The sequence below is a fragment of the Bos taurus genome, chromosome 24 (assembly GCF_002263795.3).
Source record: "Bos taurus isolate L1 Dominette 01449 registration number 42190680 breed Hereford chromosome 24, ARS-UCD2.0, whole genome shotgun sequence".
Classification (NCBI taxonomy): Eukaryota; Metazoa; Chordata; class Mammalia; order Artiodactyla; family Bovidae; genus Bos; species Bos taurus.
The window spans coordinates 41360504-41504682 of NC_037351.1; the positions used below are offsets into that span (position 1 = coordinate 41360504).

At 40.1% G+C, this 144179-nt stretch overlaps 3 protein-coding genes across 10 annotated transcripts in view; all 3 read left to right on the top strand.

The window, feature by feature from the left end:
• Positions 1-532: 532 nt before the first annotated feature.
• LOC100849069 (uncharacterized) lies at positions 533-42218 on the top strand. Its single transcript, XM_059881051.1, has 4 exons — positions 533-1304; positions 40548-40573; positions 41013-41265; positions 41834-42218. Exons 1-4 carry the CDS (start codon positions 1175-1177, stop codon positions 41980-41982), a joined length of 558 nt encoding a protein of 185 aa, XP_059737034.1. The 5' UTR covers positions 533-1174; the 3' UTR covers positions 41983-42218.
• Positions 42219-54587: 12369 nt separating this feature from the next.
• Positions 54588-73488, top strand: NDUFV2 (NADH:ubiquinone oxidoreductase core subunit V2). Of its 3 annotated transcripts, XM_059880760.1 has the most exons (9): positions 54692-55437; positions 55890-56005; positions 58802-58867; positions 60270-60332; positions 60420-60536; positions 62700-62868; positions 64152-64261; positions 67708-67784; positions 73167-73321. In XM_059880760.1, the coding sequence occupies exons 2-9, from the start codon at positions 55973-55975 to the stop codon at positions 73258-73260; spliced, it is 729 nt and encodes a 242-aa protein (XP_059736743.1). In that variant the 5' UTR covers positions 54692-55437; positions 55890-55972; the 3' UTR covers positions 73261-73321. The 3 variants fall into 3 exon arrangements, with proteins under 3 accessions (NP_776990.1, XP_059736743.1, XP_059736744.1); NM_174565.3 differs by lacking the exon at positions 55890-56005 and having other exon boundaries at positions 54588-54758; positions 73167-73488; XM_059880761.1 differs by lacking the exons at positions 54692-55437; positions 55890-56005; positions 58802-58867 and adding an exon at positions 59126-59268.
• Positions 73489-77654: 4166 nt separating this feature from the next.
• The window catches only part of ANKRD12 (ankyrin repeat domain 12), a 98389-nt gene continuing 31864 nt past the window's right edge, over positions 77655-144179 (top strand). For 2 of the 6 annotated variants that reach the window (XM_024984609.2, XM_059881046.1), the window contains exons 1-7: positions 77655-77968; positions 112337-112474; positions 124641-124788; positions 132778-132846; positions 136650-136796; positions 140162-140362; positions 141549-141691. In XM_024984609.2, coding sequence (XP_024840377.1) covers positions 112388-112474; positions 124641-124788; positions 132778-132846; positions 136650-136796; positions 140162-140362; positions 141549-141691 — 795 coding nt within the window. In that variant the 5' untranslated portion in view covers positions 77655-77968; positions 112337-112387. Of the gene's footprint in view, positions 77969-78222; positions 78423-112336; positions 112475-124640; positions 124789-132777; positions 132847-136649; positions 136797-140161; positions 140363-141548; positions 141692-144179 lie in introns of those variants that run through there. The other 4 variants (XM_002697744.7, XM_024984610.2, XM_059881045.1 and 1 more) reach the window with 4 other exon arrangements.

Consider the following 144179-nt stretch of genomic DNA (forward strand, 5'->3'; position numbering starts at 1 on the left):
GTTGCCATGCCCTTCTCCAGGGGATCTTCCCCACCCAGGGATCAAAGCCTTTCTCTTATGTCTCCTGCATTGGCAGGCAGGCTCTTTATCACTAGCACCACCTGGGAAGCCCTTGTGTCTCCATAAGCCAACTTAAATCATTTTTGGAACAAGATAGAAGTAAAAATTTTAAACTTATAAATAGAGGTAGTTTCACGTCCCAGGTTTTCAGAGTCAAGGACATCTTTCTCCCTGTGCAGGACAAGCTTCCAGCCCAGAAAACTGAGTCATCTTGGCCACCTGCACTCGTGTGTCCACTTGGAGCCTCTTCTATTCTGACAACTTTGCATCTTTTTTTCTCTGGACCCAGAAACAAGTATGTCCAAGAATCCTCCAAGAATTCACCAGACGCTCTCTCCTGGTCAGAGAGCCAATGCTCACCCGACTGAGTTCAAAACAACCTTGACCTTGGGTTTTGTTTTTGCAGATTAAAAAAAAAAAAAAAAAATGTGCCTTCAAAAGCACACCAGTGAAATTCTTTCGTCATACTTACAGTATTTTTGTCCTCCGCTTTGAGTCAGAGGAGGCTTGCTAAAGGAAGAAGGAAATCTATTACACAGGCTCCCGGGAGTGAAGTCCCTCGGAGTCTGTAACTGCAGACTCGCAGTCCTCAGGGGGGGAAATCCGGCAGTGGCACTAAGATTTTGGTGACACCGTGTATGTTCTTAAGACTTTGACTTCTGTCAGTCAGCACTACAGCCTAGAGATCTTGCAACAAAAAGCAAGTTCCCAATTCCTCCTACGGATGCTCAGCGTCCTAACGTGGGTGTAGCAGCTTCCTACTAGCAGACGCTCCGGTTGTTTCTATCACAAGAGCTGCTGCAGAATGGATGCAGGCAGATCTTCAGGGCACACTGTCGGAGCGGGGATGTGGGGTCCAACTGCTACCTGCCTTCATGAGTCCTTTCCCAGCAAGAGTCCTCCTACATCCAGCAGCTCATGCCAATAGGAGTTTCCACAAGTAAAGTCTGGGGCGGGGCTGCTTATAAGGATCCCATGGCCGAGAGGGGACTGAGTTCTCGCAGGATCCCGGGGGCAGAGCAGGCGCAGGCGCAGTTGCTGCTCCTGCACCAGATCAAGACTCTGGGTGCAGCGTCTCTGCACACGGCTCGCCCCCGCCATCTTGAACAGAGTGATGGGGGCGGAGCTTTTGCCGTTGTCGCCACCATTTTGCACTAGGCATCCTGTTGGGAAGAGCTGGAGGGAGGCCTTTGCACCGGGTGCCCTGGGAACCAGTGAACTAGACTCAGCGCAGAGAAAACAAGGTCAGACTATTCTTTTTTATCACCTAGGTTCTATTTTTATTCTCTGGGAATTATAAATGGGCTTTTCTGGTGACAAACCCCTTCTCTGCCCTGTGTCTCCTCACTGTGTGGATGGGAGAGGGCGCTGAGGGCCTGAGTCCTTTTCGGTGAGTGCTTCCTGCCGAGAAAGAGTGTCCGGTAACATTGGGTGGAAGAGGGGAACTTCTTTTCAGGTCTGTTTGGTTGCCCACAGGCCTCGGCCTTGAGCATACTCATCCCTGGACGACCCCCATTTGTGTAACCTTTGGGGGACAAAGGAACCCAGACAATTTAATGTCCCTGGCCCCTATATGGACAAGAGAATAATGCTCACATGAGACATTTTTCCTGAAAATGCAGGTCTCTAGGCCTTTGACCCTGATCCAATGCTTGCTGTGGGGCCTGTCTCCCTGGCCACACTTGGGTAGTTTCTCAGAAGAGAAGCTTCGGGTCAGAGGGTCACAAGAGTGGTCCAGGGGTCTGTTACCCCAGGTCGTGTCTCTGGAGTTTGGGGCAGAATATTAGGTCCTGCTGGGTGACAGAGTTTCCAGCAATGTGTAGGGATCAGGGATCCCATAGGTGTATACTCTATGGCTTCACTGACTGCCCTGATGTCCTGAACTATCCAGTATTCCCCATTGGGTTTCCTTATGGGAAGAATGGGGTGTTAAAAGCTCATTGGCCTGGTCTAATAAATAAGGCTCTGGTCATTTAGGGTCTGTATCACAGGGGAAATGCTCAACAGGGCCTCCTGGCAGAGAGAGTACTGTTTTCTGTTAGGCTGTGTATGCCCAGGTTTTAGATGAACTGTTGCAAGACCAGCTCCTTTAACTGATCCTACCTGTGCCAGGGCCCAGATCTCAGGATTCACTCCAGGGAGATGGACTTGCTCTGTTTGAGGAAGTTTGTCCTCAGTCATTAACATTATCATCTCCAGCCCCTTATCTAAAGAGACAACAGTCTCCAGTTTGTCTCCCATTAGGTGGAAGGTAACCCCCCAATTTTTGTAAGGTATCTCTTCCTAGTAGGGGTGGAGGGCATTCAAGGACAAACAGGAAGGAATGGATGCACATGTGTTCATCCAGTTCCCATCCTAGTGGTCAGTTCAGTTCAGTTCAGTTGCTCAATTGTGTCCGACTCTTTGCGACACAAAGACATGAATTGCAGGATGCCAGGCCTCCCTGTCCATCACCAACTCCTGGAGTTCACTCAAACTCACGTCCATCGAGTCGGTGATGTCATCTAGCCATCTCATCCTGTGTTGTCCCCTTCTCCTCCTTCCCCCAATCCCTCCCAGCATCAGAGTCTTTTCCAGTGAGTCAACTCTTCACATGAGGTGGCCAAAGTATTGGAGTTTCAGCTTTAGCATCAGTCCTTCCAATGAACACCCAGGATTGATCTCCTTTAGAATGGACTGGTTGGATCTCCTTGCAGTCCAAGGGACTCTCAAGAGTCTTCTCCAACACCACAGTTCAAAAGCATCAATTCTTTGGCGCTCAGCTTTCTTCACAGTCCAACTCTCACATCCATACATGACCACTGGGAAAACCATAGCCTTGACTAGACGGACCTTTGTTGGCAAGGTAATGTCTCTGCTTTTTAATATGCTGTCTAGGTTGGTCATAACTTTCCTTCCAAGGAGTAAGCGTCTTTTAATTTCATGGCTGCAGTCACCATTTGCAGTAGTTTTGGAGGCCCCCAAAATAAAGTCTGATACTGTTTCCACTGTTTCCCCATCTATTTCCTGTGAAGTGATGGGACCAGATGCCATGATCTTAGTTTTCTGAATGTTGAGCTTTAAGCCAACTTTTTCACTTTCCTCTTTCACTTTCATCAAGAGGCTTATTAGTTCCTCTACACTTTCTGCCATAAGGGTGGTGTCATCTGCATATCTGAGGTTATTGATATTTCTCCAGGCAATCTTGATTCCAGCTTGTGCTTCTTCCAGCCCAGCGTTCCTCATGATATACGTAGTGGCTCTATAATTCCCCTTCTTAGGACTTCCCTGAAAACCCCATAATTTTACAGTTCTTATGACTGTTCGCCTGATCTGGTGTTCAGAGCCAAAAAATGACATTGGTGTCAACTAAGAATTCGACAGTGTTTTTGCTCCATATCAAATGTCAGCCAGGGCTCCTTAAGGGGTCATTGGGAGTGCCAGTGTAGGAGCCTCCTGGCTCTGTCATTCTTCATCTCTTTGGATCATTCGCTGTCAAGGGTAGTAGTTGAGATCTGCCATTTCTACCCCTTTGGAGGGATCATGAGGACATTCTCTCTTTCCTGTTTACTTATGTGTACTTATGGCACACTGATTAGGTCCTGGTTTCCTTGGCTTTCTATCCCTTATTGGGGGCTGAGTTTACTCACCAGGGTTAAAACGTCTCTGGACAGTTAGTCCAGATTCCCATGCTCACCGGTTGACACTGGAGGAAAATAGCCAGGTCTTTCCTACAGGCCTTTTTATTGTTTGCCTCTTGAGAGCCTCTCACAGGTCTCCCCAGCCCACTTCAGAGAAACTCATGCTGACCAGACAAGGTCAGGTCACTGGTCGCATGCCTACCTTGGAACCCTTTCACACTCAGGTGTCCTTGATGCTTTTTCCTGAACTTGCATTGAGTGTCCTTGTTCTCTTCTGTCATGCATGCTCATTACCTGGGCTTTTTCCTGGTTTCACCTCTTGACTCACAGGACTGCCCTTGCTCTTTCACTAAACTGGAAGTAACAATGGAGAATGCTACTGTTGACACCAGCGGTTGGCAAGGACAACAAAAAGCTGGTGCAGCCACTACACCGTGTACAGAGGTCAACAGGACAGCACTACTGGTGAGACCACAGGCAGGACTGCTGGGGTTCCATCTCGTCCACAAGCCCCCACTGTCCCCAGGCATCCAGCACTGTGGGGGCCAACCAGAGGCAGCAGACAGACACACATGAGTTTCAATCTCCAATCCCCAGTGATGCCACAGTGTGACCCCCTCAGAGGGGCACAGTCCAGATGACTATGGGGGTTATGCTGGGTGCACACCACACGTGGGTATGAGGTTGCTGGGCAGAGTTGCACTGAGTTCAGCCAGAGGACACCACCATTCTACCTGTCAGAGTATACTCAGATTAGAGTCAGTCATCCTTGCAGGAGCCTCCCAAAGCCACCTGGGCCAAGCCTGTAGCCTAGGCGACAGGTGCAGGCAAAAAGGCCATGACCTGTCCTATCTGGGTCACCAGAGTTCGTTATTAACCGCTTTGCATCAGTCCTCAGTAAGAGTCTTCCTGCCCTCTGTTGTTTGAGCCAGTAAAATGAGACAAACTTGATTCAGAAGCAAAGGAAGGCTTTATTCTTTGATCAAAGAATGGAGAGGTGGGAGCTCGTGCTCTAGAGCAGCAATCCCCAACCTTTTTGGCACCAGGGACTGGTTTCATGGAAGACAATTTTTCCATGGACTGTATTGGGTAGGAGGGATGGTTGTGGGATGATTTGAGCACATTACATTTACTGAGTTTGTTGAGCAAGAGGCAGAGCTCAGGCAGTAATGCAAGCGATGGGGAGCAACTGTTAATAACAGATGAAGCTTCGCTTGCTCACCTGCCATGTACCTCCTGCTGTGTAGATCAGTTCCTAACAGGCCATGGACCAGTACCTGTCCATGGCCCTGGGGGATAGGGACCCCTGCTTTAGAGTATACGCTCCCCAAAAGGCTATAGGCAAGGCTGCTTTTTAGGATTCTTTTAAGTAAGAGAAGAGTGGGGTTTTGCAGGTTGGGCACAGCTCTGTTGCTCATGCTCCAGATCCAAGTGTCATGCACAGCATCTCTGCACATGGCCCATTGTTGCCATCTTGAAGTGCCAGGTACAGCACCTCTGCACACACTCTACCAAGTTGAGGTGTTGGTACCATTTTGTACTATAAACTTTGGTCTGAAGTACTGGGTGTAAGGCCCATGATTCCCTGTGAGCAAGTGAAATTAGATTAAGCACAAAGGAAAAGGGAAAGAAGGTTAAACTTTATTTTATTGCCCATATTCTATTTTTATTCCTCAAGAATTGTTAATGGACTTTACCAGTGACAATACCTTCAGTTTTAGCCATAAGAGTAGAGTGACAAGTTGTTGACAAAGATAATTAGAGTAATCCTTCTTATCTCTGTATGCACATTCTTTTGCCATGGAGCTTGGCCACTCCTGTCTCCCAAGAAATTCATTTCCCCACTCTTGGAACTGGGCTGGCTTGTGACTCACTTTGGCCAATATAATATGGAAGAGGGACTTCTGTGGTGGTCTGGTGGTTAAGAATCCACTTTCCAATGCAGCATACATGGGTTCAATCCCTGGTCAGGGAACTAAGATTCCACATGCTATAGGGCAGCTAAGCCTGCAAGCTGCAACCATTGAGTTCACAGTTAAGAGCCCACTTATGGCAACTAAGACCTGACACCACAAATAAATAAAAAAATTTTTAAAAAAAAGAACATGGAGAAAGGACTTTCAAATCTCTTAAGTCTCAAGTTTCCAAAATCCCTGAAATGAAGACTCCCTCCTGCACATGAGCGTTATGTCTGTCTCCCTCCCTTTCCTCTTTATCTCCCTCCCCCCAGACTTTCAGAGCCCACAGTCCTCGAGGTAAAGAATCCTGAGCTAACAACCTCTATGTCAGTTGAGACCAGCCAACAGCCAGTACACATGAGGAAGGCCAAGTGGAACTGGCAGATGATTACGGCCACGTGTATGACTCAGAGCGAGAGCAGGAATGTCAAGCTAAGTCATCCCAATTACCAGCCCAAGGACCAACTGCTGTGTGAAAGTACTCATTTTTGAGAAGATTTATCATGTAACAGTAGACCACTGATGCCTCAGGAAGTAATTTCTCTCAGAAAGACTTTGAAACAATGAACAGTATGTTCACCCTGCAAGCCCATATCTTTTAACGCAGTCTGTGGACTCAGTTTCCCGAGCAAGTGCATTTGGGCTTGTGTTGGATTTAGCAGTAGGTGTTGGGTATTGTAGCTGTTCAGATAGACCTTAACCCTGACCACACTACAAGCCTGGCTGGCCATAAGCAGTCCCACTTCCAGAAAGACAGAAGGCTGCTTACTGTCTGAGTGGTGGCCTTTGAGAGATTCTCTGCCCAAGGCATCACATGTCGCTCATGGATGGTTTCCATTGTTAAAAGGAAAAAATCTACTCTTCAGTCATCCTTTCTGGCACATGCTATAAAGAAAGGTGAGCGCCAAAGAATTGATGCTTTTGAACTGTGGTGTCAGAGAAGACTCTTGAGAGTCCCTTGGACAGCAAGGAGATTCAACTAGTCCATCCTGAAGGAAATCAGTCCTGAATATTCATTAAAAGGACTGATGCTGAAGCTGAAAGAGGAGAGTGAAAAAGTTGGCTTAAAGCTCAACATTCAGAAAACTAAGATCATGGCATCCGGTCCCATCACTTCATGGCGAATAGATGGGGAAACAGTGAAAACAGTGGCTGACTTTATTTTTCTAGGCTCCAAAATCACTGCAGATGGTGATTGCAGCCGTGAAATTAAGACGCTTACTCCTTGGAAGGAAAGTTATGACCAACCTAGACAGCATATTAAAAAGCAGAGACATCACTTTGTCAACAAAGGTCCGTCTAGTCAAGGCTATGGTTTTTCCAGTGGTCATGTATGGATGTGAGAGCTGGACTGTGAAGAAAGCTGAGCACTGAAGAATTGATGTTTTTGAACTGTGGTGTTGGAGAAGACCCTTGAGAGTCCCTTGGACTGCAAGGAGATCCAACCAGTCCATTCTAAAGGAGATCAATCCTGGGTGTTCATTGGAAGGACTGATGCTGAAGCTGAAACTCCAATACTTTGGCTACCTGATGCGAAGAGCTGACTCATTTGAAAAGACCCTGATGCTGGGAAAGATTGAAGGCAGGAGGAGAAGGGGACAACAGAGGATGAGATGGTTGGGTGGCATCACTGACTCAATGGATATGAGTTTGAGTAAGCTCCAGGAGTTGCTGATGGACAGGGAAGCCTGGCATACTGCAGTCCATGGGATCGCAAAGGCTTGGACACAACTGAGCAACTGAACTGAATTGAACTGAACGTTCTTCCCAGTTCAAGGAAGGGAAATGAGTCTGAGACTGCCCTGGTTGGCTTCACATGGCTCAAAGGAAAGGATACATTTGATGTCAATGAACCAGAACACCAGGTTTTTCAAGGTCGAGAAAATCAACTTAATGTGTTGCAATTGGCATTTTTAAAAAAGGTATTTGTACACTTATGTTCACTGCAGTGTTATTCACAACAGCCCAGAGATGGAAGCAACCCAAGTGTTCATCGACAGATGAATGGATAAACAAAATGTGTTTATACACACAATGGAATATTATTCAGCTTTGAAAAGGATGGAAATTCTGGCATGGGCTACAACATGGATGAACCTTGAGGACGTTTGTGAAATAAGCCTTTCACACACAAAAAAGCAAAATCCACTTGTATGAGAAATCTATAGAGTACTCAAATTCATAGACACAGAGAGTAGAATGGTGGTTGCCAGGAGCTGGGGTTGAGGGGAAGAGGATTATTGTTTAATTGGGACAGGGTTTCAGTTTGAGATGATGAAAGTGTTCCAGATGGTGGTGATGATTCCACAACAGTGTGAGTATACTTAATATCACAGAACTGTATGTTTAAAAATGGTGAACTTTATGCCTTGTATATTTTACCTCAATAAAAAATCAATGAAATAGAATAAGATACAGGTTACTTGGATGGATTCACTGTGTGAAAAGTCAACAATTCAGAGTGTGTGTGTGTGTGTGTATGTGCATGTGTGTAACACATTTCTGATTGTGGTTTTTTAAAAATTGAGAAAACATAATGCTAGAGGCAAGTCTCCATTTCCCATTGTTGTGGTTCTTTATGTTTTGAATTTGATATACCTTTCCCAATGGAAGTGATTTAATTTTGACATTTAGTTATTCAAGCAGAAAAATCCTTTCCCTTGGGCCTTCTCTTCCTCATAATCATTTTTCTCCATCTGACTGCTCATGGTAACTAGATTTCACATGCTAGATTAGCCAGGAAATTCATGTACAGACATTCTGTCATCTTGCTCTGTGGACTGGTCATGAAAGCATTGGCATACATTGTGCTGAGTGATTATGACATGGGATTTATGCTTCAGTGCAGAAAAACTAGAATTTCCCTAAATCTTAGAGTGTAAATTTTAATTTAAAAATTCCTTGGTGGTTATGGTCTCTAAACCTCTCTTACTTGTAGGCATCTTCTCAGTAACATCCGAAACAGCGGGTTGTTCATCTCATGCATGAATGCTTCAGAGACAGTGAAGGACCCCAGTTCATTGCTAAGTAGCTTCAATTGTAGAAAGAGTATAAGAACAGTTACATCATGCACTCAGGGAGATAAACCCTTGTCAAAAAGAAGGCATGATAGAGAAAGATTTGTAATCATGCAAAAAGATTGCACGATTATTGTGTAATCATAATACAGAAAAAGAAACTCAGAGACAAAATATTGAGCTTTAATGTATGAAGACGTGGATTTGTCAGTGATTTCCTACAATATACTTGAACTGGAATATAATGCACAGCACCCTAGACACTGCCCTTGGCCAGTACTTCACTGGAGCTTTAGATGTCTCCAAATTCCAAGAAATTAAAACACTTCTAAGGGTTATGTTAAATGAAATAAACCAGATAAAGACAAAGTATGTTATCACATATGTGGAATCTAAAATATACAGCAAATGAATATAACAAAACAAAATAGACTCACAGAGAACAAATTAGAGGTTACCAGAGGGGAGAGGGAAGCAGTGAGGGGCAAGTTAGGGGTAGGTAATTAAGAGGTACAAGCTACTATGTACAAAATAAAGAAGCTACAAGGATATATTATACCACACAGAGAATAGCCAATATATTATGATAGCTATAAATGGAGTATAACCTTTAATAATTGAATCATTTTTAAGAAAAACAGGATATTGATTTACACCAAGTCTTGGAGTATGATTTACAATATGCAGCTTTGGAAATGCATACTAAATCATATGCTAAATATATTCAAATTTATGGTTACCACTATAATATTTAAATGTGATAAAAATAAGCTAACTTAAATTCTTTGTGGAATTAAGTGGGATTATTAAATTATAGGTACATTTAAGTTCTGGAAGAATGAGACTTACCTGGAACCACACATACACACACAAATCTCCCTAGTATATCTCATAACTCTTCTTAACAAACTAATTCATCTACTTTTTGCTGGGGAAAGGTCTGGGAAATAACCATTCCACCATTATTAGGAGTAGGACTGTGTATTTCAGAGAGTTCTATTTTTCCCATCTTTGTAACCTAACAGAGATATAAACTCTGGAATTCTGCCTTTGTTTCTCTGACTTGAGAGTCTCAAGAAAGGATCCTTAGGTTGACATACAGGCTTTATTTTACTAAACAAATTTATAGAAATTTATTAGGAAAATTGTCTTTGATAAAGCAGCTATGATTCTGCTTTGAGGGATAAGCTGTTATGCCTTGAAAATGTGAGGAATAATGATAAAAACTGAAAGCTTTTTCCCAAAGGTTAGGAACAAGTTAAGGATACTTGATTTTGCTACTTCTGCTCAATGATACATTGGAAATTTTATCCAGAAGAAATTAAAGAAGACTTAAGCAATATAAAGACATCCCATGTTTATGCATAAGAAGACTTAGTATTATTAAGGAGGCTATTGGACTGCAAGGAGATCCAACTAGCCCATCCTAAAGGAGATCAGTCCTGGGTGTTCATTGGAAGGACTGATGCTAAAGCTGAAACTCCAATACTTTGGCCACCTTATGCAGAGTTGACTCATTGGAAAAGACCCTGATGCTGGGAGGGATTGAGGGCAGGAGGAGAAGGGGACAACAGAGGATGAGATGGCTGGATGGCATCACTGACTCGATAGACATGAGTTTGGGTAAACTCTGGGAGTTGGTGATGGACAGGGAGGCCTGGCGTGCTGCGATTCATGGGGTCGCGAAGAATCGGACACAACTGAGCAACTGAATTGAACTGATACTCCATAAAGCAATCTACAGATTCCATGCAATTTGTGTCAAAATTTCTCCTACCTTTCTTTGCAGAAATGGAAAAGCTGGTTCTAAATTCATACATAATTGCAAGAGACACAGAATAGGCAAAACGTCTTGAAAAGTTGAAGGACTCACACATCTCAATTTCAGAACTTACTACAAATCTACCACAGTCAAGACCATGTGGTACCGACAAGGATAGACATAGGACCAATAAACTATAATCAGGAGTCCAGAAATAAACCTATATCTCTGTGACCAATCTGTTTTCAACAAGAGTGTCAAGATCATTCAATATGGAAATAATAGTTTATCAGCAAATGGTCCTAGAACAACTGGATAAACCGTATACAAAAGAATGAAGTTTGACACTTCTTACACCATCTACAAAAATTAATTCAAAATGGGTCAAAGACATGAATACAAAAGCTAAGACTATAAAACTCTTAGAACATAGCAGTAAAATTTCATATTCTTGAATTTGGCAATAGATAGTTAAATTTGACACCAAAATCACAAACAACGAAAGAAAAAATACATTTAAGTTCATCAAGATTAATAACTTGTGTGCATCGAAAGACAGTATCAATAAAGTGAAAGTGTGACCCACAAAATGGGAGAAAAATTTGCCGTTCATATACATAATAAGGACTTAGTGTCTGGAAGTAAAGAACTGCTATAACTTGAGGACAAAAAGACAAGCAATCTAGAAACAACAAAAAACAAGGGATGAATAGATGTTTTATCAAAGAAGACATAAAATGTTGAATAAGTACATGAAAAAATGTCATCCAGAAAATCAAAATCACAAGATGCCATTTCACACACTATGGGATGGCTAAAATCGAATAATACCAAGTGTTGGTGAAGATATGGAAAAATTTAAACCCTTGGATTGCTGGTGAGAATGTGAAATGGAACAGTCACTATGGAAAACAATTGGGCAGTTCCTCAAGAAATTAAATGTAGCATTACCGAATGATGCAGCAATTCCAGTCCTAGGTATATTCCCCAAAGAATTGAAAGAGAAGTGGACATAAAAACTTGAACACAGAATGTTCATAGCAGCACTCTTCATTATAGCCAATAAATGGAAACAGCCCAAACATCCTTTGACAAGCAGTTTGGTACATCGACACAATGAAATGAAATGAAGCTATAAAAAGAAGCACTGTACATGGTATAGCACTGAACCTGGAAAACAGTGCTAAGTAAAAGAAACCAGACACAAAAGCTCACCCATTGTATGATTCTATTCATGTGAAATATACAGAAGAGGGCAATCTATAGAGACAGCAGGTTAGTGGTTGCCAGAGGCTGGAGGAAGGGGGAGTAGAGATGACTGCTTAATGGATATGGGGTTTCTTTTAGTGAGGTGAGAAGAATGTTCTGGAGCCAGTTAGTATTGATGGTCAAACAACATTGTGAGTACTAAAGTCCACTAATTTGTACACTTTAATGGTTAAGTGATGGATTTTATTGTATGTGAATCTTGCCTTAATTTTTTAAGTGTGATGAAACCTGGAAAACTGTAATTTGGGGGTATGCTAACTTTGATATCCAATAGTCATAAATAATAATTCTGAGTGTTTGGTTTTGTTTCAAAATTATTCACTATTTTTATATCTTTTAAATATTCCAGCACTGCTAGAACGTATTACATTTTGTACCAAATGGTAAACCCTGAAGTTGGTTCTCTATATTTGTGTCAAAAATTAAAAACATGAACAGCAAAGAGGATTTCTTCAGTTTAGGACAGGACTAGGCAAACTACAGTCTGCTGCCTATTTTCATACAGCCCACCCCCCAAAAAATTTTTTACATGTCTTAAGATCATGGCATCTGGTCCCATCACTTCATGGGAAATAGATGGGGAAACAGTGGAAACAGTGACAGACTTTATTTTGAGGGGCTCCAAAATCACTGCAGATGGTGACTGCAGCCATGACATTAAAAGACGCTTGCTCCTTGGAAGAAAAGTTATGACCAACCTAGATAGCATATTGAAAAGCAGAGACATTACTTTGCCAACAAAGGTCCGTCTAGTCAAGGCTATGGTTTTTCCTGTGGTCATGTATGGATGTGAGAGTTGGACTGTGAAGAAGGCTGAGCGCCAAAGAATTGATGCTTTTGAACTGTGGTGTTGGAGAAGACCCTTGAGAGTCCCTTGGACTGCTAGGAGATCCAACCAGTCCATTCTGAAGGAGATCAGTCCTGGTTGTTCATTGTAAGGACTGATGCTAAAGCTGAAACTCCAATACTTTGGCCACCTCATGCAAAGAGTTGATTCATTGGAAAAGACGCTGATGCTGGGATGGATTGGGGACAGGAGGAGAAGGGGACAACAGAGGATGAAATGGCTGGATGGCATCGCCAACTTGATGGACATGAGTTTGAGTGAACTCCGGGAGTTGGTGATGGACAGGGAGGTCTGGCGTGCTGCAATTCATGGGGTCGCAAAGAGTCGGACACAACTGAGCAACTGAACTGAATTGAATTGAACTGATATTGTCACACATGTATCATCTGGTCGGGGGTGTTGGAAGTGGGAGTGGTGTGAATTGATGGTGGGGGTAGAAAGTATATTGGGAAACCTGTGTACCTTAATTTTGCTGTAAACCTAAAACTTCTCTTAAAAAAGCTGCACCGTGTTCTTGTAGAGCAGACCAAAAATTATATTGGTTATGTTTTCTTGTAGTGGCTGTATTGGTCTGCACCACAGAATACCACAAACTGGGGGACTTGAGCCATGGAAATTCATTTTCTTACGGATTTAGAGGCATAATGTCCAAGATCAGGTGTTCTCAGAGTTGGTTTCTGGTGAGGGTCTCTCCTCTGCTTACAGAAGGCCCCTTCTCTGTGTCCTCATGCAGCCTTCCCATTGAGCACACACATAAAGAAAGATGCTACAGCTGCCAAATTTGCATCTGCAAAACGTGGACTTAACATCCATCTCACAAAGTTAAGAGAATTAAATGAAATTATGTATGAAAGGGATTGGCAAAGTACCTTGAACAGAGTAAGTCCTCAATAAGTGGGCATTACAAATATTATCCCCTACAAGGAAACTCTTCAAAACATCTTTGTTTATGAATCTGAGATCTTAACAAGAACTAGATATAAAATTTTATTGATTTATAGTCACTTCAATTTTTTCTGCTTTCTGATTGGAAATGATTTATTTAAACACAGTAGTTAACACAGTTCATTTATTTCAAATTTGCTAATGGAGAAATAAGACATGTGACACTTCAGTAAACAAATTAATTTCTTTTGATTGAAGTACAAAAATGAATCTAATTCTGCATTATCTAGACAGCTAAGGAGCTGTTCAATACATGTCACTTAGTCTTGCTCACCTAATTGCGTGGTCACAGCTGCATAAAACCTTTTTAAAATTCTATGCAAATCACAAGTTTAAAAGCATTGGTTATATGTATGCAGAAAGGCTACAAGAGAAAAAGGGCTTTGCTTTACTGTACCCCAAAGAAGGCTACCAGCTCTGAATATTTTACTTCAAAAGCTTCTTTCAAAATACTAAAGAAAAAAGAGTGAAAGTCAGAGGAGTGTTTTTTACTTGGAGTCTGCAGTCAAGGGCTACCCCTGCTGCCATAGCAACCGGACCGCTAGGTGGCTTTGCAAAGGAAGCATCTCACCAGACCAGCTGCCTGTGGCAGCTGCCCTCATTTGCATCTTTCTCAGTCAAGTTGCTTCCAAAATGTTTCTAGAACATTGATCTCAATTTCATGAAACCTCAGTTATAACCGCCTCTCTGTTCCTCTCTAGCACACAGCCAGTTCCGCTCAACAAAATTCAAACCTTGCTCAGCTCTCCCCTTCCCTTCCTGCCCTGGTAGAAGATAGTGATTTATCATGTGATGAACCAAAGATTGCCGGTGACCTAGGAGATGGCCCTCTTGCATCTTAAAATGGAATGATGGGCAGAGACCTGTTTAGAGTTTTCGTTTTGAGGCACTGCTCCCAGTTATTTTAACTAAGACTGGTACTTGGAGAATGGAAGTAGGAAGGAATAGTGGTTGGGGCCTTGCGCTGTAGTTATATACACCTATTTCCAAAGGTGCTCCCTGTCCCCTCCTCTCACCCCCGACCCCACCATGGGGAAAAAACTCTGAGGCAGAGATTTCTATACAGGAGTTTATCAGGGAGCACCACCTGTGCAGGACAGGGAAGCAGGTTGGGGCAGAAGGAGCAGTTCAGCCGCAGTTCACTTGCAGTAGGGGCTCAGCTGACCCTGCCAGGTGCTACGGAGCTGCTATGGCCCTTCAGGGTCAGCCACCCTCTGTCAGGAATTTAAGTGGGCAAAATCAGTGTGTCACTGAGACCTACAGCTCAAGGTCATTAGGATTGTAGGAACTCAGAGGTCCCACAGTTCTGCTGGCACCTGGAGAACAAACCACCTGGTGGTGCAGACGGTGCTGGGCTGTGAGTGTGCAGGCAAACAGAGAACGGCGCACTCAGATGGGGCTAGGTGTGCAGTACAGTGAGGACTCCTGTTCTTGCAGGTTGCTCCAGAAGCAACTCCAGACTTCTGTCCAGCACTTTGGAGCTTGATGCTGAAGTTGTAAAGAATTACTCAAAGGTGTTCTTCCAGAGAGGAAAGCCCTAGGGCCTGGGTGTTTCTATACCTACTTCCTGATCGGGAATTCCAGTTATTAATGGATAAAACTCTGCTTTTTGTGTGCCATTCACATTGGTCTTTTTAACATTGCTTTGAGCTTACTGTTTATTATACTGGGGATTTTTTTTCCAAAAATGAGTGCAATTTTCCCTAAATTCATGTATACAAAAACAAGGGAAGTTGCTTGAGGGCTGACTCAAATTGTTCTACTTAAAAACACTCTTAAAATATATATAGCAAAGTTATGCTAATACCATAGTTTTATTTTTCTTTTTTGTTTTTGAAAGTTCAAGACAAGTCCTTTATAAAGACCATAACAGTGAAGACTGGTGCGCTTCAAAAAAATCACTATAAATTCAATTTTTAATTGTATTTCACATACACAGACATAAAGTTTGGAGAAATACAACAATGAGAACTAAATTCTTCGGGTATTCACTACACTTCACACTGTTCACTGCCACTGTGCATTGTACAAAAGAAAATGGTTTCATAACTTAGTTGATTCAAAAGTAGATGCCAATGTTTCATGTTTTTGTTTAAAAAAGTAATTTTATATAATTAAAAATTTTATACAAAAAACACAGGTTGCTGGGTAGCTTTTGATGCATCAAGTTGGTTCAGGCCCCACTTGAAGGCTGCTAATTACTGGGATAGTTTTCCATTGCAGCCAAACAAATTCTCACAAACTCAGGACCAGGTCCTCTTCTTGAATTCACTTCTCATCTCTTATCTGGCTTGTTCAGTTGTAGGATTGAGGTTCCTTGCTGACTGGTGGCCAGGTGTTACTCAGTCCCAGAGGGCAGTCTAATCCCTGTACATTGTCCTCTTCATCTTCAAGGACAGCAAATGGTGTTGAATCTTCTGCTGCTTTTCTTTCTAACGTCCTCTTCTGCTACCAGCTGATGAAAACTCACTGAGGGCTCTTGTTAGGTTAAGTCTACCCAGATAATGTGAAATGCCGGGCTGGATGAAACACAAGCTGGAATCAAGATTGCCAGGAAAAATATTAATAACCTCAGATATGCAGTTAACACTACCTTTATAGCAGAAAGTGAAGAACTGAAGAGCTGCTTCATGAAAATGAAAGAGGAGAGTGAAAAAATTGGCTTAAAACTCAACATTCAGAAAACTAAGATCATGGCATCCAGTCCCATCACTTCATGGCAAATAGATGGGGAAACAATGGAAACAGTGACAGGCTTTATTTTCTTCCTCTCTAAAATCACTGCAGGTGCTGACTGCAGCCATGAAATTAAAAGACACTTGCTCCTTGGAAGAAAAGCTATGACCAACCTAGACAGCATATTAAAAAGCAGAGACATTACTTTGCCAACAAAGGTCCGTCTAGTCAAAACAATGGTTTTCCCATTAGTCACGCAAGGATGCGAGAGTTGGGCTATAAAGAAGGCTGGACACCAAAGAATTGATGCTTTCAAATTGTGGTGCTGGAGAAGACTCTTCAGAGTTCCTTGGACTTGCAAGGAGATCAAACCAGTCAATCCTAAAGGAAATCAACCCTGAATATTCATTGGAAGGGTTGATGCTGAAGCTGAAACTCCAATATTTTGGTCACCTGATGCAAAGAACTAACTCATTGGAATAGACACTGATGCTGGGAAAGATTGAAGGTGGGAGGAGAAGGGGTAGAGGATGAGATGGTTGGATGGCATCACCAACTCGATGGACATGAGTTTGAGCAAGCTCTGGGAGTTGGTGATGGACAGGGAAGCCTGGCATGCTGCAGTCCATGGGGTCACAAAGAGTCGGACACAACTGAGCGACTGAACTAAACTGAACCCAGATAATCTCCCTCCATTAAGTACAGTTATCAACCTTAATTACACCCACAAGATCACGTCTACCAGGAAACGTAAGGTAGTCATGACAGTAAAACCAGGAATGGAAGGTCCTGGGGCCATCTTGGGACTCTGCCCCTCAGGCCCATGTAAAGGACTGAGCAGAATGTTGGAGTTACATGTGCTGTCTCCCACCCACTGGCTTCCTTTTTGATGCTTGGGGACCAAATAAAAGCAATTTTTCCTTGATTCCTGGAGGGACTGATTATGAATCTATCTACATAGGTCCAAGAAACTTTGCTTAGTGAGCAGACCCTGTATTTGTGGGGGGTTATCAGATCCTCCTGCAGACAAATGTGAGGATATGGCAGTCAGGGCCTTTGAAATGAAGACCCCCACCCCACCTATCAACCTGCAGGACATCATCTGCTGAGTGAACACTGAACACCAGTGGGTAGAGGCACTTGTACCAAACCTTGACCAGTTGTTGGTGCCAAATGGAAGGGAAATCTGCCTCTGCAGCACTTCCTCCCCAGTGCTCTTCCTGATAGGGAGTCCCTATGACTTTGTGGGAATGGGGAAGTACACTCACATAACACATCGGTTCCTCCCAGATACTCAAGTGCAGATGCAGCAGCAGCACAGCGACTTGGCCCAGACACCATGCAGCCGAGTTTGTGTTAGCTTCCCCTTCCCTATGAGGTCCCTGCCCAAACCTCATCAGTTGAATTCAAGTGCCCTTCTCCCTCCAGGGCCAGGTATGATGGTCATGTGGGTGCCTGTATGCAACACAGCCAGGACAGGATGAGGCACTCCCCACACTCCCACTGAAGTTCCCCAGCATGTTAGACGGTTGTACTTGATGACACCCATCCCATCTCTAATCATTGCTTTCCTTAAAGCAGCTGAGGGCTGGGGGGATCAGAGGAGAGCTGCTGTGGGCTGGTAAGCAACCACATTTATTTTCAGTTTCAAGTGGCTCCTGTTCAGAGTCAAGCTTCCTTTGATTTCAGCTCACCCCAAATTCTATGTCCTCGTTGCTGGCACCATTTATGTTTGCTCTGGGAACCCTTTGACTTGGCAGCCAAGCCCCATTGCCTTCTGGCTGGGTTTATAGGGCCTGATATCCTCCCTTCCTTCCCTGCCTGGAGGAGAGTGGGCAGTGGCCAGTGCACCAGTTGGAAGGCTTCTTCAGTTCTTGCCTCTCAGCCTCTAAACATTCATACGCCCCACCAGTCACTACCTTGCAAGAGCATTCACGTCCCAATCCCAGAAAGTCTTCATATCCCAACCCTCGGAACTTTGTTCCTCTTCCAGAAAGCCATGAGAATCCTGTCTTCTCTTCAAAACTGTCAAGATCTGTGGAGGGTCTGAGATTTTACCCTGCTGACAAGCCAACAAGTTAGCGTGTAACTGTACAACATTGTACTTACAGGTGACAATACTGTATCGTACACTTAAAAACTACTGAGTGTACATCTCATGTTGTGTTCCTACCACAATAAAATAAAAACTGTAAAGAACCCAAAGAAAAGAAGGAAGAGGAGGAGGAGGATGAGACAAAAAAAAAAAAAAATCCTTCCCAAGGTCTCTATCCTCTTCATTTTTTAATCAGGGAAATAGAGGCATGATGGTTATGAAGGTGGGCTCTAGAGACACACCTCCTGGGTTTGGATCCTAGGTTTTTTCATCTTCTCTAGCTGTGTGACCTTGGTTACTTAACTAAGTTAAGTAACCAAGTTACTTAACAGCTCTGACTCCATTTCCCCAGCTATAAAATGGGGATAATAGTATTTTATAGGGCTGCTATGAAGATTAAAGATGTCAACCCATGTAAAGACACTTAGACCCTGGCAATCAATAAATTATTACTGCATGAGATGCTGAATAAATTGTTAAAACAATGACCCATACAGAATGTGTAAACTAATTAATCTTTGTTCCTAAAGGGACAGAACATTTGTACAAGACTTTTTCTCTCATTTATTTTCATCTACTGACCAAATGGCAGTTATGGTGGTTGTCCATGTTCTTCTTTACAAGAAGGAATGGGCTTGGATTGATTGATGCCTGCTGTGTGCTCAGCACAGTGTCAACAGTTTTACATAAATTGATTGTTTTATCCTGTTCTCACAACAAGGCAGCAAACTGGGCATTTTGCCCCCGTTTTTCCTAAGAATGAAATTTGGCCCAAGGTTGAGTACTTTGTTCCAAATCACAGCGCCCAGCAGGTCTGGATATGAATTCAGGTCTGTCTGATGGCAGCACACAGTGTATTGATGCAGGTGTCCACAGCTGCTCTGGAGGCAGCCACCTCATTTCCTGGAGCCACGGGAGAGAACAGAGATAGTTATATAGTTGAAGGGGTGCAGTGCTAGGAAGGGGTGCAGTGCCAGTTGAAGGAGTTACTCATCAATTGTCCCAGACTTCGTGGGTGTTTGTCTAGGTGTAATACTCCAGGTGGCCATGTTTTTGCTTTGATCGTTAACTGACCTGTCCTACAAGAAAGTAAATTAGAAAAAAATAAATGTGTTGGGACTTGAAGGATAAATTAATATAGATGCCTCAGAAAAAATGGGATAGGGCAATTAAGTTTGTAACTTGGGGACACATAATGACCAAAAAAGGCACTATCGCTAGTGCTGAACTTTATTCAAATGTTGACTAAACTACCATTTAGTGAAACCCACCTGTTCTCAAAAAGATAGGTCACAGAAAGATGAACTCCCCAGGTCGGTAAGTGCCCAATATGATACTGGAGATCAGTGGAGCACGAACTCCAGAAAGAATGAAGAGATGGAGTCAAAGCAAAAACAACACCCACTTATGGATGTGACTGGTGATGGAAGTAAAATCCAATGCTGTAAAGACCAAATTGCATAGGAACCTGGAATGTTAGGTCCATGAATCAAGGCAAATTGGAAGTGGTCAAACAGGAGATAGCAAGAGTGAGCATCGACATTCTAGGAATCCGTGAACTAAAATGGACTGGAATGGGTGAATTTAACTAAGACCATTATATCTACTACTGTGGGCAGGAATCCCTTAGAAGAAATGGAATAGCCATCATGGTCAACAAAAGAGTTTGAAATGTAGTACTTCGGTACAATCTCAAAAACGACAGAATGCACTCTGTTTCCAAGGCAAATCATTCAATGTCACAGTAATCCAAGTCTATGCCCCAACCAGTAATGCTCAAGAAGCTGAAGTTGACCAGTTCTATGAAGACCTACAAGGCCTTCTAGAACTAACACCAAAAAAAAAAAAAAAAGATGTCTTTTTCATTATAGGGGACTGGAATGCAAAAGTAGGAAGTCAAGAAAAACCTGAAGTAACCGGCAAATTTGTCCTTGAAGTACAGAATGAAGCAGGGCAAAGGTTAACAGAGTTTTCCCAAGAGAATGCACTGGTCATAGCAAACACCCTCTTCCAACAACACAAGACTCTACACATGGACATCACTAAATGGTCAATACCAAAATCAGATTGATTATATTCTTTGCAGCCAAAGATAGAGAAGCTCTATACAGTCAGCAAAAACAAGACCAGGAGCTGACTGTGACTCAGATCATGAACTCCTTATTTCCAAATTTTGACTTAAATTGAAAAAAGTAGGGAAAACCACTAAACCACTCAGGTATGACCTAAATCAAATCCCTTACTACTATACAGTGAAAGAGACAAGTAGATTCAAGGGATTAGATCTGATAGGCAGAGTGCCTGAAGAACTATGGACGGAGATTCATGACGTTGTACAGGAGGCAGGGATCAAGACCATCCCCAAGAAAAAGAAATGTAAAAAGGCAAAATGGTTTTCTGATGAGGCCTTACAAACAGCTATGAACTGGGATAACCCAGAGGGATGGTATGGGGAGGGAGGTGGGAGAGGGGTTCAGGATGGGGAACACGTGTACACCCATGGTGGATTCATGCTGATGTATGGCAAAACCAATACAGTGTTGTAAAGTAACTAGCCTCCAATTAAATAAATTCATATTTTTAAAAAACAGCTATGAACAGAGAAGTGAAAGGCAAAGGAGAAAAGGAAAGATATACCTATTTGAATGCAGAGTTCCAAAGAATAGCAAGGAGAGATAAGAAAGCTTTCTTCAGTGATCAATGCAAAGAAATAGAGGAAAACAATAGAATGAGAAAGACCTAGAGATCTCTGCAAGAAAATTAGAGATACCAAGGGAACATTTCATGCAAAGATGGGCTCAATAAAGGACAGAAATGGTATGGACCTAACAGAAGCAGAAGATATTAAGAAGAGATGGCAAGAATACACAGAAGAACTATACAAAAAAGAGCTTCACGACCCAGATAATCACGATGGTGTGATCACTGACCTAGAGCCAGACATCCTGGAATGTGAAGTCAAGTGGGACTTAGGAAGCATCACTATGAACAAAGCTCGTGGAGATGATGGAATTCCAGTTGAGCTATTTCAAACCCTAAAAGATGATGCTGTGAAAGTGCTGCACTCAATATGCCAGCAAATTTGGAAAACTCAGCAGTGGCCACAGGACTGGAAAAGGTCAGTTTTCATTCCAATCCCAAAGAAAGGCAATACCAAAGAATGCTCAAACTATCGCACAATTGCATTCATCTCACATGCTAGCAAAGTAATGCTCAAAATTCTCCAAGTCAGGCTTTAGCAGTACATGAACTGTGAACTTCCGGATGTTCAAGCTGGATTTAGAAAAGGCAGAGGAACCAGAGATGAAATTGCCAATATCCGCTGGATCATGGAAAAAGCAAGAGAGTTCCAAAAAAAAATCTACTTCTGCTTTATTGACTATGCCAAAGCCTTTGACTGTGTGGTTCACAACAAACTGTGGAAAATTCTTCAAGAGATGGGAATACCAGACCACCTGACCTGCATCCTGAGAAATCTGTATGCAGGTCAAGAAGCAACAGTTAGAACTGGACATGGATGAATAGACTGGTTCCAAATCGGGAAAGGACTATGTCAAGGCTGTATATTGTCACCCTGCTTATTTAACTTGTATGCAGAGTACATCATGAGAAATGCTGGACTGGATGAAGCACAAGCTGGAATCCAGATTGCTGGGAGAAATATCAATATTTCTCAGATATGCAGATGACACCACTCTTATGGCAGAAAGTGAAGAACTAAAGAGCCTCTTGATGAAAGGGAAAAAGGAGAGTGAAAAAGTTGACTTAAAACTCAACATTCAGAAAACGAAGATCATGGCATCTGGTCCCATCACTTCATGGGAAATAGATGGGAAAACAGTGGAAACAGTGACAGACTTTATTTTTGGGGGCTTCCAAATCACTGCAGATGGTGACTGCATCATGAAATTAAAAGACACTTGCTCCTTGGAGAAAAAGTTATGACCAATCTAGACAGCTTATTAAAAAGCAGAGAGATTACTTTACCAACAGAGGTCTGTCTAGTCAAAGCTCTGTTTTTTCCAGTAGTCATATATGGATGTGAGAGTTGGACCATAAAGAAAGCTGAGCGCCGAAGAATTGATGCTTTTGAACTGTGGTGTAGGAGAAGACTCTTGAGAGTCCCTTAGACAGCAAGGAGATCCAACCAGTCCATCCTAAAGGAAATCAGTCCTGAAGGACTGATGCTGAAGCTGAAACTCCAATACTTTGGCCACCTGATGTGAAGAACTGACTCACCGGAAAAGATCCTGATGCTGGGAAAGACTGAAGGTGAGAGGAGAAGGGGACGACAGAGGATGAGATGGTTGGATGGCATTACCAACTCAAATGGACATGAGTTTGATTAAATTCCATGAGTTGGTAATGGACAGGGAGACCTGGTGTGCTGCAGTCCATGGGGTCGCAAAGAGTCGGAGACGACTTAGGGACTGAACTTAACTGAACTGAACCTATTCTCTGCCATTTGGGACATATAATGGAGGTTTTATGGAGACACTGTTTTAAATGTTCAGTAATAAAAGCAACCATCCACAGTTAGAAAAGTAAATCAAAAGAAAAAGTCTTCTTTTGCTGTAGAACTATCTGTTATACTAAGGGATTCTGGATATATTTCATTTATTAGCTTCTGTAACTTTTACACGCTATTTTCACTTTGTGGTAAGGGGAAAATGGGATAAGAACAAGATGATCTTTCCATTTTGTCCTAAAAGAGAAAACAGGAAGAATGAGCACTGCCTTCTTTTGGTTACACAATACAGTAATCTTACATTGTTAACAGTGAACATCTGGCAGAATGTGTTGTCATCACCAAATGAGCAGAGACAACTTACCTGGCCTGAGTCAAGTTCTAGACTTCTTCCTCATAATATCTTTCTCCTGCAAAGTAATCACAGGGGTTCCAAACTCAGATCTGTCTTTTAATCATAGAGATACAGTGCTGGTGGGTTGTTTAAGTTCTTTTGCAGACAGCTGACAGCGCTGATCATATTTAATCATTCTAAAGCATTCAGAGCGGATGAAAATGAAAGAGACTCAGAGAATTTTGTGTTTAGTCTTTAGAGCCAATTTCACAATTGCCCCAGGGCCAAGAACTTGAGAGAGAGGCTGGGCTTCCTTAGATGAAGAATGCTGTGGCCGGAGGAGGCGAGGCGGGATGGGGTCCATGTCCCCCTGCATGGCTTCATCTACACCAAGCAAGGGAGGAAGAATAGGAGGTCTGGGCTCAAAATTGGCACATTCTGGGAGTGTCCTATGTTCTAGGGAAACTGTGCTACATTTAGAAGGAAGCCTTGAGAAGTTTACCAGTAAGTCCTGTCTGGGCCGGCCTCTCTGCATTAGCTGCAGGAATACCATGGTCACCAGTGGGATATGATATGTGTTGCATTAACAATGGTCCTGAAGAAAAGACTCAGTGAGTAGGTGGAGGGTATATATATATATATATTTTTTTTAATTGAAGTATAGTTGATTTACATGTTGTGAACATGGTAAGGTGTACAGCAAAGTGATTCAGTTATATATATGTTGCTGTTTAGTTACTAAGTCTTGTCTGACCGTGTGGACCATAGCCTGCTGGGCTTCTCTGTCCATGGGATTTCCCAGGTAAGAACACTGGAATGGGTTGCCATTTCCTTCTCCAGGGGATCTTCCGGACCCAAGGATTGAACCTGGGTCTCCTGCTTGGCAGACAGATTCTTTGCTACTGAGCCACCTGGGAAGTCCTATATATATATAAATTCAGGTTATGTATATATTCAGTTTTATGTATATGTTCTTTTTCGGATTCTTTTCCAGTATGGTTTATTACAAGATATTGAGACTAGTTCCCTTTGCTATGCAGTAGGTCCTTGTTCATCTTATTTTATATTTAGTAGTATATATCTGTTATTTCCAAACTCCTGGTTCATCCCTCCCACCTTCCCCTTTGTAATCATAAGTTTGTTTTCTATGTCTGTGCGTCTTGTTTCTGTTTTGTAAATAAGTTCATTTGTATCATTTTTTAGATTCCATATAAAAGTGGTATCATATGATATTTATCTTACTGTTTAAGTAATCTTAAACATAAGATTTGGAGAAGGCAATGGCACCCTACTCCAGTACTCTTGCCTGGAAAATCCCATGGATGGAGGAGCCTGGTAGGCTGCAGTCCATGGGGTCGCTAGGAGTCAGACACGACTGAGCGATTTCACTTTGACTTTTCACTTTCATGCGTTGGAGGAGGAAATGACAACCCACTCCAGTGTTCTTGCCTGGAGAATCCCATGGACAGAGGAGCCTGGTGGGCTGCCGTCTATGGGGTCGCACAGAGTTGGACACAACTGAAGCGACTTAGCAGCAGCAGCAAACATAAGATTACTTATGGTAATCTCTAGGTCCATCCATGTTGCTGCGAATGGATGACATTATTCCATTCTTTCTATGACTGAGTAATATTCCTTTTTATGAATATACCACATCTTATCATCCATTCATATGTTAGTGGGCACTTAGGTTGTTTCCATGTCTTGGCAATTGTAAATAATGCTACTGTGAACATTGGGGTGCATGGATCTTTCCAAATTAGAGTTTTCATCTTTTCCAGATATGTGTCCAGGAGTGGGATTGCTGGATCATATGGCATCTCTATTTTAAATTTTTAAAGGAAATGCCATACGGTTCTCTATAGTGGCTGCACCAATTAACATTCCCACCAAGAGCGTAGGAGCGTTCCCTCTTCTCCATACCCTCTCTAGCATTTGTTAGTTTTAGACTTTTTTTGGTAAACTTTTTAATGATGGCTATTCTGACTGGTGTGAGATGAGTCAGTCAGTCAGTCAGTCCAGTTTAGTTGCTCAGTCGTGTCCGACTCTGCAACCCCATGGACTACAGCATACCAGGCTTCTCTGACCATCACCAACTCCCAGAGCTTGCTCATACTCATGTCCATTGAGTCAGTGATGCCATCCAACCATCTGATCCTCTGTCATACCCTTCTGCTCCCACCTTCAGTCTTTTCCACGGAGATGAGTAGAAAGTACATATCTTTAAGAAGAGACTGGGATTTGAAGACGAAAGATGTTTGGAAAGGAAATATCCCCTTAGATAGTGTGTGGATCCAGAGAGGAAAAGTTCATCTGGGAAGCAGGAAACAGAATGTAAAACCCAGATGAGAATTTTAGGGATATTTGGAATAAAAAGGTATTTGGCAGCTTCCATGGTTTAACCACCTCTTTTGCAGGAGATCTGATTCAAAGGCTGTTTGCAATTACTGTGTTTTTTTGTTGTATGACATGATAGCAAGAGAAGATGGAAATAATTAGAACTTAATTTGGATGCCAGAGTTCCAGATTTCAGATTGGAACGTCATGCCTGTCCTTCAGTATGAACACCTGGAAGAGTGCATAAGAGGGGTAAGTAAGAAATGTTGAAAGCCGTGTGTGGGAGGAGACGTTTTTCTAACTAGGCTGATGCCAAATGAGAAACAGAAGCACCCACGTTGTAGAAGTCAGAGCTCCCTACTTCGTGTCAAAGTGGCTGCTGAGATCTCCACATTTCATCATGTGTCCATTTTCTTATCTCTTTTGGATGGCATTGTGTTCAGAGGGATAAAGATAAGCACTGGATTTAATATTTCCTTCTTTCTTGGGGGAAATAACATGAGACCGGACAACCCGGATCGCCATTGGCCTACTTCTGTATCATTTGTCATGGCGCCATTCTGACCCGCCCCTTCATTCCTTTAAGAACAGATTTTGACCAGCAGGAGACCCAGGACAGACACCTGAGGAAATCCCTGGGGGAAAAGGACTTTTCCCCTCCCTCCCTCCCACAAGTTGTTATGATGATTCATCCGTGAGCTCTTTGAGTTGATGGTTCTAGAAGCACTGGCATGCTTGCCCTCCCTTTTCAATGTTGAAATCAACTTAAAAGGATGCACTCCAATAGGGGACGAGAGATTGCACTGCACAGAGTATAAAGGTTAGAGTTGCAGTTCCACAGGAATTTGGTGTGTTTCTAAATTAATGCTCTGCATCTTTGAGAGACTGACCTGTGTTTCCTTAGCTGCTCAGCGGCTTTCCAGGGCCCTGTGCTCCCTAGCGCCTGCTGTGGGTGTCTTCTGGCCGGGGCCTCTGAGCCAGATCCACAGAGGGAGGGGGGCTCCCCAGTAATGATGCGAGTGGGGAGGCTCAGCACTCCAGCAGCCTCACCAGTCTTCAATTTCTTAAAAATAAGTGCAAATGGATTTTGTTTGTAAAAGTAAAAGTCTCGCGTTTTTCGTGGCCTGGTGACTCGTCCCTCCCTAGACAAAAGGGAGCAAGGATTCCCTTGGTTTTCAGCAGCCATTATCTGCCACCTTTATTCTGAAAATGATCTTTCCACCTGTCCTTTCGTTTACTCAGTCCTGAGAACTGTAGAATGGGCTCCCGTTTACAACATGAGGGAGGAAAGGAACACCGTGTAGATGAACTGAACACTTGCCCAAGCCCTTCCACTCCTCGGGATCAGTTTTGTTCGCTTGCCCCATCAAGTGTTCCATTCAGGAGCAGGTCTCCACAAGGAGACTGGTCCCTCCCTGCCGGCCGGTCCACCTACCCTGACAGCTTTCCTGCTTCACCCCGTGCTACCCCTCCACCTGAGTGGGGCTCCCATAGCTCCTCTGAGAGGCACAGTCTGCCCACAGGTGTGAAAGACTGAGACTCACCCAACTCAGACTCTGACTAGCTGCCCTGCTCCTGTTTCCTAGAGGCTGGCAAAAGACAAGACTCTGGGGTCAAAGACCATGGACTTTGGTGCTGACAGCCCAGCACACAACATCCCCCCTTTGCATGAGTTCCGTTTGCCCCCGTGTAGCACAGAGATGACACCAGCACGTGCAGGAGAGGGACCGGAGTCGAGTGCCCTGCACGTGACCAGGCAGCAAGCAGTTCCTGCCCCCTTGCAGTGACCTGCTTCATTCAGGGGACAGATCCGCCTGTCAGGCGCCCTCAGCAGAAGCTTGCCGGGTGTCCAGGGCCCACGACGGGCTGCCTGTCCCAGCCGGGCCTGAGGACGTCATCATGCCGGCTTCCCTCCAGAATGACGTCATGCTAAAGCCTGCAGCACCAAGTGCTGGAAGCCCGGCTGGCTCATGAAGCCCCACGGCATGTTGAGTTCTTACTGAAGGAAGATGGGACGGTGGGACGTCCATCTGTCTCCCTATGTTTAAACAGAAGCACTCCAAACCCCGCCCCCTCAACCCTGCCCTGGTTTCAGTTCCCACCAGACTGTTACATAAACCCTCAGTTCCTGTTCAATGGTAATACTAAAACAGAAACAGCACTTCCTCTCCAATGTGATGGAGAATTCAGCATGAGAAAAGGAAGATATGTACAATATAAAACTCGACCCCAGTATTCCTGAAACTAGACTTCTTGGTTGTGTTCACAGCTGGGGTTGCTCTCCATCCTACCCCCTCTTCCCTTCTGGCCTTAGCGCCCCAAGGGACAGGTGGAAGCCTGCCCACATGCCTTCCCCTGGAGCCCGGGTGCTTCTTGCTAGGTGATTAAGTGGCCTACTCCATGTTCTGTGGCTACAGCCTTTACCTTCTCACACTGATTCTCAATCCAGCAGCTGGAGGGGTCCTTGCTGAAAAAGGATGAAAAGTCAGATCCTATCACTTTCTGCTCAAAACCTCCCACTAACTCTGAACACAGCCAGACGAAAAGGACCAGCCTGGTTCCACACAGCCTGCCTCTCTGATCTGACCCTGACCCCCTCCTCACTGCCTCCACTCCCACTCCCATCACTCTGGCTTCCTGGACCCACCGCCCAGGGCCCTCGAGCTACTGCTGCTCTGCCTGGTACTCCCTGACCCTAGATGCCAAAGGGTTCCCCTCTGCTTCCTTTCAGGCCACCCTGACCCCAGCCCCCTGCTGCATGTTCATCTGTGGCACTTGTCACCATTAGACACGCAACAGACATTTCCTTCCCTCCTCCCTCTGTTCCAGGAGCCCAGGACACTGCAGCCACACAGCGACTCCCAGTGACTATTGTTAGAGCCATTAACTCAGCAGTGCTTTGTGAACTTAATTGAAGTTAAGCATCTTTTAAACTTCACTGAATATCTTCTCATTATGCCAAACTCTCCTCTAATTATTACCATTGGGAATATATTTCACAGAATTGTATGTACCTACACACCTTTTAAAAATTGCTACCTTTTCATGGACTTTTCATCGTTGCATCTGCGCGTACCTCTCTGGTGCCCAGTCTATATATGACTTTCTCACCCTCCTTTGTTCACCCTGTTTCTCTGCTTTTTCTGGTGATTTGTCTTTCTTCAAACAGCAGAGGTTCAAATAAGCCATCAAATATGGAGGCTTTCCCTGCAGACCTGGGGTCAGAGTCAGTTTTTGTCATCATTTTCCCTCGGTATCTCTCAAGGTTCCCTCTGCCTCCTCTTGTCTTCCATTCCCAGAGGTTGCATGTTTCTGTTGGTTTTGAGTTGGCAGGACGGGGAACATAGGTCATGTGGGCAGCTTACGATTTCTTTCCCCAAAGGTCACAGAACTCCACCCACGTGCCTCTTCCACTGTTACCATCACTTTCGTCGACCTTCCTTCTCCCTCCTCTCCCCACAGATGATGGGAGGCAGGACTCTTAAAAGAAAAACCTGCTTCAGGTTTACAAAAAACAAGAGCTAATAGCTACTGCACGTTGAGTCCTGACCATGTGGCAAGCTTTCTGCACACACGCATCTTGTCTCCGCCACACACCATGGGCTTGGTCCCAAGGCCACCTCTGGCTGGGCAGGCTGAGCGCCTTGTCTGAGGGACCTGAGTACTGGGTGGAGGAACAATTTTTTTTCTTCCTTTCAAGAGTAAAAATTTTGCTTTTGAAGAACTTCATATGGACATTTTAAAGAGAGTCCCATACGAAAGCAAAAACGTCACCCTCTTCTCATCCCAGGAATAAATTTAAAAGGCAAAATATTTCTTTTTAAGACAGCATTTGAATGTTTGGCACTAGCATTCAAAATCTAAGAAAGGGGGGGAAAAGCATTTTTATATTTTAGGTTTCTTTGGTTGGGGTTCTTCCCCATGGGGTCGTGATAATAATATTTCATCTTTCAACTCATATTACCAAAACAGTCAAAATCAGGGGAAAAGTACCACCTAGCAGTTTTTGGAACCAAAGAAGTCCTTAATGTCTTCCTTCCAGGCATCCCAGGATCTCAGCTTGCGAGAAAACTGGCTGACATGTTCCTTCTGTAGTTGACTATTCATAAGGAATAATCACAAATGCTGTAAAGTCAATGACGTGGACAGTTATTCTTCCACTTTACTGTTTGGATGTTTCTTTGGCATTGCTAAGCTCATGGTCTGCTCTGTGCCTTGTTTTAGTTTTTGGAACCATCCTAACATTCTTTAGGGCTCTTGCTGATGGTGGAGATGCCTGGGGGCCTGGTGTTACTAAACCCTGGTCCATCCACCCTGTGACTCTGGGCAGGGAAGCTGATGGCAGCTGCCTGAGAAACCCTGTGTTGAGACTGGCTGTGTTTGGTACTTGTCCTCGAAGGAAAGTGCTTTTCCTAGTCCCTAGGGTTTTGGTCTCGGGGGACCCCACTGCGTCTGGTTCCGGTTGACCATTGGGAAAGCTCCTCAGACATGGTCCCAGGAAGGTCAGATGGGCTCACCCATGAGCCTAGTGGTGAGACTCACAGGCCATGTAGGACCTGCCTCCCTCTACCCTCCACTCAGCCCAGGACTTAGCTTTCTAACATCCCAACAGGCCCCTGAGGACAGCAGGTGTACCGGCTCCTGCCCTGGTGCCTGGGCTCTCCACCAGAGCAAGGCCTCAAGGCTCCTTTCCTGGGAATCAAGCCGGCTGGAGCCTGAACTGACTGTGACACATCCTTCTCCCTTAACCAACCCTTCCCAGATGTGGCTGCACCTCTGGCTCTTGGAAAGCATAGGCTGCCCTGTCTTCTCCCTCTGCCCTTCCAGTTTGTCCAGAACATTCATCCCAGGCCTCTGAATCTCGGCTCCTCTTCGCCACATTGTCTGCTGGCATCTGGGGCCATGAGGGCCTAGTGACCACAGTGGCAGGTGCTGCTATTGGGGAACCCGCTTGCCTTGCACGTGAGCACCAGCAGCAGCTGCTACTTCCTGTGTGAAAGCTCAGCCCCGAGGAGACTCTCCACCAAGTCAGAGAATCCAGCCAGGGGACTTTTCTAGCTGTGAGCTCATCTGCACAACAAAGATGACTAGACCAGGGGCGCCCGGACCCCTCCCAGCCCAGTAATGGGTTCTGCCCCGGCTCTCGCTGAGAATTCATCTGTGGGCCCCGCAGGAGGACTGTCCCACAGAAGAGACTCCACCAGAACCAACAGAGTTTCACACTCAAGTCTTTGATATCCTGTGCTCACAATTTTGTCAATGTTGAGTACACCCTATATTACTGTGTTTTTTCTTTGAATCAGCTCAGCTTTTCACTTTTAATATTTCTCTGTTGTCTCAAACTCTGTCATTTCCATGATTGATGATCTGAGGTGCTAGTTATATCTTTTCAAATACACACTAACTAAACACCTAATTCTGAGAACTGGAGTCCACCTGTGTCAATATAATGTTGTTCAGCTGCTCAGTTGTGTCCAACTCTGCGACCCCGTGGACTACAGCACACCAGGCTTCCCTGTCCTTCACAATCTCCCAGAGTTTACTCAAACTCATGTTCATTGAGTCAGTGATACCATCTAACCATCTCATCCTCTGTCGTCCCATTTCCCTTCTGCCTTCAATCTTTCCCAGCATCAAGGTCTTCCAATGAGTCAGCCCTTTGCATCAGGTGGCCAAAGTATTGGAGCTTCAGCATCAGTCCTTCCAATGAATATTCAGGGTTGATTTCCTTTAGGATTGACTGGTTTGATCTCCTTGCAGTCCAAGGGTCTCTCAAGAGTCTTCTCCAGCACCAAAATTTGAAAGCATCAGTTCTTTGGTGTCCAGCCTTCTTTATGGCCCAACTCTCACATCCTTATGTGACTACTGGGAAACCCATAGCATTGACTATAGAGACCTTTGTTTAGACTGGGGGCTTAAACAACAAGCATTTATTCTCACAGTTCTGGAGGCTAGAGTCCACAAGCAGGTTGCTGGCAGATGTGTATCTGCTGAGGATCCTCTTCCTGGTTTGCAGATGGCAATCTACTCGTAGTGCCCCGAACATGGTGCGGGGACATCTTTGTCTTTTCTAATAAGAGCACCAGTCCCATTCGTGGGGACTCCATCCTCATGACAAAATCAAAGGCCCCACCTCCAAATACCATCACTCCAGGGAGTAGGCTCCCATTTGTGAATGTGGGGGGATAGAAACATTCAGTTGGTAGTCAGCACTTACAGTGGCTGGGATCTATTTCAGCACATCTACCCTCATTACTCGTTTAACTCTCAAATCTGCTGTGAATGGGAGGTACTGCTTTCTGCGATTTAGAGCTGAGGAAACTGAGGCTCCACAAGGTCTGCCAACTTGCCAAGGTTGCACCACCGGTGAGCGGCAGGCCCTGGCGCCCTTGCCGCCCGCCCATGTTGATAACGTTCCCGAGTTGGATTCATGACATGAAAACACGACACTGGTGCAACCCCACTGTCCTCACAGCTTCTTTGCTCATTTTCTCATCAGGACACTCTCAGCTCCCCACAGCCAAGAGGCAAGACAGGAGCTATTTTTAGCAACACTCTGTCCATTCAGGTTCTCCTGGGGTTGGAGGAGCAAAGAGGAGGGCGCAGAGGGATGAGGAGAGACTGAAGGGGAGGGGCGTGAATGCCACTGGATTCACAGATTCAGAAAGTGGCCTGGTGCTGCCAAGAGGCGGGGCGGGTGGGTGAGGGGGAGAGGGGATCGAAGGTCAGACTTCTAGTTATAGATGAGTCCTGAGGATGGAAACGCGGCCTGTGATTACAGCTAACAGTAGTATGCTATATGTTTGGAAGTTACTAAGAGAATGGATCTTTCAGAGTCCTCATCACAAGAAGAAAGATGTGTGATTTCGTGGGGTGGATGTTAACGACTCACTAGACTCACCGCAGTGACGGTCTCACATATTTACAACTGTGAGTCACTGTGGTGCACACCAGACACTGATGTAAAGTTCCATGTCAGTTCCACTTCAGTTTAAAGCAAATAAAGAAGATGGGTCCTCATCTTCTCCCCAGGCCTGCTCTGCTCACAGGAGACACCGTGGTTCCATTTGGGTGGTCACTCCCTCCAGGATGGTATCCCACTTTGAGAAGAAAAACCATGAGAGACCCGTGTTCTCCAGTAAAATAAAGAAGGCCCTGCAGAAACAAGGAAAACACTTCCACTGAGACTTATAATAAACACAATCATAAACAGAGAATGCAGAGTTCAGGCTCTCACTGGACTGGTCTGGAGAAGCAATTCTGACTGGGAGTCGGGTTTTTAATTCTTATAGGGATATTTGCAGTTCTAAGCTGTAGAAATCTGGAGCCATAAGAAAGACAAGAACTGTTTGAAAAGATGCCAGCGTAACAACACTGGCTGTTTCTACCAAAGATCCTCTGGAGAAGGGATAGGCTACCCACTCCAGTATTCTTGGGCTTCCCTTGTGGCTCAGCTGGTAAAGAATCCGCCTGCAATGCAGGAGACCTGAATTTGATCCCTGGGTTGTGAAGATCCCCTGGAGAAGGGAAAGACTACCCACTTCAGTATTCTGGCCTAGAGAATTCCACGGACTGTGTAGTCCATTGGGTTGAAAAGAGCCAAACACGACTGACTCTCACTTTCAGTTGCATGTGCTGGGCACACTGGTCTGCATCAGCCATGTGCTTCTCACGATAGCTCCACGCATTAAGCATGTACAGTTTCACGTTCAGATTAGGACACTGAGACCGCAGAGGCCGACATACAGTGAGAATCATCTGCTTCGGAATTCAAAACCATGGTCACCCGGCTCCAGAGGCTGGGCCCCATCACCAAGGCTTCCAGACCACCTGGCACGTCCTCACATCAAAGACAAAGGGTAGACGGCCGACAGAGTTCCACTTCTGTGCTCTGGGTGCTGGTGGTTACCTGCCTCAGGGCATCTTAAACCTCCTATTTCAGAAACAGTGAAGCTGTTTACATACAAGGAACCCTAATCAATTTGCAATATAACAGAGATTTTTATCTGAAATTTGGGTGTTTTTTAAGAACAATAGAGCAGAGCCTTTTGAACTTTCTTGAACTTGTCCCACAGGATGAAAAGCCCTTTACCTCACGCCAGAAGATGTATAAAACATGCGTGTAACAGGTTTCAGAGAATTACATTCACCATACATGTGGGAGGCTGGTTGACATTTTAGATTCCAAGCTAGTCTGTTTTTCTTTTTTGTTGTTGTTAATAGTCCTCCTGAATGATCCCTTTTTTATTGTGATAACACTTAACATGACATCTACCCTCTTAAAATGCTCAGTGCGCAATATGGTGTGGTTAACTACAAACACAATGTTGGTCAGCAGATCTCTGGAACTTCTTCATCTCCTGTAACTGAAACTTGACCTCCACCTCACCCCTCCTGCTTCTGGGAGTCTGACTGTCTTGAATTGTTTCTCATAGAAGTGCGGTTGTGTCGTGGAAAACTGTGGAGACTCCTCAAAAAATGAATATTTTATTTTTTAATGCTGGACAAGACCCCCTGTATTGATGTCAGGATCCACTCGTGTGTTGCTCCCACAGTTTGAAATACTTTGCAAGGGGACCTGAATTGTTTTTGCTTTAAAACAAACGGTTGAGTTGTTGCAGCTGGTATCAAAGACTTATGAAATAGGTAGCAAGGGCTGGAGAAGGAGGACAAAAAGAGATTTTTAAAAGTTAATTATTAATGGCAACTCGGTGGAGATATCAATACCTTTATGCATTTTTAATGCTTGAAAAGAGGAAAAGATGCAGCTTATAAATGCTGCTTATTCTTTCCTAATGGCTGATCAAAGATGATGAAATACCACATTTGCTTCACTAACCAGACATTTTGAAATTTGAAGTCCAAACCGAAACTAAAACTCAAAGGGCAATTCGTCTTGTTTTTCCCAAACAGCATTCATCAGTTCCTTACCTAACTGGAGCGAGCAATGCGTCGGAGCGGGGGTGTCATTGTCCACTAGGTGGCGGTACAGAACAGGAGTAGCCCTTTCTTATTCTTCCTGACACGTAGGCTGCAAAAGAATTTAGAAACCTGGGGCTGTCCAGTGATTCACATGAATTCAGCCTGAAAGTTTACTCATTGCTCCAGGCATATTTCTGCCTTTTCTTGGAACATCCCTGGATTTCAGCTTCATTCTTGCTGACAGCCTGGTATTTAAAATTAGTAATATCTTAGTTGTTTCCTTGTGGCAATACAGATGCAGCATGTCTGTATTTGTTAACAATTTGCAAAGTTAGCGTGTGCTGGGAAACTTTATTTCTGCCCCTTCAATTTAGCATTTAAGAAGTACTGTGGATCCTTGTGCCATTTCCCTTTGCTAACAATATCTATATCTTAGTTGTGTTATATATTAGAAAGTTACTAAAATATCTAATGGACATTTTAGTTGTAATTTTTCAGCCAAAAAGAATGATCTTCTCAAATACACATCAGCAAAAAGAACTAATAGCTGATAAGTTAAATGTCTCTTAAACAAAAATGTATGCTTTTGCAATGTGGAAAGTCTTTTGGAATAATCCCATGTATGAGAGATTTTAAAATTCTCACCAAGTGATGCCTGTTATGAGACATATTTATAATTATTTGCAAATCTTGCCTATCTTTACAATATTTTTTGATGTAGGTAAAGAAAAGATATTGAATAATTTTCTCTTGCTTCTTATTATATTTGTATATCGTATAAATTTTTATGAATGCATATTACTTTTACAAACAGGAAAATAAAGCTGGTTTGTCATAAAAGTAGTATGAGAAAAAAATCTAGATTTTAGTGTGACGGGCATACACACTGAGGAAACCAGAAGGGAAAGAGACATGTGTACCCCAATGCTCATCGCAGCACTGTTTATAATAGCCAGGACATGGAAGCAACCTAGATGTCCATCAGCAGATGAATGGATAAGAAAGCTGTGGTACGTATACACAATGGAGTATTACTCAGCCATTAAAAAGAATACATTTGAATCAGTTCTAATGAGGTGGATGAAACTGGAGCCTATTATACAGAGTGAAGTAAGCCAGAAAGAAAAACACCAATACAGTATACTAACACATATATATGGAATTTAGAAAGATGCTAACAATAACCCTGTGTACGAGACAGCAAAAGAGACACTGATGTATAGAACAGTCTTATCGACTCTGTTGCAGAGGGAGAGGGTGGGAAGATTTGGGAGAATGGCATTGAAACATGTATAATATCATGTATGAAACGAGTTGCCAGTCCAGGTTCGATGCACGATACTGGATGCTTGGGGCTAGTGCACTGGGACGACCCAGAGGGATGGTATGGGGAGGGAGGAGGGAGGAGGGTTCAGGATGGGGAACACATGTATACCTGTGGCAGATTCATTTTGATATTTGGCAAAACTAATACAATTTGTAAAGTTTAAAAATAAAATTAAAAAAAAAAGAATATATTGTACAACACAGTTAATATAGCCAATATTCTATAATAACTATGGATGGAGTATAACTTTTAAAATTGTGAATCACTCTATCATACACCTGTAACATATAATGTTGTACAGCAACTACGCATCAATTTTTTTTTTAATGAAAAAAAAAAAACAAGCTTTGGGCATAAGAACATTCCACAACTAAATACTCCAACATCTGTATCACTGACCAGAGTTCGGTATTTGTTTATGTTCTATTTCTTTTGAGGTATACTTCTGAAAGAATGAAGAGCCGAAATCTTAAGTGGACCGGAGGATGCCTTTGGATAAACCCCTACCCTGGGTGCCCGTCTTGTCACGTTGTAGGAAGCTAGTCACTGCCGCCGTCTCTCTCAGAAAGCACAGGTGATGTCGGGGAAGAGCCTGGTCTTGGGCTCCGCTAGGAACACAGCGAGTGTAAACTCCCCTCTCCCTCTGCCGGGGGGCTCTGCTGTCCGTTGTGGAGATTCACCCACATTCTCACCAAGATAGAGATAGACATTGAACTCTTCCTAAAAGTGCTGTTGTGAACATTTCACAATACACCCTTTGTGGAGAAGGACAATGGTATCCAGTGAACCAAGCACAACACGGGAAACCGTAATTCCTTCCCCAGAATCCTGTTCTGCTGGCGCTGAGCAAGCCGAAGCCTCGGTGCTCTGGTTTGTCACAGAGGAGCAGTGCCCATCTATGTCTGCAAGTATAGAATTACCTCGCAGGTTTACTGTATGCACCAACAGAGCCCTGAGGGAAGGTAACAAGACTCTACCACCGGGCGTGACCATTCTAACTAAGCTGCCATACTTCCCCAGGTTGCCCCTTAAGCCCCATCCCCACCTCGCTGCTCAGGTGAGGTCTGTGGGTACAGGTGTGCGTCAGGGACATTCTGTGTGGAGGTCTGTACCTGCTCAGGTTTGGCACCAGCTCAGGGCTGGAGCCATTAAGTAGGTCTTACCAATTCAAAATCTTTTGTTAACCCCTGGAGAGGCTGTGGGCTTAGTGTGTTTGTCTGTCTTCATGCTTTTGTCTTCTTTTGTCACTCTGGGCCTCAGGAAGGTCCCTCACGAGCTGACTTGTTGGAATGAAGCTAGGGTTTCCCAAGTCTCAAGAACCCAGAGACTTAAGTTGACATGCCGGCAACTTCTAAGATTTAATGAAAATTTGCTTGACCTTCTTCCCAAGTCAGTGAGAGTTCTCATGATTTCCCAGATTCACTTATTAATTCTTGAGATTTTATAGACTGGTGTTCATGTTCACCCTCAGTTACAAAAGCCTGCTCTGGCTGTGCTCACATCTCTTTTGGGGGCCAGTCCACTATCTGATCTTTTCTCTGCTTGGACCAACCCAGACATGAAATTAGCCACTTTTCTTTGCGTTCCCCCAAGACAACCGTCCCAAGAAAGCCCTGGTGGAATCCACCTCTCTTTAATCTGCTTCCCGTCTGCTCTCTTGACTCCCAAATTCCTCTGGATGTTTAGATTCACAGTGGTTTAGCTATGACTTCCAGCCCACAATTGTATAATCAAGGTATTTTTCTAAACAAAGATGGTTGTCAAGAGGGACTCGGAGGACTTCCCTGGCAGTCCAGTCCAGTGGTTGGGTCTCCATGTTTCCAGTGCAGGCAGCCCAGGGTCTGTCCCTGGTCGGGGGACTAAGATCCTGCCTGGTGTAGCCAAAAGATTAAAAAAAGAGGAACTCTTGTGCAAATTTTCTGTAATATATGTTTGTATGTGTGTGTGTGTGCGCGTGCGTGTGCTTAGCCGCTCAGTTGTGTCCTACTCTTTGTAACCCTGTAGACCACTTGCTAGGCTCCTCTGTCCATGGGATTCTCCAGGCAAGAATACTGGAGTGGGTTGCCATGCCCTCCTCTGGGGATCTTCCCCACCCAGGGATCAAACCCAAATCTCCTGCATTGCAGGTGGATTCTTTACTGTCTGAGGCACCAGGGAAGCTCAAGAATACTGGAGAGGGTAACCTATCCCTTCTCCAGGGGATCTTCCCAACCCAGGAATCAAACTGAGGTCTCTTGAATTGCAGGTGGATTCTTTACCAGCTGAGCTACCAGGGAAGCCATAAATATATATATATATTCATATACATCTATACACATATAAACATATACCCATAATACGTATACACTTATCCGTATGTTCTATATGTATACATAATATACAGCACTTTGAAATGTAGAAATAATACACGGCTGTGTGTATAATTGCACAGATAACACATACTATCTGTGCATGCACACACATGTATACCCTATGGCCTATGTCTACATAGATCTAAACCACCATCACTAAAGAACTGGTGGACACCAGCTCCTGCCTCCTCTTGTTGGAGTCCTGTGCTCATCTTTTCATTTCTGTACCACACAGATCCTGCTCTGTAATTGACCCGGATCCCACCTACTTTACACTGTTTTATGTAGAAAGCAGTGACCTGTGCAGTCACTTATTTATGCAATCACATTTTCACTTAGAAGACGATAATTGAGCACCCATGACAGCCCTGGGTTGGACCCTATAGTGAGAAGAGACGAGGAGGGAGGGGCCCACGTCTTTAGATACTTGAAATCCAGCTGCATGCAACTCTTAGCACGCACGAAATAAAACGTCCTCACATGCACAGTTCTCATCAGAGGAACAGCAGAGCTGAGCAGAAAGCCCATGCCTGGCCATGCACAGCAGCGCTGCTGTTTCAGCAGAACACGCAGGAGGAAAAAACCGCTGTGGTCAAAAGAAACTGCTGGCTGCTGGATTTTTGTTTAATTACAATTTGCGTGCTCTTCTAACAGCGTGCGTTCTGCTTAGACGGCAGAGTGGCTTTCATGAAAGTATGAGCTCAGCCTTGCCTTACGCCTGCTGAAAAAAAGAGGTCAGGTAAAATGACTGTAGTGACAGCGCCAAGCTGGTGGAAAACCACACTGTCTTTCAGATGAAATGTAAAAAAGAAAGAAAGCAGACTGGAAATTTTTTGCCTGCTAAAAAAAAACCCCTTGAAGTCATCTCAGAAACACACATAGAGGCGATTTCTTCTTTTTTCTCCTTAGCAGTGTCCTCAAGGAAAGAGCTTTCCAGACCTGAGGGAGTGGACCAGTGATGCAGTCATGTAGCCTGGCTTCATTCTGAATTTTGCTCCATGGCTGTATTCATTGGAGGACTTAATCCTTAGGCAGCTCTTCCAAATCTCATACAAATCTGCTATTTTTATCTGAACTCTACCCTGAATATTCTAATCATGTAAAATGTTTTCAAACCATTGTAGCACAGAAATTAGTAATGACCAGATACGTTTGCAGAAATCCATGCTTTGTGTATTGTAAAAGGTCTGCATGAATGCTTGCTCTCCTCCCACATACTAATAAACATGATCTGTGTATGGTTTTGATCATTTTTAAATTTAAAAATCAAATGTAATTTTAATGTACCCACAGAGAAATTTACATATGAGTTTCATAAAGAACAGCAAGTGTGAACACACTGAAGGGTGATATTCGTGTATGTAGAGGACAGATATGACGGCCTGTTTCTTGGTGGTGATGAAATTTGATAAATGACTTCTTTCCATAGAATCTCCAAAATAGAGTGATTGCAGGTCCTCACATTCCGTCAAATTAGTTAGAGCTTTTCTAGGACTTGGCTCTGTTTCTCTTTATGTACTTCTGTGGCAAAATTAAGATAAATTATTTGTTAGAGGCAATATCAACAGTCTTAATTTGAAAACATTCAGCAAGATGAACCTAGTGTGCTGGAGGTGACACTGGGAAAATGTGTGCCTGGGTTTCGAAACCTGGCAGTTCTTCCCAAGCCGTGGAGGACTGTCTGTTCTTGGGGAAACCTAGCTCCTCACAGGCTTCTCCTTTCTCATTCTTCTTACTTATTTATTTAGGAGGAACAGACATCGAAATAGGAACTTGGATTTCTACTAATGGGAGTGAAAATGAATACAATTGTTTTGGTATCAAATTACCAGTATCCAGTAAAGCTGAAAATTTACATTCCTTGTGATCTAGATCTCCTCTAGAGAAACTTGCAAATCTGTGTGAGACAAAGTTTGTAGGTCCAAGAACATTAAAATAGCAGTTTAAAAGCAAATTAGGTCTCTATATGTTAATCTTATTAACATAGGTCACTAAAACATAGCACTCAGAATTAAAAAAAAAAAAACAGGTTGCAGAGAATTTAAACAGTACGATACAAATGATTAAAAAAATTTTAAAAACACTATATATGATGATGTGTACATATACGCACAATAAACAGAGCTGTGTTCTGGAGGGTATTCCTGGGGGTTGTCTCTGTGGAGAAAAGTGGAAGAAGGCAAAGGAGGAGGGGAACAAAGTGGACTTGAATTTTATTTGAATATTATGTTGCTTTTATTAAAAATGCTTATAAAGTATATTGCGAATGATGAAAGTAATGAGCTCAGACTCTCATTCCTGCTTGTTACAGAGCTGACCACCTGACCAGAGGTTTCATAAACAGGATCTGTGGGGCCCTCGGGTCGGGGGGTGGGGGGAGTATACCTAAGCAATGGGAATGGAGCACGGCTGCATCCTCAATTTCTTTTTTTAATTTTAATTAAAATTTTTTTGTATTGAAGTATAGCTGATTTACAATGTTTCAGGTATACAGCAAAGTGATTCAGTTATACATACATACATGTATATATTCTTTTTTCATATTCTTTTCTATTATAGGTTATTATAGTTCCCTGTGCTCTACAGTAGGTCCTTATTGTTTATCTGTTTTATGTATAGTACTGTGTATCTGTTAATCCAAAACTCCTAATTTATCCCTCTCCCCACCTTCCCCACTTGGTAACCATAAATTTGTATTCTATGTCTTTGAGTCTGTTTCTGTTTTGTAGATAAGTTCATTTGTATCATTTTTTTAGATTTCACATATATTTGTTTTTCTCTGTCTGACTTTTTTCATTTGTTATGATAATCTCTCGGTCCATCCATATTGCTGCAAATGGCATTATTTCATTCTTTTTCTATAGCTGAGTAATATTGCACTGCATATATGTACCACATCTTTTTTATCTATTCCTCTGTTGATGGACATTTAGGGTGTTTGCATGTCTTGGCTATTGTAAACAGTGCTGCTGTGAACACTGAGGTGCATATAACTTTTTGAATTAGAGTTTTTGTCTTCTCTAGATATGCGCCCAGGCAGGCTCAATTTCTACTTGCAGTCATGATGTGAATCAAACGTTACTGCAGGCCCAGCATGGACCCAGATTATGTCACCCCCAGAGTGTCCACTGTGATGATCCAGAAGATACTAGTAGTTTCTGGACTAGACACCACAGCATTGGAGGAAAAACAGCCTTCAGCCCAAAGAAAATTATATTGAGAGAAGACATCGAAAGCCTTTTGAAGAAAAACTCAGATTGCACATGGGATTGGTCAGGTTGGTTTGAAAATGTCTCCCTGCCCCCGCAAAAGACTGCCTCTAAACATTTTTTAAACATAATCCAAAGCACACAGCCTCTCCCAGCAGGAGGAACATGTGTGTTAGGATGAAAGGGAGTATTTTCTCAGCAGAATTTCCAAGGGGTTTCCTCCCATCTCTGCTGCCAGTGGCTTGGGGGTCATGTTGGGAAGCGCCTGGCCACCAGCACCTTTGGGTGAAGACTTGGCCTCTGGCTGTGGTACACAGGGGAGATTGTCTACTGAAGGCGGCACTGAACTCTGCTATTTATTCTTTGTGAAGCTGGAACTAGAAAACCAAGGTGCAAACATTTTGGCGGAGTTTAGACGCCAAAATGTGTTTGCTTTCACAGCAGAATGGCTTAAACTTCCAGCGGTTAGGCGACAGGGACATGTCAGCTTTCTATCAGAGATATCTGCTCAGTCTGTCTCAGGCTCCTCACCAGTATGTGTGAGCATGGCATGCTCAGTCACTCAGTTGTGTCTGACTCTTTGTGCCCCTAAGGAAGGACTGTAACCCACCATCCTCTGTCCATTGGATTTTTCAGGCAAGAATGCTGGCGTGGCTTGTCATTTCCCCCTCCAGGGGATCTTCCTGAGGACTGAGAGACGGAACCTGCATCTCCTGCATTGGCAGGCAGTTTCTTTACCATTGCGCCACCTGGGAGCCTTCACCAGTGTCACTTGTTGTACCTAACCTTGTCCTTTGTGCTGAACTTGGGGGCTCTGAGAATCAGTGTTAATCTAAGCAAATCTGCGCCCACATTTTTTAAAAAACTACAAATTGAAAACATAAATCTTTGCCAAATCCTCTAGAGATTAATGTATTACATGTGGTCTAAACTTTATAAAAGCTTTTTGATTAAACCAGCAAAAAGTAATTTATTTAAAAATAAATATCTGTACTCCCACTGTGTCACTGGGGACCTTTCAGTCCTGGTTTGGGTGATTACAGCTGGAGCCAGTTGCAGCAGTGGAAGGGACCCTTGTTTTCAGCTTTTGCTCTTCAAGACCTGGGAGGATTCGGGAGGTCAAGAGGTCAGAGCGAGAACATAACCACCTCTCTTGGGACCTTGCTTGAGGCAGAAGTGGGGCTTCTCCAGGTGACCGAAATCTCCCAGTTTTGCTGAAGGAAACCAGGCTCTGTGTTGACTTATAGGTGTTAGCAACTTATTTGTCAATATTCTAAAAATTTATTGGGACATCCAAATCATTTTGGAAAATCATCTGTCAACTCTAAGATAAGGCAAAGATGTACTGTAGATTGAACTTTTCCTCTCTAGATTTCTAGGTCAGTTTAAGGGTATTTGAAACAAGCGTCATAAGTGTTGTGATTAAGCAGCTACATTTCTCAGAAGATTCCTCTGGTTTTTGAAATCTCCTCTCCTGTCTAAGAGGCTTAATACAAATTTAGCTTGATAAATATGTCTTGAAAATGGAACATTTCACCCGTCCTATATATTAATGGTTACCTGGGGCACAAACATGTGCTCACTGGAACCCTTTGACAGATAGACAGATAGACACAGGGCTGATAACTAGCAGGTACCAACATCCACTCTGGGCACCACTGCAGTCCGCCTTGATCAGTTGGTACCTGGGCCTTACCCAGAGTTCAGCACTGTGTCTGTGGCCCCCCCATCATGGGTCTTGGCAGATGTACTGTCTCAGCGCTGAAATCTGGTTGAGCTCTTCCTCTCCCCATTGCTGGATCAACCCGGTCCTTGTCACCAGCCTTGACCTCAGCCAGTCTCTGGGGTCAATCAGAGATGCCAGTGATGGAAGGAGAGCCCAGTTTATTTTTTTCCTCAGGCGACCTCGCTGTCATTACCCTGCCTTCACGCGGGGCTTCCATTAGGGACCCACAAGCTGGCACCCTGACACTCTGCAGGTCTCCTTCCCCACGGCCGCTCCCAGTCGGCCTGCCTGGTGCATGCGCACACAGGCACACCTGGGAAGAGTTGTGACTTCAGCCCCGCTGCCTCCTCCCTGCTCTACCTGGGAGGCATCACTTCAGCAGAGACGGTAGGCTGGTACAGGAAGCAGCGTGATCAAGAAAGGATGGGATGAGTTCCTTGACCATGGGTGTTTCTGAGATCACTCTTACCTTCCTTCTCGGTTCAGAGCGAGTTCTGTCTCCAGGGGCAGCGTGGCCGCGCTCGGCTGCCCCCAGTTACAAGCAGAGAAGGGACACACTCACCTCCTGCCCCCACTTTACATTTCGTTGCTAAAACCTTTCCACAGCCTTCATGCTGCCAATGAGGGAACTGAGCTCAGAAAGGCCAAACAAGCCACCTTCTGGGAAGGTGGGACCTGGATCCAAACCAGAGAGCTGTGGCCCCAGGGCCCCAGGGCTTCTGCTTGTTCTGTAGCCTGAGTTCAGTGTCAGATCCTGGTCAGCTCCAGAGGCCCCCTAGGACCCGGTTCCTTTGTTCCAGCAGCTCCTCCTCGGAGAGGGAAGCCCCTGGCTCTCACCCTGACTCAGTGCCCGAGTCCAGTCCCCCTGACCCTGGTGGGGACCACAGCGGCTGCCTGAAGGTCCAGAGACCACCCAGACTCACACCATGGAGCTTTCCCGCTGGGGTGCTGCCCTCCTGCAGGCCGGTCTCTGTAGCCTGCTGCTTACATAACTGCTGTCTCGTGGCCACTGCCTTTGGCGACGGCCCTGGAGCCCGATTTTCTCTCCATTCCAGCAGCTGGATCTGAACCCCCACGTTCATCCCACCCCAGGGAGCAAGTCAGTTTAGAAGTCCTGAACCCACCAGCCGCCCCAGCATTCTTCACCAGATCCCTCTTCACCAGGTTATGTCTAGTCCTTAAGGTGCTTGAGCAAGACAGCTTTAGCGAGACCAATGCAGCCAGACTCTGACTTTAGTCTCTGGTCTTTGTTTATTCACTAGGGTCTTCAGTTGGGTTTCCACAGAAGTCAACTTCGAGATGAAAATTTGAGTCCAAGTAGTTGATTTGAGGGGGAGTGACCCAAGGAGTGTGGTTGGATGGATTACCCATGGTGTGCCTGGAGCTCAGTGCTGCTGAGGAGCTGTGGATGAGAGCACAGAACACAACTCGGAGTCCTCTCACCGAGGGACAGTGCAGAGCTTCAGGGTCCTTCCTTCTGGTCAGGTGGCCCAGGGCTGAGGGTGGCCCTGCACTTCTGGCTGAAGCCCTCGCAGGGAGAGTTGTGGGTGCTTGCAGTAAGGTTGTTCTAAAATATACCGTGATGGTGAGTACCCCGGGGATGTGAGCGGAACACAGGCAGCATCCGCTATGGCCAGTGATTCTGGAAAGCCTCTGGAGGAAGCATGCAGCGTCACACTCAGTATGACCTGTGGAAGACTTCCAAGGTGGCTTTGTTTTACGGGTTGTCATGAGAGCCCTGGATGAGCCTGCATTGGCAGCCCCTTGTCCCTCCATCTCCATTCCATGCCCCCAGGTCTTTCAAAAAACTCAGAGGCTTTCCGTGTCCTTTTAGCTCTTTTACTGTGAGGCTGTAGTTCATCATTCACATTTTGTGAGCCCTCTCCTCATACAAAATGGCAGGAACTAGGAGATCAGCCCTGGGATTTCTTTGGAGGGAATGATGCTAAAGCTGAAACTCCAGTACTTTGGCCACCTCATGCGAAGAGTTGACTCATTGGAAAAGACTGTGATGCTGGGAGGGATTGGGGGCAGGAGGAGAAGGGGACGACAGAGGATGAGATGGCTGGATGGCATCACTGACTCAATGGACGTGAGTCTGAGTAAACTCTGGGAGTCGCTGACGGACAGGGAGGCCTGGCGTGCTGCGATTCATGGGGTTGCGAAGAGTCGGACACGACTGAGCGACTGAACTGAACTGAACTGAACTGAAGTATAAAATTCTCCCCCTACCCCCAAGTAACACATCATGAAGCAGGGCAATTCCAATGTGTACTATTATTCTTCGTTTCAGGTGGGGTACAGGGCAAGCACTAAAGTGATGGGGTTGCTCAAAAGCTTTGCCAGATGGAAAATCTATGACAGAAATCAAGTGAGCTTGAGACAAGAATTACAATACCAGAACCAGGGAACTGAGTCCTTCATTTAAACCCCTACCAAGTCATTGAAGGTGGCACTTCTTTTCACGTTGTGCTGTAGTCCGTGTTCTGTCTGACTCTGTCTGTCCTTGCAACCTCTTGAGAACAGGGGTAATTTCCACATTACACATTACTCTACTAAAACTTACCTGCTTATAACAAGTTACATACATTATGTCACAGTTTCTGTGAGTCAGGAATCTGGGCACAGTCAGCCAGGGCCCTCTTTCTCAGTCTCTTAGAAGCTGAAGTCAAGATGCTGGCCAAGTTGGAACCTCACCTGAGGGCTTGACTGGGGAAGGATCTGCTTCCAGATTCACAGGGTTGTTGGCAGCATCAAGTTCCTCAGGGACTGGGAAACGGAGGGCCTCAGTTCCAAGATGGCAGTTGGCTGGAAGCCACCCTCAGGGTCTTGCCAGGTGGGCCTCTACAGTATGGCATCACCATACAGTTCGCATCACCAAAGCATGGAAGCCAAGAATACAACAGGGGAAGAAGTCATAGTCTTTCCTAACCTAGCTATAGATGTGACATCCATCACCGTTGTCATAGTCTATTGGTTAGGGCAAGTCTACACTTACAGGAGGCGATTACTTAAGGCCATGAATACAAGGAAGGTGGATACTTGAGTCTCCTCCTATAAGTCTTTATGTCCATCATGGTGGACCCTTACCATCTGGTTATAACAGGTGCTCAATAATGTTTGTTATTTTGCATATGTATTATTCCCGAAACAGCAGGATAAGTTGCAAAATTACATTACAGCAAAGAACACTAGATTTCAAAGAGAATTGACCATGTATTAATAATAGGAGAGTCTGAGATTGTACATTCCATTCCCTTCTGTGGACATATACACCTAAGAACCCAGGCGTGTGCTAGTAGCTGGAATGTGAGCTCCCTGAAGGCAGGACTGTGTCCTTAGTCTGATATTGTCAGCACCTGCGCTCCCTTCCCTGATTCATGAAAGGAACTTGGCAAACACTGAATGGATTGAGGACTGGTTCAGTGAATAAAAAAGTCTGTTCCTCTTAGAACTTTTTTCACCTGGGTTACACATTTAACAAAATATTATGCCAATTTTGAAAGTAGTCACGAAAAGAGGAAGTTTACTATTGTTGCAATCTGAACAAATACTTGGTTGAAAGAATGTCAACCGGGCAATCCCCACATTAGCTCTGGTGACTTCATTTTTCAATACCTTTCAAAATGCTATTCTGAGAAAACCTACAGTGTGTACTGGAGAAGGAAATGGCAATCCACTCCAGTATTCTTGCCTGGGAAATCCCATGGACAGAGGAGCCTAGTAGGCTATAGTCCATGGGGTCACAAAAGAGTCAGACTTAGCGACTAAACAATGTGGACTAACAGAGATGGTATCTGGTGAAATCTGCACTTGTTATTACCATCAGGTTGAACTTTGTAGCACAGTCATTGGGCAAGTACAATTTAGAACTCAAGTTCTAGAATCTAGCGAGGTTCACTAGCAAGGACTGAAGTCCTGTATGTGCTGTAAGGTCTGGCATCTCACAGACCTAAACTCCTGAATTGGAGTTTAGCAGAAGAGTGAATCCATGTGAAAATTATTGTAAGCCCTTTTCTGCACAATGCCATCTGGGCATTTTGGTAAGCCCTTGGAAGTCCAGGATTGCTGTAGGTTTTCAGAATGTGCCTTTGTTTGCCTCAGAGGAAATGCTGGTTAGAAAAGAAAGTTCTTTTATTCAGGGGAAATTAATCCTTGGTGTGACAGACTCTCTCCTATTTCTCTTTCTTTCTCCCCACCTCCTTCTCTGTTATCTCCATCTCTATCGTTCCCTCTGTCTCAGGAAGAGTGGTTTCCTGATTCTATACATATCAGATATTTGTGGAAAGTCACAAACCTTACAGGACAGCTCAGCTATCTTATTCTGTTGTGGGTGGCACACATCATGCAGAGTGATCCTCACATTCCTTAGATGCTGGTAGGTCAGTAAGAATCAGATTGTGTACTTCGTGAGAATGACACGGGGGTTCCCAAGAGCTACAAATTCTGCCAAACAAATCCCTTAAGTAAATAATGGAAAATGGTAGTTTATTTTAAGTTCTTTGAAAAGCTGAAAAGTGATGCAAAAGGAAAGGGCTCTCTGTTGTTAGTCAGCTTTTGACCTTTGACTATATAAACACAAGAAGTACATGGGGCTGCAGCTAGGAAACCGAGCATTACCGTGCTACTCCCCAGATGAACAGAATGGGTCTTTTCGTTAAGCTTTACAGAGTGTGCTAGAGCACCATTTCACAGAATGTGACATTTAATAACTTATTCTTAAAGGAGAGGGCAGTTGTTAACAGCTTGGCCACCTCAGTAATTAAAAAATATATATATATTTTTTTAAGTGAAGAGATTGGACCAGATCTTGTCTAGTCTCTTCTGCTCTGAAATGCTGATACCAAGACTTATGAGATCAGGCTGTCTTGAAGTTCACACAGCCACTCCTGTCCTTCCACCTCCTGGAACCAGAGCTCCTTCTTCTCTTGACATTAATGCACACAGTTGGCACACAATTTGCAAATCCTGCCAAAAGCACCCCTCTTCCACGCAGGACCATGAAGGCCTAGCACTGGGATCAAGCGCCCTTGCTCAGTCAGTTCAGTTGCTCAGTCAGTTCAGTCGCTCAGTTGTGTCTGACTCTTTGCGACCCGGTGGACTGCAGCACACCAGGCTTCCCTGTCCATCACCAACTCCTGGAGTTTACTCAAACTCATGTCCATTGAGTCAGTGATGCCATCCAACCATCTCATCCTCTGTTATTCCCTTCTCCTCCCACCTTTAATCTTTCCCAGCATGAGGGTCTTTTCAAATGAGTCAGATGGCCAAAGTATTGGAGTTTCAGCTTCAGCATCAGTCCTTCCAATGAATATTCAAGACTGATTTCCTTTAGGATGGACTAGTTGGATCTCCTTGCTGTCCAAGGGACTCTCAAGAATCTTCTCCAGCATTACAGTTCAAAACAATCAGTTCTTTGGTGCTCAGCCTTCTTTATAGTCCAACTCTTACATCCATACATGACTATTGGAAAAACCATAGCTTTGACTAGAAGGAGCAGTGGGAGGGATTCCAGAGCTAATTCTTTTGCCTAGAATTGTAACTCCCCAAAGAGCCTAAGAAACAGCCCATTTCCCTCTTCCCAGCCCTAAACAAAGACCTGAACAAAAATCAGTAGTAGTTAAAGGAAGCAACTCTGAAGGTTTTCATCTAGTAAAAAGAAGTGAGTATAAAAGAAAATTATTAACAAAGTTATTCATTAAAACATTTTTTTCTTATTGCTCTTTTATTTTGGGTCATGTGGGATCTTAGTACCCTGACCAAAGATGGAACCCATGCCTCCTACAGTGGAAGCACAGGCGTAACCTCTGGAACACCAGGAAGTCTCCCTAAAGTACTCATTTTTAACTTTTGTTTTTTTCTTAGACTGTTTCTCAAAATTAACATAGTTTTCTTTTTCGTGTGATGAAAATAATACATATCAATTGAAATAAATTCAGTACAAAGGGTGTAAAGTTTTCTAACCCAGAGAGAACTCTTTTTAACATTTTGATGTGTACCTCTCTGCATTTTCTCCGATACACATACAAAAAATGTGCTCATGTTATACATAATATTCTGTAAATTTTTAAAAATTAAACTCTATTGTGGGTGTTTTTCTTTTATGATAAATACTGATCTTTATTAATTTTTAATCTGTAGCTGTTGTATGGCTGTACTGTAATTTGTTTAATCAGTTCTCTATTGATCATGATCATTTACATGGCAATCAGGATTTCAATATTATAAATAATACTGTGTGTCTGTGCTAAGTCGCCTCAGTCCTGTCCAACTCTTGTGACCCTATGGACCATAGCCCACTGGACTCCCTTGTCCATGGGATTCTCCAGGCAAGAATACTGGAGTGGGTTGCCATGCCCTTCTCCAGGGGATCTTCCTGACCCAGGGATCGAACGTGCATCTCTTATGTCTCCTGCATTGGCAGGCAGGTTCTCTACCACTAGTGCCACCTCGGGAAGCCCAATAATACTGTGGGGTACATACAACTTTGTAGACTTTTCTAGTCATTTCCTTAGAATAAATTCACAGGCGTAAACTTGGGGGGTAAAGGATCTGCATGTTAAGAAACTGAGTGCACATTGCTGATCTTATTTGCATTGCTGCCGTGGTGGATGATAGGTTGTTGCTCCACATTCTGATACCAGTGATGAGCAGTCTTAAAATTTCTCCAATCTGTTAGGCAGACATTATATTCATTGTTGTTTAAGTACTTTGATTACTTGATCAAATTGATCAAATTCTGAGTAGAAAATTTCACGTGAGCCGTGGAAGCCACTAGGTTCAGTCTCACAGTAGGGAAGTCACCTGAATATGTTAATGGCTTACATGACGTTTTGCTTATTATTATTATTTTTTTAACAGTCTACTCTGGGAGTCCATGTAGCTAAGTTACTGACTGTTCTGATTTTCATTCCCGTTTGGTCCACTCATCCCTGGTTAATTTGAGGAGAATCTGGAAGGACTGTGAAGAGATGATTCACTGTCCTTATCCCCACTCACCCAGGTGTGAAACAGCACAAAACAGCTGAGTGCTTCAGTGGACCACTGTGACTGGTGACTCTTCTTTGCACTCTCAAATCTTCTGCTTGAAGAACTCCCCCACCCCCGCCCACCTCCTACAACTCTCTCTTACTCACCAGCAGTAACCTTATCCCTTTTTTTCCCTTCCTTTGAATTTTGATTTTATAACAACTGGCTCTCAGCCACATTTCTTCCCTTTAAGCAGGACTGGGCCTGCATTTCCCATTACACATTAGAAAGCCAGGCGAGGCAGGCCAGTCGGCAATGTTAGAGGCAAGGTACACAGTGATCTGCTCAAGGCTGCCTTAATAAGTAGGCCGTGACCGAGGAGACCGTCACAATTTAGAACTCCCGACTAAAGCGTCCCACAGATGGAGCAGACCCCCTCTTAGGTACTGAAAGGAACTCTGTGCCAGGAGTCACCTTCATCATTTTCCATAAACTGAACAGTTTAATGTTCCCATTATACTTTCAGAAACTGAGGACCATAGCTTCACAGAATCTAGTATGTGATGATGTCAAAATGCAAATCCAGGTCCCTCTGATGACAAAGCTCATGATTTCCATTATTCCACATCCTTAATGTTTCCTGTTTGTGATGCTTCAATTGGAGAAGAAAGCATAGGACTGGCAGAGCCAAAGTTCTCACAGTTGGTCATTTCCTCTCAACTTTATTCTAGCTCTCCTGACTCCCAGTGCCCCATCTCCCACCCCAAAACACATGTATTCTTAAAGGGTTGACCAATATTGTTAGGGCCAACTTCTCTCTGCTTATGGCAATAGCACTAACTTAGAATAGTGGAATATATGCTATCCAGGCAGCCATAATGTCCATTACATGTATGTTGTTGTTCAGTTGTTTAGACTCTCAAGAGTCGTCTCCCAACACCACAGTTCAACAGTATAAATAATTTGGTGCTCAGCTTTCTTTACGGTCCTACTCTCACATCCATACATGACTACTGCAAAAACCATAGCTTTGACTATATGGACCTTTGCTGGTAAAGTAATGTCTCTGCTTTTTAATATGCTATCTAGGTTTGTCATAGCTTTTCTTCCAAGGAGTGAGTGTCTTTTAATTTCATGGCTGCAGTCACCGTTCACAGTGATTTTGGAGCCTAAGAAAATAAAATATGTCACTGTTTCCACTTTTTCCCCATGTATTTGCCATGAAGTGATGGGACCAGACGCCATGATCATAGTTTTTTGAATGTTGAGTTTTAAGCTAGCTTTTTCACTTTCCTCTTTCACCTTCATCAAGAGGATCTTTGGTTCCTCTTCATTTTCTGCCATAAGGGTGGTATCATCTGCATATCTGAGGTTGCTGATTCTTGATTCCAGCTTGTGATTCATCTAGTCTAGTGTTTTGCATGATGTACTCTGCATATAAATTAGATGAGCAGGGTGACAATATACAGCCTTGATGTACTCCTTTCCCAATTTTGAACCAGTCCATGGTTCCATGTCTAGTTCTAACTGCTGCTTCTTGACCTGTGTATAGGTTTCTTAGGAGACAGGTAAGGTGGTCTGGTATTCCCATCTCTTTCAGAATTTTGCACAGTTTGTTGTCATCTACATAGTCAAAGGCTTTAGCATAGTTGATGAAGCAGAAGTAGATGTTTTTCTGGAATTCTCTTGCTTTTTCTATGATCCAACTGAATGTTGGCAATTTGATCTCTGGTTCCCCTGCCTTTTCTAAATCCAACTTGTACATTTGGAAGTTCTCGGTTCACCTACTACCGAATCCTAGCTTGAAGGATTTTGAGCATTACCTTGCTAGCATTTGAAATGAGCACAGTTGTATGGTAATTTGAATAATCTTTGATATTGCCTTTCTTTGGGATTGGAATGAAATCCACATGTATGTAATCAACCCAGCTTTAATCATGCCTACATGGTTAGGTCACTAACATTTGAAATCACTGATGTCCATGTGGATCTGTGTTCAGAAACCATGACTTTGAAAGTAGAAGGAAGGATAGGGATTTTTCAAACAGCCCACACAATTCTAACCTAAGGACTCAGGGAAGAAGTTGACTGTGCAGTGGGGTAGCTTTAGAAATGAACTCAGGTTAGTGGGTGTGAGAGAGATCAATCCTGACATTTGCACTTGAGAATTATTTGGGTTAAGGATAAGCCAAAATCACCCTGGCCATTAACAAATCCTTTGGACTGCTGAACAAAGTGGTGTCGCACTTACCAGCAGTTAAATGTTGAAATAAAAGCATTTTACTTTGGGTACCATTGTTGGAAAAGTGTTAACAGGCTAGACATTCTCTTAACACTGAACTTTCATATTTTAAGCATTACTCTTTTCACTCTTTGGTTTCGCTCCTAAGTAACAGAAATTTGGGACACCTATTTTGCTAAGTCTTTGCTCACTGCTGGACGCCAATGAAATATACACTGTACGGATTATCACCTCCAAAGATGCTGCTCTACCATGGAAGACCCCTGCTGATGCTTACTTTAAACTAAGTACTTTTAAAAGCATTTCACAGGTGTTTCATTTTTATAGGCGGTTTGTAACCCATCTCATTTCCAGGGTAAAGCTTTGAGGAGGGTACCATTTAAATGGAAGCTCACAGAGATAATTTGCCCAGAGTCACACCACTACAAAGCCCTCAATCAGCTCTGATGCCAGAGCCTGTCCATTAACTACCGTAGCAGGAATGCCCATGAGACAAAGACATCTGCTGGAGGAACATCTGGGGCTCTTCCTTAAAAGGTAAGAGTTCTTTTTCTCCCTCAGAATGTTATCATTTCTATCCAGTCCTGGGAACTGCTGCAGTCATCTTGTGACCATCATAGGAGACCCAGCTGAAAATGGAAGAGGAAAAGACGGAAGGCACTCAAGTTTCTAAGGACTCCTTTAGTAACTGAATAATCTAATCTTGGAACTGCTCTACCTCTGGAATTCTTTTCATGTGAGATCATGAACCCAGTACTGTTCAATCAACTTTACTTAGGTTTCCTGTTCCTTGTATTAGAAAAGCGCTCTCACCAGTACCTGTGTGTGTAAGCCTGGATCCAACCAGACATACAGCCCCTTTAGAGAGGCCAAATATCTGCACCATGTATGAGATTTTCATTGTCAACAAATACTGAATTCCTCTCATGACAGGTAGAGTGTAGGTTGTTGAACCGAATGAGTTGAGAAGGGCAGGAGTCTCCACCTATGTTGGTTATAACCTGGTGGTAAATATGGTGATGAAATTGGAGGTAGGTGTATTTAGGGAAAGCAATTCAGACCAGAAGGTCAGAGAAGGCCCTCACAGAATCCAGTAAAACAGCACGCATTCCAGGTGTAAGGAACCCATGCCTTATCAATCAATATCATTCATGTGTAAGTTTCTATGTATTTGTGATGTTATGAAAGAACTACAAAAGTTATGTGTATAATAGTGTTAGGTGTATTAATATTTAGGTAATGTTATAATATTATTATAAGGTGGCTCAGATGATAAGGAACCTGCCAGCAATTTGGGAGACCGGAGTTCAATCCCTGGTGAGGAAGATCCCCTGGAGAAGGGAATGGCTATCCAGTCCAGTATTCTTGCCTGGAGAATCCCATGGACAGAGGAGCCTGGTGGGCTACAGTCCACGTGGTCACAAAGAGTTGGACATGACTGAGAGACTAACACTGTAATAAAACAGCTTGAATCAACACTGAGGCCCAGAATATTTTTCCCTTTTAAAGGGAAATACTGAAGCCAATTTAGAAGACGCAAACCAATATAAAAGATAAGGCAAAGGAATGGGAACCAAGGCATTTGGTGTCTATTCCTAGCTACTGGCTGGCAGCCCTCTGTGACTCGAATTCCCTCATTTGTGAAACATGACTCATAGAGTTGCAAAGGGATATTTTGGAGTTTTAAAATTAATGAAGGATATGTTTTTAAAAAGTCCCTGTTCTGATGTGAAAGTTCAGAAATCATTCACAAGTTTATTACAGCGAAGAAAATGGGCAGAAGGAAGGGAGTGGGTGCGAGACACAGGAGCAAAGCAGGCGGCGGGGTAAACCCTCCACTGCAGGAAACGAGCTCGGCACAGAACAGCTGTTACCAAGCACATATTTGCTGGAATTTCCAGAGATGACCAGACAAACAGCAAGGAGGAAGTGGCTTTTTTTCTTTATGGAAAGTTTTATTATGGAAAATTTCTAACACGTACAAAGAACCGAGAATAGCAGGGAGCACTACCACGCAGCCCGGCAGTCGTCACTCAGGGCCGTCCAGCTTGCCTTCCACCTCCCACTCTCCGCGACTCCGGAGCCAAGTCTAGACTATATTATTATCGTATTATTTCCCCCTAAACACGAAGGCTCGCACCTCAAAGCAGAAGAACGGGAGCCGAGAGCAGGCAGCCCAGTTGCCTTCAATTCTGCAATGTGTAACACACGACTGATAGGGGTTACCACGGAGCTTTTTCTAGAGAAGTACAATCAAAAGAGAGACAGCTAAATCCTCTTAAGGCTCCAGGAGAGAAACTCGCCCCATAAGCCCGGATCGGCGGAGAGCCAGGTTCCTGGATACTACTTTCAAAATGTGGAGCCCAAGCACCGCCCGCCGGATCGCTTTCCGGGCGCCAGCGGGCCCCGCCCCGGCCGGGCCCGGAAGTCTCCGCCCACTGGCCCCAGCGGTCCCCGCGCGCCCCCGCTGCCCTGGGCGCGCGGGCTGGGCTCGGGGGCGCGCACGCCGTACGTGCCGACCGCTCGGGACCGTCCCCGGCGAGGCCCGGAGGCCCGCAGTTTGGCCAGCCATGTTCCTCTCCGCGGCGTTACGGGCCCGCGCGGCCGGCCTCGCCGCCCACTGGGTAAGGAGGCTCGAGTGAACGCGGACGCCGCCCTCCCCGCCTCTCTCCGCGCCTCCTGTAGCGGCAGGCACGCGGGAGCCCGGGCCCGGGACTGGTCCCGGGCGGCGGCAAGGACACCGCGGCCTTCACCGTCTTCGGGGAGGCCGGGGGGCGGCGGAGCGAGGCCTCCCCTGGACGGGAGGCTCGGGGGCGGCGCCAGGATACCTTTGCGTGGCCGGCCGCGGGTGTCCTGCTGCGCGGAGGGACGTCCCGTGGTCCCCCGGTGGCTGTGGGGAGGTTGGCCGAGTGGGGTGTCTCCGCGCCCGAGTCCTTCGGGCCGGACGCCCGTGACCTCCGAGCATGTCTCACTCGGGGAAGGACAGTTGAGTCCCCGGGCGAAACGCTCGTTCGTGCTCACTGAACAGTATGCGCCCAGAGATGAGGAGGGGGACGGCGGGGCGTCCCCGGCTGGGCCTTGGGACGGTGGGGCCGGTTCCCAGGGGAAAGGGCCGGCGGGGCTCTGGGCGTGGGGGGAGCCCAGCAGCTCGCAAGTGAGTTCCGGTTTCGCCTGGTGGCCGCACCGCACCTTCTCCGGACTTTGGGCCTCTACGTTTGTCCCTGGTGTCCTCGGATATTCCCGTGTGCAGACTTGGTCTCTCAATAAACGCTTGAGGATGCACTCTTACCTGCTGGGCTCCAGGTGACAAAATGGGATAATAATGGTGACAGGGAACAACATTCCGCTACTGCTTTCCGTGTGCCAAGCACTGTTAACTCTTCACACTGGAAATCTCATTTAAGAGGTTGATACTGTTATTTCCCCCATATTACAGTTAAGCTATGGATTTAGACATCCCCTATTCTTGTGGAGTTGATAGTCTTATGCAGTAGGAACTTGAGGTAGTAAATACCGTACACGTGAAGTTTCAGTTGATCCTCCAACAGATTTGTATTAAGCAGGTCCACTTTATAAACGTATTTTTTTTTCTCAACAGTAGATACTAGACTACTGCAGGATCCAGAGTATATGGTGGTTTAGTCGCTCAGTTGAGTCCGACTCATTGCAACCCCAGGGACTGTAGCCAGCCAGGCTCCTGTCCATGGGATTCTCCAGGCAAGAATACTGGAGTCGTTTGCCATTTTCTTCTCCAGGGGATCTCAATCCCAGGAATCGAACCCGGGTCTCCCGCTCTGCGTGCAGATTGTTTACCGACTGGACTGAGCCACCAGGGTATATGGAGGAACCTCGTTTGGAATCTGACTGTTATGTTCGTATATTCTACTACTTAGAAGTTTCACAGAAAGTTCCCTGGTGATCTAGTGATTAGGATTCCAGGCTTTCACTGCCTGTGGCCCAGGTTCAATCCCTGGTCAGGGAGCTGAGACCCCAGCAAGCACTGACTGCCCCATTCCCACCCCTGCCCCCAGCTCCACCAAAAAAAGAACCTCACAAAACCAGTTAGCATACTCCCCTAAACCCCAGTATCCTTCAGGGATCAACTGTGCAGTGTTAGAGATACTCATGAATACAGCATCCAGTTTGGTTTGAAGGTGGTATAATTTTTCGTAGAAGCAATAGGAATAGATTAGGGGTGGGATCAGATGGACTGGGGAGAGGGTATTCTAGGTGGAAAGGACAAAATAAGAAAAGCATAATATTAGGAACAGCAAATAGATTTAAGTTCAAAAAATAAAAATCACCCGTAGTTTTGTCAAACGGGAGATTACCAAAACGTGAACATTTCGATGTCTGCAGTGAAAAGACCTTACGGAATTTTAAAAAATTAGATCATATTGTTCATACTGTTTTTGTAGGCTGTTTTTTCTCATTATACATTTTGAGCAACTTTCCTGGTCAGTAAACATTTTGTCATTTTTAATGCTGCATGATATGCTATTGTGAAGATGTTCTATAATTTATATAATCAGGCCCTTCTAATCTTTTACAAATATTGGGATATCAGATGACCTAGCAAAAGTCCAGAAATATATGTGTAAAGAGGTTTCACTAATGAAGTTCCTTTCCTAAAAGAGAAACTTTGAAGGGAATCATTTACATTTTCAAAGAAATGGCTTATTTTGTTATAATTGCAGCTTTATTAGCTAGCTGCCAATTTCTTCAGCCACAGGCTTTTTTCAGCTTGTCATTGATTAAAAAATATCCAGAATTTAGTACTGTGTCTAGTGGAGGACACCTGTGTGACTTTGAGCCATAATTTTTAATCTCCTTGAACTTTATTTTTCGTTTCCGTGCAGTAATAACTTACTGAATGATTGTCAAGAATTGCCTAAAAATTATGAAATATGGAGCCAAAAGTTACTCAGAATAGACTTATTTCCATCTTTCCTTAAGTAAATTGCCCAGCGTTTTCTTTATTGTTGACATCACTTTACAACTGATGCTGCCTCACTGCCAAGCCACTAATTACTTTCATAGAGGTGAAAGGGTTGTGGCATTTTCATGGATTATGTTTTCAGTTTTAGAATTTTCATTTGGTTCTTTTTTTATGGTTTCTATTTCTGTCTTTTCATTCATTGAAGATATTTTTATGTCCTTAAGCACTGTTGTAGTCATTTTGAAATTATTATTTGGTAATCTCCACTGGTTGTCTTTTTTTCTTGAAAATGAGTTGTTTCCTTTTTTGTTGTGTGTTGAATACTTTTGGATTGTGTCCTGGATATTGTGAATGATGGTCATAGAGGTTATGAATTTTTAAAATTTCCTCCAAAGAGTATTTTGTTGTAGTTATTGTTGCAGGTAGGCTATTAACTTGACTCAGACTGCAGTCTGGCTCCCTTGTGGGCAGCAGCTCACATATCGGTTCAGCTCTTGTAGCTAGACTGGAGTCAGTCACGAACTGGAGGCTTCTTTCTGGCTTTTTCTTTTCCTGGATTTCCCACTTGCCTATCCCCCTCCTGTGGTGGTGGTGGTTGTTCAGTTGCTAAGTTGTGTCCAACTCAGTGACCCCATGGACTACAGCATGCCAGGCTTCCCTGTCCATCACCGTCTCCCGGAGCTTGCTCTAACTCATGTCTCTTGAGTCAGTGATGACATTCAGCCATCTCATCCTGTCACCACCTCCTCCTCCTGCCCTCAATCTTTCCTAGCATCAGGGGCTTTTCCAGGGAGTCAGCTCTGCCTCAGGTGGCTGAAGTATTGGAACTTCAGCTTCAGGATCAGTCCTTCCAGTGAATATTCAGGGTTAATTTTTTTTAGGATTGACTGGTTTGATCTCCTTGCTATCCAAGGGACTCTCAAGCGTCTTCTCCAACACTGCAGTTTAAAAAGATCAATTCTTTGGTGCTCAGCCTACACTGTGGTCCACCTCTCATATCTGTACATGACTATTGGAAAAACCATAGCTTTGACTATATGGACCTTTGTTGGCAGTGATGTCTCTGCTTTTTATTATGTTGTCTAGGTTTGTTGTACCTTTTCTTGCAAGCATCAGGCATCTTTTAACTTCATGGCTGCAGTCACTATCCACAGTGATTTTGAAGCCTAAGACATTAAGGCTGTAGTTTTTCTCTTGGAGTTTTAGCTGCCCATCATGGGATAGACTGGGACTTGCCTTCATGTTGAAAGGAAAAAAAAAAAAGAGTAATCAAATGGATTCCTTCCAAAGTAATTGAGTATGGTCAATTATGAGCAGCTTTCTGAACTAATACTTTTATGGCTGGATTTTCTAAAGTAGTGAAGGATTGAAAAGGGGGTAACGTTCAATACATTTTTACAGAATGAAACATGTTTATGAAGATCCATAGTGAATAAAAATTGGCATCCAATTTGATTCAGACATAAGTGAAAAGCAGTAAGTTAATGGTACATTAGCTCTGCAATTGCCTGCAAAAGAACGTAGGAGATATAGCTTGTGGTTCTGGCTCTTTGATTGACTATCGTGTGGTACTGTAGGCAAGCAAGGTAGAAACCTTACCTTTGAATCTGCATTTCCTTTACCACTCAGCCATGAGTGGTAACTTTGTAAGTTGATCCTATTATTTTAAATTACTGATCTTAAAATTTCATAAGGCATTTGATTTACTGAACTTTCTTAAAATTTTAGGGAAAACATATAAGAAATCTGCATAAGACAGCTGTTCAGAATGGAGCTGGAGGAGCCTTATTTGTGGTAAGTAATTACTAAGATTTCTTCAGAATGAAAGGACTTGAAGTGTGGTTAAATACAGCTATCTTAAAGAGCAACATCTTTGGTGTTTGCTGGAGTGGGAGTTTGTGGGAGTTTAAATATAGTTAATTGAATTCACTGCATTTCAAGTTAAATTAGTACCAGGGCCACCCTGGGATTAAGAATTTAGATTATTCCTTGGTGAAATAACCGTGAGCCTTAACCTGATTTCTTGTCATACTGTGGATTTTTCAAGATCATTTATGTTGGCTGACTGAAGATTCTGAGGCTGCAAATTGGGGAATCCCAAAATGGCACCAGCTTGAAACTCATGGATTTCAGTAATACAGCAAATACATTGGCAGTTGTCCTTCATGTTTTTGGTTTCCAGGGTTTCACTACAGGTAGATGTTGATTGGTTGCACAATTGCACAATTCAGAAAGACTAAGTATGCCCTTTCTGTGACAAGGTACATTTTTCAGAAATCAATCTAGTGTTTAAGGGCAGTTTAGTGGAGTTGTGTGATGATTCAGTTGATGGTATAGTTTTGGAAAATGAATTATTTTAAGGCTGAATCTTAATAAATGAGTTAGCCATACTGTTAATAAGTAGAGTCCTGCTGTCCATTTTGTTGTCTTCGTCTGAAAATATTTGAGATAATTGTCCAAAGAAACTTTGTTTCCTTTTCCATGTCCTTGAAAAAGCAGAACTTTGAGAGTTGACAAGGGATTCAGTTCTGTTTCACCATGTATACAAAACATTAATTGATGTAAGTTTTAATCTCAGTGTGACTCATTTGATTTCCTGTTGACATGCTATTACTTGTCAGTGTTTGAAAAGGGCCTGCTCTTATTGGAGAAGAAATAAAGCTTGCTGTTGGCTAGTTTCTGTTATGGAAAACTATCTGTGGGCTAGTTTCTGTTGGTTGGGAAGAGATGGTGCTTTTGTAGTAGATAGTGGGTCCCTTTGATAATCTGGTACATTCTTTTGGAAAAATGTACATATTGTCACGCTCAAAATTTTGTGTCTTAATTTCATAAGGCTTCCCAATAATCGGTAATTTTTTGTAATTATACTACGTTAGAAGATCATATTCTCTTGTCAAGTTGCATTATACTTTTTTTGGTTTTTGATCCTAAAGCTACTTTTTATAACTTACAAAGGGTGATTTTGAAAATGTTTAAATTTTTTAATTCTGCTAATATTATTTTGGTAATCATACTTATCAGATATGTAGTTAATAATTAGTTTAGCCATTGCTTTTGAAGCAAGGATAGATTGACGTATATCATGTTTGAATCAAAGTGAAGAAATTAAATGATCAGTAGTAGTAAGGTACAAAGTTGTTCATACTTTTCAGGGAATTTTGATAATTTTGAGAAATGTTTTTTTTCTTTTGTGTAGCACAGAGATACTCCTGAGAATAACCCAGAAACTCCATTTGATTTCACACCAGAAAACTATAAGGTATGACTGAATTAACATTATAATTAACTTACAGAATATTTAGTATCTTCCAGAGATATAAAAACAAGTGCTTTTTCTCTGATACAGAGGATAGAGGCCATTGTGAAAAACTACCCAGAAGGGCATAAGGCAGCAGCTGTGCTTCCAGTTCTGGATTTAGCCCAGAGACAGAATGGATGGCTGCCCATCTCTGCTATGAACAAGGTACTTCATTTTTGTGTTAGTTAAAAAAGAGGAGAGGTTGTGTATAGTAACTTCCTTATGTGGAAATTTCTTTGACGGTCATTAATGTCATAATCCAGGAATTTGAAGTTCTCCCGGATTGGGCAAACTCGGGGAGATAGTAAGGGACAAAGAGCCCTGGTGTGCTGTAGTTCATGGGGTTGCAAAGAGTTGGATACGACTTAGCAACTGAACAATAACAAATCATTTCTATATCTCATACCCTAAATTATATTTATGTTTCTGTTGGTTCCTTTAATAATGCAGAAAACTGAAAGGGTGGAGCTTTTTATCCTTGCAAGAAATAGTAAGGGCATTAGAGTGAAAGAGGCTTTTTTTCTGTCTTTGAGAGGGAAAAAAAGATCCCAAATATGTATAATTTGCTGTCAGGATATTCTGAAAAGGAATGTACTGTTTAAATACTAGAATTGCAGAGAAAAAGATCTCACAGCTAATGTGAATCTTTTTAATACTTTGCATTTTTGGCCTCAGGCTTTAATTAAAATCCTTATAATACATGGTATTTGTGACATTTGATTATGGCAGCTTGGAATCAACAACCTAGGGAAATCTTTTGAGTGACCCATTTAAATACAGTTAGTATATTCACGCATATTTTAGGATTCATTTTTTTCCTAATAGTGTTTTCAGCAGTAATCCAGATTATAAGTTTATTCATATCCTTTTAATGTACTACATTTGTATGGTATTATGTTATAGTGTATCATTTATGAGTGTAATACAAAGCCATATATATTATTTGATTCTTGCGAGAATCACATGGCTAATAAGCCAGTGTGATTATTATTCCATTGATATAATGGAAAATATATTTTACTTTGAGCTCAGAGATCTGATTTTTCTCTGGACTTGCTCATCTGTGGTGATGATTCTGGACTAGATAGAGCTCTTCCAATTAATATATTATTATTTCTAAGTGGTAGAGCTGGGGCTGACTCATCTCTAATTCTGTGCAGTTTGTACTTGACTGACTTCTGCAGAAATTCTGCTCTGCTTCATTCCCCTTGTCACTTTCTCATTGTGACAAGGGGAATGTCTTAAGAGGCTTTCTTAGAGTCTAGGAATGTCCTCAGTTTATCTAATGGAATCTTGGATGCAAATTTTAGATAAGAGTTCATCGATCTCTTATTTACTTGGCACGGTACTCTAACAGTGATTTGTTTTGATTATGAAAAATGTTATAAAGCAAGTTTGGTTAGTAATATACTTAGTAAACATAAGTGCTTTTTTATTTCAATAAATAAATGTTTGGGGGCATTTCTAAATTCCTCATTATTTTTATAACAGCCAACTTCCTTAGTGATGATTTAGGTGTGTTTCTAATCATAAATAACTTTGTTTTGAAAAATTTATGTTTTTGATAATGGTAAGCTTGTTGAAAGTCTTGCTGAGTGTCAAGCTTAGCAGAGCAAAATAAATGAGAAACCAATGTGAAAAATGTTTTAAAAATATTGTCCTATTCTATGTAGAACTGGATGTGTATGTACACGAGAGGAAGAAATAGCATACAGAGAATACAATCAAAATTCTTTCCACTTTGAGACTTTTAATGTTACTGCCCTTTCCCCTCCAAGAAAAGCCCAACCTTACAACAAAAACAATATCCAGAGGCCCATGCATTGTTACTTAACCATCACCAAGGTATAGGGAGGTACACAACAGCAGCTCAGGAGAACTATTTTAGTTAGACACCAGGGCCTTACAATTATCCCATTGAGTGGATGCCAGCTTGTATATTTTGAGAGAGTTCCCCAGGTTCAGAGGTGTAAGCCCGATTTAGTACCACAGAATTAGATTCAACATAGCTATGAGCCCAGGGTTGGATGTCTTTTGAGAATACATTTCCTTTAGAATCTCTGATAAGAAAAAGTTTAATATATTTGTCGTTATTTGAAATGCCATTTAACGAGTTCTTTTTTCATGTCAAGACCTGGATATGTGTGTGATTTTTAAGTGTCAAAATTGAAGGACTTAAGCCTCGCAGATATCAAATACAGATGTAGTTTCTGCTTCTAAAGAACTTTTTTGGTTTTAACCAAATTGAAGCAGTATTGAAATTGTTTTTTATGACATATCTAAAACTCAATTAATAAACATTGTAACCGTATTATTAAAATATTTTAGGTTGCAGAAATTTTACAAGTACCTCCAATGAGAGTGTATGAAGTAGCAACTTTTTATACAATGTATAATCGAAAGCCTGTTGGAAAGTATCACATTCAAGTCTGCACTACCACACCTTGCATGCTCCGAAACTCTGACAGCATACTGGAAGCCATTCAGAAAAAACTTGGTATGGGGCACAGTATATTTATAATGTTTATAAAAAATAGATTTGTCTTTTGAAATGTGACCTCTTTCTACCTAAATTTTCCAACTTTTACTATCATTACATATCATATCTTGATGAGTAAATTTTTGTCTTACTGTGTTTGCCCACCATTATTTCTTCCTATTCTGTATTCTTTAGTTTTCATTCTCAAAGCTGAGTTTTCATATTTTCTTTCGTAATCATTGAGTATGTTTTAAAAGCTTCTTAAAATTTTAAAGTGTTCGTTGCTTAGAAAAGTAAGTTTCACTCATTGTGTGATAGCATGTGCCACGTGAAGTGACTGTATTATCCTCATTCTTCTAAACAAGACTTGGAACAAATAAGATTTGAAACAGGAAGAATGCTTCAGGAAGGGAAGTGTGGAAGAAGATGTTACTACAGGGGCAAACTGCCATTGTCACGTTTATCACTATACATATCAAATGAAGTAAAAGGAGGTGTTTCTTAATCTTATTGTTACTGAATATAAAGTACTTGCATGTTGTAAAAATAGCTGGACAGTATTAAAGTATATAAAACAGAGGCTGAAGTCTGCTTAAAATTCCATCCCCCGACCTCTAAGGTACAGTTTTGTGACGACAGTACCTCTGAGGTAAATTTGTGATGACAGTTGGGTATATCAGATTAAGAGCTAATGTTTTAATTATTTTCATTGTTGAATGTAATATGTCTGTTTGCTTTTTTGCACTTGATTTGGACTATGATAATATGTATGTCTGCCTCATTTTCTATGTAAGTTAAATTATGCTGCAATTACTTTCACGTATGCATCTCTTTGCATACTTGTCCAAGTGCACGAAGGTGTTTCCAAAATGTAGACTTGCCGGGTCAGATTTTATCAAAATGCCTTCCCTAAAGATTTGAGAGTACTTACTATCCTCACATTCTTAATGATCTTTGACATTAACTGTTTTCTGAGTCTTCCCCAGTCTGATTGTATAGCTACAATACAATAGTAGGTTAATTATCAATGATCAAAATTTATATGGTCTGATACACTGTTATGTAACAATAAACACTAGAGATAAGGCCCTTGAAATTTGACTGTTTGAGAAAGGAACAGGTCCACTTAAGAAATCCTTGAATGTTCTATAATAATTATACAGAGTTTGTTTAATTTAAGAAATTCAGTGCTCTTAAATACTTTTTACATGCCTCTGTAATGGGTTGATTTTGTTTTTTCCTTAAACTGTGTTGCAATTAAAATATTATCTGATCCTTACAGTGCTTATTTACACTTTTAGGAATAAAGGTTGGAGAGACTACACCTGACAAACTTTTCACTCTTATAGAAGTTGAATGTTTAGGGGCCTGTGTAAATGCACCAATGGTTCAAATAAATGACAACTACTATGTGAGTATTTACTTAATGTAAATTAAACTTGTATGACATTATATTTAAAATACTTGATTTCCTGTTGGTATAAATATTGAAGTTTTTTTTGTGGTTTCAAAGTTTATTAAAAATCAAATAATTATTAATAAAAATATGTCAGTTTTAGCTTCCTCATTATTGTCCACCAGAACATTTTTCAAAAATTGTCATCCAAAAAAAAGTTATCATCATTAAACATTTTTGCATTTAACTCCAGGATACATTTTAAAAACTTTTAAATAACAAAAACTTAAATACAAAAAATAAACACCACAGCTTAACAAATAACATTTTGCCACATGTGCTTCAGGTATTATAATTTTTATCATTGTTATTATACATGTACTGTGCTTGACCCCATGAACTATAGCCCTCTAGGCTCCTCTGTCCATGGGATTCTCCAGGCAAGAATACTGGAGTGGGTTGCCATGACATAGAAATAAGCTATATCTGAGGGTAAACCTCCCCTACCCCCATTCAAAATCCTGTTCCTTTCCTTTCATTCCCAGAGATAATCACTATCATAAATTTAGTATGTACTCTTCCTGTATGTGTTTTTTAAACTTTCAAAATCTATGTATCCAGGCATGGTAATCATACTTTGTTGTGTCTTTTAAAAATTTTACAGAGATGGTATCACCTTTCTCTAAAATTTGCTTTAGCTGGATCTCACAAGTTTTGATAAGTAATATTTTTATCATTTAGTTCTAAATATTTTAAAGTTTTGCAATTTTATTCCTTTGACCTATTTTTTTTTTAGAGGTGTTAATATCCAGGTGTGTGGCATTTTCTAGTTATCTTTTTTAATTGCTTGCTACCCTAATTATATCGTGGTTTTCATTCATAATATCTTGTTAGCTCATAACTCTTAGAAGTTTCTTTATGGAAATTCTTTTAGGCCCGTGTTGAAAGTCGATTCTTCCAGAAGTTGATGTTACTTCTCTCTTGCTCTTGGAAATACTACTGGCCCAAAAGAAATCTCCTCTCCTTATATCCTTCCTCTTCTTCCCCTGAAGTGTAAGGTTCCAGACTAGCAGGGTGTTTTGAGGGCAGTTTTAATTTCTGGCTTCCTTTATATTGAGAATATACCCTTTGGGTGTCTCCACTTTGTGTGGTCTGGATGCCCTCCTGTGCCCGTGACTTTGTACCTTGCCCCTGTAGGCTGTGACACCCTGAAGCCAAGTTTGTTTGGTGTTCCACTTGTCTCCCTAAAGTTTTCATTGAGTTTTGGACCTCTGAGTACTTTTTCCTTGTCAATGTCTTAATAAAATTTTAAAGTTTTTGTTTTTCATTTTATTCAGCATTTATAGTTGTTAACAGCAGGACATTCAGTCAGGATAGCTAGCCTGCCATGCCTGAAATGGAAGTCTATGATTTTATTTTAAATGAACATGAAATTGGACTTCTTTGGCATTTTACCTTTCTAGGATACTTCTATTACCTATAGGGATTTTCTTCATTTTAATGATGGTGATTCAAATTTCTTACCCCCTCTTTCTCATATGTAAAAAAAAATACCTTTTAAAAATATGGCAATAACTTTCCCTTTCCTACATTTCTGCCATTTACTCATAATCAGGACAATCTTAATTTAAGCAGGAATTAGACAGTCAAGGCTTTGTATGAAGCACTGTAAGTTTAAATATAGTAGACCATGGGTTTATGCAAGAGCTTCTTGCAGCTAGTCGTGGTTGGTCTTTGGTAAGGCAGGTAACTTTTATGGATCTCAGTTGACTGGTGGATAAAATGAAATAGTCACATAAACTTTGAATGGCTACCAATTAGGGAAAAAATACACATTTTGAGGATGGTTGGGTAGATTTGAATATGGTCTTGACATTTGATTTTATTAAGGAATTATTGTTAATTGGGTGTGATAATCGCATTGTTTTATCTAAGAACATTTAAGAATATTCTGGGAGTTCCATGGTGGTCCAGTGGTTAAAGCTCCACATTTTCACTGTTGTGGCCCAAGTACAATCCCTAGTCAGGGAACCAAGATCCCATAAGTCACGTGGCATGGCCAAAAAAAAAAGTTCTTAGGAGATGCCTGCTGTGGTTATTAAGGTAAAGTGTCATGATATCTGTAGCTTGCTTTTAAATGGTACAGTACAAACACAAAACCAGAGGCATATTGTACATAATTCAGATATGACAAGAAATATGATTATTCATGTGGGCCTCCCTCATGACTCAGCTGGTAAAGAATCTGCCTGCAATGCGGGAGACCTGGGTTCGATCCCTGGGTTGGGAAGATCCCCTGGAGAAGGGAAAGGCTACCCACCCCAGTATTCTGGCCTGGAGAATTCCATGGACTGTACAGTCTATGGGTCTCAAAGAGTTGGACACAAATGGGTGGCTTTCATTCATGATTATTCATGTATACTTTTCAAATTTTCATAGTAAAGAGTTGTGAGGGATAAAAATCACTAGATGAGTTTAAAGATTCCTTACAGTTTTGAGGTTCTGAGCATCTTTTGAACTCTAAGCAGTTTTTATTTCTATAAATGTTTATCATCTGTTAAAGGGCTTCTGTATGGCAAGGCACTGAAGACACTGTGTGGAAGCATGATTCTCTATTCTAGTACCAGAGGCCTCAAAACATCTTAAGGACTTAATAGAGGGGTAGAGGGGATATAACGTAGTTTAGGCATTTTCCTCTTATTTTAATCTTGCCCTGTTCTGTTTTGACTAAACCTATCACGCAGCCAGGGTTAGGAGTGTGTCTGTGTGTTTTAATTGTATTTATTATTTAAATAACAATCCTTTCTTGAGGTCAGAATTTTACACAGGTGTACAGTGTACAAAATACAAAGCTACTGTGGTTGAAATGGGGATTGGACAGTCAGAATTTTTTAAATAAATATGTCCAAAATTACTTTTCCCTTGGAAAATTAAGTGGAGTTTGAAACAGGTTGAATTTCACCTGTGAAATCAAGAAGATATCACTAGAGTATTAGGTATTTAGCTTAGCGATAGATACTAGGCATGTACTGTTTATGAATGCCAGTGCATCTCACCGATTCTTCAGGGATATAGCATTTGTTGAGCATGTGCATGCCTGTGTTCTATTTTATGTATTTTCGCTTTTAAACCTCAAAACACTCTGAAGTCAGTTGAGAAATGAAGAAACAAATTTGGGGAAGCTGAGTAATTTCTCTAAGATTGGCTAGTAAGTGCTGGAACTTGAGCTCAAATGCAGAACTGTCCCCCTCAGAGCACCGCTTTGTGCTGCCCCTTCAGCTGTAGCTCCTACTGCGATTGCATCTGGCAGGACAGGCTATGTCTAAGAGTTACTCAGGTGTGCTGCCTTGGTAAGTAACTCGTGAACTGGGACAGACAATAAGAAACTGATACTAGGGATTCACACTGATTTTAGTAGTAGGATGTAATTTTAATATGACTGTTTTATGTTTTTTTCCTAGGAGGATCTGACACCTAAAGATATTGAAGAAATTATTGATGAACTGAAGGCTGGCAAAATCCCAAAACCTGGGCCGAGGTATTTTTTTTTTATTTCTTTTTAATAAATTTTAATGGCTTAACCTAAGTTAGTCTTTCATGTAAACTTAAAAAATTTTATACTGTAAGTCTTTCGGAGTTTTCAGGAGCCTTGAATGCTATCTAAACCAACTTGTCATTTAAAGAAATGATTTTTTTACCCTCTCTAAAACCCTGTCAGATAATCATCTGGTATATACCTGGATATTTATAATGAAGGCAGATTTACTACAAATAGAAACCTATTTCGTTGTTTAAAAGTTCATGCTGCCAGAATTTGACTCAATGTCTGTCTTCCTCTTTTCCACATAGAGGTCCCAAGATTCTCTCCTTTGAACAAACACAGGATAATTTTTAGACCTCTTCCAAATGACAGATCTTTAGTTACTCGAAACAGCTATGTCATCTTCCTCATCTCTTTTCTCATATCTTAATATCCACAGTTATTTCGTTGTTTTTCCTTACATGGCATAGTTTTGGTCTCCCTCCTTTGTATGTCTTCTAGTTGGCTGATGACTTTCTTAATGTGATACTTGGCCTAATCACAGTATTTGAGATACATACTCAGCATGTAGAACACTGTGGGACTGTCATCTTTATTCCAGACATCATGCTTATAATAATGCAGTCTAATTACATCAATTCTTACCTCACATCATTATACCATTACATTGTGCTTACAATCAGTTAGAATATCTAGATCTTTTTCAACTTAAACATTGTTTATCCAGGTTATGTTATTCTAATTATTCCTTTCTGTTTTCACCCTGAACTTTTGCTTCCAAACAAACTCCTATTCCTTATCTAAGTGTTCACATTACTTAAAATTCTCTCTTAATACTAGCAATGTTTGCATAGTTTAATAGTCGTATTCCCTTTGTATTTTTTTTCTGCTTATGTCATGAAATTTTCCTTGTCTCAACATATTTGTAGGTTTTAAAGGCCATATAGTATTCTGATATATTGAGACAACTATGATGTGACCTTTATGACACTGTATTAAAATATATTTTCCTACTTTTTGTTGTAAACAACAATTCTCTGAAGTTGAATTACTAGGTCAAGAGGCTGTGCATGGTTTTGTGGTCTGCTGGAAGTACTCCCTCAGTGTTCTGGCTGACAACTGACCCTACCTAGTAAGAAAAAGGGACTTCCCTTGTGGCTCAGATGGTAAAGAATCTACCTGCAATGCAGAAGAACCGGGTTTGATCCCTAGGCGGGAGGATCCCCTGGAGAAGGGAATGGCAACTCACTCCAGTATTCTTGCCTGGAGAATCCCATGACAGAGGATCCTGGTGGGCTATAGTTCATGGGGTCACATAGAGTTGGACATGACTAAACAACTAACATACAATGAGAAAAAGAGGTCAGTTCAGGATAACTTAAGTTTAGCAAAGGCAAGCTGGCCCCTAAAAAACACACTGTTCTTTCAACACTTGAAATGAATTTACTTAAAAGAGGCTTGGCATTCTCTTCCTGCTTCCTCACTTTCTTGGGCTACACTGAAAATATTTTGAGGAATAAAACATTTCCACTTTGAAGAATCAGTCTCCATTATGGAAGCTGCTGAAGTGCAACCTCTTGCATTTCACATTACAGTATTTCTCTTGCTTTGTCTACTTTATTGCATTCCCTCAGCATTTGTTTCACAAATATTTCTGGATACGTGCTATGTGCCAGTCACTATATCTTAGGTTGTGTGTACAAATTATGAACAAGGTAAAGTCGTCATATATTTTATATTCTAGTGATGAAGACAACTGGTGTAAAGTGAAAATTTAGTTGCTCATTCGTGTCCGACTCTTTGTGACCGCATGGACCGTAGCCCACCAGGCTCCTCTGTCCATGGGATTCTCCAGGCAAGAGTACTGGAGTGGGTTGCCATTCCCTTCTCCAGGGGATCTCCCCAACCCAGGGATTGAATCCGGGAGTCCCACATTGTAGGCAGACGCCTTACCGTCTGAGCCACCAGGGAAGTCCTTTAATTGGTGTAATATCTGAGTAATAAATGCTGGGAGAATGATTGGAGGTAAATTTAGTCAGGGGAGGCCTTTCTCAGGTGGTAAGTTAATGACATGAATAAGCCCAAAGGAATCATGTAAAAATCTGGAGGAACAATGTTTTAGAGGGGAAAGATGTGTTAAGGTCCTGGAGGAAAGGTAAGACGACATTATGGTTGAAGTGAGGTGATGAGGGAGGAAGAGGTCAGAGGTAGAGACCCAGGTAAGCAATTTGGGTTGAATCCTCAGTATAAAAAAACTGTTGAGTGTTTTCAGCAGGGAATGATAGGCGTGATCTTGTTAAAAGTATCATCCTAGTTGCTGTGTAAAAAATAGTTTAAAATTTAATGAATGTTGTGGGACAGAGGAATTATGAATGCTTCCTGACTTTTTAGTATGAGTACCTCTGATTCCTTTAACTAAAGAAGATTTGAGGTAGGGCAAATTTGGGGAAGAAAAGTCACTTTGTTTTAGATGTGCTACTTAGCATGTTTGAGATGCCTACTTAGACATTCATGGTAGAGTGGCTAAAAGGTAGATACAAGCTTGGAATTTAGGGAATACATTAGGGCTGGAAATACACATTGGGGATTTGTTAGTTATTGTATTGCTGCTGCTGCTGACAAGTCGCTTCAGTCGTGTCCAACTCTGTGCGACCCCATAGACAGTGGCCCACCAGGCTCCTCCGTCCCTGGGCAAGAACACTGGAGTGGGTTGCCATTTCCTTCTCCAGTGCATGAAAGTGAAAAGTGAAAGTGAAGTCACTCAGTCATGTCCGACTCTTCGCGACCCCATGGTCTGCAGCCTACCAGGCTACTCCATCCATGGGATTTTCCAGGCAAAAGTACTGGAGTGGGTGCCATTGCCTTCTCCAAGTTATTATATTAATAGATGGCATTTAAAGTTGTAAGTCTGGATGAGATTGTGTGTGTTAGTTGCTCAGTTGTGTCCAACTCTGCGACCCCAGGGACTAGCCCACCAGACTCCTCTGTCCAGGATTGAACCTGGGTCTCCTGGACTGTAGGCAGATTCTTTATAGTCTGAGCCACCAGGGAAGCCCCTGGATGAGATTACCAGGGGTAAAATTAGAGTTTGTTTTTAATCCAGGGGGTACTGTAACATTGTATTTGAACATTAATAAACAGGAACTAAGTAGCACAGTTAAGCATTTTCGACATCTAATAATAGGGATGTTGCTTATTAGTAATTTTAAATAGTTCTTCAGTGGGAGTTTTTGACATTGTTCCAGATTTGAGCCAAAGACTTTAGAATTACTGGTTTCTCAATCTATTTTTACTTCCTTCTTATTACCTCTTATTTAAAAAGTTGAGATAGGGAATTCCCCGGCTGTCCAATGGTTAGGACTCTGCACTTCCACTGCAGGGACATAGTGCGTGGGAACTAAGATCGCACATGCCACGTGGTGCAGCCCAAAATTTTTTAAGTGAATAAAATGGCAGTAATCAAAATACAGCTATAGTTATTCTTTAAATTATCCAAATCTGGCTACTTCTTATTAGTATTTTTATAATAAAGTGCTCTGCCTTAATATTTGACAGAGGTGCAAAACTGGTTCTGTGGTAACTGACTTTTGAGCCCTGCTATCATGTATACTCTGGCCAGAACTGGTAAAGATAACTGTCTCTGTGGTTCAGAACTGTTTTTATTTTGGTAAATGATGGCTAGAAAGAAAATGCTAAACTGATGGTAATGTAATATTCCTTCTTTTGACATTTATAAATATTTGTGTGCTAGGGATTGTTTTTAAAGTATTGAACATAACATCTAACCCTGCTTTCAAATTACTGATGAATAGAGGTTGTTTTTTAGTATGGATTATCTGAAACTAATTTTAAATCCAACTTGAATTCTTCATATTTAGTTTTAAAAAGATATTTTAAATTTTACAGAATTCTTTGGGGTACAGAAAATGTCTTCCACAAGAAGGAACATAGTAAGGAGAAGAAAGGTCCCTCAAAGTGAATTAATTTATTGTTTTACTGGTAGTCAAGAGCAGCAAGTGAGCCTGCTCAGTTGTGGCTGACTCTTTGTGGCCCCATAGACTATAGCCCACCAGATTCCTCTTCTGTCCATGGAATTCTCCAGGCAAGAATACTAGAGGGGGTTGCTACCAGTTAACATTAAAAAAAATTACAAAGCAAAATACTGTTTTTATAGCATTTTGCCACTTACCCTACAACTTTAATTTTAGGCTCTAACAGATAGTGTAGTGACTGCTTTTGTATTTGGTTTTCATAGTAAACCTATAATGCAGATATATTAACTGATTTCTGACTTTGTAGGTATTCTTTATTATACTAGTTACTTGCATTATATAATATAATATCTTGAAAGAGCTTATAAATGATTATGTGGTGTCATTTTCCTGTCCCCTCAACAAATGATTTTCTAGGGCTCTAAAAATAGACTTGTAAGATTGATGACAGAATGTGAAGGGCAAAGCCAGAGGGAATAAAAAGATTTAATTGAGTAAGTTCTTCAGCTGAAATCTGTGGCAGGAACAAGGTAAATGAACAAAGCCAGGGAATAGGAGGGTGAAACAGGAGTAGGTGCTGAGCGAGGCTCTAGCAGCAGAGGTCAGACAGGACAGAGGTTGAGCCTGAAAGATCACCTGGGAAAGTATGTGTGGGGGTGAAAAGAGGACAGGTTCATCTACCTCTTGCTGCCTCTCTTCATAGAACTGTAGGAGGACCTGTTCCTGTTTTCTGTGTGGCTGTGATAGCCACCCTGATCTGGAGCCTACTGTTGAAAAATACTAATAATTTAGCCTTTAAAAACATCAATACAAATTAATTTCATCTTCACTGCTTTTAAGGGACATCCTCCCAAACCCTCAAATCTCTCAAAGAATTCAGTTTCTGTTTCCAAGTATAGTATATTAAGTATGTGTTCCCTGTGACAATGGATCTCAAGTCAAAATAAAATTCAAATATAAAAAGAATAAATGTAATGCTCTAGTTTATTAAAACATGATTTTTGAAAACGTCCTCTGGGGTTGAGTTCTTAGCTTTCATCTCTGGGCAGACGCTGACTCACCCCAGCCTTGGTTTCTGTGTCTGTAAAACACTCTGGCCAGTGTCCCTTGTCTCTTGGCATTGTTGTAAAGATTTAATGAGCCACTGATACATGTTCACTGCTGAGTGAGAACTAGTATTAGGATTATTTTTATATTTTTCATATTTCATATTTTATATATCAGTTTTCATATTTAGGAAGTGAAAATCTTGCAGCAGTAGTGATGTTTGCATTAAATAGTCCATGCTAGTTCTTGGGAGAGAAATAGTTTCTTATCTGGGCTGTTGTGAGGTAACAATTATAAATGGTAATCATTAGCAGTCAGCTTAATGTTACTTTTCTTTCAGGAGTGGACGCTTCTCCTGTGAGCCAGCTGGAGGTCTTACCTCTTTGACTGAACCACCAAAAGGACCTGGGTTTGGTGTGCAAGCAGGCCTTTAATTTATATTCGCTGTAAATATGTCAGTGGAAAAATAAAATATGAATCTCCTATCTACCTAAATTTTTTATACTACTTGTTCATTTCCATCTGTGTACACTTTGCTTGTAACCTAGCAACTTACAGCTATTAAGTATCATGTCAGAACTTCAGAGCACCATTTTCAACTGCCTCTTCACTTTTATCAATATTAGGGTACTGTGAAATAAAAACTCTGTCAAATTTCAAGTATATTTTGCTCTCCCATCTTTAGCCGTAGCCAAATCTTAATATGATCTCTCTATAAACCTTATTTGTTAGTATTTTCTTTAAACATTTTTATATTGTGGCACAAAGTTACTGTAATTTCAACTGGTAAGTGATACGTCAAGCAGACTGTAGGTGTAACAACGATAAGGTAGTTGTCTTTAGATGTACTTAGATGTACTGTTTATTATTTTTAAAGAAGGAAGGTACAAAACACTTTGACATTATTCTTCACTCTTCTGACACTGCTGCTGCTGCTGCTGCTAAGTCGCTTCAGTCATGTCCGACCCGGTGCGACCCCATAGACGGCAGCCCACCAGGCTCCCCCGTCCCTGGGATTCTCCAGGCAAGAACACTGGAGTGGGTTGCCATTTCCTTCTCCAATGCAGGAAAATGAAAAGGGAAAATGAAGTCGCTCAATCGTGTCTGACTCTTGGCGACCGCATGGTCTGCAGCCTACCAGGCTCCTCCGTCCATGGGATTTTCCAGGCAAGAGTACTGGAGTGGGGTGCCATTGCCTTCTCAGACACTGCAGGTACACAAAAACTAACTAGGTGAAGGAACTGGAAGTATAACTTAAGTTTGAAAGTTCAGTGGGAATGGGAAATATGCTCCTCAGTTGAATGCATATTACAAGCTTAGAAACCGAATGCATACTTCAACTTAGAATAAAACCCTTTGTATATAACATCCAGTTCAGGAAACTAGCTATGTGTTCTGCAAGCTGGAATAAAAAATTAATAGCCAGCTTTAATTCAGGGGTAGATCTAAATAATCCAACTGTTTCAGGATTTTTCCAAGTCACTGGTTGGCCTTAGTCATATGACAGATGAGTATATGATGCTTAAAAACATGAACAAACATTTTACTTTTTGAGACTGCCTTTACGAATTTTCATTTTTCACCTAAGAAGGTAACAGCAAAAGTAATTTTTCAAGAGGCACAAAAAAATAACAGTGAAAATGCTCCCTTCTGCCCCAGAGCCCTCAGACCTTCTTCCCATAGGCAATGGAATGCTTTTATTATTATTTTTCTTTTTTTAAAAAAATAGTCTGTCTTCTCTTTGTTAGCTGTTAGGCTTTTATTTGAAATTATGAAAAAATACATACAAAAAAATTAAAAATTATGAAAAATTTAAATTCCTTTAAAGTTACTATTGTAAAAATTGTCTAACTTTCTTGACTTTTTTTTTCCCAAGTAGGGGAAGGTTTCAGATACTGGTTGAGAAAACAAGTTATGTATTAAGGATATTGGTTATTATGTTCTATTTTAGAAGCAGAAAATTTGTTTAGGTCTTAATAGGCATACTGTTATACCATTATCAAAACATACTTTTAGATCATCACTTACATTGCACTACAGTAGTATGTATTAGGATTTTGAGTTGAATCTTGCTTAAATTTTTTTTGCCCATTCTTCTTGAAAATTGTACTAATTTTTTACATAAGAACACTGGTTTTTAATAATTACAGATAGGCTTTTAAAAACATCTAGCAGGTAAAATTTCATTACAGTAATCCACGATGGTTCCAAAGATATATGAACACACTGATTCAAAACTCTTTGCCAGTTTTCGGTTGCTAGAGATGACAGCTATAGCCTAGCCTGCTTCTTAAACCAATAAAGAGAAGCTGGCGTTGTTGATGTATCTAACTAACACCACTTGCTCCCTCATTTCCTCTTCTCAGTTCCTAGCTCTGTGCTGTTTTTTTCAAAAAGAGATATTTAGGGAGGAAATGTTCATATTACAAAAATAAAGCAACAAATAATTCAACTTGTCATTCTTCCTATTGGGCAAAAATTCTCATACCTGGCTTTTCTGGTGGTTTTTGGAGTGGCTGCTGAATGTTGCTAGGGAAGGCTACCAGTTCCTCAGAAGTACTTGCTGTAAGTGGACAGAGTGACTGTCCTACTAAATCCTACAGCAAGTGACAATCATATGGGTATTCACTGCCCAAGCATTATATCTGTATAGACTGTCAATATGGTAAGCCATGACTGAGATTGTATTTTTTATTAATTTACCTTCCTGAAATACGGCAGGATTTTTTGAATGATCTAACTGAACTGCATGTAGAAAACATAACAGTAGTTGATTCTAACGGTAAGAAGTAAGTTGGAAAGAAAGTAAATTTTGCAGATGGCTTCTATTTCACATACCACATATGCACATTTTAAGTGGTAGTAATAATCCTAAATAAGTGTGATAAAACTTAACCTTGGCTAAGAGTGATGTTTATTGCTTGGGATCCTTGACCTCCTGGTGCTATTAAAAAAACATTTTGCCCACTTGCTGAAGACATTTGAACTAATCAAAGGGCTCTACAATGAAGAGCCTTAGCAACATAGTCAACTAGCTCCAGCTTCTTTTCAGGCCTCTATCCTATTATATCCATAATAAGAATTACCTTCTTGATATGTACTTCTAGTTTCACATTAAAAAGGAAAATTAGCTCCTCTTCCCTTCATAAGTTTCATTTGAACCTTTCCAGTAACTGTGGCTGATTTATAATGTGTCACATGTAATCTTAAAAGGAGTTTAAATTAAAATTTTTTTGCAAGTTGTAGAAATTTTACAAACTTCTACAATGAACTTTGTACAGATAGTGTCCTTAGTCATAGTACAATGCCTTGGATCACAATCACCCACGTAATCTGATTTTTAAGTAACAAGGCTGTGCATGTAGTTATTGCCATAAATTATGGTTAACTGATTTCAGCAAATTCAAGATTTGCTTTCAGTTTTTAACTGAGGCTTGTACTGCTGTAGAAAGTTATTGCTTTTGTCATTACATTGAGTTAAATGAGAACCAACTCAACCACTTGAGAAGTCAGACGAGTTGGTTATAAATTTTTAGTGGATTTGTTACTTCATGCCATAAATATGCAAATTAATGTAACAGTGTTCCACTTCTAGCCACAAGGTGCACTCTTACTACTCATATTGAACCTGATGTATTTAAAGATGGGAGAAATGTAGGAAAGGAAAAAATAGTGATCTTTAATGCAAGTTTATGCTTTATATAATTAAATACTGGGATGTAGCTTTCTCTGTCTGAAATATCTCATCTGCTGATTAATGACAAACTCGTAACTTCACTAAGTCACAAACCCGTGCTGTAGTTTAGAGGCCACAACGATGAGGGCCCTCTGATGGTTAGATAAAGGCATGCACAAATTGTCGCGGATTAACCTCCTTGTAAATAAAAAGCCACCAGAAGCAACTCAGAATAAAATGGTTTCCCTCCGATTATGTAATCCCTTCGGTGGTTAAATAAGGGCAAGTACAAACTGTCGCGGATTAACCTCCAGAGGAAGTCAGACTGCCAGCAGCGGGGCTGCCGAGGCGGTGACTTTTCCTTTGCGCAGTGCTCCAGCTGGCAGTGCCCCGAGCGGTTGGGGGAAAATGCACCGAAATTTGTCTAAAAAGGTTATCCGAACGTGTGACTGGGAGAGGGCGTACTGCACAGTGCGTGCGGGCCTGGGGGCAGGTGCACGTGGATGTGCTTTCGGGACGGGCCCGGGCCCACCTGGCGCAGGTGAGGGCGCGTCGCGGCCCCGCGGGTCCCCGGGATCCCGCAGGTGCGGCCGGACGGCGCGCAGGCGCAGTGCGCGGAAGCGGGCGCCCGCCTCTCCGGACGCCCCGGGCCCACCGCGCGCCGCCGGCCGGGCGGACACCCGCCTCCGCCTCCAGCCCGGGGCGCAGCGTCGGTCTCCCGGGTCCCAGCTGGCAAACTCGTCCGCCCGCCCCCGCAAAAAATAACGTGTGAATACCCTACGTAGACAGAGCCTCTTCTTCCTCGTCGCCGCCGCCATTTCCAGAAGTTTCCAGTCAAGCCACGGTGGTGGCCACTGCACAAGGCGAGGCGGCGCCTGCGCTACTCCCTCGCTCTCTCAGCCCCTGCCTTCTGGGGTCGGAGCCGGCGGAGGGGAGACGGCGACGTGGGGCTCCCGCCGACCCCACTGCCCTGCGTCCACTTGGTACGCCCCGGCCCCCGCCCCCGGCTCGGGAAGCTTCTCCCGGCGCCTCTAGAGCGGCGGGCCGCGGGCGGGGCGGGCGGACGGAAGGGGCGGCGGGCCGGGGGCGGGGCGCTCACGCTGCCCTGCCCGTCCCGTGCCCGCGCGTCACGTGCCCGCGCCGCGGCCAATCGCCGGGCGGCGCCGTCCTGGGAGCGAGCAGGCTGTGGTGAGGGACGGCGGAGACCGGAGATGTTTTCGAGCCCGGCCTCGGCGGCGTTCGCGGCGGTTGCGGCGGCGGTGGCGGAGAGCACGACAGCGACGGCGGCGCCGAGGCCTTCGTCCCGGGGGTAGACCCTCCCGCGCCGGCCGTGCCTGGGGTCCGTGCGGGCGAGGGGGGCGTGGCGACAGGCGAGGAGGAAGGAGGGGCGCGGTTTCGAGCCCCGGCCCCGGCGCCCGGGAGGAGCCCCTCAGTCGCGCCCGCTCCCGTCCCCTCCCCAGAACGAGGTAAGGACGCGCCCCGCCCCGCCGCGCTGACAGGACGGGCCGCCCGCCGGGAGCGCCGGGGCCGGGGCGCGGCGGGAGCCGCCGGGCGGGGACCGGGGGGGGCGGGGGCCGGGCGGGCGGCCGCGCCGCTCCCGGAACATGGCGGGGCCGCGGCGCGTGTGCGAGCGGGCGGGCGGGGAGCGGGTGTGCGCGGCCGGGGGCGCCGCCGGAGCGGAGCGGAGCGGGGCGGGGCGGAGCGGGGGCGCGCCTAGTCTGAGCCGCGGGGACCGAATGAGGCCGGGAGGGCGGCGCGGGTGAGCGGGGCCGGCGCTCGCGGACCCGCGGGCCGCCGGGCTCTCGGAGCTCGTTCGAGGGTAACCCGCCGTGACGCATCCTCGAGGATCCCAAAGCGTTGAATAAACGGTTGTACAAAGAGGTCACCGGAGCCCAGCTGACAGCTGTTTTAATAATAACAGTAAGAAACAGTTTGGGACGGGAAGTTGACACTTTTAAACCCGTTGAAGCCGTGGGGAACGCTTCAAGCGACGTAGTGGTCGAGAGTGTGGTGTCCACCGGACGCCCGCGGCCAACCCGATGCCGGGGATTCAGACCCCGGCATCCGCAACGCTTCGGAAAATCCTCTGATCCTGAAGTTGACCTGAACCTGTGTTCTCAGTCGTGTGTCCTTTTTTATTTTAAAACGGTTTATGTGAATTATGGAAGAAGGCAAACTGGTGAAATAGCTATTTTAAAATAAATTGACTGCTGATTAAAAACATATGCTCGTGTAGGCTCTTAAAAATCTTGGGCACTGATCTGTTTCAGTTTCTTCAATCGTTATACAAAGGCTTTCCTGGAGATTAGCTCAGAACTGGCAGAACATACGCTATATTGGTGCCAAGAGGCTTAAAAAACAAAATGAGATAGTGCCGACTGTGTAAGATCAAGTCGTTATATTAACTAAGCTTGTTGGGGAAAGTCTTTAATTTGGGCTAAACGCAAAAACCTGTAAACATTTGAAATGTTTCCTAGGCAAGAGGGGGAAGGTTTACTAAAAAATTTTTTATAGTTAACACAAGCTCTAACAATTTCTAAAGGTCTGCGAACGGTTGAGTAAGTAGGGTCAAGATTAACTATTCAAGATATGTATTCTATTTTAAGGACAGACAAGGTGTTAAAATGAAGTAAAACCTAATTAGTAGTCATGAAAGGAAAAGAGAAAGAGGCCTATAATGGTCATAAGCGCTCTGGTTTCCATAGTTGTTGTTAAGATGGTTTTATGAACAGGCAAAGCTGGGAAAGTGGAAATCCCATGGGTGTGTATTCCATGAAGACTGAGGAAGAGTAAGAAAAAAATACTTAGATGAGGAAAGAACTTAATAGGTGGAAGTATGTTGTGCAGTCTTTGACTTTAGTTCCCTGATAATGTGAAGGGGAGAAAAGCTTGAATTTTGTTTGGCGATAAGTACCTAACTGGTGGAATGAATTTAAATGGAAGATGTTTTTATCAAAATGCTTGTATATTACTTTTTTTTTTTCGGTATAGAAGTTGCTGAAACATGTACCTGATACTCTTTGAGGGATATTTGGAAAACTCTTCATTGGAAAAGAGGTTTTTATTCTAGGGAATAAAAATAATTTAAAAAATTTTCAGTTTTTTGGTACTAGTTGACTAGTGGTTAAATTTTCTTTAAACCATTCTTATATTTTAAGAGCATCAGATCAGATCAGATCAGTCGCTCAGTCGTGTCCGACTCTGCGACCCCATGAATCGCAGCACGAGCATGGTTTCAGTCTAAAGAGAGAATGATTAGTGATATTTAATTTCCATTGTAGTCTAGAAAAGATTTAGACAGCTTTCTGTATATAAACTTGATGCTACTGAAGCAGCATCTATCAGATGGGTGTGAAGAATTTATCCAGTAATTGCCATACGTTGCTTAATAGCTAATGACACCACTTTCTGACTTGGAACTCATTGCTAAAGCTGACATCAACATGTATTTGTAAAATGCTGGTACTCTTAAAGGGTACAGTCTAGAGATTTATCCTTAGAACTGGAAGGGACTTCAAATTTTCTAATCCGTTTACCTCACTTTACAGATGAAAAAATAAAGGCCTGATAAGGGGAAATGACTTCCCCAACTCAGCACAGCTAATAATTAAATGTCTGTGGTTTGGCCTAGAGATTTCTTTTTGTGAAGGTGCTAATTTGCTGCTTTCTTTTAAGAAGTAGCTTTATGGAATAGTGGAAAGAACAGGGGAAATATAAGTGAGAGGACTGGGGTTTAAATTCTTGATTTGTCACTTCCTAACTGGTTTTTGACAAATCATATTAATTTTCAGAGCCTTGCATTTGTAATTTGCAACAAAACAAAACCTTTTGTTACATAATTTACAGCATTTTTGATGGCCCAATATGATTATATATGGAAAGCACATTATATTGTATAAGCTTTTATGCATATAAAAAGTGGTGATATTTTTAGAATAACAGTTCTCTACTGTATTATCTGAGGTGTCTAGATCCCTAGGTTTTTGCTTAGTCTTACCTTCCGTGTTTTGAGCACCTGCTGTTTTACAGATTATAACTCCCTGTAGATACATTTTCTGATCCCTGCTTAGTTCTAATCTTAGTAAAGCCTCTTATGAACATTTTAAATATTGTGGTTGTTAGAGTCTGACTTCCTCTGGAGAATATGAAGTTTCTTCATATAGCATTTGAAAACATTCTCATATACACTCATGCATGCACAGTCTGTTTCTTTAACAGACAGTGACTTTTAAAAAGTAACAGTTAAAGTATCTTAGTAACAATGTTAATTTTTTGCTAGTTTCGAGATATATAACAACAGGAGATGTAATTTCCTTTGTAAACTCAGCTTTTGAGTAGTTCATGTTAAGGTTATCTTGTAGATCTAAAATAAAATATACCCTGTAGGAATGTTAGGACTAAGTGTTGACTTTTGCTGTTAGGTTTAGAGACCTTTCCTTTTAGTGCTTTACATTGATAATACTGAGAGTCAGAACATCAGTACTGTAGTGTAATGGCGTTACATGGATTATTTGTAACTTTGAATCTAAAGGTTATGATAAACATTGTTGAGCATTTAGAATCTTCAGTTTTTAAGTGAACTATTTCAGATAATTTTCATAACAAACCCGTAAAACAGATACTACGGCTGAGAAAAATGAGGCTTTGAACTGTTATGTGGTGTGCAGATATTCACAGACCCAAAAAAGTGACAGACTGTGCTGTCCTCATTCTTAACCATTTCTCTTTTCTACCTCTAATTAAGAGTGCTTAGCTGATTTTGAGAAGTTTTAAGGCAGTGTTTCTTAAGTTTCTGACTTTGTGAAAAATTTGTGGAGCCAGCATTCTACCTTCACAAAGAATTGTGGAAGGTAGGCCAGCAAGCCTTTTCATGAGATGTTGATATAGTTGTCTTTTTTTTTTTTTTTTACATTAGTTGTCAGAAGCAAATTAGTCTCACCAGCTACCGAAGGACTACAGTTGTTAACAGCTTTTTAAGAACTGTTCTAACAGACTCCACCTTGATATTAATGTTCATTGTTAAAAGGGAATATACTTTATTTTTTTTAAGCTCTTTATTTTGTACTGGGGGTATAGCTGATTAACAATGTTGTGATGGTTTCAGGTGAACTGGGACTCAGCCATTCATATACATGTACCCATTCTGCCTCAAACTCCCCTCCCATCCAGGCTGTCGCATAGCATTGAGCAGCAGTAGGTTCTTGTTGGTTATCCATTTTAAATATAGCAGTATATACATGTCCATCCCAAACTCCCTAACTGTCCCTTCAGCCCAGCAGCCATAAGTTCATGCTCTGTCTCTGTTTCGTAAGTTCGTTTGCATCATTTCTTTTTAGATTCCACGTGTAAGGGCTGTCATATGGTACTCCTCCTCCTTTGACTTGCTTCAATATGACACTCTCTAGGTCCATCCATGTTCCTGTAAATGGCATTATTTTACTCTCTTTACTTATTATTAATGAGTAATATTTCATTAAGTATCTGTATCATGGCTTCTTCATCCATTCCTCTGTCAGTGGGCATTTAGGTTGCTTCCATGTCTTGACTTTGTAAACAGTGTTGCAAATGAATATTGAGGTGCATGTATCCTTTCAGATCATAAAGAAACATACTTAAAACAAAAGAGTGAAGGAGAAAGATAACTAACCAGACTCATTTAGGACTTTTATAAAGGAATAGAGTCAGAAAGGGTAAATAGGAGTTGTCTAGGTTAGAAGTGGAACCCTCCACAGAAATACTTCCAAGTTGAGGTTAAAAAAAAAGATAAATTATGAAGCTAAGTTACACAATCATTTCTTTGGCATTTAAAAATTGTGTCTCTTTGGCTGATCGCTTAATATTTGTTTATTGCACTAAAATTGTTTCGAAATATGTAGTTGCTTACACTTCTGCGTATCAGTTTGCATTTGGGCCACAATTGGGGAAAATACCACAAATATTAGTGATTAAATACCATATTCTTAAACTCCCTTATTGCTTAAAAGTGTTGTGAGAGTCCTGTAGCTTCTTACATTTCAGACTGTTGTTCTTCCTAAATAGGAGTTTTGTTGGCATTCTGACTTAGAAAACTAAAACCATGCGTACGTGGGTCTTTCTTCCTAGAAATAGATATATAAATTCACGGTAAAAGATAATAGTATGTAAAAAATTATATCCTCAGTAGTTTATGAAGTATTTTTACGTCAGATCTCTTGAATTTCACTATTCTTGAGATCATCAAAATGTCTGCTAATCTGATGATATTGAACCATGGATAGGATCCAGGTTAAAATTTTCTGGAGTAATGCTAGACTGCTTTATGAAAGAGAAGTATTAGCAAATCTAAAGGAAGAGGAAAGAGGCACCTACTTTTATTTTCTCTTCTACCAAAGCCACATTGTACACAGCTTTCTTTCCTTTCTGTTCTACCACTTCTGAAGCTTTAACGAACAGGGTAGAAGTAAATACTAAAAACATTCTTTATAGCAATTTACTAATCAGTGATGGTGGTTAATGATGCCAGGTAGTTGAGAATATTTTTAATTTATAAAATATTTCCTACCATAATTTGCCCAAAAATATTGTAACGAGGAATAAAGCTTTGGTTTATATTCTCATATTGTGTACTAAACTCTTGCAACCTCTAAGTTAAAATAAGTCCTTTTTACCAGAGTTTAATTTTGACTATTTGGAAGTTACTTGTTGATCAAAGAAAAGAACTTTTATTGCGCTTTTGTACTGTTACTTTCACATGTGTTATTTTAATATATGATGAGAGTAATTTTATATATCTAGTTATGAAAATGGAGAAGGCAATGGCAACCCACTCCAGTACTCTTGCCTGGAAAATCCCATGGACGGAGGAGCCTGGTAGGCTGCAGTCCATGGGGTCGCTAAGAGTCTTGACTTCACTTTTACTTTTCACTTTCATGCTTTGGAGAAGGAAATGGCAACCCACTCCAGTGTTCTTGCCTGGAGAATCCCAGGGACGGGGGAGCCTAGTGGGCTGCTGTCTCTGGGGTCGCACAGAGTTGGACACGACTGAAGCGACTTAGCAGCAGCAGTTACGAAAAAGACTTCAGAAAGTTGTCACTGGAATATCTCCAACTCCAGACACTATTACTCAAGAACTAACTTGAAATTTATGTTATATAAATGTTCATGTATTATTTTGAGAATTATTTTTTCTTAAAGTTTGTGAAAGTGTTAGTTGCTCAGTCGTGTCCGACTCTGCAATCCCGTGGACTGTAGCCTGCCAGGCTCCCCTGTCCTTGGGATTCTCCAGCAAGAATACTGCAGTGAGTCACCATTTCCTTCTCCAGGGGATCTTTTCGACCCAGGGATCGAACCTGGGTCTCCCACATTGCAGGCAGATTCTTTACTGTCTGAGCCACTAGGGAAGCCTAATTTTTTTTTTAAGATCAGTCCAATTTGTTTGAAGATTTTTATTTATTTTTTAATTTTTATTTTTAAAATATAAATTTATTTATTTTAATTGGAGGCTAATTACTTTACAATATTGTATAGGTTTTGCCATACATCAACATGAATCCGCCATGGGTGTACACGTGTTCCCCATCCTGAACCCCCCTTCCACCTCCCTCCCCATACCATCCATCTGGGTCATCCTAGTGCACCAGCCCCAAGCATCCTGTATTATGCATCGAACCTGAACTGGTGATTTGTTTCACATATGATATTATACATGTTTCAACGCCATTCTCCCAAATCATCCCACCCTCGCCCTCTCCCACAGAGTCCGAAAGACTGTTCTATACATCTGTGTCTCTTTTGCTGTCTTGCATACAGGGTTATCGTTACCATCTTTCTAAATTCCATATATATGCGTTAGTATACTGTATTGGTGTTTTTCTTTCTGGCTTACTTCACTCTGTATAATAGGCTCCAGTTTCATCCACCTTGTTAGAACTGATTCAAATGTATTCTTTTTAATGACTGAGTAATACTCCATTGTGTATATTTACCACAGCTTTCTTATCCATTCATCTGCTGATGGACATCTAGGTTGCTTCCATGTCCTGGCTATTATAAACAGTGCTGCGATAACTTTGGGGTACACGTGTCTCTTTCAATTCTGGTTTCCTCAGTGTGTATGCCCAGCAGTGGGATTGCTGGGTCATATGGCAGTTCTATTTCCAGTTTTTTTTTTAAGGAATCTCCACACACTTCTCCATAGTGGCTATACTAGTTTGCATTCCCACCAACAGTGTAATAGGGTTCTCTTTTCTCCACCCCCTCTCCAGCATTTATTGCTTGTAGACTTTTGGATCGCAGCCATTCTGACTGGCGTGAAATGGTACCTCATTGTGGTTTTGATTTGCATTTCTCTGATAATGAGTGATGTTGAGCATCTTTTCATGTGTTTGTTAGCCATCTGTATATCTTCTTTGAAGAAATGTCTGTTTAGTTCTTTGGCCCAGTTTTTGATTGGGTCGTTTATTTTTCTGGAATTGAGCTGCAGGAGTTGCTTGTATATTTTTGAGATTAGTTGTTCATCAGTTGCTTCATTTGCTATTATTTTCTCCCATTCTGAAGGCTGTCTTTTCATCTTGCTTATAGTTTCCTTTGTTGTGCAGAAGCTTTTAATTTTGATTGGGTCCCGTTTATTTTTGCTTTTATTTCCAATATTCTGGGAGGTGGGTCATAGAAGATCCTGGTGTGATTTATGTCGGAGAGTGTTTTGCCTACATTCTCCTCTAGGAGTTTTATAGTTTATGGTCTTACATTTAGATCTTTAATCCATTTTGAGTTTACTTTTGTGTATGGTGTTAGAAAGTGTTCTAGTTTCATTCTTTTTACAAGTGGTTGACCAGTTTTCCCAGCACCACTTGTTAAAGAGATTGTCTTTTCTCCATTGTATATTCTTGCCTCCTTTGTCAAAGATAAGGTGTCCATAGGTGCGTGGATTTATCTCTGGGCTTTCTGTTTTGTTCCATTGATCTATATTTCTGTCCTTGTGCCAGTACCATACGGTCTTGATGACTGTGGCTTTGTAGTAGAGCCTGAAGTCAGGCAGGTTGATTCCTCCAGTTCCATTCTTCTTTCTCAAGATTGTTTTGGCTATTCGAGGTTTTTGTATTTCCATACAAATTGTGAAATTATTTGTTCTAGCTCTGTGAAAAATACTGTTGGTAGCTTGATAGGGATTGCATAGAATCTATAGATTGCTTTGGGTAGTATACTCATTTTCACTATATTGATTCTTCCAATCCATAACACGGTATATTTCTCCATCTATTAGTGTCCTCTTTGATTTCTTTCACCAATGTATTATAGTTTTCTATATATTGGTCTTTAGTTTCTTTAGGTAGGTATAGTCCTAAGTATTTTATTCTTTTCGTTGCAATGGTGAATGGAATTGTTTCCTTAATTTTTCTCTTTTCTCATTATTAGTGTATAGGAATGCAAGGGATTTCTGTGTGTTGATTTTATATCCTGCAACTTTACTATATTCATTGATTAGCTCTACTAATTTTCTGGTGGAGTCTTTAGGGTTTTCTATGTAGAGGATCACGTCATCTGTTTGCAGATTTTTAGTTGAGGTGATCACCCAGCAGTGGTTATTCACCCTTCAGAAATTATCCCTGTCTTACAGGGTTCATAAAAACATCTCAAGAATGAAGATGAGTGTTCTCTTTAGGCTGCAGTCAAACAGGACCAAAAAATACTTCTTTACCTTCTATTAGTCCTCACACTATTGAAAGTAAACAGGAATGTGTAACAGCAAAGGGGCTCACTCACTGTTCCTTTCCAGTACACTTTCCCCCTCCTTAGCTCCTCCTCCCCCTTCAGGTGCTATTGTTCAGCAGCTTTGCAATATCCAGTGAAAATAAATCTGTCCCTATCTGTTGTTGGTTAACATTAATATTTGTGTCCTTCCATTTAAATTATCTAACCGCTTTCTTGTTATCCAAGACTTTCATCTTTAAATGTGGTGTGAATGGATTTGGTTTTAGCTACAGGAATTTGATCATTAGCTAATAACATGGAGAAATAATCATTTGCCCTTTCTCTTCTGTGAATTGATACTTCATATCCCTTGGTCAGAGGTATAGTTACAAACATCCTGTGACTGATAATGGGCTGTCCTCATAAATTCTCAATCACTCTGTTGTTATTGAAAGTTGGTAGGTCATGTCCAGCTCTTTGTGACCCCATGGACTGCTGCACTCTAGGTTCCTCTGTCCTTCACTGTTGACTAGAATTTGGTGAGTCATGTCCACTGAGTCTGTCTAACCATCTGACCATCTCATTCTCTGTCTCTGCCTTCTCCTTCTGCCCTCAATCTTTCCCAGCATCAGGGTCTTTCCCTATGCATCAGTTTTTTGCATCAGGTGGCCAAAGATGCTTCAGCATCAGTCCTTCCAATGGATATTTAGTGTTGATTTCCTTTAGGATTGACTGGTTTGATCTTGGAGTCCAAGGAACTCTCAAGAGTCTTCTCCAGCACCACAATTCAAAAGCATCAATTCTTCGGTGCTCAGCCCTCTTTATGGTCCGACTGTCACATCCATTCGTGACTACTGGAAAAAACATAGCTTTGAGTCTAGACCTTTGTTGGCAAAGTGATGTATTTACTTCTTAATACACTGTCTTGCTCCTTCCAAAGAGGAAGCGTCTTTTAATTTCATGGCTGCACTCACTGTCTGCAGTGATTTTGGAGCCCAAGAAAATAATATCTGTTATTGCTTCTACTTTTTTCCCTTCTGTTCACATGCCCTTTTGAAGTTTGTTTTCATTGTACAGATGAGTTTAAATCAGTGATTGTCTTGCTCCTTTAAAAAATTATACCTTCAAAGAAGTTGATATTATTAAGAGAAAAAAAAGATGAAATGATATATAACATTTGAGCCTTTGTGGGGAAAATAATTATTTTGTATTATGAATTTTTACAAGGAAAGTTCTTGAATGATTCAGTTTGACAATGTGACAGACTATCTCTGGATATTGAATATGAATTTATTTTTCTGTATTTTCAAGCTTTGCCACAGTGAGCAAGTATTATGGATATAATCAAGGTTTTAAACAGTGCATGCTTAATTAACACCTTTTATTTTTTTATATTTGTTTGTTTTGGCTGTGTCGGGTCTTAGTTGTGGCACATGGGCTTAGTTGCCCTGCCTCGTGTGGGATCTTAGTTCCCCAACCAGGGATGGAACCTGTATCCCCTGCATTGGAAGGCAGATTCTTAAGCACTGGACCACCAAGGAAGACCCAACAAATTTTAAATAAATGTTTTTATGAACAGTATTGCGTTTAGCGTTGTTGAGGCAGGAATTTAATATGATCTTCACTGATATTTTTCTGTAGTGTTTTTTTTTTTTTAAGAATTTACGCTGAATATTTTAATATGATCTTTGCTGTAGTGTTTTGTTTTTTTTAGAATTTACACTGAATATGTGAAATAGGGGACAGTGTTCTTTAATCATGCAAATGCTTTCTAGTTGGTGTAGAATGGAACACAGTGAGCCCTCAAGGACATGGATTGTGTCTGTCTTGTTCACTGTTGTACCCCAGATTCCATCACATTCTAAGGGATCACCCCAGTGCTAATGTCAGGTGAATGGCCTGACTGGTGTAAGAGGATGAATTGGGACTAAAGGAAAGAAAATGGGTAGCAGATGAAAAAGGTTGTGATTGCGAGGAAGAGGGGCTTGATAAAAACAAATTTCCAATATGGGGAATAATATAACACAGGTTTTCTTGGAAAATAATTCAAGAGGTTGTATAGAATTCATATAGCAGATAAGAAGATCATTGAAAAAGTGCTTAGATATTAAGGTTTTAGGTACCATTGCTAAGCATATATCTGAAGAAGACAGTTTATGCTTGTATGGAGCTTAAAATCTAGCTGGAAGAGATAATTACTTAAAACAAGGATCCATAATTACAGAGAGGCTCTGTAAACATCTGGAAGTTACATTGCAGATTTTTTAGTGGAAGGTCCTATGGCTTTCAGGCTTTGAGATGGGTCTGTCCAAAAAAGATGAAGAATCACTGAGTTGGAAATTTAAGTTCAGTTTTTGATGTAGAACTGTTACATTCTTAAATAGTCCTAAATTTATGTTTTTAGACTTAAAGGATATTTCTTCTTATAGATAAAGCTATTTAATATGGGCATCATCAGTGAGATTTGCTTTTTTACCCCCAGTTCATAATATTTACATTGTTATATTTCAGGAAATGCTTTATTTTAAAAATGAAACCAAATAGACATATACTCTTTGCCATTGGGGTTGGAGTTCCCACCATACCACCCTTTTCATGTCACATACTTAATGCTGTTAGACTGCAGGGAATTCACTGTGCTTTGTTCCCTCTGTACCACATTCCTCGTTACTCTTCCTCAGCATCCTTGGACAGGAAAGCAGTGTATGTCCTAAAATGACCTGACAAAAAAGAACTACCAATCATGCATACTATTATCCTAAGTCAACTTAGAGCACCTTTTAAATGACTCATATGCAGTTACCCTGAATTGTTGTTTTATTGCTGTCTAGTTGATATATAGTATCAGTCATGTTAGTTTCAGGTGTATAATACAGCCATTTGGTATTTTTATAGGTTATACTTCCTTTAAAGTTGGCAGTTGTCCTGAATTCTTGTGGGTAGTATTTTAAGTGGATTTATGTCGGAGAGTGTGCAGGACACAGAGGTGGTAGATCAGGACTAAAAGAAGGCCCAGACAATTCAGCCCTGGTGTGAAGTTGTGTGGAAGCTACAACTTTGGCTATAATTGAAGTAGTGTTAATCACCCACGTTATTGGTTGGGTCAGGGTGGGAATGGTGTGGTATGTAGATGAGAAATAATACTTTCATAAGTGTTGCTCTCTTGAGAGGGGTACTGACTTCAACTACCTCTAACACATAGAGATTTTGGGTGTAGATAAAGATGATTTTCAGGATTTCAGGCTTATATTGCAGAAGCTGTGATTATCGTAAAAACTATTCTAGGTTTTTATGCCATGCCTATTATTTCAAATCTCTTTATTTTTTTATGTGCCACTATTCAAACTATATGCAATTATCTAAACAGTTAAAAGTCCTTTCCTTTCATTTAAGGCTAAAATATGTACCTATCATTTTTAAAGAAAGCTGTAAAAATGAGTTAGAGTGTATTCAGAATTAAAGGGTGAATAGTACTGAGAATGGACCAGAGGCCTGATCTCTTGAGCAGATCAAGAGTTACTTGTCTTTTGAGGGGTGAAGTTAAAATACCAAAAATGTTTTTTATTTTCACATATTTCAGATAATTTAAAAGGTACAGAAAATAGCATAGTGTGCATATGGCACCTGTCTGCAGCCTTAGGAATTAAACATTTACAAGTTTAGTTGAAGGCCCCTGTATATCTTTGCCTGAGCCATATCCTTTCTTCCCCCAGCGAAGTCCTATCTCCCTCTTTGTGCAAACTTTTTCCAGCAGTGGCTCTACCCTTTCCCTGCTGCTACTGCTAAGTCACTTCAGTCCTGTCCGACTCTGTGCGACCCCAGAGACGGCAGCCCACCAGGCTCCCCCGTCCCTGGGATTCTCCAGGCAAGAACACTGGAGTGGGTTGCCATTTCCTTCTCCAATGCATGAAAGTGAAAAGTGAAAGTGAAGTCACTCAGTCGTCTGCGACTCCTATCAACCCCATGGACTGCAGCCTACCAGGCTCCTCCGTCCATGGGATTTTCGAGGCAAGAGTACTGGAGTGGGGTGCCATTGCCTTCTCCGACCCTTTCCCTAGACCTGTGTAAATTTCTTTCTTTGTCCAGGGTTCACCACGGTGACATTTTCCATTTCAGCTCTTTTGTGTATTGTATATAACAGTATGGGTGGGCTGACTAGTGGAGCTGAAAATGATTACCTATATACACGAGGTAGAAATCTACCTTTAAATGTAGGCAGAGTAAAGATTTCAACATTGTACTATATGCAGAAAAGATTGGCAAAGTAGATGTGAGAGTAATCTCACGAAATCATTTTAGGAAGGTTAGTCGTGTAGCAGTAGTGTGGAGCAGTGGTCTGGAAGGAGGTGTAAATTGCTAACTCATTTTGATTGGCTTTTTTCCCTTCTAATTACCCTACATTAGTGAGATTTTGTTCTGCTTCCAAATACTTTACTATTTTGCAATAAGTGAAAGGAGCTGGTGGCAGAATGCTTAATGGTGAGTGTTGCTAGTTTTCAGGATCTGGGGGATTGGTCTTTGCCCCCTTTTAGAGTCTGTTGATAGTGGAATGAGTACGTCATGGTTATTAGATCTCTACTTTCAGTATTGTAAATTTTCCACCACTCAGTGCCAGAGATGCAAGCAAAGCTGCCTGACCGTTTTCTCTGGGCTGTTGCAGCCCTCTGCTGGCCTATGGAAGTCACACATTTAGAGCCCTGTCGGGCCAGAAAGAGGTCAGTAACCCCAGCAACGCACTTTTAGACTCTTAGAAGTCATTTATGTCAACTCTCCATTGCAGATGAGTATTTTGTATATTGACCTTTACAGTTCTGGAAATAAATTTATATGTAAATATGCTTAGATATTGAGGGCAAGTAGATCATTCTAAATCCAACTGCCTGTATTACTTTTCTTTAAAAATTCTAACTGTATTGTTAGAATGTGATCCTTTATGATCCACTGTTGACAATGCCAAAAAATATTTTTACATTCTCTTTTGTAAATATTATCTAATGAAGTAATGGGAACTTTATGTTTTAAAACAATTGAGATATTGTTCGGTCATTTCTATTGGGAGACAAATACAATGGATAATTGGTTTTTTTTTTAAGTATTTTCAAAGCATTTCTGCTTCTTGTTGCTGGTGTCATTCTAGCCTGCTTGCTCTTGTGGACTGTTATTCCCATCTCACAATCTGGTTGTCATACTTGAAGTGGTCTCCATGTCTTTCCTGTTATTCCTCTTTAGTCTTTCTTCCAGAGTTTCACCAGTGGCCCCTTTTTTCCCCTCAACGGCCCTTTTAAACACGCTACTCAAATTGCGTCACTGACTTTTTTAAAGCCTTAAGTCGGCTTTTGTCGTCATAAAGATCAAACGACACAGTGACGAGGTGCTTCATGTCGATCCCTTCCTCCTCTGTTTAGCCTCTTTGTCTCCCCTGCTGTGCTTCAGTTCTTGCTGTCCTTCCCTGTGGCCTGCTCTCTGTGGGCGGGTGTAATTTCTTGGTCTGGAATACAATCATCATTTTCTTGTGGGAAAATGTTATGGAATAGCTGCCAGAAAACATTGTGCTAAAAATCAACCATGGCTTACTTTGGGAAGATACGATAAAGCAAGCATGAACCCTTGCTTGGTTGTTTATATTTCAAGCAATTTGCCTGTCTAAGTGCTGCTCTCTTTTATACCTCTGGTTTACCTTTGTGGAATTTTGAAGGTAATACACAGAGCTAAACTAAATTGACTATTTACAACGCATTTACTTGATACAGTCTTCTAAATTAATGCTGTGCTTTAGGGCTTCCCTGATAGCTCAGTTGGTAAAGATTCTGCCTGCAACGCAGGAGACCTGGGTTCGATCCCTGGGTTGGGAAGATCCCCTGGAGAAGGGACAGGCTACCCATACCAGTGTTCTTGGGCTTCCCTTGTGGCTCAGCTTGTAAAGAATCCACCTGCAATTCAGGAGACCTGGGTTCAATCCCTGGATTGGGAATATCCCCTGGAGAAGGGAAAGGCTCCCCACTCCAGTATTCTGGCCTGGAGAATTCCATGCACAGTCCATGGAGTCACTAAGAGTCGGACACGACTGAGCAACTTTCACTTTCACTTTTAGATTTTTGAAGGAGATAATGTACAGCAGCACCAACACAAAGTGCACCCTATTTTACTGGATTGAGCTTCTGTCCCTAATCTTTTATTTGCTTTCATATTTTAATGGCTGGATTAGAAAACATAAAATGCAGAAAGTACCTCTTACTTCTTCCTCTAGCTCTGTCTGAGGTACTTCTCTCACCTGCCATCTCATCAGTCTTTCCCCTTGGGTTCTAACCAGAACACTGTGTAGTTCTCCAGAGCAAACCAAGTGGAAGTTGACTTATTTAAAATTTTTTTCATTTGTATATTATGCAAGTAATACCTGTTTATTATAAAAATTAATGTAGATAGACCATAGACATCTCTTAAGAACTGTAGAAAATATAGTCTTAAGGACAGTGCTGAAGACAGTTTATTTTAAAGGATGTGGTGGTTTTCGTCTTTTTCATGCTGTTGGTTAAATTTGTGATTTTTATGATACTAATTTCTTGGTCTGAAACACAACCATCATATTCTTGTGGGGGAAATGTTATGAAATAGCTGCCAGAAACATTGTGGTGAAAATCACCCACAGCTTACTTTGGGAAGGTATGATAAAGCAGGCATGAACCCATTTCAGAAACTAAACTCTTAACTGTTTAAGTAGTTGAGATGGTAGAGAGGTCCAGTTCTTATTCCAGAAATACAGCCATATTTAAGATTTATCTTCAAGATTTTCTGTTAGTTTGGGAGTTAAGCTTTTGGTCTTTGTGCAAATAGGAAGTGTTTAATATTTATGTCTGATGGTTTACTTTTTTTGCATGGGTAATGGTGGTTTAGTCACTAAGTCGTGTCCGACCCTTGCGATCCCATGGACTGTAGCCTGCCAGGCTCTTCTGTCCATGGGATTTTCCAGGCAGGAATACTGGAATGGATTGCCATTTCTTTTTTCCAGGGGATCTTCTAGCCCAGGGATCGAACCCAGGTCTCCTGTGCTGCAGATGGTCTACTGTATTGCAGGCAGATTCTTTATTGACTCAGCTACCAGAGAAGCCCTTTTGCATGGGGGAGCACAGCAATAAGGATGTCAAAATTGTTTAGTAGTTTAAACTGTCATTTTTGTATTCATAGAAACGTAGAATGGAGTGAAATTGTTCTAAACCTCTGGAATCAGGATTTTAGAAGAATAGGCGTTCTTCAGTGTAATCTAGCCTAACTTTACTTTCAAGAAGAAACAGAAGTACTGAGAAGTAATGAAGGTCAACCAAAAAGTCTGGTAGATCTCAGAATAGAATCTTGGACTAAAGTCTCCCAGATCAAATCACAGAGAAAATAATAGTCACTTTCCTAACTGAATGACTCTGTCTCTCTCTTTTAAAGGATGAGCTCCATAACTTTTATTTATTATTATTTTTTAAAGTAACCATTTTATTTTGGCAGTGCCTCACAGCATCTTAGTTCCTCAGCCAGCGACGGAACCACTGCCACCTGCAGTGGAAGCATGGAATGTTAACCACTGGACCACAGGGATAGTCCCTACTCTTAAGGGTCATTTGAATTCTGTTGATTTCGTCTTTTGCTAGTTACATTTTTTTCTCAAAACAATTTTGGAGGAAGCATTTTTACTTTCAGCATAGCTGTAGCCCAGTGGAAGCTGGATCAGGCAAAAAGTTAGGAATTTCCATTCCATTCATATGGTTCCATCTTTACTTTCTTTAGTTTGAATGTAAAATTGCTGGTAAATTTAGAGGGCAGTATTTGAATATTTTATATGCACCAAAGACTGTATATGTGAAGATAACATTTTCTCGTAGTCTTATTATTTGAGCATTACCATTCCATGATGTAGATGAAGACATTATTAAGTGTATGCTCTGGGGATTTCTGGACTGTGAGGCAGACTGGGGACACTCCCTTCTTTTTCAGTAATGTATATGGAAAGCTAGATAAAAATAAAATATTTAAAAAACACATCTGAGCTTGAAAGCAAAAAAGCAGAATCAGCAGGTGCTTGAAATGGAAAAAAAAACTCAAAGGCATATTGGGAAGCAGGAATTGAAGCCCTGTCCTAAAAGGAAAACTGGAACCCGCAGGCCCAGGAATGACAGGGAGCTGTCCGCAGATCAGTAAGGCTCTGAATGGTTGATGAATGGCGCTGAAAGAAGAGTCTGCCAACCTGGGGTTGCATCTCCTAGTGTGTCTTCTTCCTGTCCTTTTATTGTTACCTGTTTTTGTATCCTTTTTGGGTCTCTTTTACAAAGTATATTGCTGAGTCTTATTTTTACCCAACCTTAGAGACTCTATCTTTTAATTAATGAGTTTAAACCATTTTCATTTATTGTAATTTTCCTAATATATATTGGAAATTATTTACATTCTATTTACTGTATTTTTGTTCATTTCCCACAGTTTCTTAATCTTATATTTTAAAATATATTTAAATATGTATATTTTCAAATATATATATTTTCTTTCTTCCAGACAAGAGAAGTACTTTACCCACTTTCTCAGTTTCCTTTCGTCTCTGCCACTACACCTCCTACCCCCACAAGGTCCCAGCAGCCACGCTGATGTTTTGTAGAATTTTAGTTCTGTAGAGGTATTCTTCAGGCATCCATCCATCTGTCATTTTTCTTTTTGTGTGATATACTAGATCTGTTAGGTTATTCCTAACAAATAATCTAAGTCCCTAACAAATAATTAATTCCCATATAAGGGCTTCCCAGGTGGCTCACTGGTACAGAATGTGCCCGCTGATGCAGGAGACATGGGTTCGATCCCTGGGTCGGGAAGATTGCTTGGAGTAGAAAAGGACTACCCATTTTGGTATTAACTGGAAAACTCCATGGACAAAGGAGCCTGGTGAACTACAGTCCCTGGGATCGCAAAGAGTCAGACGTGACTTAGTGACTGAAAAGTGAAAGTGAAGTCACTCAGTCGTGTCCGACTCTTTGCGACCCCGAGGACTGACGCCCACCAAGCTCCTCCGTCTATGGGATTCTCCAGGCAAGAATACTGGAGTGGGTTGCCATTTCCTTCTCCAGGGGATCTTCCCAACCCAGGGATCTAACCCAGGTCTCCCACATTGCAGGCAGATGCTTTAACCTCTGAGCCACCAGGGAAGCCCTTAGTGACTGAACATGAATGCAATTACCGTATATCACCTAGTGTTCTCATAGATTTATTTCAGTTAAGAGCCTACTTAAAAAAAACAATTTTCAAACAGGGTTTTGTATATATACATTCTAAGACCTTTTTATGCCTGAAAGTATGATTTGTTAACCCTCACTTTTAAATGATAGCTTAGTTTGATTAAAGATTTTTGGTTCAAAATTCTTTTCCCTGTACATTTTGAAATATTTCTACATTATTTTCTCATCTCTGCTGTTGCTTTTTGCAGGTTCTGATGTCAGCTTTATTTCTTTTCCTGTGTGTGTGACCTGCAGTTCCTCTCTAGATTTTGAAATTTTTGTTTATATTTTTCAGTCTGTAGTGTGTCTGGGTATAGTTCCTTTTCTGTCTTGTTTGCACTTGGATTCATATTCATTCCGTCCTTCTCTCATTCAACAGTTAGCTACTTATTGGGAGTCTACTCTATGCCAGGTTGTATTCCAGACATTTTCATCCAAGATCTTTGATCTTTCCTCAGTTCTGGAAAATGATTGTCATTTTCTCAAGTAGTTTGTCTTCAATTTTTTTCTTTCTGGGAATTCTGTTAATATGGATTCTGTTGCTTCTTGTCTCTTCTCCATCTCTTAACTTTAATGTTTTTCTTAAAAAAAATTCTCTCTTGATATCTTCTGCAACTGTCCTCTACCTGATCTTCTAGCTCACTAGCTCATTCTTTTGCTTATCCATTTACCTAATCTGTGGAGTTCTTTATTTCAATCATTGTACTTTCATACTCTGCATTTCTTCTTGGTTCTGTTTAGTCCTTCTGCATATTGGAATTTTCTCTTATTTCTTTGAGAATTTTAAATGCGTTAAAAATTTCTTCACATGTCTGTTCCATTAATTCTGTTCCATATGGTTTAGTTTGAGTTGCGATTTTTTTCCAGTGGGAAACCAATACAAAAAAGCAACTCAGTGGTAGCATCTGATTTTTAGTTTTAAGAGGTCTGACCACTGATGGCTGCTTGTAGAAGGAATATGTGTGTGAGAGAGAGAAGGGAGGGGTGGGGAAAAAATAGAAACAGGGAGATAATTTGCCGAGTTTTGTCCTAGCCTAGGCGGAGAAGGCATTGGCACCCCACTCCAGTACTCTTGCCTGGAAAATCCCATGGACGGAGGAGCCTGGTAGGCTGCCGTCCATGGGGTCGCTAAGAGTCAGACACAACTGAGCGACTTCACTTTCACTTTTCACTTTCATGCATTGGAGAAGGAAATGGCAACCCACTCCAGTGTTCTTGCCCAGGGACAGTGGAGCCTGATCGGCTGCCGTCTGTGGGGTCACACAGAGTCGGACACTACTGAAGCGACTTAGCAGCTGTAGCAGCAGCAAGTGGTGATAGTGGCTTGGGTTGGTTACCAATTGATATGGAAAAACATGGATTTAATTTAAAATGTGCCTTAGAGATGGAGTCAATATTTGAGTTTTTGGCTTAAGTGATGGATGGATGAATGGTGGTGCCATTTATTGAAATGGAGAAGAAGGGTGGGGAATGTGTTGAAAGTTTGACAGAGAAAATTAAGACTTTTCTGTAGTAATTTTTTGGTTTGATAATGCCTGTTAAACACCCACGTGAAGATGACAGGTAGGCAGTTGGGTAGACAGATTCGGAATTTTAGAGGAGGACTAGAGATACAGACTTGGAAGGGATCAGGTTGTTTAGGGAGTGTGTTAGGCCTACAATCCCTGAAGCAATTTTCAAGGAGAAGCGTCTGGGCTGCATGGTGTGTGTGAGCGTGCATGTCTGTGTGTGTGTGTGCAGGAGACTCAGAAGACACAGGAGAAGGCAGTGGCACCTCACTCCAGTACTCTTGCCTGGAAAATCCCATGGATGGAGGAGCCTGGTAGGCTGCAATCCATGGGGTTACTAAGAGTCAGACACGACTGAGCGTCTTCACTTTCACTTTTCACTTTTATGCATTCGAGAAGGAAATGGCAACCCATTCCGGTGTTCTTGCCTGGAGAATCCCAGGGACGGGGGAGCCTGGTGGGCTGTCATCTATGGGGTCGCCCAGAGTCAAACACGACTGAAGCGACTTAGTAGCAGTAGGGATTAAAAGGGGATCCAGGATCAGGTCCTGAGTTACTCCTGACACTTCGAGTTTCTGCAGAAGAGGAGCGGTCAGGGAGATAGGAATTTTGCAAAACTTTTAGCATAAAAATATACTGTACTTTATTTAGCTAGATTTTATAAAATGAGTAGACTATTTCTCCAGTGTTTTGGATACAAGTAACATTTTAGCGAGTGCCTTTGTATATTATCTTTGCATATTTGTATAGTATACCTGTAGGGTAAATACTAAAATTGGATTATTAAGACAAAAGGCTGTGCATCTGTATTTTAATAGTTTTGCCAAATTCCTCTCCAAAGAGGTAATCCCAGTTTCTTCGTCATCAGTAGTGTATGAATATTCATATGTATGATTTTCCTTAATCCTTGCCAACACAGCCTTAATTCTGTCAGTCTTAAATGAACAGTTATCCTTTATTTTCTAGTTTTAAAATTATCAATGAATCTGAATATTTCTCTGTGTTTACTCCGTGTTTGTATTTCTTGTCGTCTCAAGTCGTCTTCTGTTTTTTTTTTTATTGATGTTACAGTTTTTTGATTACTAGTTCTTTTTCATATGTGTTGCAAATGTTTTCACTTGTCATCTGATTCCTATTAATGATATTTGCATTTCTAGTTTAATGTTATTTGCATGCGTGCTCAGTTCTTTGCAATCCCATGGACTGTAGCCTGCCAGGCTCTTCTGTCCATGGGATTTCCCAGGCAAAAATACTGAAGTGGGTGGCCATTTCCTTTTCCAGGGGATCTTCCTGATCCAGGGATTGAACCCGTGTCTCCTGTGTTGCAGGTGGATTCTTTACCACTGAGCCACCTATGAAGCCCCATGTAAAGGAATACGGTTGTTATTAAAGACTGGCGTTACAGATAGATGGGAAGAGTTAAATGTGAAAAGAAATAACAGGGAATAAAAGAAAATATATTTTCAGATCTTGGAATAGAGATAGTTTGAGCCTAAAACAGAAGAAAGGATCCATAAAGAAAATAGAGGCATAAAATGTATGTTTGATTATATAGTCCATTGTACACTCATATTCTTAGCAGAGTCTCTGTCAGTGGATAAACAAAATGTGGTTTTTACACACAATAAATGGAATGTGTTTCCACCTGTAAAAGGAGGGACACATGTTACAACATGGATGAACCTTGAAGACATGGCCAAGTGAAATAAGCCAGTCAAGAGAGGATAAATGTTACATCATTTCATTTTTATGAAGTACTTAAAGTAGTCAACTTCATAGAGACAGAGAATGACATGGTGGCTGCCAGGGACCAGGAGGAGTGGGGAATTATTGTTTAATGGGTAGAGTTTCAGTTGGGGTAGATGAAAAGGTTCTGAAGTTGGATGCTGGTAGTGGTTACACAATAGTGTGGATGAATTGAATGCTACAGACCTACATATTAAAAAAAAATAAGTGTTGGCAAGGATATGGAGAAAAGAGAACCCTTTAGCACTAGTGGTAGGAGTGTAAATTGATATAACCACTGTAGGAAACTGTATGGAGGTTCCTCAAAACACTAAAAATATAATTCCTTATGATTTAGCAATTCCACTTCTGGGTATTTATCTGAAGAAAATGAAAACGCTAATAGCCAAGATGTGAAAACAACTGCAGTGCCCATCTATGGATAAATGGATTAAAAAAATGTGATTAAATATACAATGGTAAATTATTCAGCCATAGAAAAGAATGAAGTCTTGCCATTTGATAACATGGTGACTTTGAGGGTATTATGCTAAGTGAGATAAGTCAAACAGGAAGACAAATACCATAGGATCTCTCTTAGATAGAGGACCTTTAAAAAAAAAGTTCATAGATAGAAAGAACAGATTGGTGGTTGCTGGAAGGAGGCGAGGACAGAAATGAATGAAAGAGGTCAAAAGATTTTTTAAAAAAAGTTACGGGAAAAAGGGAATGTATGGTGACTGTCGTTAACAACACTGTATTACATATTTCCAAGTTGCTAAGAGACTGAATCTCATAAATTTTCAACTATGCATGGTGACGGGTGTTACTAACTTACTGTGATTGCTTTGCAGTATATACAAATAAAATTATTATTGTGTTGTACATCTGAAACTAATATGTTTCATGTCAGTTATACATTAAAGAATGATTAAAAGTGGTAAATTCTATATTAAGTATATTTAACCACAGTTCATTTGTGTATTCAAAAAAACAGCATGGTTTTTCATTTAGAAATCGTAGGAAAATGATGATTGCTGAAGTAGAAATGTCAAAGGAACTTGAACCCAGATCTCCCGCATTGCAGGCAGATGCTTTACTGTCTGAGCCACCAGGGAAGCCCAAAGGAACCCTAACAAAATTCAAAAGAGGAAAAATAAGTGGCTAAAGTGGAGTGACGCTTACTCCTTGGACTGAAAGTTATGACCAACGGCAATGGCACCCCATTCCAGTACTTTTGCCTAGAAAATCCCATGGACGGAGGAGCCTGGTAGGCTGCAGTCCATGGGGTCGCTAGAGTCGGACATGACTGAGCGACTTCACTTTAACTTTTCACTTTCATGCATTGCAGAAGGAAATGACAACCCACTCCAGTGTTCTTGCCTGGAAAATCCCAGGGACGGGAAGCCTGGTGGGCTGCTGTCAGTGGGGTCGCACAGAGTCGGACTCGACTACAGCGACATAGCAGCAGCAGCAGATAGCATGTTCCAAAGCAGAGACATAACTTTGCCAACAAAGGTCCGTCTAGTCAAGGCTATGGTTTTTCCATTGGTCATGTATGGATGTGAGAGTTGGACTGTGAAGAAAGCTGAGGGCTGAAGAATTGATGCTTTTGAACTGTGGTGTTGGAGAAGACTCTTGAAGAGTCCCTTGGACTGCAAGGAGAGCCAACCACTCCATCCTAAAGGAGATCAGTCCTGGGTGTTCATTGGAAGGACTGATGCTGAAGCTGAAACTCCAGTACTTTGGCCACCTCATGCGAAGAGTTGACTCGTTGGAAAAGACTCTAATGCTGGGAGGGATTGGGGGCAGGAGGAGAAGGGGATGACAGAGGATGAGATGGCTGGATGGCATCACTGACTCGATGGACATGAGTCTGAGTGAACTCCGGGAGTTGGTGATGGACAGGAAGGCCTGGCGTGCTGTGATTCATGGGGTCGCAAAGAGTCGGACACGACTGAGCAACTGAACTGAACTGAACTGAAAGTGGAGTGAAAAGGTTTTAATATTAAGAAGTCAGATAACCTAAGGGATTGGAGCATGGGATAGAGATGGGAGAGAGACAAGAAAACCAAAATGGGCAGGATTTTGAGGCAGAGATAAAGGCTGTCAATGAAGAAAAGTCAGTATGGAGTGGAGTGACTGGGGGGTAGGTATGCAGGTGCTTTCTGTGAAAAGGATCAAGGCAAATGTTGCTTTAACAGTTCCCAAACCATTAAAACTACCTGGGGAACTTCTTTGTAAAATAACCTGTTTGCTTTAGAATAGTTTTAGATACACAGAAGAATTGCAGAGATAGTACAGAGTTCCTGTGTACCTCACCCCAGTGTCCTCTGTGATCAGTGTCCTCTGTATACATTTATATAATTGATACATTCTTATTAACGACAATTCATCCTGTATTCTGGTCTCTATAGTTTTTAACCTAATTTCATTTCTTTGTTCCAGGATCCTGTTCATGATACCCGATTACATTTAGTCATCATGTCTCCTTAAGTGCTCATGGCTGTGATAGTTTCTCAGATTGTCGTTGTTTTTGATGACCTTGAGAGTTTTATAGAGTACTGGTCAGGTGTTTTTGTAAGATGTCCCACTATTGAAATTCACCTTTTTTTTTTTCCTATGAAAAGCGTGGGGTTATTTATGCATTTTGAGAAGGAAGATTACAGAGGTAAAATGCCCTTTTAACCACATGTTATCAAAAAGGTACATACTGTCAACATGATTTATTACTACTGATGCTAACTTTGATCACCTTGCTGAGTTAGAATTTGTAGGGTTTTTCAACTTATCCTTCCTCCCCTTTCCATGTTGTGTTCTGTGGAAGGAAGTTATTGTGTGGCCCACACTTAACAGAGTAGGGCGTTTTGTCCTACCACCTTGAGAGCAGAAAATCCACATGAACTACCGGGAATTCTTCATGGAAAATTTGTTCTCTCTTGTTCTTTGTCTTAATCATTTATTTGTGTCAGTATGGATACAGATATTTATACCTTGGATTATAACCCAGTACTGTTTTACTTACTCTGTTGCTCAGATTATCGTGAGTTTGCCAACGGGGACCTCCTTCAGTTGATATCTATATCCCTTTGACATATTCCCATTGTTAACTTTATATGTTTACATATTTTTTGAGCACGTCCTTACTCTGGCAGTATGAGAGTCTCCAGACTTTGTTTGTGTCCTGCCTCAGTCGTAGGATCAGCCATTTCTCTAAGGAGCCCAGAATCTTTTCATTGGAGAAAAGTAACAATAACCAAGATCTTAGGTGTGCTCCTTGTTAGTGAGGTGGTGTTGCTTCTGGGCTCACTTAGCTGACAGGAAGGAATATATGTATGTCTACTAATTCTGTATATGTATATCTGTGAATACTTTTGTGTGTAACTGTAGCCATTGGGTTGGCCAAAAAAGATCCTTCAGGTTTTTCTGTACCGTCTTTCATCAGACTAGACCTGAATTCATATTGATATCTCAGGCAGTAATCCTCTGCCGCATTCCAGCCTTCTTCTGACCTGCTTGTCTGGAGCGTCCTGCTCCTGTGGGGAGACGACCATCTCCTACCGTCCAGTGTCCGTTTTCTCAAATGTTTGTTTCCAGAGGACATGTGTAGTGATTTCAGAATTGTTAATGTGTACTTCCAGGGAGATTTTTTTATTGAAATAAAATTCCTATAATATAATTGTACAATTCAGTGGTTTTAAGTATACTTATATTATATTTATATATAATATACTATATAATATATTTATAATATGCATTATATATATAATATATATTTATATTATAAATTTAAGTATATAAATATATTTATATACTTGACAACAGTCACCACTAATTCCAGAACATTTTCATCATCCAGAAAGAAACCCTGTACCCGTCGAGCACCCAGTCCGTTTTCCCTCTTCCTCTGGCAGTACAAAGGAGCTTTTCAAAAAGCGGTGTTTGTCTTGCCTCCCCAGGTATCGTTTCAGTGGATCTAAAGATGAAGTTAGAGTCTGTATCTTTAAAAAAATATTCTGCTTTGCTTCTGATAAGCAAGTTTGAACAGGTGGCATGAGCCTAAAAGAACAGCATATTTTGAGTAAATTGAAATGTCATAAAAGTAGTAATGTCAATCAAGGAGCACCTCATCAAACCTAAAAATACTGCCAGCACAGTTTGATCATCTTTAAATTAATATCAGCCTAGGGTTGAAATGAGGGAAAGCATTATTTTAAACTGTCACTTTGTTTCATCTGTGTTTATGTTTCAGTTGTTTTAATCTGTATAGTCTGTATTTTTCCATTACTGTGTCTTGGTGTCAGTAACTTTGTTCTGCTTGTTTTCTCTTGGGGGTATTGTTTTGCTTTGTTTTTGACATTTTTTAAACTTCTACTTACCTTAGTCCAATCGTAGGAAAATTCTCTCTTCCTGTCCCCACTACCTTGGTAAAAATGGATTCTTAAAAAAGTACTCATTGCCAAGTAACTCTGGAGCTATGCTAAAGCCAAGTATATCTGATAACTTAGTTGGGAAGACTAGCTAGCACACTTTGAGTTAGATCTCTTCTGGTTTTTTAGATGGAAGCTAAAGACAAAAGCATAGTGGTTTGTGATTTCCCAATGAAGAATTTTTAAGTCAGACTTACAGTTGAAAGAGTGACTAAAGGCAACAGAATAAAATGGTGTTTAAAGCACTGGTTCTGAGGGTCCAGTACTCACTAAAGCTGCAAGACTAGGAAGTGTCTCAAAGAGACTTTTCTTTAATTCTTAAAGGGACGCTTCTGTCGATTTTTACCATAGCATACAGCTTCACAGGTTCTGTTATCTATTTCTGTTCTCCAAAATTCTCCATCTGTACTGCCAACCAAAGGTGTTTTTTCTCTCATTCTTACCTTGCCTATAGCCCACCAGCGTCTTCTCTCTCTCCTTTGTCTTTTAACTTGCCCTCCTTTTGACATGCTGGATAGTTTTTTCCCCCACAGACATGGTGCCAAAGTTTATTTGGAGTAGCTTTTTAGAGTATCTTCTCAACAAAGTTTGGACTCTTCCTGTTGGCAATTTTATACTCTCTGCTAAAAAGATAAACTTCTCCCCAAATAGTTAGCTTTAAGCTTTAGTATAACAGGCAGTTCATAAATAAAAAAGAGAAACTTAAAAATGTTTATTGAAGAGCCAGGGTAGTTATTCTGTCTGACCTGCAGGCAAGACTTAGCATCATTGCAGTTACCTTGTTTCAAAAAGGATGTTTATCTGTGTGTACCATTGTTCTTGAGTTAGTTGTATTTGCTTCTGCTGTTCTTGTTACACCTGTTTGGTTAAACTTTGTGAGTAATGATATACATTTATATCAACAATAATATTTGGCAGATTTCCAATAAACTGGACTTCTGTGGGGCATGCATGCATTGTGTCCCCCAAGCATCAAGTGTGCATTGTGTCTCAGAATTCATCTCAATTCATCAATTCATCTCAGAAGTGAATTGATAAGACTCCATTTGCTAAAGCAAATGTGTGTATAATCCAAGAGAATTTGTGGAATGATTTTTCCTACTAAAAAGAATTTGATAAGGTAGATAGACATGAAATCTTTTCCACCACCTTACACAGGTCAAGAGATGTGACATATGTAACTTTCTTCCAGTTGTGATTTTACACCTGCTCTCTCAAAAGCAGTTTCTAGAGATCTCAATGAAGGAGGCTTTGAAAAATCAGTTTAGAAAATACTGCTTAGGGAACTTCCCTGGTGGTCCAGTGGCTAAGACTCTGAGCTCCCAGTGCAGGGGGCCCAGGTTCTATCCCTGGTCAGGGAGCTAGATCCCACATGCTACAACTAAGACCTGGAGCAGCCAAATAAATAAATAAAATTAAAAAAAAAAAAAAGAAAATACTGCTTAAAGTTACATTTAAATGTAAAGCACAAGCTGGAATCAAGATTGCTGGGAGAAATATCAGTGTCTTCAGCTATGCAGATGACCCCACCCTTACGGCAGAAAGTGAAGAGAAACTGAAGAGCCTCTTGATGAAAGTGGAGAGTGAAAGAGCTGGCTTAAAACTCAAAATCCAAAAATCTAAGATCGTGGCATCTGGTCCCATCACTTCATGGCAAATAGATGGGGAAACAATGGAATCAGTGACAGACTTTATCTTTTGGGGCTCTAAAATCACTGCAGATGGTGACTGCAGCCATGAAATTAAAAGATGCTTGCTCCTTGGAAGAAAAGTTATGACCAGCCTAGACAGCATATTAAAAAGCAGAGACATTACTTTGCTAACAAAGGTCCGTCTAGTCAAAGCTATGGTTTTTCCAGTAGTCATGTGTGGATGTTAAGAGTTGGACCATAAAGAAAGCTGAGCACCGAAGAATTGATGCTTTTGAACTGTGTTGTTGGAAAAGACTCTAGAGAATCCCCTGGACTGCAAGTAAATCCAACCAGTTAATTTTAAAGGAAATCAGTCCTGAATATTCATTGGAAGGACTGATGCTGAAGCTTCACTACTTTGGTCACCTGATGCGAAGAACTGACTCATTGGAAAAGACCCGGATGCTGGGAAGACTGAAGTCAAGAGGAGAAGGGGACAACAGAGGATGAGATGGTTGGATGGCATCATCAGCTCGATGGACATGAATTTGAGCAAGCTCTGGGAGATGGTGATGGACAGGGAGGCCTGGTGTGCTGCAGTCCATGGGGTCCCAAAGAGTTGGACATGACTGAGCTGCTGAACTAAGCTGAAAGAATTGGATAGAACTTAAATCATTTTCTACTTGTAATCTAAAAGAAAGAAATGTTAACTGTGGTTTATAGGCTTCTGTTGAGACTATTTCAAACTTAAAAATACAAAAAAGCAATAACTAAAACAATTTTTCTGTCTAGAGGAAAAAATCGACTTCCAGGGAAGCCAGTATTAAATGTTATAATTAATAAGCAGTGACAAGAAACTAATGGTTGCTCTAAAATCTTCCTGTAAAAAATAGAAACAGATAAATGTAGGAGAAGAAAGCTGTGGAGTGTTTATGGTGTAACTAACAGCCTGTAGAGGAACAAACTAAATATGATACCAGTGCTTGAATGCTCTTCAGAATCCATTTCATTGTAAGTTAAAATATTCTTCCAAAGAGTTATCGTTCTGTGAAAAAAGGAAATGATAGTAAAATGATTTGTTTTGTTTTTCAAGAGACTATCAGGCTGCCTAATGTGGTTATTTTTAAATTAGATAGTAATCCACACACCCACATATATACACATTGTGTTTAGTATGGTAGGGAAATCCCCTATTTTTAATTTTTCTAAGTGAATTATTTTCTGAGATCTTTTATATGATTAAAAATAATCCATCATTTAATTTGTTTTTCAAACTTCCCTTACGATAAGAACCAGTGGGATATTTATTGAAATGACAAATTCCTGAGTCGATTTCAGACATACTAAATGTGTAGCACTTATCATCAAGGACTTCTGGGGCCATTGTTGTTTATTTGCTTGATAAATTTAAGTTGTTAATGGATTCAATTTTTTTGACTAGTAATCAAATGATGTAATGTACTAAGTACAGAGTCTGTGACTATTTAGAGAGCTGTGAAATTTCTAAGTGTGTTTTTGAGAGTAGCATGCATGTAGGAAGGGGGAACAGTGGAAGGTGACACTGAATATATAGATGGTTCAAGACAGTGATATTAACCAACCAGAAATATTCACCCATCCATTACTCACCACTGTGTAAGAAATTTAATAAATTTTTGGTATAATTTTGACTCAGCTTAAAAAAAACAACCTTTGTTCTTAAAGTGCTTACAGTAAAAGAATAAATGGCATATATGCAGTTTCTTCATCCAAAGGATGTTTAGTTTATACTCAAGTTTTTGATGTATCTATATTTACTATCTTGGTACTTCTGAATAGCAACTGGAATAGTTTATTAGAAACAAAGTTAATCAGATAGCAATACTATTAAAGATAATTTTTTTTAGTATCCCTTGAATGATCACAAACAGGAACATCATTAAAAAAAAAAACTTAGAATGCTGAATCACTTTTAGAAAAAGATATGTTTTACTACTGTGACTGAGAAGAAAAACTCTTGAATATAATAGCATACATTTATGGATTGTCAGCCCCAGAATTAAGTTGCTGTCAGATGAATATGTGGTCTCCTTGGTCTATAAGAATCAAGAATGTATTTATTGTAAAGGAAGAAGCACCTTTGAAAAGGTAGAATCAAAACTTTTGCCTGTTTCTTTTAGCTGTTAGAGAGCAAAGGAAGTCTGTCATAGAGCTTGCAGACAGCTGGCCCTTAACAGGTATTGCTGTCTCTCTGCAGTCTTAGGGCAAGGAGGTTGAACAATAAGCAATGTTGTAATAGTCACCAAAACTATCATACAGAGGATGGAAGTAAAGAATAACTCTTCTTAGCCTTGGGAAGATACCACCAACTATTTTCACTTGTAAAGCGCTGTACTAGTTTGCCTTTCCATCTAACCCTTGGCTGTATATATAAGAGTTCTGGTTCCCCTACATCTTCACCAATACTTGGTCTTCCTTACTGTTTAATATTAGCCGTTCTCATGGATATATAATGGTATTTCATTATTATGTTCCTGATGACCAATGAGGTTGGACATCTTTTTCTGTATATTCATTGGACTGTTTAAATCTTTTGTTCTTTTAAGGTTGGATTATCCTAATTGATCTGTTATTTATTTATATATTCTGGATATAAGTATTTTATAACAACATAGTTTGCAGGTATTTTCTCCCTGCATGTCTTGCTCTTCATTTGCTTAACAGTGTCATTTAAAGTGCAAGAGTATCCTCTGTGAAGTCCCACTTAATCCATATATTTTCTTTTGTAATAAATTTCTGCTTTTCATAGCCTATTTAAGAAATATTGGCTAACCCAAGGTCACTAAAATATCCTCCTGTGTTTTCTGCTAGATGTTACAGATGAATGGATGCTTTTTCTGCATCTGTTGAAATGGTTATTTCTCTTAGGCTGTTAATACAGTGAATTACCTAGATCGATTGCCAAACATTAAGGTGACCTCAAATTCCTTGTGTAAATCCCACGAAGTCATGATGTATTATCTTTTTTTATATAGTTGGATTTTTTTTTTTTTTTTACTAATTTACCAATTTTTACAAGTTCACTAAAATTTGGTTGACAGTTTTGTTATATGATTATAAAGTATATTGCTCTGGAATTTTCTTGTAAAAGACTGATTTTGCTATCAGAGTACTGATGGACTCGTAAAATATATTCTCTTTCCTTTCCAGGAGAGTTTTGTAGGATTTTGTAGAGTTTACCATTGATGCTAGGAGTTTTTTTTTCTAAATATGAAATTGAGTCATTTAAAAAGTATTGACCTATTGAGATTGTCTTATTCATTGAGCTTTGGTAGTGTGTGCCTTTCAAGGAATTTGTCTATTTCATTTAATTTGAATTTATTAGTATTAAGTTTGTGATGTTCCCCTATCGTCCTTTACTTATTGATATTTTTAGTATCTGTAGTAATGCTCCCCTTTTCATTGATTATTTTGATTATATAGGTTTTCTCTCTTTTATTTCAAATCAGTTCAGTTGCTCAGTTGTGTCCAACTCTTTGCGATCCAATGGACTACAGCACGCCAGGCTTCCCTGTCCATCACCAGCTCCCAGAGCTTACTCAAACTCATGTCCATCAAGTTGGTGATGCCATCCAACCATCTCATCCTCTATTGTCCCCTTCTCCTGCCTTCAATCTTTCCTAGCATCAGGATCTTTTGCAATGAGTCAGTTCTTCGCATCAGGTGGCCAGTATTGGAGTTTCAGCTTCAGCATCATTCCTTCCAATGAATGTTCAGGACTGACTTCCTTTAGGATGGACTGATTGGATCTCTTTGCTGTCCAGGGGACTCTCAAGAGTCTTCTCAAACACCACAGTTTCAAAAGCATCAATTCTTCGGCGCTCAGCTTTCTTTATAGTCCAACTGTCACATCCGTACATGACTACTGGAAAAACCATAGCTTTGACTAGATGGACTTTTGTTAACAAAGTAATGTCTCTGCTTTTTAATATGCTGTCTAGGTTGGTCATAATTTTTCTTCCAAGGAGCAAGCATCTTTTACTTTCATGACTGCAGTCACCATCTGCCGTGATTTTGGAGCACAAAAAGATCATCTGTCACTGAGTTCATTGTTTCCCCATCTATTTGCCACGAAGTGATTGGACCAGATGCCATGATCTTAGTTTTCTGAATGTTGGGTTTTAAGCCAGTTTTTTCACTCTCCTCTTTCACTTTCATCAAGAGGCTCTTTAGTTCTTCACTTTCTGCCATAAAAATGGTGTCATCTGCATATCTGAGGTTATGGATATTTCTCCCAGCAATCTTGATTGCAGCTTGTGCTTCATCCATTCCAGCATTTCTCATGATGTACTCTGCCTATAAGTTAAATAAATGGAGTGACAATATACAGCCTTGACATATGCGTTTCCCAATTTGGAACCAGTCTGTTGTTCCTTGTCCAGTTCTAAATGCCTCTTGACGTGCATACAGATTTCTCAGGAGACAGGTCAGGTGGTCTGGTATTCCCATCTCTAAGAATTTTCCACAGTTTGTTGTGATCCACACAGTCAAAGGCTTTGGTGTAGTCAATAAAGCAGAAGCAGATGTTTTTCTGGAACTCTCTTGCTTTTCGATGATCCAGCAGATTTTGGCAATTTGATCTCTAGTTCCTCTGCCTTTTCTAAATCCATCTTGAACATCCGGAAGTTCACAGCTCACGTATTGTTGAAGCCTGGCTTGGAGAATTTTGAGCTTTACTTTGCTAGTGTGTGAAATGAGTGCAGTTGTTCAGTAGTTTGAACATTCTTTGGCATTGCCTTTCTTTGGGATTGGAATGAAAACTGACCTTTTCCAGTCCTGTGGCCACTGCTGAGTTTTCCAAATTTGCTGGCATATTGAGTGCAGCACTTTAATAGCGTCACCTTTTAGGGTTTGAAATAGCTCAACGGGAATTCCATCACCTCCACTAGTTTTGTTCGCAGTGATGCTTCCTAAGGTCCACTTGACTTCACATTCCAGGATGTCAGGCTCTAGGTTGGTGATCACACCATCGTGATTATCTGGGTTGTGAAGATCTTTTTTGTATAGTTCTTCTGTGTATTCTTGCCACCTCTTCTTAATATCTTCTGCTTCTGTTAGGTCCATACCATTTCTGTCCTTTTATTGCGCCCATCTTTGCATGAAATGTTCCCTTGGTATCTAATTTTCTTGCAGAAATTTTTCTATAAAATTTTCTTGAAGAATTTTCTATAAATGTCAATTAAATCCAGTCCACATTGATGGCATTTTTTCAGTCCTTTTCTATCTTTGTTGATATTCTGTCTTACTTAGTAGTGAGCCTCTAACTATAACTATCAATTTGGTTATTTCTTCTGTCAGTTTCATTGATTTTTATTTCTTGCACTTTGAAGGTCTGTTGCTATTTAGATATATGTTCCGTGAACTGGTCCTTTTATTGGTATGTAATATGTAATGTCCCTCTTTGCTTTGAGATCTGTTTTGTCTGATATTAATATAGTTACTCCAGCTTTCCTTTGAGTATGCTTGCATGGCATGTCTTTTTCCATTCTTTTACTTTTAATCTACTCATACCATTATATTTGAAGTGAATTTATTAGTAATACATAGTTTGATCATTGTTTCCCTCTTCTCTGACAATCTGTGTCTTTTAATTGGTGTTTTTCGTGTTTGCATTTTATATAATTATTGCTATGTTTCAATTAGGTCTATCATTTTATTACTGTTTTGTGTGTTCCTTCTGTTTTTCATTCCTAAGTATTTCTGTTTCTGCCTTCTGTTGGGTTATTTGTACATCTTTAAAGATTCAAGTTTTACTTACCCAATGTGATTTTGATCACCTCTTTGTGCATCAATCATTCTAATGATTACATTATATATCTGAGGCCCAGAACCTAATTACATATCAAATACTTGACTGACTAATATTTTAAAAATCCAGTTGTCAGTTTTCTTGCTGCTGAGATTTTCCAAATGCAGTTATTGAATAATAATAGCTTTTTCCAACAGTCTATTAATATAATATTTTTGCCAAGTTTAATTTTAATTAAAAAAATATTCATGACATTTCTTCATTCACCAGTGACTTGTTTCACTTGATCTACAAAAGAGATACTGCTTTATCTTCATAGTCTCGCCTGGGTTAGTGCATATTGATACTATGCAGCTCAGTTTTGCTTTTGAGTCAGAATTTTTCTGTTTAGATATGACTTGTAACTCTTAACTCTGTAAGCTTTGCATAGAGCTGGCTTTGAGGACAGTGCTATGTTTAAATGACTCTGTTTATATAGTAACAGTAGAAACAGTTAAATGACCCCAAGGGAAACTTTACCTCTTTGGTATGGTGTCAATATTTTCCCTTTATTTCTTGAAGTTTGCTTCCTGCTCTATAAAATGAAAGATTTGAACTATTTAAACTCTGGAAGTTTAATGTGTTGCAGTATACTCTAATTTGGCTACATTCAGGTTAATTTAAACTAGTTTTGATAATTTACCAATTAACTCAGTTCAGTTAAGGATATTTTGGTTATGTTTCTATTGAAACCACAAATTTTAAAGTACCAGTTTGAAGAATATAGATTTTTACTAATTTTCTATTCCGAATGTCTGGATTTCAGTAATTTGTATAGATCCTAGAATGTATCATACTTAGATCCAAACCCCCTTATAGGAAATTTACAGCATGAAGTGGTTAAAATTAGGGTTGTCAGTTGTTAGGCTAGTTGCTGTGGCCCAAGTTCTGCTCCCATTGGCCGACAGCCTCAGTGTAGCCGGAGGCTGTGCAGGAGAGCTTTCTGTGGTCAAGAACAGATAACGGTGCCAACAATACAGATGTACTATGTAGTGTGGGAGCAATTTTTAATTAATTTAACTTTCAACAACCCTATGTGGCTAACAGACAGCAACACAGGTCTAGCCTCATGGCTACCTGTTTTGTATTGTAAAACCCACATTTTGGAATTTTTTCTGGATCTCTCAAGCAACAGCTTCCAAGAGGCTCTTTGATCTATTAAATCAGTTTGTAGAGCAGGAGACAGAAGACTAAACAAGTTGGAAAGAAAACAATACATAAAGTGACAATTACAGTATGATAAGGATTAAATCAATGTATAGGCTATAGAGTGACTAAATACCTGGAGGTGTCTGGGAGTTCAGTGAATGAAAAGAAACCACTCTGGGGATTTTAAGTAGTGAGGACTTTATTGAAAATAGCATTAGATGTTGTAAAATTACTCATCATACCTAGAAATAATTAGAAATAATTTCCAGACCAATGCAGAACTACCAGAGAATCTGTTATGAGCTACAACTGCTGGAGCCATGCTGGGCGGGGTGACAGACACTTAACTTCCACTTCGACATGGCTGGTTACCCCAAAAACTAAGGTTAGATACTAGTCTAGAGAAGATGGAAAGTGATATAATAGTAGTTTTCTTCTTTTCAGTGGCAAGCTGAATGGACTTAAATAGGAGATCTGTGATTAAAAGCTTAGATCATTAAATGAAAGCTTACTTTAGGCTAAGATAACCTACCTAAGAAATGACCTTATAGAGACATCGAGGAAACCAAATTGCACTAATTGTGGTGCATAAACTTTAAGTAGGTTTTATTGCATACCTTTACAAATAACCCTTATATATCCATTCTTTACAGATCCAGGATGAGAAGACTGACAGAAGAAGAAGCTAGCTGAACAGCTATAAGATGCCCAAATCTGGGTTCACAAAACCAGTTCAGAGTGAAAATTCTGACAGTGACAGCAATATGGTAGAAAAACCATATGGAAGAAAGGTATATGATTATGCTAAAGATTTTGTCGACTCTTTGGAAATTGTGAAATAAAACCTCCTGATTTAGTACTTTTATATACTTTTTTAAAAACTTCTCTAGTTGTAGGTTTTATTTATTTAATTTTGGGCATACCTAGAAGCTTGCCAGATCTTAGTTGCCCTTCCAGGGGTTGAACCTGGCCCTCTGCAGTGAAGTAGTTAGATGTCCTAAACACTGAATTAAGGTGCCAGGGAATTCCCATGATTTAGTATTTTTAATATTAATAATTATCCATCAAATAAAAAGTAGTATGGAAGGCAAATCCTGGGGGTGAGATTGTTTTTCATTCCCTAAGGTAACAAAATTACTAAGATTGCACAGTTAACTTGAGAAATAATCATGGGGTGGGGGATCCAAGACTTCACAGTCATTTTTTATTTCTTCCCCCTGACTCCTGGTAGCAGAACACACAAATACAGTAGCTATTCAGTTTTCCATGTCTATAACTTTGGATAAATCTTATGTAATTTTTCCAACTTCAGTGTAATAGAGGACAGTGGTACTTTCTAGAATTGTTGTGACAGTGAAATGACTAAACTGTTGTATCTAATACAATGCTTGTTACACAGTAACAAGTACTCAATAAATGTTAACTGTTTTTGTTCTTCGTTATTAGTCCTTGCCAGTGATTCTGCCCTTTTACAACTATCCTTCACCATTCCTATTTAATTTAGGCCCTCTAAACCTCTAAACCTTTATGATTATACAGTGGAAGTGAGAAATAGATTTAAGGGACTAGATCTGATAGAGTGCCTGATGAACTATGGATGGAGGTTCGTGACATTGTACAGGAGACAGGGATCAAGACCATCCCCATGGGAAAGAAATGCAAAAAAGCAAAATGCCTGTCTGGGGAGCCCTTACAAATAGCTGTGAAAAGAAGAGAAGTGAAAAGCAAAAGAGAAAAGGAAAGATAGAAGCATCTGAATGCAGAGTTCCAAAGAATAGCAAGAAGAGATAAGAAAACCTTCCTCAGCGATCAATGCAAAGAAATAGAGGAAAACAACAGAATGGGAAAGACTAGAGATCTCCTCAAGAAAATTAGAGATCAAGGGAACATTTCATGCAAAGATGGGCTCGATAAAGGACAGAAATGGTAGGGACCTAACCGAAGCAGAAGATATTAAGAAGAGATGGCAAGAATACACAGAAGGACTGTACAAAAAAGATCTTCACGACCCAGATAATCATGATGGTGTGATCACCAACCTAGAGCCAGACATCCTGGAATGTGAAGTCAAGTGGGCCTTAGAAAGCATCACTACGAACAAAGCTAGTGGAGGTGATGGAATTCCAGTTGAGCTATTTTAAATCCTGGAAGATGATGCTGTAAAAGTGCTGCACTCAGTATGCCAGCAAATTTGGAAAACTCAGCAGTAGCCACAGGACTGGAAAAGGTCAGTTTTCATTCCAATCCCAAAGAGGCAATGCCAAAGAATGCTCAAACTACCGCACAATTGCACTCATCTCACATGCTAGTAAAGTAATGCTCAAAATTCTCCAAGCCAGGCTTCAGCAATACATGAACCGTGAACTTCCAGATGTTCAAGCTGGTTTTAGAAAAGGCAGAGGAATCAGAGATCAAATTGCTGTAACATCCTCTGGATCATGGAAAAGGCAAGAGAGTTCCAGAAAAACATCTATTTCTGCTTTATTGACTATGCCAAAGCCTTTGACTGTGTGGATCACAATAAACTGTGGAAAATTGTGAAAGAGATGGGAATACCAGCCCACCTGACCTGCCTCTTGAGAAGCCTGTATGCAGGTCAGGAAGCAACAGTTAGAACTGGACATGGAACGACAGACTGGTTCCAAATAGGAAAAGGAGTATGTCAAGGCTGTATATTGTCACCCTGCTTATTTAACTTCTATGAAGAGTACATCATGAGAAATGCTGGACTGGAAGAAACACAAGCTGGCATCAAGATTGCCGGGAGAAATATCAATAACCTCAGATATGCAGATGACACCACCCTTGTGGCAGAAAGTGAAGAGGAACTCAAAAGCCTCTTGATGAAAGTGAAAGTGGAGAGTGAAAAAGTTGGCTTAAAGCTCAACATTCAGAAAACGAAGATCATGGCATCCGGTCCCATCACTTCATGGGAAATAGATGGGGAAACAGTGGAAATAGTGTCAAACTTTATTTTTCTGGGCTCCAAAATCACTGCAGATGGTTACTGCAGCCATGAAATTAAAAGACGCTTACTCCTTGGAAGGAAAGTTATGACCAACCTAGATAGCATATTCAAAAGCAGAGACATTACTTTGCCAACAAAGGCCCATCTAGTAAAGGCTATGGTTTTTCCTGTGGTCATGTATGGATGTGAGAGTTGGACTGTGAAGAAAGCTGAGGGCTGAAGAATTGATGCTTTTGAACTGTGGTGTTGTAGAAGACTCTTGAGAGTCCCTTGGACTGCAGGGAGATCCAACCAGTCCATTCTAAAGGAGATCAGTCCTGGGTGTTCTTTGGAAGGAATGATGCTAAAGCTGAAACACCAGTACTTTGGCCACCTCATGCGAAGAGTTGACTCATTGGAAAAGACTCTGATGCTGGGAGGGATTGGGGGCAGGAGGAGACGGGGATGACAGAGGATGAGATGGCTGGATGACATCACCGACTCAATGGACGTGAGTTTGAGTGAACTCTGGGAGTTGGTGATGGACAGGGAGGCCTGGCGTGCTGCAGTTCATGGGGTGGCAAAGAATTGGACACGACTGAGCGACTGAACTTAACTGAAACCTTTAAACTGACTTCTGCAGTTGTCTAGTAATTGGTCTCACTGTCCCTAGTCTCTCCTTCATCTAGTTTTATACATTACCTTTCAAGTGTTGTTTTTTTTTTTTTTTAATTTTATTTTCTTTCTTTTAAGTTCTTTTCTTCCCCTCAGCCATTTTATTGTTGAAGAACATCTGAAATATTTCCAGTTTTTGGCTAAAATGAATAAAGATTCTCTAAACATATGTGTATACGTCTTTTTTTAAACAGGCTTTTTGAGGTATAATTAAATGCCATAAAATTTACCCATATCATGTGCAATTCAATGATTTTTAGTAAGTTTATAAAATTGTGCAACTATCATCATAATGCAATTTAGACCATTTCCATCACTGTTAAAAGATCCTTATGCTCATTTGCAGTGTGTCCCTGTTTCCACCCCAAACCCCAAGCAACCTCAAATCTGCTTTCAAAATCAAACATGTAAGATTTCAACTTTGTTCTTCTAAAAAATTCTTCTGGCTATTTAGGTCCTTTGCAGTTCCATGTGAATTTTGGGATTAGCTTATCAGCTTCCACAAAAAAAAAACCCTGACATTTTTATAGGTATTTTATTGAAACTGTAGATTATAGACTGCAGTAGTACTGTCATCTTAACAATATGTCTTCCAATCCATCGCCACAGAATATCTCTCCATTTATTTAGATTTCCAGTTTCCCTGACTAATGCTTTGTAGTTTTCAATGTACAGATCTTGTAATTGTATTATTAAATTATTAATATTTCATTCTTTCAGATGCTACTGTAGATAATTTCATTTTGGATTTTTTTATTGTTTAGTATATAGAAATGCAGAATATTTTTGTATGCTGATCTTGTATCCTTTGACCTTACTGAGCTCATATATTGAATTGATTCTAAAAGTTTGTGAATTCCTTAGGATTTTCTGCATTTGGGATTATGTCATCTGCTTACAGAAATAATTTAACTTCTTTCCCAATATGAATGCTTTTATTTCCTTTCTTGCTTGATTGCACTCGCATTCTCTGGTTTTGATTGTAGTGTTTAACCCACTCACATTTAATTAATTATTGATAAGGTTGGATTTATAGTTGACACTTTGCTCTCTGTTGTTATGTTTCAGATCTTTTTCTTCTCCCCTCTCTGCCTCTTTAAAATACATATTTTTCAGTGCACTATTTAAATTTCTGTGTTTGTGACCATGTTTCTTAAATTATATTTTTAAGTGTTGATCTAGGGATTATAATGTGTATGCCAATTACATGTTATTATTGCGTTAAATGCAGTAAAATAAAGCAACTTTGCTCCAGTATAGCTGTATTACCTTCCCTTCGTTTGTGTTATCTGTGTAATATAGATTATATCTACATTTGTTATTAGCACAACAACAGAATGTTATAATTATTATTTTATACAGTTTTGTTTTTTAAAGAAGAGAATTAAAGAGAACTGTATATATTTATATAGTTCTTTGTTTTTACCAGTTCTGGCACTCTTAATTTCTTCTTATGAATTCAGGGGACTGGTGTCATTTCCTTACCATCTATAAGAATTTTCCTTAGGATTTACTGTAAGACAGGTTCTCAACTGTGATTTCTCTGTCTTTGTTGACCTAGGAACATCTTGATTCTGCCATTCTTAAAAAATGAGTATTTTGCGATATAATTCACATACCATACAATTTACTCATTTAAAATGTAGAATTCAGTTGCGCAATCATTACCTTTATCAATTTTAGTATATTTTCACCTGAAAAAAAAACCCTGTGTACCTATTAGCAGTAACTCCCCATTCTGCCCCCAAATCCCACAGCCCTAGATAGTGTGAATAAGCCTACATTGAGTCTCTATAGACTTTCCTATTCTGGATATTTCACCTAAGTAGAGTTACACAGTTTGTGGTCATTCATGACTGTTTGCCTTTATTTTATTGGATATAGAATTCTTACTTGACTTTTTTCCCTTTTAGTATTAATAGATTGTCATCCTTCTTTCTTGCTTCAAGTGTTTCTAATGAGAAGTCAGTTGTTAATTGTGGTGAATTTTTTTCATTGCTGTTCTTTTTTTTTTCTTTAAATAATTTGACTGTAATGTGTTTAGGATCCCTTTGTGATTATTCTACCTGGAATTTGTTGAGTTTCTGGGATCTGTCGATTAATATTTCATGAATTGGTGTGTTAAATTTACTGATTTTTTTTTTTTTTTTTTGCCATCTCACATCTGTTATTGAAGATACCTAGTATATTTTCAGTCACTCTACTTTTCAAATCCATTATTTCCATTTGGCTTTCTTTGTAATTTTCCTTTGTTCCAAATCTCTGTTTGATAAGTTGTGGTACTTTGATTCTTTAAACAATGTTTTCTTTCATTTGGATAGTTACTTTACAGTCTTTGCCAAAGCTAGTATCTTGACCCACTCAGAGAAGTTTCTGTTGAATACTTTTTCCTTGCTTTCCCATCTGTCTTCATTTTTGTTGAAAACTAAACAGTTTGGGTCATATATTACAACTCTGGTTTCTCTTTCTTTTCCACCTGAAAGTTACAACTGTTGCTAGTTTTTTGTTTGCTTTTAGTAAGATGTCAGGTGTTTTGGATATTTGTTACTTTGTCACAACCACTGGGTTCTAGTTTGGGAGGGGGGTGTTTGGTCTTGGTTTTTGGGGGTTGCCCTATACTTAACATGGGTTAGTCAGCAGCCATTGATTCAGACACTTTGCTGAAACACCAGGAGCCAGTAAGGCTCCTTCCACTGGTAGATTTGCATGTGTGTTGGGGAGTGTGTTCAGTGTTCAGGCATTTTCAGATCTACCCTAGCATTTACTTTCCATTGGGCTCAGCCAGGTCTTCCTTCATGCGTGCAGGCTCCTTGTCGACTCAGGGTGTTGTGGAGAGCTTGGACCCTCACACATCTCCACCACATGCACACATAGTCTTGGTGTCATTGGGGGTATGTGCAGAGGTTAGTCATTCTCTGATCTTCCCCACTTGCTTTCCCAGCTACCCTGTCAGCCAGGGGTGAATGGCTGTCTTATCTAGTGCTCCACTGGCTCTTTGATTTCTTCAATCTCCCTGTTAAATTTCTGGCGTGTCTATCGGCTGCTGCTCCCCAACAGTGGGACCACACAGCCTTAGCTAATAGAACTGTGTTTTTTGTTCCCTGCTTCCATTTGTTTCCTACCCTGTTGGCTTTTTTAACAACGACGTGACTGAGGGGTGAGGTTTGACTCTCTGGCAGCAGAGATGCCGGTTTTCACTGCCAGCTCCACCCTGGAACCTTGTCATGCAAACTAAGCATTGGCCGGGAATGAGAACAGCCCCAGGCGATCTTCTTATCCATAGTTCAGCAGTTCTTACTGAAAATGCTTCTCAATTTGTTTTTGTTCAGTTTCTGGAGCCTTGAATTTTTTTTTTTTTTTTTTTTACAATTTTGTCTAGGCTTGTAGTTGTTTCTTACAGAGATGAGTTGCCAGTATCTTCACTCTACTATAGACAGAAGTTTTCTCAAATGTATTTTAATGTGCCAAATCTCAAGGAGAATGAGTTCACTGATTTACTTATTTTATCCAGCAAACCTCATGTGGGATGCTTGTTTGTGTTGCGTGCCTCTCTTGTGAACCTTTGAAACAAAACAAGTGGTTAATGTTTGGTCTAAATCTTTATGAAGACTCTTAAGTAACTGCCTTGTCTCTGTTTCTGAAATGTTTTGCTCTCAGGACCCCTTAATATTTTTCGGCATAACTGAGGAGGCTGAAGGGCTTTTTTATAAATGAGTATGTCTATTGACATTTATATAATCAGAAATGAAAACTGAGAAGAAATTTATGTGTATAATAATTGGTCTAAAAACTGTTACCTATTAATAATGTATTTTTATGAAACTGTATATTCCAAGACAGTATCAAGGAGGAGTGTCATTAGTTTTGCAAAATATCTTTAATGTGTGGCTTAACAGAAAGATATTGAAATTATTTGCTTTTGCAGTCCGTGAGTTCAGCTATCTCTTGTCACATAGTCTCAAGAGTCAAATACACACTTTTTAGAGAATGGGAGACAAAGATACACTGACATCTTATGTGTTATTGTGAGCTTATTTCTGACCTTGCAGGTCCCCTGAAATAATCTAAGGGACCACACTTTGTGAACTTGTGTACCATTGTAGGAAGCACACTAATGAAAGTGTTCAAGTGTACAGTGATGGGACAAAGGAGAAAAGCAGTCAGTTTATGGGCATTCAGGGGGTCTCACAGTGGAAAAGATATGTAATCTGGATTCTCATGGATAAGTACATATGTGACCAGCAGGAAAATGAGAGTAAATAGTAGTCTTAAGCAGGAGATGTAAAAAAGACAAGAGTCTGTTAAAGTAGTGCACACAAAGTTAGTATGTAGCCTATGAAGGATGGAGGATAGGTAATAAGTTTTAGACAGGGACCAGTTCATTATGGCCTTGTGTTCCTTGCTAAAGATCTTGACATTTATCCTGTAGCCAGTGAGCCAAAGGGAAGGGCCATAGCAGAAATCAGTAGTAGTAGTTCAAGATCCAAGGAGGAGGCAGTATGGGCATTGACTTTGAGGACAGAGAAAATTGGCAGGTCTGAAAGACACTGAATTATGAGATTTACCTGTGTATGTAGAAAAGTGGTCTGGGTCCACGCTGAGGTTGATTGGACTGTTCCTTGAGAGGGCACTCAGGAAAAGCAAGAGGTTGTTTCAGGAAGCATATTTGGTTTGTACTGTTGAATGAAGTCGGAACATCCAATAGAAGTATCAGTAGACAAAACGAGACTAGAGCTGAGAACAGCTAAAAGAAAATTAAAAGTATGAGAATTTGTGGAAAAGTGACCTATAGGTATGATAATGTCACCCAGAGAGAGTGGGGCAGGAGTGAAGGATAGTATACCCTGAGGAATTCACACATTTTAGGAGGGATCGGGAGAGGACACAGAGAAGGCAATGGCACCCCACTCCAGTACTCTTGCCTGGAAAATCCCATGGATGGAGGAGCCTGGTAGGCTGCAGTCCATGGGGTCACTAAGAGTCGGATACGACTGAGCGACTTCACTTTCACTTTTCACTTTCATGCATTGGAGAAGGACATGGCAACCCACTCCAGTGTTCTTGCCTGGAGAATCCCAGGGACGGGGGAGCCTGGTGGACTGCCGTCTATGGGGTCACACAGAGTCGGACACAACTGAGTGACTTAGCAGCAGCACGAGAGGACAAGAGAGAAGCAGAGGTTGCACAGCTGAGAGTGGCCAGATGCCACAGCAGTGAATGGGAAAGATGAAGTTGTTGGGTTTTGTCAGTGCACATACCTTACCGTGATCTGGGTAGAGGAAATCTCAGAGTTGTGGGGACAGGATGCAATGTTAGGTTTGAGGAGAGAATTAGAACTTTCACTTCTAAATGCTTAAGTATAGTGAAGGTTGCATTTGTTAAATTATATGTGAGGCTACTTGATGTCAGTTTTTGAATTGATAAGGCCAAAATTGTTGAAGCTTTTAGTCTTCTAGGTACTTGTTTTATTTTTTGATGATTGCCGCTAAATACATAGTAGTCCTGAGCATTGCCTTCATAAAAGTGTGATTTCTTAAAACTGTAGAGGCAAGCAAAAAAGCAAAAACTTTTACTAATATATTTCTGTTAAAACCATTCCTTAGGTAAGTTAAGAATGCTTACTAATCATTAGGTTTATAAAATAAATAGGAAGAATAAATACAAACTATTAAATTCTTTAGTTATTAACAGTTGGCTTACCCAGAGGGATATATTTAACCGTTCTCAGCCTCAGTTTAATCATTCAGTGTTTTTTCAAGAGCGCACACGTGTTTGTGTAAGGGTCAGAAGCCCTTCTGAAGCAGTGTGCGTGGTGTTTAGTACTGCCATGCTCCGGATCTCCGAGCAGCTTGACATGCAAAGCTGCTGTTAGAAGTAATTTTCTTTCATTTTAAATAAATATTTGACAGCTTAAGAGAGGAAGGGCCGTCCCAGTTTTTTGCTTATACTATATGTTACTACTGTTTCTTATGACAGAATTAGAGGGGAGGAGAGAAGGTGACATGATTACCTTTTTTCACGTATTTATTTGCAAAGCATATTCTTAGGATTGTCTTTTCTTAGTGAGTTATTGGCCTTGAAGCCAGTTTCTAGCTTCTGCTGAGTTTTTCCTTCCATAAAATTTTTAGAAATGAATCTGTAGTTGTTCTCTTATGTAAATAGAGACCATATTTATAGCATAATATAACACAAGACATTGCTGTTAAGAGATTTCTAAATTTAAAAATAACCTGAACCAAAACTTAATTTCTTAAATGCATTCAAATAGACCATATTTTAAATAATAATTCCTTAGCAGTATACTTTTTATATAAAATGATTTTATTACCTTATTAAGTATCACAATAGTTAGGGGTTCATACCTACTCAAAATTCTTCAAATATTTCATCCTTTTACTGACAGTCTATGGGATTTTCCCCCCATTGGTTTTAGTTTAGAAATTTTTCCACTGAAACATTTCTAGCTATAAGTTGGTGTTCATAATTTGCAAAGCAATATCTTTTATCAAATACTTTCTGATAGTCTAAATCTCGAGTTATATTCATGAAGTGTGAAAGAGTGGATGTTAATCATCTACCTTTTCATCATCAGTGAAGGTTCAGTCTTCATTATCTCCTGTCCTCTCCACATGATAATTGAGAACTTTTTTCATTCAAATAATGTAATACATGTTCACTGTAGAAAAATTAAACATATAAGCATAATGAAAATAGAAATTGCTTTGTTTGAGATGAAGGATCTTGAGGTTTTACTCTACCCTCTTTGCAGGCTAATTAGTTTCATGGGCTCTAGCAGAAGACATGAGACTCCTGGGTCAGGTAGAAAGGAAAGTTTTTTTTCATATAGCCATAGCAGTAGCCATGTATCAGTGTTTGTGTCTGTTGTCAGAGCCCTATTTCTCACAAAGGGATGTAGTGAAGGCCAGTGACAACTACATATACAGTAGATTGTGTAATGGGAGAGGAACCCCAAATCTTTTTAATGGGAGGTAAATCTACCTGACCTTAGCCCTAAATTAGAGAGAAGTTATATATTGAACAGTGAACAGATCTAATCTACCCTTTGCTGCAGAGGAAGACGCTGTCTCTGTCTTCCAAGGCTGTTCTGTATACAGATAACTTTGAAAAGATAGAACAAAGGGATTTATTTAGTGCTTCTGTTTGCTAGATGTACAGAAATGCAAGAAAGCCATGGTGGATTGTCTCCCAGCACACCTGCAATGCCATTACCCACAGATAGCCATTAACATTTTGATTTGTATCCTTCAAGGGTTTATATATGTATATATATTTTAAATTATCTCCAGGTATTTTTTATACTTCTTTTTTCTATCTTTTTGAGTTGGTAAAGACTACCAGCACTTTGTTTAGTATCAGCAGTGATAGAAGGTCATTCTTGGCTGTTAATACTTTCATATTGTGTGTGATGGCTGTTGTAGGTTATTTTAAGAAAAACATTAGTGTAAATGAAAAGCATTTAACATTTTAAAATGAAAAAAATCTGTTAAGTTTATTATGTCATCGTATGAAAGAAGAATGTGCCAGTGACCCTCTCCTGAATAGACAAGAGTATTTATATTAATATATAAGTACTGTTTGATAATACAGAAATTTCAGGACAATCAGAAGTAACTATTTCTTTTGAAAGTTACTTTCCCCAGATCTGAAAATAATTTTTAGTGTTAAGATTCTCACAAAAACACTTTGTTTGGCTAACAGTTTTAAGGACAGTTTTACTTGAGAACAGAGTAAGTTTGTAGCAGGTAAGAATATTCACACTTAAAGTGGAAGTCGCTCAGTTGTGTCCAACTGTTTGGGATACTATGGACTATAGCCTGCCAGGCTCTCCAGCCAACAATACTGAGGTGGGTACCCACTCCCTTCTCCAGGGGATCTTCCCAACCCAGGGATTGAACCTAGGTCTCCTGCATTGTGGGCGGATTCTTTACTGCCTGAGCCACCAGGGAAGCCCAAGAATACTGGAATGGGTAACCTGTCCCTTCTCCGGGGGATCTTCCTGACCTAGGAATTGAACTGGGGCCACCTGCATCGCAGGTGGATTCTTTACCACCTGGGATATCTTAGAAGCCCTGTATGAATATTCACACTAGTCACCAAATTATTGCATAGGAGAACATGATTGATATAGTCTTGCGAACACTTTTCATGTAACATATTAACACGTTGGTTTCTTTTAACTTGTTTATGTCACAGAACAGTATCATAACGTATATGCAAGGTAGAAGGGACTTCTTAATGTTTTTCTTAGATTCTTTTGTTAATAACAAAATATTTGTATTTTCCAAGGCAGATCTCTTGAACTTTGTTGGCTAACCTTTTTATTAATCATGCCTTTTTACTTCTGATACTTGGACATCTGGGACCTCACTGACCTTGGGCAGACTGTCCTTCCCAGGGCCACTCAGTTCCCAGAGAAAATAAATAGCTCATTTGTGACCACACCTTTCATTTGCAAACCAGCAATCCAGGGTTCATCCCTAACCATCAGCTCTAGCAACTCTCATACTCTGGACCACTGTCCCCCTGCCCTGACGGTTAGCCCAGAATAACCGTCAGGTACCAGACAACTAGAGAAGTGACACGTATACCCCAGACCCTGCACAAGTTATGCGGACTAGCCAACCCTAAAAACCTGCTTGCTGTCTTAGCCTTTTCCTGTGGAAGCCACACTAAAGCATCCGCTTGCCTGCCTTTCCCTCCCTCTGCCTCCCTGAACTGGCTAGGTGCTTCCCCAGGAGAAACTGCGTTGCACATGTGACATACCCTCTTTTCTTGGGAGCTGTGAGTGACAAACTGTCTTTTCCACTGGCAGTGGTCTCCTGACCTGTTGGCCTCACTGTGCCAGAATAATAATAATAAAATCGACCATTTAAAACAGCATTGTAAGCAAAAGGCATGCCTGTGAAGCTCCATTTCATTAGCAGAAGTGAAAAGACAAGAGGATTTTCCTTTACACCTGGGAAATAATTTGATGGTTTTATTTTTCAGTAATCTTCACTACTCAATTCAATCTAGAATTCTTTTTCTGATTTATATATTTGTTTATTGGATAATGTCTGTGTTAGACATAGAGTTCTATTATATTCAAGATATTTTGTTTTATAGTTATTTAAAATTATATTACTAAATGATAGGGAATATGAAACAATTAAGAAAACATGTTGAAAGTGGGCCTTGAGGACATTGAATATGATGGTAGTTTGTAATACCCTTTCAACTTTTGTGTATGAAAATTTCCTTCATAAAGTATTTTTTAATACTGTACTGCTTAGCTAGTATCATTATAACTTTATTCATGTTTTATTTTTTAATAGAGTAAAGACAAGATTGCATCCTATAGCAAAACTCCAAAAATTGATCGAAATGATGTGGGCAAGGAGATGAAAGAGAAATCATCCATGAAACGTAAACTTCCTTTTACCATCAGCCCATCAAGAAATGAAGAACGAGATTCAGACACAGGTGGGAAAATTTGTTGTTTTCTAGGAAAATCATTATCCTTCTTTTACTGTGATTTTATCATTCCTCTTGCACTACATTTTATAGAGAAATATTTGTATTTTGGAATTTCAGGTTTATCATTGGGGCAGAAATTCATATATTCCTTGCCCAAATATAATTTCTATCATATATAAAAGCAGTTTTTTTCTTAGTCTCAGTGTTCATTACAGACCTCTTATCATTTTAAGAACTTGATTTCTTGGGGAGCATTTCATTGTTGAAAATTTACTCAGTTGCATGGATCTTTGATGTGGTAAATTTGAGAAAGAGTTGTTCAGTTTTTGTGGACAAAGTATTGAACCCACCAAAGGAAAAAAAGCTTGGACATTTTAGATTCAGAAACAAATCAGAAATATGTCCCTTCTAAAAAAAGAAGAAAAATATTGAGGCTGCCTCAGTCCAATTCATAGTACTTTTTTCCTCAAAACTCTCACTATATCAGGAATGATACTTGTCATCAGTCAATCCCAGTTATTCATAATAGATTAGAACCTTATGACCACTATCTATAAATACTAGGTTGTATTTTAGCCCTGAGATAGTCATTTCCTAAAACTCATATAAACTTGAATGTTTGTTGTATGTTTATCATGATCATTTTATCCCCTGAATGAAGTATTATTAATGAACTCTTCTTAAGAATGTTTTAGTTTTTAGTTTCACTCACAGAAAAAAAATCAGTATTACATTCTAAATATATGTACAGAGATTGTATCCTACTTTTATCTTTCTAGCTACCTTTAGTCATCAGTATAGAAATAATCTTGACTCCAGAATCTTTGAAAATACCCTAAGGACTTTTGAAATGCGTTATGCTAATATAGCTTTAGAAAATAACGTAATTTTAGTGTACACTTTTGGTAGCAGCTAGGTTTCCTTTTGTGTATTTGGCTATTTCTCTTAGCTTGAATTAGAAGTTTTTCTTAAACACTTATGACATTTTTAAACCTTAAAAATTGCTTTTTTTGTGAGTAATTAAGAAATTTTGTGCTTTGTTCATTTTAAGTTACACTGCCTTCTAAAGGTTCGGATTTTTTTTTTTTTTTTTTTTTTTTGAAGCCTGGCCCTCCTTATTTTTCAGCATGGTTTTCAAGGTTATGAGGTCATTTAGCTGAGAAGAAGGTACTTATGTGAATTCAGATATACAGGCTTTAATTTCTCTCAGACTTTCTCCTTGGAAGTCCTTCTGCTAGTCATTTTTAAAGTACTTACATTAACTAGGTTGTTTTCCAGTGACAGTGTTCTACTAGTAGTTTGAAGAAGGGACTTAGAAAAATTCAAAGGTTGTAAACATGTTTTTCAAAATATATTAAGATTTGAAAATAACACACTTCCCAGGAGAACCCTTGTAATTAGATCAGCTGGGTTATTTGTCTTTCATTTGGTGTGAAATAAAGAAGACTTAGGAAGACATGAACTTTAGGCACTGAATGAACATGGTCTAATTTTATTGTATTGATGGGATTAATTTTCTCTGCTACAGTCTTTCCACTATTTGAATTTAATAGGGGGCATTGTAGCTCTCTCTCAGGCTTGCATAGTATGAACATTTTTTTTTAAAAGGTCACATGCTAATGTTAAATAAGATTTTGATGTATTTAAATGTATATCTATAGTTTTGGTAGTCTGAATTTATAAATTTTAGTAAGTAACAGATGAACGCCTTAGTTTTGCATGAACACACATAAACACACATCCAAAGCATTGAGAAGAATTTCCCCAGGCCCAAGGAAAAATGTCTTATTTACAGTTAAGCTGTCTTATTTTCATAATTTTAAAAAAGAGTCCAGAGTACCATTAATGGCTGTTTTAAATGTGAATGATAATTATAGCACCAAAACTCATATCTGACGTTGATCTTTTTAATATTCTAAACTATACAGAATAAAGTATAGAGGGGAAAAATACAACATATATGACAGTACTTAATCTAATTAAAGTGCTCTAACATGTGAAGGAAAAAACACAGAAATTGGAGAATGGACAAAAGATACAAGCAGGTAGTTCAGAACACCAGAATTACAGTTGACAAAGAAATGTATGAAATAATAGTAGTTAAGGAAATAGAGTTTGTAATTACTGAGAAAATTATCATTGGTTAAATCATACAAGGGCTTTGTTGGTGGCTCAGCTGGTAAAGAATCCACCTGCAATGTGGGAGACCTGGGTTCAATCCCTAGATTGGGAAGATCCCCTGGAGAAGGGAAAGGCTACCCACTCCAGTATTCTGGCCTGGAGAGTTCCATGGACTTTATAGTCCATGGGGTTGCAAAGAATCAAACACGACTGAGCGACTTACACTTTCATTAAATCATACAAACTGGTCACTAATTTAGAATAGGAACTTGCTTTAGTTTGTCTAAGTTATAGAACTACCTTGATATAACAACATATGTTAAAAACTAAATTTGTAAACATTTGACTTATTCTTTCTTTTGGCATTTATTCAATATAAATGATTATTGATGAGAATGAAAATTATCTTCAAGTATATTTCTCTCAACTTTTAATAGAAAAAAACAGGAAAGGACTGTCAGGTAATAAAGGGTTTAATTGTGGTAAACACTGAGGAAATACCTTTTACTGTTAAAAATAATATTGTAGAGGAATACGCAGTATTGAAAGATGTTCATAGTATACAAATTGGGAAAACAGGTTATGAAATAATATGTACTGTTTGATTGCATTATGTCATCATATTTATATTTGTCTATATGCCTATGCACATAGAACAGATATTAACACACATACAGAAAGAGAAAATTGTTTAAATATAAAGACTGTTTCATTGTAGAACTAAACCTAAACCTAGTAAGTTATTAAGGGTCCTGAATGAAAATGTAAATATTATGAACCCTGAGTTAGTGAAAAGTAAAAGAACAGGGAATGGGGGAAAAGGAGAAAAAGCTGAGTGCTGCTCAGCTCATCATCTCTCATGACAAAGGATTCACTGAAATTGTCTAAAACTGAAATTTTTTTTCAAAATTATTGCTTAAAACTTTTAATCTTTCATTATTTAAAATTTTATCTGTATGTTTATAAATATGCCTGTGTTTATATTTTAGCAATTTGAATCTCTTGTAGAAAAGAAGTGATTCCTTTAGTTCCTTTTCTTTTTATGTTGGATTAAACTAAAGTTAATCTTACAGATTTTTATTTAAAGATCGCACATGTGTATGGTATTTTCTTCCTCTTACATAAATTGATTTCTCTCTGTCTCCCCCCTGATCCCTCTGTCTTTACGTACATTTAGAAAGGTGCTTTGCATGATACTCAGGAGATGTTAACATGTTGTTTCCAGGATTGAGGATGACTTGTTACTTTCTTCTTTGTATTCTTTTATATGCTTTGAATGTTTAACATGACAGACATACATTATTTTTATAAAACAACCATTATTATTTTTTTTAAAGACATTCATATTGTCCGAGAAAGATTCCGTGGTTCTCATAATCCGCAATAATGCCATCAACCAGATGAGTCATTCCTAGTCTTCATTTTGAGATAGCCTAGTATTGCCGGGATAAATATCAATAACCTCAGATATGCAGATGACACCACCCTTACGGCAGAAAGTGAAGAGGAACTAAAAAAAGCCTCTTGATGAAAGTGAAAGTGGAGAGTGAAAAAGTTGGCTTAAAGCTCAACATTCAGAAAACGAAGATCATGGCATCTGGTCCCATCACTTCATGGGAAATAGATGGGGAAACAGTGGAAACAGTATTAGACTTTATTTTTGGGGGCTCCAAAATCACTGCAGATGGTGACTGCAGCCATGAAATTAAAAGACGCTTACTCCTTGGAAGGAAAGTTACAACCAACCTAGATAGCATATTCAAAAGCAGAGACATTACTTTGCCAACAAAGGTTCGTCTGGTCAAGGCTATGGTTTTTCCTGTGGTCATGTATGGATGTGAGAGTTGGACTGTGAAGAAGGCTGAGCGCCAAAGAATTGATGCTTTTGAACTGTGGTGTTGGAGAAGACTCTTGAGAGTCCCTTGGACTGCAAGGAGATCCAACCAGTCCATTCTGAAGGAGATCAGCCCTGGGATTTCTTTGGAAGGAATGATGCTAAAGCTGAAACTCCAGTACTTTGGCCACCTCATGCAAAGAGTTGACTCATTGGATAAGATCTGATGCTGGGAGGGATTGGGGGTAGGAGGAGAAGGGGACGACAGAGGATGAGATGGCTGGATGGCATCACTGACTCGATGGATGTGAGTCTGAGTGAACTCCAGGAGTTGGTGATGGACAGGGAGGCCTGGCGTCCTGCGATTCATGGGGTCGCAGAGTCGGACACGACTGAGCAACTGAACTGAACTGAACTGAGTGTGTCTTAAACTCTTTAAATCCTCAATTATTTCATGTTTATTAATTTTTTAAAAGATAGCACTTTCTAGAAAAGTATTTGCTTAACTAGACAGATAAAATTTGGGGGGAAATTATAGCATAATTCGAAGTGTTACCCATGAGTTTCTATAGCTATATCATAATTGTCTTCATTGCAACAAATCTCCAGCATAACTGCTTATATCATTCCAGTATCTATCCCACATCATCCTATCCTATTAGAGAATTTCTGTAAATTTTGTCCCATGAAATGTTAAGAGGCTTGTCTATACAGTAACTCACTGAGCCTATGGAATTAACTACTTCTGATCTAGAAAACAAATTGTTTCTTTACAGCTACATCATCAGCTTGCTTTATCACCATTTTTTAGCTTTAACTTTCAGTCTTTCCCAGACATCCAGAATCCAGACAAGATAAGTTATTATAGTTATAACAGAGAGAAGTCAGAGCCTAGTGTTTCTTATCAGGGGCTGTTGAGTCTGACAGACCAGTGTTGAGTTCTTGCTCTGGCCAGATTAGCTGAATTCTTTGTAAGTCCCAGTTGTCTCATCTGTAAAAGTGCATATATAATACCAACTTCAGAAATTGTGATCTCTGAGTGATATAACATATAAAATCAGTTTTCAGTATATTAATTAAAATAGAAAACTGACTTAGAGATTTTTCATCTACTGCAGTAAGAGCAGGCATAGGCAGTGCAGCAGTGCAGTAATACCGACAAGGACTAGGTTCCTTTTGTATTTCTGCTCTGCCACCCTTAGCTTGTATATAGGCTTTGTCCTTCAGCATTTTGCCTTACACATCCTTCCTGGGCAGGAAAGACCAGTAATGCTTTTTACTCGTGAAACAACCTCCCTAGAGACTTTTGCCTGCACCTTAACTGGTTAGGCTCTGCTAGTTAGGAAAGTCTGAAAAGTTGAATATTTTTGAGCTGGATATATTGTCACTCTGATCAAAGTTGGGGTATTCCTATTAATAGGAAGAGGATAATGAATATTTAAAGTAGGCACCTTATAATACTGATATGGCTTCCCTGGTGGCTCACTGTTAGAGAATCTGCCTGCCAATGCAGGAGACATGAGTTTGATTCTTGGGTTGGGAAGACCCCTTGGAGAAGGAAATAGCAACCCACTCCAGTATTCTTGCCCGGGAAATCCCATAGACAGAGGATCCTGCCAGGCTACAGTCAGTGGGGCCACAAAAGAGTTGAACACGACTTAGCAACTAAACAACAACAAAATATTAATAACTGATAACTGCTGTTATCTTTAATAGTTGCTAATGTTTCTACATTAGAGTGAACTTTATTCCTACTCTATCCACCATAAAATCATACTAATTTTCTTTTCTAGCCTAATGGCATTCATTGGATGCCATAACAGTTCTTTAACATAAAAGTACTGAACTTCACTGCTTGAGGCTACACATGAGTGTCTCTTCTTGGCCTCCAGCCTACATTTGAATTATTTTGTTATGAGTAATGCCATAAGAGTGTCTTTCCAGACTGTGGTTTTGTTATACCCTGAATGTTTTCTTATTCATTCCAAGAGTAGGGTTATAGGGTTAAAAGGATACAACGTTTCTATGACATTTCTCAAAAATAATTATATGTAGTTACAAAGTCTTCCAGCAGAAGACTTTAATCTCAAATAACATCAGGGGACTTGCTTTTTCTTTTTTTTTAGGTTTGATAGATCTAATTATCTATAGTGATAAACCAGTAGTATTTCATTTTAGTTTGCATGTGTAAGTAAAAAAAAAAAAAACAACATTCTTTTTAAAAAAATGTTTATTTCTTCTTAATAAGCATTATCTGTTTGCTTATTGCGTTTTTTCTAGTGGCATATGTAAGTAATGTGTGAATAAATGTGGAAGGACAAGATGCAGAGAGGCACAGTATGCCCCATTCCCCAAGGCCATGGTCGCAGTTGTAGAATGTGTTCACATGCTCCGAACTCAGTCTCTGCGAGCCAGCCATTAAGGCCTGCTTTCCTGAGGCTTTGATCCCACTGAAGGATCTACCCTATTTAATGACTCAGCACAACTTTGGAGAGGACAACTATTTTAAAAAGAAAACAAATGTTGTTTTTCTGATAACTGTGTTAAAAGTAACAGATAAAATTAGTGTTTTGCTTAATAAGGATACTCATCTTTTGGTGATTTTCATGGAGATTGTCTATTATAGATTTATTTTTGTTCCTTCCCCCGATAATTTTCTAGCTCCTTAATTAAATCTTTATAGAATACATATACAGATGCCCCAAATATGAGCATACTTATTTGAGTAAAAGCCGAAGGGTATGTGGGGTCAGGATAGATTAATTACTTCCAAAGGAAGGTTTGGATAAACTATTAAACTGCTTCCTTATATTAATGAATATAATTGAAAGCAAGTTTATTTTATCCACTATTCTTTAATTGATCGCAATAATATGATCTGCTTTCACTTATCCATTTAATTCAGTTTGTTGGTGCAACGTATTAGTTGCCACTTTGCTTTGCAACCTGTGGAGGCCTTTTTAAATTTTTGTTTATCTTGAAATGAAATGTCAAATATTCTTCATAGAATTCTAGTTGTTAACTTAATGGTTTTGTTAACAATTACAAAAAGCAAATGTAATTGTTTATTGAAAGGCTTGTGATTCAATCTGTTTACCCATTGGCTCTAGAATTGGTCTAAATGTTATTTTATTAATGATTTCCCTTTCAGTTGAGTGAGCTTTCTCATCACTAAACTTATAGGCTTATCTTTTTTTGCAAATATTATGTTTAGGAGTTATTTGTTCTCTAAATTCTTTTCCCCCGATATTTTTATTTTTTATTTATACCTAACTGAACTCATGAATAATGTCTATAGTAATCATTCTGGAAAGAAAACAATGAGCCAATAAATGGATATTGTAAAGATTAGAATAATAATATTTTAAGTTATAGTAGCATTTGTTTGTAAGTAAAAATATTTGCTCTGGCCATACTGTCAAAAATCAGTTCTCCGTATTCTTAATTGTCTAATTTATTGAGTTGTTAGGCAGCATTCCATTTCTTAGCTAATAAATTTTGTTTTGCTTTAGCCTGCTTTCTTTCTAAGAGGTGGTCAGTGTAATAATTCATAGTATTTGAAATGTTTACAGTTTATAGAAATATTTGGTCTGGAATGATACTGTAGTCCAAAATGTTCTATTGTCTTCTGAGTAGTTTTGGCATTCATAGAACAAAAAGGATGATTCAAGTCTTTATTCAAGTTCTGTAAAGGCAAATTCTAAACAGAAAAGCAGTTACAGAGTACTGTCTCTTTTATCAATATTCAGAGATTGAAAAAATATTCTCAAGAAAGATTATATGTTTTAATAAGCAGCCTCAGTAATAGTTGTTATCGCAACCTACTTAGTTGACTATCTTAGCTTTAACACCAAAGAAACTGAAATCTTAGGTATTAGCCAAACCTCTGTTTTAAATGTACTTTTGGCTTTACCTTAAAAATAATCTTTTGGAAAAACAGTGGTACATCATTGTGGTCTTTTGAAAAATGTTGGTTTGTTGAATTCTGCATTTCCCTTCGTATGCTTTTTTCTCTTCTCCTGTCTCTTCTCATTCTGTAGATTCAGACCCAGGACATACAAGTGAGAATTGGGGGGAGAGACTTATATCTTCTTACAGGACATGCTCAGGTAACTAGATTATCAGGGGTTCCTGTTAGCCAGTGGTTTCTGTCACGTTTATAATTAATTCTTGTACTATAAATAACTTATTTTCAAACCAGCACATAGATGTCTGTGGTTGAATAAGTGACTATGTGAGCGACATAAAATTTTCCAGCCTCATTTGAGAGCTCCCATGTACCATGTCCAAGACATGTTCTGTGTGGATGCTGCAAGCAGGATCCTGCACAGCCACTCAAGCATGCAGCACACCTGGGGGCCCATTCATGTAGAAGAGTATAAGAGGTGTACACCTTGGAGCTGTGCTGAGCAGTGACCCCTGTAGGAAGGTGCCCTGGTCCTCCATCTCTTAGCTGGATACCCTTCACACGTTATACCACACATAGTGATTTTCATAGACAGTGTCATCTTACTCTTCAAGCACGCAGTGTTTTTTAAAACATATTAAAAATTTTTTCAGTTGACCTCTTTAGTCTGTTGACTTTTCTGCTGACCCTGTTGAATTTAAAAATGGATTAAAACACCAAGTTTCCTGGAGAAATGCCATCAAAGAGTAAATGTATCCCCAGTATGTGAAAACTAAATTAGCTAGGTGTTTTGATTCTTTCTTTTTTTTACTTTTTAATTAGCTTATATTCTTATCTCTTATTTTTAAATGTAAAGTATTGTTTAGTCCCTCAGTGTCCAGTTTTTAGCATATGGCCTTTAACTGCAAAAACTAAAAATTTCTGTTGCCAGTATACTTTCTATTTATTTGATAAATTTGTGGAGTTGGTATACAGCAAAGTAATTATTCTTAAAATCATCCTGAAAACTGTTAGTTGACCTGATAAGTCAGTAATACATAGTTATCAAAATTTGGCAATGGCTTGTCTACAGTTAGCATTAAATTGAACAGATCTACACTTACTGTGGAGTTAGTGGTATTTTCCTAAAATGGGACCCCTGAGTACCAAGGCACACCTAAAAGAACGGTATGTGATGAAATTGCCTGTGGTCTGAGGGTCATGGCTGGAAATCAGAAGATACAAGCACTCACCTGTCAGAAACTAGATATTGCAGAACCATCTGTATTTGAATTGTAGCTCCCACAGTTTCATTCTTTATACTGTGGCTGCTTTGTGGGAAAATGTCGTATTTCTGAGACACTGGTAGGCTTATGAACTAGTTCCCCAAGAAAAACATGTTTGTCTCTTCTCAATATACTTAATTGAGATGTGATAATGTTGAGCTTTCTGTTTATTCTGATAAGACATGGGAAGAAAGCACTAATTTTCAGGATTATAAGACTGAGATATCTAATTCTAAAGGTCCTCTGAACCTTGAAGTAAATAGTACTGGATTATTGAAAAGGCTGTATCTGTTTTTCTTTAGTCTTAAGTGAACCACCTGGATATTTCTTTAACAGTCTCTTAAGGTGCTCTTCCCTGGTGGTCCAGTTGTTAGGAATCCATGCTTTCACAGAGTTTTATTGAATGGTTTCAACATGAAAAAGCACACTTAGGGACATACTAATCTAAGATTTATGATTTTTTAAAATGGTATAAAGTTATCTCTAATCTATCTTACACCAGCTACTGTTCACCTACCTTATTTTCCTATCTCATGTAAAGCATGAACTCAAGACAGATGGCTAAGGTAACTCAGAGAAAAAATAGTGTTCATATGAATGTTAGTAATGAGTTTTTGATTGAACATTTAGAATACATCCAATTTGTTTATTCTTTTCTTCTATAAACTGAGTATCACTTTAGAGTATATTCTTTTTTTAGGAGGTCATTGCAGGTATAGAGGAACATAATTGATTTTTTCTTTTTGATCTTAATCTTACTGAATTTACTTTTTAAAAATTTTTTGGCCACTCCTTCATGGCACATGGAATCCTAGTCCCCTAACAGGGATCTAGCCTCCATCCCCTGCATTGGAAGTGCAGAGTCTTAACTACCGGACTGCCAGGGAAGTCCTCAAGCATATTCTTCTTAAAACATTGTGTTACTAAAATGCAGTTAAAACCAGAAATCAAGAGTTTGCAAATGAGAAAATAAAAGAAAATTTTTTTTCCAAAATTTTAAAAGTGTTTTAAGGATAGAGATGTATTTTTTATTTTGCTTCTTCTAATTACTAAACTGTACTTTTTTTCTTAAAACAACTTCTTTCTTTAAACCGTTATAAGTATTTTAATTTAAGTGAGAAGTACATTTATTATATTTAAAAATTTGGTATGCAGATCAACAACTATTAAAACAACAGTTGTGGTTCCTCATTAATTCTGAGAACCAAAGCATACAGAACATTATTAGGAAAAAGAATGTGTTTCAGGAAAAAATAGATTTCTCCAAAAGACCTATTTAGGGGTTTATAATAAATTTAGTAAGTTAGGTGTAACACTGCTAAAATGGGCTTTATACTAATTGGATCATTAATGAAATGAAAAGTAAGAAAATAATATATTAGGACTATTAATAAAGGCTGACTTTAAAAATCTTGGAATTTTTTATTTCTGTTATGTAAAATTTTGCAAATATCAACAGAATGGACATTTTCGGAGCTATTGAGTTTTGGGTGATTTGTGGGCAGCAGTGAGTAATGCAGGCCCTTTGATTTTTCCAGGCCTTAGGATTCCAGTTTGTCCTGATTAACTTAAAGTGGCACACTACAGGATTGTATGCCTCAAATAATAATACAGTAATATATAAATAGTATCAAACTTTTATTCATTTCTTGAAAGTTACTAGATCAATAAATGCTTATCTCCTGGAGTAGCCTAACTGCTGGCCACATCTACCTGAGAAAAACGACAGTATTGACTACTAAGCCTTGCCTTCTTGCACTCATTTTGCTATTTTACATTTGTTTACAATTTTTATTAATTTATTTATAGTTTTGTAGCTCTTCTCTACACTGCAAACCTGGATCAGTAAATCCCAGATATTGATACAGGATTTTCCAGGAAATAGATGCCTAGACAGTTAACCGGCAGCTCATCTCACAGGGCCACTTGAATTAATTCCCAGAAATGTCCTTAAGGAAGGAGTAACAGGCATCTATGTTTCTTTGACCTATGGAATCCAGTTCCATCTGAATTTTCTGGCTCATAATGGGGAATATTGCCTCCATTGCCAGAGATTTGCCAAATAGCTAAATCTGAGAACTGGCTTTATGGTGGATCAAATCTCTTTGAAAAATTTTTAGACATTTTTGAATCTTTGCAGGATCTCTATTAATTCCCCCGGCCCCTTCCCACACACATATAGAATCTTTAATTTTGCTCAGTTTCAGCTTTGATTAATAGTCTTCCATGTTCAACTATCCTATAACTGCAATAGAGTGATTTGGTGTTATTTTTCAGTAATTACTCTGTGTGATGTGCTTTGTCTTAAACACCTCCTTAGAAGATGTATAAATTATTAGTGGAATTAGGGAGCTAATGTGAAGGAATATTGCTATACAGGCTTAGGAATAATTGAATAAGATTAGAGTGAATGAAGGAGTTTCAGAGATGTAAAACTAAGGAATGTTTGAAGTGTTATTTAATAGAATTGATCGTTAAAATACAGATCTTACTAGGACTAAATTTCCAAATGTTAATTTTCTGAAAATTATACAACTAAGATGTTTTCTCAAAAAGCATTCAGAGAGAAAATTGCTTATATAATAAAACCCTAGTGCTCTTTTGTCTGCCTGTTGCAAGTTTCTCTGTTACTCTTGTTTCTCATAAACATGTATCATCTATTTTTAAAAAGTCTCCTTATGCTTTACTTTTGAGTGCTTAAATTTGTTTCAGATTCTTACATATTTATTAATAATTCCAGAGAAAGAAGGTCCAGAAAAGAAGAAAACAAAAAAGGAAGCTGGAAATAAGAAGTCCACTCCAGTTAGCATTCTCTTTGGTTACCCACTCTCAGAGCGAAAGCAGATGGCACTTCTTATGCAGATGACAGCACGGGACAACAGTCCAGGTGACACTCACCATCATTGAGTACCTGTGTGTTTGTGGTTTTCTTCACATTGTAGCTTTGTCTTGACAGTTATTTTTAACTACTTTAAATGTCCTTTCTTGGATTTAATCAGTTTCTTATAAATTTATAATCTTAACATGTGTTTGTGTGACAGTTGTTTATTGTCTGTCTCATCTGCTAGATGAAAAGCTATACAGGAGCAGGGATCTTGGCTCTTGGCAGACATTCAGTAAATGTTTGTCAACTAAAATGAGTACAGTTGACCTTTGAACAACACAGGTTTGAACTGAGTGGGTCCAGATACACATGGATTTTTTTCAGAAGTAAATACTATACTGCTGCATAATCCATGGTTGGTTGAATTTGAAGATACAGAATTCTGGGTTTGGAGGGCCAACTCCAAACTTTGTAAGTTGCACACAGATTTTCAAATGTGAGGAGGGTGGGTACCCCTGATCCCTGAGTTGTTCAAGGGTCAACTGTAGTTTAGAATTGGATCAGTCCACATGAGAAATCTGTTGCAGAACTGTGTGTGCTTTTACCTTACTGCAGAAATTTTTACTTCAGTTTCTGTAAAGCTGCTTCTAGGTTTATAGTTTACTTTTATAGTTATACTTTACTTTTATAGTTAGCACTCTATTGTAAGCTGGTAATCTTATCACATGCTTTTCGAAGCAAGAGTATAGTTCATGTTTTATTGTTTAAGATCTGCTAAAATTTATTTTGGGCTTCCGTGTTGGCTCAACAGTAAAGAATCTGCCTGCAATGCAGGAGACACAGGTTCGATCCCTGGTCTGGGAATATCCCCTGAAGAATGGGATGGCTACCCACTCCATTTTTCTTACCTGGGAAATCCCATGGGTAGAGGAGCCTGGCATGCTGCACTTCACAGGGTTGCGTAGAGTCGGACACTACTTGATGACTGAACAACAGCAACAACAAAATTTATTTTCAAAAGAAAAAATATCTGCAGTGTATTATGTAAATTTATTTCATGTTTCATTTCACATTTCCATTTAAGATATTGTGCTTCTTGTGTGTGTGTTTGTGTGTGTGTTTATTCAAGTATCAATAGTTTGCCCTCCAGAAATGATTAAAGATGGCTTACCGGCAGGATAAAGACAAAGAAGGAACAAACAACCAACTTGCTCATTTATTAAAAGAGTTTAAAAGGTAGATAAGGTCCAGACCGCTGGGCTGGGATAGTTACTACATTGAGCAGTGAACTTAGTTATACATTCTGGTAGCTAAAAACAAGCGTTTTAAGTTGTATAAAGTTCTCATTGAGCAATGCAAGAAGAAAGTAAATCTCTTTGGAGAAATCTTTTTCTTTGGGAAAGAAAAGTTCCAAAAATTTGGAAGAAAAATTCTTTTCTTCAGGGCACCTTTGTATAACACTTGGGATAACATGACAGACCCTGTGGAAATGCATTGACAAGAACACAATTTTTCTAGTGAACTTTTCCAGTGTTGGCTCTTTGTTATTAAAAAATGGGACAACTTGGTAAAATTCTTGGAGTTTCTATAGATCATAGTTTCCATTGAAACGTAAGTGTATCTATATCTTTCGCTAACAAGAGTGTGTTAGAACTTTCTTTTTAAAGTGGGGCATGTTGGTTATTCTTCCACCTTTCCACCCACAACTTGGGGAGACTGGCCAAATCAAAGTTATTTACAATGTTAAACTTCATATGTTTCTGAACATTTGAAAAGTGTTAACTTTGACTCAGATTTAATAGCTAGATGGGAAAACTTTTGTTTCTTAAAAGTGTTATTTAATACTATGAACCTCTATCCTTAGAGTAAATTAAAGAATTAATACAGTAAGGCAAGAAGCTAAAAATCTTTCCTCATTTCCAATAACCTCTCCCTTTAAGCTGCAAGCCCTATTCATAATTTCTTCTCAGTTTTTTAGATATAAACATGTAAATGTATATTTTATTGCTGTTTGTTTTTAAATATAAATAAGATTAATACTGTAATACTATTCTGCACTTTGTTCTTTTCATTTAAGGGTATATCGGTCCTCCTTATTAATACATGTATAGAGGGGAAAGCTTTTGAAGTATCAACCTGTTTGCCAGCTGATAGATACGGTTGTTAAGGTTCATAATCTTATCGATTATATAACTTACCTTCCACGTTTATTCTGATTGCCATTATGGGTAGTACTACTGTTATTTTGTCTGTGTTATATTATTTTGGTATGGCTGAGAAAATTTTGTATGAGTTAATTTCTTGCAAGTTGTTTGAATTTAAAAATGCCTTTTTAAGTTCAATCACTAATTTCCTAAATAAATAATTTGACTATAAATATTATAATAATCATATAATAATAATGTATTCACTCAACAAATGTTGTGTAAGTACACTGTGTAACAGGAAGTCTTCTAAGCAGTCGAGATACAGTGATGAGTTAGACAAGATTCATGTACTTCTGGAGTGTACGTTATAGAAATTCATAGATAAGAAACTGTTACTAACTCAATGTACTTTAAAAATCAAAAGGTAAACTTTAAACTTTTTTCTTACTGAGAAAAGAGGGATAATACTTTAACATTCCCATCGTGGCAGTTTGCAAGGAAGTCATTATATGATGCTGAAAAATTATTTTCTGTAGACTTTTTTTTCCCTTAGAGCTGTTATTTCTTTTAAATAGTTGTAAATTTTCAGAATTATTAACACTGTACATATGTCTTGAATCCTTAATTAATTAAGAAACTATTTTTCGTTTTGTTTTTTTCTTAGTTCTGAAATGGGGAGGAGAGGACTTTAAATGTCACGCAGTTTAACTTTCTTGTTTTTGAGAGAGAAACTGGAACAAATACCAAAAGATAGAAATCAAAGCAAAACACTTTTTTTCCCTCCTTTATCAGCTCATTTTTAAAGGCCTTTTTCTAGACTGTTCTTATTTCTTATGGATCATAAGCTTCATTTCATACTAAAATAATCTATGACTTTAATTTGTACCTAATATTGAAATACATACTGTGAGTCCAGTACTTTGAGTAAGAGGTGTAAACTCTAGCCTTCAATGTCATTTCATCTAGGTCTTGAAATAACATCACAACATGCCATGAAAAATGGGTTTTTTGCAGTTTATCCAATTATTCATTGAGCAAGTACTTTCAGGGTAGAATTGACAGAGTGAAACATTTTTTTCTTAGTTGGCACATGCAGTATTTGATAACCCTAAAGGAAAATCTACTCTGAGTCATTATCAGATTATCCAAGTCAAGTGTCAGATTGTTTGGGTGAGAAGGTACTCCCTCAGTCCAAGAAATTAGCACATTACCTGTAGAAACCTTTACATGAATATTACAAAATATTTAGTCTAGAACTTTAAACTTTTCTCTTTCTTACAGATTCCACACCAAATCATCCATCGCAAACACCACCAGCCCAAAAGAAAACTCCCAGTTCCTCATCTCGACAAAAAGATAAAGTTAATAAAAGAAATGAACGTGGTGAAACTCCTTTACACATGGCAGCTATTCGAGGAGATGTAAAACAAGTCAAAGAACTAATAAGTTTAGGGGCAAATGTGAATGTGAAAGATTTTGCAGGTAAGACTTGTAATTAAAGACATACTCAGGAACTAAAATTTTGAGGTTGTCACCTAAACAGACTCTGATTACAATTTAATCAACATTCTTTGTTCCTCTTTCTGAAATAAAAGTGTTCTAAAAGTATACTTTAAAACTATTTTGGAGTTTGTACATGAAACCCTGATCCACGTCAGTAATCACTCAAATTCTTAAATATTAAGCTTCTGTATTATCTGGCATATTACCATATAATTTTTTATCTAATTTAGGATAAAATTTTTATCCATTTTTTTGAAAATCAGGCAAATAACCCTCCAAAAGAAAGATCCCTGATCCATTTACACTCCCATCAAGAGTATATGGAAAAAAGAAAAAAAAAAGTATATGAGAGAGCCCTGGGTAGGGGAAAGAGAGAAATTAGTAGGAATTTGGGATTACCAGTACTCTTGCCTGGAGAAGCCCACTGATGGAGGAGCCTGGTAGGCCATAGTCGATGGGGTTGCAAAGAGTCGGACACGACTGAGCGACTTCACTTTCACTTTCACTTTTGGGATTAACATATACACACTACTGTATATAAAATATTAATAGATAAGAATCTGCTGTATACAGGGAACTCTGTTTACTATCTTGTATTATTGTAAGACCCTAACAAGCTTATTTTGCCCTTTTATACTCTTCTTATTTATAATTCAGTTGATTATTATAAATTATAGCTAGTTTATATTCATTGGGTAAGCTTAAATGTTAGTTTAATACTTTTGTCAAATAATTTAGCCCCATGGGAAATAATGGGGCTTCCCTGGTGGCTCAGAGAGTAAAGCATCTGCCTGCAATGTGGGAGACCTGGTTTTGATCCCTGGGTCGGGAAGCTCCCCTGGAGAAGGAAATGGCAACCCACTCCAGTATTCTTGCCTGGAGAACCCCACGGAAGGAGGAGCCTGATAGGCCACAGTCCACGAGGTCGCAAAGAGTTGGACACGACTGAATGACTTCACTTTCATGGGAAATAATATTATTGTGGATGAACCTTCTGTAAAATTAGTGGTTTTCTTAGGTACTTATTTTCAGTAGCTTGTTCATCATTCCTTTTTCCTTGTATTGTGTACATTTAGAATTACTGTATCACACATGGGTATATTAAAAGCGTATGTGTTGAATTAGTAGAAGTGTACCATATGTTCAATTAATATTGTAACTTTAGGTTGGACACCACTGCATGAAGCTTGCAACGTGGGATATTATGATGTTGCTAAGATACTGATAGCAGCTGGAGCAGATGTTAACACACAAGGATTAGATGATGACACTCCACTCCATGATTCCGCTAGTAGTGGGCACAGAGATGTGAGTATGACAGGAGGAGCAGTAATACACATCTTCAAAAGATACATTTAACCCAGAGTAATTTAACTCACTTCTTAGTTGTACAGTCTGGTGTCATATTTCATTCATTGCCTGACCAGCTCATTTGTGTTTTATTTTCCCATTTTCTACCTTCTAATTGCTAATTCCTATTATGAGTTTAGCATTATCTTTTCATAAAATCTATTTAATTTGATAATTAAGCAACTTGGCAAAATTTTTATTTGAAGGGCCATTCTACTGTCGGATAATTAGATATAGAGATTAAAGCATATTTTACTTATAAAAATTTTACACTGTCATACCTTTTTTAAGACATTAATATTTAATGATTCCTTTGTATATAACAACTGTTCTTGAATTTTAGCTGACATTATTTATTTAAAGATACTCAGATGCTTATGTATATAATAAGACGATTTAATCAAACTCGATTATATATGCTTGAAAATTTAATGGCATCTTTAAATACCATGTTTGATTTGTTTTGATGCAATATTATGACCCATGCTGGGTTTTAAATTCCATTTGCATTTTCAGTCTCTGGCAAAGTCTCTACCCCATCTTTGTTGTAATGAAGCTTCTGTTTTAAGCATGTTTAATGCTTAGTTCCTAGAGAAGGCAATGGCACCCCACTCCAGTACTCTTGCCTGGAAAATCCCATGGACAGAGGAGCCTGATAGGCTGCAGTCCATGGGGTTGCAAAGAGTCAGACACGACTGAGCGACTTCACTTTCACTTTTCACTTTCATGCATTGGAGAAAGAAATGGCAACCCACTCCAGTGTTCTTGCCTGGAGAATCCCAGGGACGGGGGAGCCTGGTGGACTGCCGTCTGTGGGGTTGCACAGAGTCGGACACAATTGAAGTGACTTAGCAGCAGCAGCAGCAGTGCTTAGTTCCATTACTGTAACCTGCTTATAGCTGAAGCAGATCAACCTAGGCCACTGTTAGCTGTGTCTAAAGCAAAGGATTCTGTTCATCAAAGAAGTAGTTTCTGTTTTTCACTTAATTTTGACTTTTATTGACATACTTGTGCATAGTTTAGAAAGTTGAAAAGTATTACTTAGCTCAGAAAAATACCTAAATTCTCCCTTGTGTCCCTCCACCCTTCCCAGTACCATTAGCCAAAAGCAGCTGTTGTGTTTCTTCTCTTCATTTCTAACAAGGTGTAAGCTATTTTGCCTTATTAAATTTTAGTCTCTAGTTACTGACTCCTGCAAAGGATTTTAATATATATTGCTGCTCTGAGACTCACAGAGTGTACTCTAATTTTATTTTGCCTTGGATTTTATTTATTACCTTGGTTACTACTCAGCCTTGTTCTAATTTTTCTTATTTAGTTCTCTGTGTAAATATATATTTTGTATTTCCTTACTCTCTCTCTCATAACTCTAAAATGCCCTGAATAAGGTCAGACACATCCATCAGTTCATTGTTTTTGAGAGTATCTTTGTATACAAAATATCTTGTATCCTGCTTCAGGTGAGACTAGCTGCCCTAGATCTGTGGCACAGATGCTGTCCAAGGATTTCTCTTTGCCGTGAATTTCATGTGGGATTCTCAGTCTCTGTGAGATTTCCAGTCTCTGGCTGGAGTGGTTGTGAATTTGTGAACTACATTGCATTAACTTCTCACAGCAATATTTGTGTGTTTTCACTTGGAGATAAGTGTTGTAAATGATTCATATGTATTAATCACTTTAATCATCACAGTAAATGAACATCCTTTGGTGTCTGTTGTGGAAACTGTATGACCCACTACATTCTAGTACCTAGTACCCTTAGCTTCTCCCGGAGTTTGGCGAAACAAAGACACATGAGGTCACATTGGTCTGAGACACTCCTAAGTTTATTAAACTGATAAGAGTCCAAGTTAAGGGACTAAACAAGATAAATACCAATGTCTTCTTAAGAGAAAGTGAGGTAATGATATATTAAGCTGGAAGAGCTGTTCAATACGCTGTCTCTGCTCTCTGGTGAATAACACAGGACATGTTTTCTAACACCCTAGCTCGAATTTTGGTGTCATCTCATACCTTTCTGCTAGAAAAATCCCCCTTAGTTTTTTCATTAGCAGCAAACATTCTCAGCCTTATTTTCTTTTTTGACACAATAAAAATGTCAGGGTCATGCTGCCTGCCTTTTAAAAGCCGCTTTAGTTGAGAAAAAAATGAAATTTGTGAAGATAGATACAAATTCAGTTCTGGTCTGGCCAGTTTGCCATATGTGTGGTCTCAAGTTACTTTTTTCCTTTCAACTTCCTTTTTCTCATCCATAATAAATAATACCTATTTAAAGGGGATATTTTGAAGGAAAAAAAGACACTGAGCATATAAACCTACCTTGAAATCTAAAATGTTACGGAAATTTCAGAGGTCAGAGATTAAAAGGCTACTATTGCTATTTTTCAAATATACTCAAATATTTTAGAAACTAAAATTCAGAAATTAAAAGTGCCATTTTCTCACT

Coding starts and splice junctions, on each gene's coding strand:
- LOC100849069 (XM_059881051.1), top strand. CDS start 1,175: ATGGGGGCGGAGCTTTTGCCGTTGTCGCCACCATTTTGCACTAGGCAT. Junction 1,305..40,547: donor CTCAGCGCAGAGAAAACAAG/GTCAGACTATTC, acceptor TTTCTATTATAG/GTTATTATAGTTCCCTGTGC. Junction 40,574..41,012: donor ATAGTTCCCTGTGCTCTACA/GTAGGTCCTTAT, acceptor TGTCTTCTCTAG/ATATGCGCCCAGGCAGGCTC.
- NDUFV2 (NM_174565.3), top strand. CDS start 54,705: ATGTTCCTCTCCGCGGCGTTACGGGCCCGCGCGGCCGGCCTCGCCGCC. Junction 58,868..60,269: donor CTGGAGGAGCCTTATTTGTG/GTAAGTAATTAC, acceptor TCTTTTGTGTAG/CACAGAGATACTCCTGAGAA. Junction 60,537..62,699: donor CCATCTCTGCTATGAACAAG/GTACTTCATTTT, acceptor AAAATATTTTAG/GTTGCAGAAATTTTACAAGT.